This window comes from Amblyraja radiata, chromosome 34 (genome assembly GCF_010909765.2).
Source record: "Amblyraja radiata isolate CabotCenter1 chromosome 34, sAmbRad1.1.pri, whole genome shotgun sequence".
NCBI classification, from domain to species: Eukaryota; Metazoa; Chordata; class Chondrichthyes; order Rajiformes; family Rajidae; genus Amblyraja; species Amblyraja radiata.
The window spans coordinates 5,571,555-5,686,380 of record NC_045989.1 but is presented as its reverse complement, the minus strand read 5'-3'; the positions used below and the strand labels follow the sequence as shown (position 1 = coordinate 5,686,380).

Below are 114,826 nucleotides of genomic sequence, written 5' to 3'. Positions count from 1 at the left end.
GATCCTATATGACTTCATCTGGACCAGCCTTCCATGCGGGACTTTACCATATGCCTTACTAAAGTCCATGCGCCTTGAATTTCCAAGCTCGGTGGACCTGGAGAGGCTCCAAATTCCCAACAGCCAACGTGATTTCTGAGCACGGAGGACATTAAAAGACTCTTTGCTTTTGGATTGGGAACATTAGTCACTTGAAGCACACCTGACAGCCTAGTGTGCTGGAGAATCTACATTGCCACCAGTTGTTTTTGCATAATTGAGTCAGTTTAGTTGTCAGGCTCCTTCAGTGTCTAACTAACAGACATCAACATCCACTTCTTGCCTTCATTACCGATGCTGCCTAACCCGCTGAGTTACTCCAGTTTTTGTGCCTATCTTCCAGGTAAACAGCATGGACAAAAATATTCTGCAAATTGAACAATTTGGGAACGGACAGCTTCATGCCAGCTTCTGATTCACGTTATGGAGTGAAGATTTGGAATTTTATGAAGGGACTTTGAATAAAAATTCTGAATGTTGAAGTGCTTTAATGACAGATTCTAAGAAACCAAATTAAATGGCTCAGACCTCCATTCTCAATCTTTCAAAGCATTTGTGCAGAGAGATCTTGCTAGATGAGGAAGTACTGCTATATTTAAGAGGGAGTTAGATGTGGCCCTTGTGGCTAAAGGGATCAGGGGGTATGGAGAGAAGGCAGGTACGGGATACTGAGTTGGATGATCAGCCATGATCATATTGAATGGCGGTGCAGGCTTGAAGGGCCGAATGGCCTACTCCTGCACCTATTTTCTATATCTATGTATCTATGTAGTGATTAGATGACATAAAGGCATTAATATTTTGTACAAGGGAGGAGAATGGGTGAAACTGAACGAGCCGGACAATTTTCAGGAACATAGGGAACAAATAGCTCACCAAGCGTAACATTTGCCAACCTATTGTTTCGTTTTTAAAAGAAAAACATTTAGTTCCCCGAGTGTGATCTTCACTTACCAAGGTTGACATCTTTGCTCAGAGAATTAGACAGGAAATGGATGAGGTAGATTAGATGCAATATTGCATGCAGAACATGGGCTTCTGTTTCTTCTGACCTTAAATAGCATTTGAACAACTAATGGACAGCCCATTAAAGGCATAGTCTGGGAAACCCGTCTTTACAATGAGTTGGAGCAATATAATTCTTCCAATCTCTACAGACATGCCAGTGGTATCAGCCCCACCAGACAGCAAATACTTTGGCGATGAAAGAGACCCAACAAAGTCTATTGGTTGATGGACACAGTAAGCCGGAGTAACTGGACAGCATGTCTTGAGAAAAGGAATAGGTGACATTTCTGGTCAAAACCCTTCTTCAGACCGAGTCAGAAGATAGGGAAACGAGAAATATAGATGGTGATATAGAACAAATGAATGAAAGATAATGGAGGAAACCCACTCAGGTCACGGGGGAGAACATACAAACTCCATACGGACAGCACCCGCAGTCAGGATCGAACCTGCGTCTCTGGCGCTGTAAGGCAGTAGCTCTATCTCTGCATCGCCAACTTCTCCACTGTCACATAAGAAAGTTTGACTTCATTGGAGGGATCTAGCAACAAAGCTTTAAAGAGGCTGCGAATTGTTCAGATCGCATCTTCTGTTTTACTGCACTTTGCGACTGGTGTAGCTTTCTAACATTCTTCCTCGTGTTCAGTGAACTTTTGTCACTTTGTTGGCGTCAAAATGCGGCGACATTGGACACCTATTTTTCAATGGTAGGAATTAAATGAGAGCGTGGCCAGGGTGGTGTGGTCTTTGATGATGCTAACTGCCGTTTTGAGGCCGTGCCTCCTGTAGATCCCTTCAATGGTGGGGAGGCCCGTACCTGGGATGGACCGGACATTGTTCACCACTTTTAGTAATCTCTTTCTTTACTGGGCCATCGAGTTGCCACCCAGGTTGTGATGCAACCAGTCACTATGCTCTCTACTGTTCTGTGGATGATCAAGAGGGTGTTCATCGACATACCGAATCTCCTCAAGCTTCGAAGGATGTAGAGACGTTGGTGGGCTTTCATAGAAACATAGAAAATAGGTGCAGGAGTAGGCCATTCGGCCCTTCGAGCCTGCACCGCCATTCAATATGATCAATATCCTTATCATTGCCTCAACGTGCTGTGTCCAGGACAGATCTTCAGAGATATACACGCCCAGGAACTATAAGTTGTTGGCCACCAATCCATCAATGAAGAAGGGTCTCGACCGGAAACGTCACCCATTCCTTCTCTCCTGAGCTACTCCAGCTTTTTGTGTCTATGATCCATTAATGAAGGCAGGTTTGTGGATCACATCATTCATCCCCGTCGTTCTCTCTTCTCCTCTCTCTCCCATTGGGCAGAAGGTACAAAAGTTTGAAAGCACGTACCGCGATATTCAAGAACAGCTTCTTCCCCCAGTGTTAACAGGTTCGTGAACAGACCTCTCATATAGGGATGAATTTACCGATCTTACAATACACCTCTCTGTCAATAGATGATAGACAATTGGTGCAGGAATAGGCCATTCAGCCTATCGAGCCAGCACCGCCATTCAATGTGTTCATGGCTCCCAATCAGTACCCCGTTCCTGCCTTCTCCCCATATCCCCTGACTCCGCTATCTTTAAGAACCCTATCTAGCTCTCTCTTGAAAGTTTCCAGAGAACTGGCCTCTGAGGCAGAGAATTCCACAGACTCACCACTCTCTGTGTGAAAAAGTGTTTCCTCGTCTCCGTTCTAAATGGCTTACCCCTTATTCGTATACTGTGGCCCCTGGTTCTGGACTCCCCCAACATTGGGAACATGTTTCCTGCCTCTAGCGTGTCCAAACCCTTAATAATCTTATATGTTTCAATAAGATTTCCTCTCATCCGTCTAAACTCTATTGTATACAAGCCCAGCCGCTCCATTCTCTTAGCATTCTCTGTCGCCCTAAGGGCCTGTCCCACTGCGGCGACCTAATAGGCGAGCTTAGAAGAGTTTAGGAGAGTTTGAAAAAAGTGTCATGTTGAAGACTAGCTATGACCAGCTTTGGGAAAATTGGACACCGAATAGTGGAGAGTGAAGACGACCTCCCTTCGACCTCCTTCGACTATGTTGAAGACTATCTCCGACTACCTTTGACTACCCTCGACTACCTACGACTAACATGCCGACCTACTACGACCTACTTCGACTAAACATCGATTTTTTCCATGGCGACCTTTTTTTACTTGTGGGCATTTTTCAGCATGTTGAAAAATACGCCGCAACCTAGCTGAGGCATCGAGTACACGGGGACCACTCTCGAGCATGAAGGAGAGTTACAAAGACCTCCTAGGACCTCGTGTCGACCATGCTGCAAGTATGAGTCGAGGGCAAACTCGCAAGAACTCGCGGATTAGGTCGCCGCAGTGGGACAGCCACCGATCTGCTCTGGCTCTCTAACTTAAACACTAGATTCTGCAGCTTGTGTATTTTCTCTTTTGCATTAACTGATGTAAATATGCACGGCATGATTGGCCTGGATACCACACAAAAAAAAATTGTTCACTGTATCTTGGTAAACATGGTAAAAAAAAAAATAGAAATACCACAGAAGGCAGCGGAGATCATGTCATTAAATGTATTGAAGGAGATGGACTCGGTATTTATTTATCAGTGTCACGGTTACTGAGATGCACTTATAAGCTTTGCTTGTGTGCCATCCAATTGAATCACAACAATGCAATGGATTATGTATTAATGCTATAATGCTATTGAGGACTTACAAATGCTAAAGGGATCAAGGACTAAGAGGAGGAAATGGCAACAGGAAACTGATCTGGATGATCAACTGTGCTCATGTTAAATTATGCAGCAGCTTGGGCGGTGTACAGGTTAGAGTTGCTGCCTCACAGCGCCAGAGACCCAGGTTCGATCCTGACTACGGGTGCTGTCTGTACGGAGTTTGTACGTTCTCCCTGTGGCCGCGTGGGTTTTCTCCGGGTGCTCCGGTTTCCTCCCACACTGGTGGAAGACTTCCAGGCTTGTTGGTCAATTGGCTTGGTAAAATGGTAAATTGTCCCTAATGCGAAGGATCATGCTAGCGCCAGGGATCGCTGGTCAGCATGGATGCGGTGGGCCGAAGGGTCTGTTCCCATGCTTTATCTCTAAAGTCTAAAGTAAAGACAGACTGCAGATGGTGGAATCTGGAGCAAAACTGGAGATCAGCTGGAGGTCAGGATCTGTGGAGGGAATCGACAGACGGTGTTTTACATCGAGACTCTTCACCTGGACTCACTCACTGTTGCTTCTGCTGGATAGAACATCACCTATTCCTTTCCACCTGGAGATGCTGTGTGACCCGCTGAGTAACTGCAGCTTTTTCTGTCTATCTTAGCTGTGGACAGCCAGACTCTGGGCTGTGGTGGAGACAGGAGGAAGTGCAGGCCTGTGGACTAGTGGTGGGATGTTTGGGAGGAAGGGAAAATAATTCTTGGATTGGTCCTGGGGGCGGGTGGAAGTAAGTTCTGGGACGGGTCTCGGAACTGTGGCTGAAAATCCTGGCAGTCCTCGTATAAATGGTGGAAGCACGAGGAGGTTTGGTTTGGTGCGAGACCTCTCTTCCATCATTGACCAAGAACATGTTACTGGTACAAGTTCAGAAAGGATGTATGTATTCAAATGTAATGTCTATTCTAAACAAGTCATGTCATTGCATTTAAATAATCTCCTATTGTAGTGTAGGATAGCAGATGCAGTGAGGGTTGCTGGCATTTGATCTGCTGCCCTTGTCTCATGCATTGACCATGCTTGAGACAAGGGCAGCAGAGTAGTGCAGCGGGTAGTGCCGCTGCCTCACAGTGTCAGAGACCCCGGTTCGATCCTGACCTCGGGGACTGTCTGTGTGGAGTTTGCACGTTCTCCCTGTGACCGCGTGGGTTTCCTCCAGGTTCCTCCCACGTCCCAAAGACGTGTGTTTTTTTGTGGGTTAAATGTCCCCTAGTGTGTCAGGAGTGGATGGGAAAGTGGGGTAAAAATAGAACTCGTGTAAATGGCTGATGGATGGTTGGCGTTAACTCGATGGGCCGAAGTGCCTTTGTCTGTGCTGTAACTTTAAAACTGAACTGAAAGAAATTCCTGCAGCTTAAACATTAAATACCAAATGTCTCTGTATCAAATTAATTTATTATTTGCAATGGTGAATCAAAACTAGTTCGACGCAAGCTGTCCAATCTATTTTTGACTCTATGATTAACAATAATCAGATGCAGGAAGATGGGAATTAAATGTGCCTGGTGCAAAATACCACAGCAATGAGCCACACATGTCAGCAAAGATAAACTGGATTAAAAAAAATATATAAAACGACATAGTTAAAAATTAAGAAAAACACCAAAGAGGAATGTTGGACATGTGATATGTAATAGTGGTTCTAGGTATGAGTCCCACTAGACCTGCATCAAGCACGGAGATGGGAATAGAGTATTTGTTCAGAACAGGGATTCGGAGGCATTCTGGAAATAGTTCTCATGTTTCACTAGAAAAATGCCTCTTCAAATACCTAACAATGGGCAAACACTGAACCAATTTACTACAAACTCTCTCCCAATTTACAAATCTTTCGCAGCCAATAACTTTAAGCTGTTCGCATTACACAACTCTGATGCCGCGATCATCACTATTAATCTTGCAGCACATTCCAGCAGTAGAAATATTGCAACGAGCGCGCTTGTGACCAGACTTCATCCCATTGTTATCCACACTTGTTCATTCAGCCCTTTCCCAGTTCAGCTGCCTGCCAGATGTAATGTTATTTGTCCAGACTATTCCACAAACATCTGTTGCATAGTTAAACAAACATTTAAACAGCAGGAATTAGCTGAGTTATATTATCAGCCTGTAAATTCAGCCAACTCTTGTTACACTCAATGTTTCTGTTAGATTCAGCCTGGGGGTGTCAGTCCTGGGATCCTGAGCTTCATTCACCCTTGACCCAAAGGCATAGCTCATTCAAACACTTTGTTTGTTTGGCTTGCCACGACGTAGCCATTCAACATGGGCGTTCAATCTTCAAATGGGTGGCACGGTGGCGCAGCGGTAGAGTTACTACATTACAGCACCAGAGACCTGACTACGGCTGCTGTCTGTACGGAGTTTGTACGTTCTCCCCGTGACCTGCGTGGGTTTTCTCCGAGATCTTCGGTTTCCTCCCACACTCTAAAGATGTACAGGTTTGTAGGTTAATTAGTTTGGTGTAAATGTGAATCGTTCCTAGTGTGTGTAGGACAACGTTAGTGTGCGGGGATTGCTGGTCGGCGCGGACTCGATGGGCCGAAGGGCCTGTTTCCGCGCTGTATATCTGAACTAAACAGGGGAATCAATACATACAGCCAATGTCCAGTTAAACGTAGCATCATGGTAGCTCGGTGTGTGTCTCAGAGTCTGTGAAAGAATACATTGTGGTTGATCGTGTGGTGAATTCTGCATCTGCACATTGGATACAGAGTTGGAGGAAATGCCTCTTTGGTTTAGGTTCTAGATACAGCATGGAAACAGGCCCTTCAGCCCACCGAGTTCGCACCAACCATCGATCAGCCATTCACGAGTACAATTTTATCCCACTTTCGCATCCATTCCATACAAGCTGGAGGCAAATTCCAGAGGCCAATTAACCTACAAACCCACGCGTCTATAATATGTGTAGGAAGGAACTGCAGGTGCTGGTTTAAACTGAAGATAGACACAAAATGCAGGAGTAACTCAACGTGGTCATGCAGAATCTCTGGAGAGAAGGAATGGGCGGCGTTTCGAGTCGAGTCCCTTCTTTACGATGTGTGGAGCACCTGGAGGGAACACATGTGGATCCAGGGAGCAACAGCAGACAGCTGTACCTGAGGTCAGGATCGTACCCAGTTCTCTGGTGCTATGAGGCAGCAGCTCTACCAGCTGCCCCACTGTGTCGTCTGTTAGCGAAGGTACGTGCATAAAAGTCATGTCAAATGAAATGAGAATGGGACTAAATAGAGACCAGGAGATGTGAACACGAGTATTGTCTAAACGTGCATGGACCTGTGTTTACTTTGAGCTCAGGAGCACACTGACCAAGATAAATCACAGAGAGTTGTAAATGTTGTCCAGTCCATCACATGGCCCAGACCTCCCACCATAGATTCCATCTACACTTTGGGCTGCCTGGGAAAAGCAGCCAACATAATCAAACACGTACCCCAGCTTGCTCATTATTTCTTCAAGCTGCTCCATCGGGACAGAAGATACAGAAGCTTGAAAGCACACATCATCTGACTTGGGAACAGGTTCTTTGATAAGCTGGAGTGCTGTCCGATTCACCTCTACCCCATTGGGAACATTGGATCTTGTCTCTGGAACTGGTGCGCTACAATGCTGAGAACTATATCGTGCACTCTGTATCTTCACCTTCACCTTCACCCCAGCTATTGTACTTGAGTCTTGCTTGATTACATTTATGTTTTTGCATTATCTGGTCTATAGACACAAAATGCTGGAGTTAAGGCCCTGTCCCACTTTCCCGAGTTACTCGCGAACTCTCCCGAGTTTTCCCCTTGATTCAAACTCGGGGAATGTCGGGGAATGTCCGTAGCGAGGCTGCAGGAGTCCGTAGATGTTTCGTAGCGGCTCAGAATGCCAACCATAGGAACTCAGGGCATCAGGTAAGTCGGGACATTTTTTCAGCATGTTGAAAAATGTCCACGAGTAAAGAAAATAGCCCGAGTACCTACGACTGGCTATTACCGTAATTCTCCGAGTTTGAATCAAGGGGAAAACTCGGGAGAGTTCGTGAGTAACTCGGGAAAGTGGGACAGGGGCTTTACTCAGCGGGTCAGGCAGCATCTCTGCAGAGAAGGAATAGGTCGAGACCCTTCTTCGAACCGATGGTCTGCTGTCTGTCCCGCTGAGTTACTCCAGTATTTTGTGTCTATCTTCGGTTTAACCAGCATCTGCAGTTCCTTCCTACACATTAACTGGTCTTTTGGATATTATTCAAAACTGAGCTTTTCACCTGCACCTCGGTACACGCGGCAATAATGAACCTAAAGCTGCCGACGTCTCCGACAGTCATGCCCTTTGCCTCGCGTTGCATCGCTTGTCGTTGAAGGTGATTAATTTTGCTGCTGCTCCCTGCTGTGGTGTCTCTGTGAGTCGGAGATCTCCAGAGAACTGCAGCATTGTGCGGGTGCCGGGGCTGCGGGATGTGGGGTGATTTATTGTCTGGGTGGAAGCAGGAGACGTCGGATGCGAGGAGCGAGGAGCGAGGGCAGGTGGGAGGGTGAACCGGGGTAATGTCTCCAGTGTAGTGGCGCCTGCTGGCGTACGCAGAGATCGAACCTGGCGTTCGGAAGCTGCGGTCACGTCCGCGCCGTTACGGTTGCAGCTCCTAGACTGTGGAACAGCATCCCTCTTCCCATCAGAACTGACCCCTCCATCGACCCCTTTAAGTCTAGACTAGACACTTACCTATTCTCCCAAGCCTTTCTTGACGTCCTCTGAGCGAGGGCTATATGTATATATGTATGTAGTTTGTTTGTTTGTTTGTACTATTCTTATCAAGAATGTAAAGCACTTTGGCCAACGAGAGTTGTTTTTTAAATGTGCTATATAAATAAATGTGACTTGACGTGACGTGACTCGGGAGGGGCTGCTTGTTTCGCGCAGTTTTTCACTTGCGCGCGTTAGTTCTGCGCTGACCACCGTTATGGGCAGATGTGTCTGAAGAACCTGTATACTGGATATCGAACTTTTGAATAAAGATCTGTTGAAAACTCCAGTAGTCGTTTCTCAGAACAATAAACCAGCGTCTTCAAGGTCGGCTGCAGGAGGCAGTCCCGGGACACAAAGATGGTCGGGCGAGGAGAGGAGAGGGATCACGGGAACTACTCCAGTACATCGACCGGACTTTGCACTTTGAATAATAGCGGCAATAATATCAGAGCCAGCATGTGTAATATATGCAAAATGAATTTCACTGTGCATTTGCATATGTGACAAATAAATTTCGAATTCTTTCATTCTACTTTTCGATCCCATCCCTGGTATCACCTGCCTCCCTCCACCGCTCTCTCCAATGTGTGTCCCACCTTGTGGCGATTAGTTTAGTTTAGTTTATTATCACATCAGGTGCAGTGAAAAGATTTTTTGTTGCGTGCTATCCAGTCTGTAGGAGGATTACACGTTACAAGCAAGTTGTCCACTGTGTACAGATACAGGATAAAGGGAATAACGTTTAGTGCAATATAAAGTCCAGTACAGTTGTCCGAGGTCCAATGAGGTAGATAGTAGCTCAGCACTGCTCTCTAGTTGTGGTAGGATGATTCAGTTGCCTGATAGCAGCTGGGAAGAAACTGTCCCTCAATCTGGAGGTGTGCGTTTTCACGCTTCTGTACCTCTTGCCCGGTGGGAGAGGGGAGGAGAGGGAGTGACCGGGGTGAGACTGGTCCTTGATTATGCTGCTGGCCTTGCCAAGGCCACCACCTCTGTTCTAATCAGAGAGACTGAGAACCGTTGAAGTTCAAAGGCATCTTTGGGGCATCTTTTACCCAAAGTCCCATAAAGCCAAAAGCCAGGAAGACGAATGGTTAAAAAAGACCAAAGTGCTGGACGATCACAGCGTGTCAGGCAGCATCTGTGGAGGGAATGGACAGACAATGTTTTGTACTGGGTTACAGCTTTAATACATGAGTAATTGATACTGCAGAGAAGCAGTCCATTTGGCCCATCGCTCCAATGCCGCCCATCATGCCAATCTATACTAACCCCACTTGTGGCGATTATCTTGCCACATGTTACCACAGGGTACAGTGAAAAGCTTTTTGCTGTGTGCTTTGGAGTAAGTACATATTATAAGCAACCCGTCCGCAGTGTACTGGCTCTAACTCTGAGGCAATTTAATTTAGAGTCTGTCACCACTCTCTGATAAAGCTCACATTTCCTCCTCTCCGTGAGTCCCAGACTCTTGACTCCGTCTGTGTCTGTGTCTCTGGCAGCCAGCTGCAACAGCCAAACAAATCCATGGTAGCTTCACCCCTTGCTCATTGTAAGTTCGTGAACTTATCGCAGATCTGTGCTACAGCACAAACAGTGAGCTGAAGAAAGTGTCTAAACATCTTGCACCAAAGAAAATTCACAACCCATTTTGTGTTCACTATTGTGGTCAGTAACTGCGCTGAGATCAGTCCACAATTAAAGCAACACCTGTCAAAAAAAAACCTCTTAACAATTAAATCTTTGTAACGTGGTCGCTTGAGCCGTACCACCTCGCGGGGCCGGTCCCACTTCGATCGCTGGAGCCGTATGGAGTTGAGCGGAGCTGGCCCCGACATCACGCGGGGCTCCGAAAAACCGCCTCGACGCCGTGTCACTCATTCGACCTCCGCGCGGCTCCTGCTTCTGGTTTGGTCGTGCTTGCCGCATGCAGGCGTATGCTGGTGGGACAGGCCCTTTAGGTTGCGCTTGCCGCATGCAGGCGCATGCTCGTGGGACCGGCCCTTTAGGTCGCGCTTGCCGCATGCAGGCGCATGCTCGTGGGACCGGCCCTTTAGGTCGCGCTTGCCGCATGCAGGTCGCATGCTCGTGGGATAGGCCCTTTAGTACATTCTCCCTGTGACCTGCGTGGGTTTTCTCCGGGTGCTCCGGTTTCCTCCCACACTCTAAAGATGTACAGGTTTGTAGGTAAATTGCCTTGTGTAAATTGTCCCTAGTGTGTAGGACAGTGCTTGTGTAGTGCGCTGATCAGTGCCGAATTGGGGCTCCAAAGGGCTCGTTTCCGCGCTGCATCTCTAAAATCTGGTCCATATTCTTTCAGAAACAAAGATGGTAGTTTATACCAAAGACAGACACAAAGCGCTGGAGTAACCCAGCGGGTCAGGCAGCATCTATGGAGAGAATCGATCCAGAGATACTGCCTGATCCGCTGAGTTACTCAAGCACTTTGTGCCTATCAAACTATATCTTTTATCTGTGCTACGTTGGTTCATCGAGATGGGGTGTGTTTGTGCGAGAAAAAATGGAATATTTGTAAAAACTAGATTCAAAGTCACGATTTTTTTAGAAGGTGTGTTCCCCAACATGCCTCAACCACGGTGATGAACAATAGATTTAAATTAGATGAAGAAGGGTCCCAAATCAAAATGTTACCTATCCATGTCTCCAGAGATGCTGCCTGACCTGCTGTCACTCCAGTACTTTGTGCCTTTTTATTTTTTGTAAACCAAGCGTCTGCAGTTCCTTGATTCTACAGAGTTAAATTTGCATGTTTTATGACACCATGTATCCCAAAGCAATGGACTGAAATTGGAAAGGTGAAGCAGTTTAGTTTAGTTTAGGTTAGTTTAAACAGCGCAGAAACAGGCCCTTCGGCCCACTGGGTCTATGCCGACCAGCGATCCCCGCACACTAGCAGTGTCCGACATCACACTAGTGACAATTTACAATTTTTCTGAAGTCAATTAACCTACAAACCTGTACGTCTTTGGACTGTGGGAGGAAACCGGAGCACCCGGAGAAAACCCACGCGGTCACGGGGAGAACGCACGTACAAGCTCCGTACACACAGCACCCGTGGTCATAATTGAACCCGGGGCTCTGGCAGAAACTCTACCTCTGCGCCACCGTACCGTGCAACACTTTAGATTCCCGGAGAATTATCTGCCATCGCACGTTTAACCTGAGCCACAGGCGGGGTAACAGCTTGACTTGAACCTCACCTAAGTCTACTCAATGTGCTCAGTTCTAATTCATAGCCAGGATTTCAATATGCCCCTTTGCAAGTGGAGGTGTGGATTGATCTCTGTACATTGTATTCCAAACACCCTGTACACATGTTAAAACTCTTTGCACAAATATTCAATGGCAGATTTACGAGCAGCGAAACAGTCTGTTAATTTGATCTGTTTGTTAAAAATCAGCCACTTGAGACCATCAGAGGCAGTTTGCTGCAAGTGGTGGGCCTCTAGCACCCTCTGCTGTCTGTTCACATTACTGCGGTGCAGGTCCACTGACCCAAAGCAGACAGCCTGAGGCTTCTGCCCGAGTAGACTGCCTGCCCCTATTCCAGACTGATATCCGTGCCCACGTGCCACAGGAGAGGGAGCATGCAGTGTCCATGGGGACTTTGGAGGCCTCCCGTGAACGCAGGTCGTCAAGGGGGCTCGGAGTGCGTCGCAGATAGGGCTGACAACGTTGTAATCTGAAGGTCGATGTTTGCAAACTGTATGAACTGCTGTTTTGATGAATGTGGTAGAAAAAGAAACTGCAGATGGACCCAGAATGCTGGAGTAACTCCGCGGGTCAGGCAGCATCTCTGGAGAAAAGGAATAGGTGACATTTCAGGTCGAGACCCTTCTTCATACTGAGAGTCAGGAGAGAGGGAAACCAGAGGGATGAAAAGGTGCAGAACATCTAGTTTTCATGTGTGAGAAGGAACTGCAGATGCTGGATTACACCAAAGATACACACAAAATGCTGGAGTCATTCAATGTGATCATGGCTGATCATCCCCAATCAGTACCCCGTTCCTGCCTTCTCCCCATATCCCCTGACTCCGCTATTTTTAAGAGCCCTATCTAGCTCTCTCTTGAAAGCATCCAGAGAACCCGCCTCCACCGCCCTCTGAGGCAGAGAATTCCACAGACTCACCACTCTCTGTGAGAAAAAGTGTTTCCTCGTCTCTGTTCTAAATGCCTTACTCCTTATTCTTAAACTGTGGCCCCTGGTTCTGGACTCCCCCAACATTGGGAACATGTTTCCTGCCTCTAGCATGTCCAAACCCTTAACAATCCTATATGTTTCAATGAGATACCCTCTCATCCTTCTAAACTCCAGAGTGTACAAGCCCAGCTGCTCCATTCTCTCAGCATATGACAGTCCTGCCGTCCCAAGAATTAACCTTGTAAACCTATGCTGCACTCCCCCAATAGCTAGAATGTCCTTCCTCAAATTAGGGGACCAAAACAGCACACAATGTTCTCCACGGATGCTGCCTGACCCGCTGATGTATTCCCACACCGTATCTTTATTTTTTTGATTAACGCAGTACTTTGTAAACTGAATTTGTAATAAATAAGCTCCTTGTTAGGGAGGGGGAGAAGCACACAGCCTTGAGAAAACCTTAAGCCGCAAACATTACTAAAGGAATTGTCTTTAGTTTCCATATTAAATTAAAATAAAATCCTTTTCTACTGGGGTGTGTTGTGAAACTAATGATTTGAGGGGATTTTAATGTCTGAGGATCGATTTGAATGTTGAATTGTCATCTCATCTATATACGATATCTATATAACTCCATTCTTTTACCTCATTTGTTCCTTTCTCTCGGAGATATAGAACCACTGAACCTTTTGCTAAGTCGAAGATAGACACAAAAAGCCGGAGTAACTCAGCGGGTCAGCCAGCATAGAGTGATGCAGCGTGGAAACAGGCCCTTCGTAACAACTTGCCCAACACCGGACAACATGTCCCAGCTACACCAGTCCCACCTGCCTGCGTTTGGTCCAAACCTGTCCTATCCACGTACCTGTCTAACTGTTTCTTAAGGGTTGGGGATAGATAGTCCCAGCCTCAACTGCCTCCTCTGGCAGCTTGTTCCGTACACCCACCACCCTTTGTGTGAACAGGTTACTCCTCAGATTCCTATCTCTGGAGAAAAGGAATAGTTGGCGTTTTTCAGGTTGAGACCCTTGTTCAGACACGGGCTAACTCACTGGGATAAGCAAGCCCTTGAGCTTTCCTGGATGTTGTGTGACTCCCACTGATCCTAGGGCCGGTAATCGGGAATGGAATGCTGCACATGATGGAGGTGGGGAAGGGCCCAGACGCTGTTAACTCTGAAACATTCTCCAGCAAATTCCTTGAAATGAACCCCTGGCCCCGAAGAATGAGTGATTATGGTGTTATTAAACACCTCAATGGACCGCTGTCTGGGGCAACGTTTCTTAATCATTGGCATGTGTCCGAGTGCATCAGCATTCATTTCCTGAAGGAATCTGACCCCGTTCCCTGGCCTGGGTTTTGCAGCAAATACAGGAGCCTTCATCCACGCTGCACAAGAGGCAATTCTCCAACGCCTCCATCTCTGGCTCTGCACTGACAGGGGCGGTATTCAGAGCGGAGTCTGCATTTGAACAGGAGAAATTCACTCTTCCATACCTGAGCGGTCGATTTGACAGAAGTGTTTAAAATGATGAAGGGTGAGGTTAGACAAGGCAAAATGGGGGCTTGATGTTATTGACGTCTGGAATGAGGGACTGAATGCAGGACATTTAGTGAGAGTAAACCTTTTGATGTACAAGATGGGTGGGAGATTGCAACATTCACGTGGTCCGCCCGCCCTGTTTCAACCAATGCAACACAATCAAATAAGATCAAATAGAACAAGTTGTCGTACAACTTTAGGCTGTGCACGCCACACGCAAGAAGAAGATGTACAAGATGCTGCGACTGTGGTAAACACACGCAGTTACACTTCATTGAGAAGGAAAGAACGTCAGACACTGGTTTAAATGGCAGGCACAAAATGCTGGAGTAACTCAGCGGGACAGGCAGCATCTCTGGAGAGAAGGAATGGGTGACGTTTCAGGGCGAGACCCTTCAGACTGCCTACACTTTACTGTGATGGCTCTGCCTAGATTTAGGAATAGGGTCATCGAGAGTCACACAGAGATACGAGTGTCTGATCAAGGGTCTCCACCCGAAACGTCACCTGTTCCTTTTCTCCGGAGATGCTGCCCGACCCGCTGAGTTACTCCAGCTTTTTGTGTCCACCCCACACAGAGATATACTATGGAGATAGGCCCTTTGGCCCATCGAGTCCGTAATGACCTGCAACCACCCATTGACACAATCGTACACTAATCTAACCCAAGCTTATTCACTACATATTCTCCTCCATGCCCACTAGATTGTAGTGGCCCACTCGCCCTCACACAGGGGGCAATGAACCGACTAACCCACACGTCTTTGGGACACAGAGGTAAGCAGATCACCTGAGGATTGAACAATGGTACATAGATATGACAGGTTTGGAGGGATAAGGGCCAAACACAGAACTAGTGTAGATGGAACATGTGTCCACAATTCTTGGATGGAGCCGTTCCCAAGCCAAGCTGAGATGCATCCTGATAAGATGATTTCTGTGGGCTGGGCTGCGTGTGTGGAAATGTGGAAACAAAGCTACCTCACACACGAGAGTACGTATGATTATATCGTTATCTCCTTTAAAGAATGACCCATGATGACAAGTGACCAGGAGCTAATGAAAGACAGGCCAGCCACTGACATGCCGTTCCCATCCGCTTGCATTTCTAACATTCCTTGTTGTACAAAGCGATATCTTGTGGATGGGGGAGTGAGTCCCAGTTACCCTCGACATACCCCAGTCCACTGGAAATGTTCAGATCACAAAACATACCCTGTCTCACACTGAAACACAAATCTATTTCACATCAAGGGGTGGCACGGTGGCGCAGCGGTAGAGTTACTGCCTGACAGTGACAGACACCCATGTTTGAACCTGACCACGGGTGCTGTCAGTGTGGCGTTAGTACCTTCTCCCTATGGCCTGCATGAGTTTTTTCCCCCGGGTGCTCCAGTTTCCTCCCACACTCCAAAGACGTCCAAGTTTGTCGGTAAATTGGGTTTGGTAACTTTTGTAAATTGTCCCCGGTGTGTGTAGGATAATGCTGGTGCACGGGGATCGCTGGTCGTCGCGGGCTCGATGGGCCGAAGGGCCTGTTTCCCCACTGCATCTCTTGAATCAAGTTGAATGCAAGAGGAAAGCATGCAATTAATGCAAGGCCCTTTAATGCACAGGGTCTTGGGGTCCATGTCCATAACTCCATGAGCGCAGCGACATGGATAGATAGTGTGGTAAAGACAGGGGAACGAGGAACTGCAGATGGGTAGGAAGGAACTGCAGATGCTCGTTTAAATGTCACCCATTCCTTCTCTCCAGAGATGCTGCCTGCCCCGCTGAGTTACTCCAGCGTTTTGTGTCTATCCAAGGAACTGCAGATGATGGTTTACAAAGAAAACACAGTGCTGGAGTAACTCAGCAGGTCAGGCACATCTCTACCTTCATCACTCTGGGCATTGAGTATAAGCATCGGCGGGCAGCGCGGTGGCGCAGCAGTAGAGTTGCCCCCTTACAACGCCAGAGACACGGGTTCGCTGTCTATACAGAGTTTGTACGTTCTCCACGTGACCTGCGTGGGGTTTTTTCCCGAGATCTTCGGTTTCCTTCCACACTCCAAAGACGTACAGGTTTAAAGGTTAATTGGCTTTGGTAAATATGTAGATTGTCCCTAGTGTGTGTAGGATAGTGTTAATGTGCGGGGATCACTGGTCGGTGCGGACTCAGCAGGCCGAAGAACCCACGCTCTGTCTCTAAACTAAACTAAACTCCACCGCTCAAATCACATTGTCACCCATTGCTTTTGGTCGTTCAATGTCAAATTTTATCCAGTGATATCATTCGGAGTAGAAAATCCCTCTGGATCCTCTTAAATGTCTGTATTAGTGGCAGCTGTTTGTGTGGGGGTGATCTATGGAAGCAGAAAGCCTTGAATAAAAAAATGACACAAAGTGCTGGAGTAACTCAGTGGGTCAGGCAGCATCTCTGGAGAACATGGAGAGGTGACGTCTCGGGGGTGGGACCCTTCTTCAGACTGATTGTGGCGGGTAGGGGCGAAGACAGCTGCAAGAGAGGAGGGGGCAGGACAAGGCCTGGCGAGCAGTTGTGGGTACAGGAGGCAGGCTGTTGGTTGGATATAAGCCAGAGATGGAAAGACTAAAGGGGTGAGATAAGGTTAGACGAGTTGCAGATTGTGAAGTCAGAGACAGGAATGGAGGGGGAGGGAGAGGGGAAAGGGGGGGGGGAGAGCATAAATGGGCTTGAGTCCTGACAGGGGATAGCGAAATGGGGGGGAAGGGAAGAGGGGGAGGGGAAAAGAGGGGGAGGGGAGGGGAAGTAGACAAGGAGGGCATTAAGTGAGGCGTGTTTTTGACGTTACTTAAAATTGGAGAATCCAGTGTTCACACAGTTGGGTGGTAAGCTACCCAAGCATTGAGTGAGATGCTTTGAATTATAATATGCATGACCTTCTGGGACAGGGGCGGTAGAAGTGTTGACTGTGGACAATACTGTGGCCTCCACTGTTTTTAAATGTTTGTGAAATGATTTAAATGTACTCAGCTGCGAGAAAGGCTTGCACACCCGATTATGGCCCCATTCTGATTCACTGGAGTCTTAACATCAATATTGTAAAATCCCAAAATATAGGTGGTGATTTTTCTCAGGTAACTTCCGCTCCCCCCATCGCAGCACCAATGCAGTCCCAGACCAGCCGTGAGGCATCATAAACTCCGCTTGCATGCATGCATGCATGCAGGGGGGAAAGATTCAATTGGAACCTGAGGAGTAACATTTTCACACATAGGGTGGTGGTTGTATGGAACAAGCTGCTGGAGGAGGTAGTTGAGGCAGGGACTGTCACAACATTAAAGAAACATTTAGACAGTTACATGGATAGGACAGGTTTAAAGCGATAGGGGCCAAATGCTGGCAGGTGGGTCTAGAGTAGATGGGACATGTTGGTCGGTATGAGCAAGTTGGGCCGAAAGGCCTGTTTCCACACTAGATGACTCCATTCAGATTCAGTGACAGTTTCTTCCCATCCGTTATCAGGCAACTGAACCATCCTACCAACAACCAGAGAGCAGTCCTGAACTACTATCTACCTCATTGGAGAACCTCGGATTATCTTTGATTGGACTTTACTGGACTTTATCTTGCATGTTGGTCAGTGTGGGCAAGTTGGGCCGAAGGGCCTGTTTCCACACTGTGTGACGCTGCATAATATCACCCTTTGTGCGTATCTACCTTCAGGCACGGACTGGTTCCACCAAGATGCAGCACAGAACGCCACAGGAGATCCTTCTTCCCTGTGGCTATCAAACTGTACAACTCCTCCCCCTTCTGTCGTGGGGCAGACTGACTCCCTCTCCCCCGCCCCCCCCCAATCTTTGCACAGCCCCCAAGCTTCTCCACTCATCACTTTAATTTAATGTTTCATGTATTTTGTGTTTTATGACTGGTGGCAGATCAATTTCCCTCCTGGGATAAATAAAATTCTATCGCATCGTAATCCGTGTTGCTGTAAAAACCACTTCACGTGTACAGCGACAGAGCAAGGCAGTGCTGGCGGATATTTGTACCCTTTCACCTCCAACAAAAGAACTGATGTCCCTAAACCACTGCTAACTGAAGGGCCTGTCACACCTGGCCTTCATTTGCGCGTAATTTACGGGACATCATTAACGTGGCACAACGCACGCATCGTGACACGCACGTGATGCGCGCATGGTGCGTGATGACATAGGCAGTGACGCGCGGTGTCACAGGATTTTGTGTTGCACAAAATCTTCACGCGCCATCTGCATGATGCGCAAATGACGGCCAAGTGGGACTGGCTCTAAACTCTCCAGGTTGTCAAAGCCCAGCCCCACAGCTGTAGGTGTGATGGTGTCACCATGTAGCGGCTACCATGGTTTACTACAGTTACTCCAGCATTCTGTGTCTATACAGGGTTTAAATCCCACCATAATCCTTTGTGCATTTGCAAAGCAAGTAACATGCAGTCAGTTAAAGTCACTGTGATATTGTCAGGTTACACTATTTTTACAGCTTGTCCACTAACATCTTCTGGAGAAGGGCTCCCTCCCCCCTGAGTATCTTAATCTAACTTTTGACTGAATTTCCCGACTTATTTACCACTAAACAGAAGGAGGATATTTGGCCAAATTGAGGACGTGCTGGCTCACACCAAAGCAATAACTATATAAAGGGCCTGTCCCACTTTCCTGAGTTAGTCACGAATTCTCCCGAGTTTTCCCCTTGATTCAAACTCGCAAAATGTTCGTAACGAGGCCGTAGGAGTCCGTGGATATATCGTAGCGGCTCGTTATGCCGGCCGCAGGGACTCGTTATGCCGGCCGCAGGGACTCGGGGCTATTTTTTTACTCGTGGACATTTTTTATCAGGCTGGAAAAAACGTCCCTACTTACCTGATGCCCCGAGTACATAAATGTCCTCGGGGCATCAGGTAAATCGGGAGAATTTGTGAATAACTCGGGAAAGTGCGACAGGCCCTTAACTGGAGTGTAGAAATAATGTGTGAATGAGTGATCAATGCCTAGCATGTACTCGGTGGGCTGAAGGGCCTGTGTCCATGTTGCATCACTAAATTAAACTAAACTCCATGGGGTGAATGCACAGACCCTTTTCCCCAGGGTAGGGGAGACAAAAACCAGAAGACAGGTTTATTCAAAGTATTCAAAGGTATTCAAAGGTATTTTATTGGTCACATTCACATACACCGAGGTGTAATGAAGTGAAATGCTTTTTGCCATTTTGCAGCACACAAAAGAATACAGACATAACACCAATGAGAGTCTTAAACACAAAGAACATCCCCCCACAATGGCTCCCACCATGAGGGAAGGCACAAAGTCCAGTCCCCAACCCCAGTTCACCCATAGTCGGGCCTATTGAGGCCTCCACAGTTGCCTCTACGGAGGCCCGATGTTCCTGGCCGTTCTCGCCGGGTGATGTTGCTCCGGCGTCGGGAGAATCCTCCCAGCGGCATGGGAACTCTGGAACGGCCGCCTCCGTACTGGAGACCGCGGCTTACGAAGCCGACAAGGCCGCGCCGGATGGAGCTCCACAACTGGCGATCTCGTCGCGAGATCCCAGGCTCCCGGTGTAAAGTTCGGCGCCGCCGCCCGCAGCTGGCCGCTCCTCAGACCCGCAGCTCCGCGATGTTGTTCCCGGCGGTCTCAGCTCACCGGAGCTCCAGCGCGGCGACCCAGGCAAGGCATCGCCCGCTCCACGATAGCGCTCCAGCGCTGTGCCGCCGCCGAAGCCGAGGTTCTGGGCGGTCCCCGACAGGAAACGCCGCTCCAGGCCCGCTGGTAGGCCGCGAGGACGGGTCGAAGCTGCAGGCCGGAGAAAAGCTGCCTCTCCGACCAGGTAGGGACCCTGAAAGGCAGTTTCCCCCTTTCCCACCCCCCACCCCCCACACAAAAAAGTCTAGACCTCCAAACAAAACACTTTAACTAACTAAAAATAAAAATAAAACGGTGAAAAGACAGACAACTTTAAGGTGAGAAGGGTAAGATTTAATAGGAACCTGAAGGGCAACCCAGAGGGTGGTGGGTATATGTAACGAGCTGCCAGAGGATATAGTTGAGGCTGGTACTATAACTATTTAAAAGACACTCGGACAGGCACATGGATAAGAAAGATTTTAGAGGGACATGGACCAAACGTGAGCAAATTGGTCACCTTATTTGGGGCATCTTGGTCAGCAGGAATGAGTTGGGCTGAAGGGCCTGTTTCTGTGCTGTGATTCAATATGTATGAAATAATAGGCCACTGTCTTACAACTAGTGAAGCAGTGTTTTGCCATGGAAACGGGCCCTTCAGCCCTACTAGCCCTACTAGCCCATGCCGGCCAACATGCCCTATCCACACTTTTCCCAACTACCCGCGCTTAGCCCATAACCCTCTAAACCTATTAAAGATGGCGGAGTCAGAGGATCTGGGGAGAAGGCAGGAACAGGGTACTGATTGTGGATGATCAGCCATGATCACATTGAATGGCGGTGCTGGCCAGAAGGGCCAAATGACCTACTCCTGTACCTATTGTCTATTGTCTATCCATACAGCTGTCCAAAAATGTATCTTAAACGTAAAAATAGTACCTGCCTCAACTACCTCCTTTGGCAGCTCATCCCATATACCCACCATGCCCAGTGTAAAAAGGTTACCCCTCAGATTCCTATTAGATTTACCCCCCCCCCCCTCACCTTAAACCTATGTCCTCTTGATTTTGAATTCTCCTACTCTGGGCAAAAGACTTCATTTATCCGATCTATTCCTCTCATGATCTTGTTCACCTCTATAAGATCACCCCTCATTGTCCTGCTCTCCAAGGAATAAAGTCCTGGCCTGCTAAACCCTGTAGCTCAGGACCTCGAGTCCTGGCAACATCCACATAAATCTTCTCTGCACCTTGTTCTGCTTGACAACACCTTTCCTATACCATGGTGACCAAAACTGAACACAATGTGGCCTCACCAATGTCTTGTACAAATACAACATGACTGTACAACTGCTATGTACATCCCCTCGCTCACTGTTCCTCCCACACGCTAGCCGTTGTACTATGTCACCTTGTTGCGTTTCACTGTCTGTAACTCATTTTCACCCACGCCACAGCCAACAGTGGACCATTGTGGGCTCCACCTTTCCTTGATCGCCTTCCTTTTTGCATATCTTTCATTCATTTGTTCTATGTACCTTCCATATCTCTCGTTTCCCTCTCCCCTGACTCTGTCTGAAGAAGGGTCTCAACCCCGAAACGTCACCTATTCCTTTTCTCCAGAGATGCTGCCTGGCCCGCTGAGCTACTCCAGCTTCTTGTGTGTACTATCTATACTCAATGCTCTGACTGTTGAAGGCCAATAGTCTTCTTGACCGCCCTATCTACCTGTGATGTAACATTCGCTTTGCCTTCATAGCAACACGTGTGTTTCTACTGATTTTAACTTTGACGATAAAGGAGCCGAGAGCTGGTTCCAGTGTGGAATAAAGTCAGTTACACAATGAGAATTGGGGACAGCTCGTGTTGAACCGTGCAATGCTTTATTCGGACAGTTTTGAAAAAATTATTCGCAGATCAGGAGTGGAGGGAGAAATGGAGTTAAAATTTCAGGTGTATAACTTTCAACTGGTTAACAGCTGGAAGTTCATTGACCTGAAATGTTAACTCTGCTCCCCTCTCCACAATCACTGCACAAACCATTGCGAAATAGGTGGTGCAGCAGTAGAATTGCTGCCTTACAGCGCCAGAGACCAGGGTTCTATCCTGACCACGGGTGCTGTCTGTACGTTCTCCCCGTGAACTGCGTGGGTTTTCCCCGGGTGCTCTGGTTTCCACCCACACTCCAAAGGCGTACAGGTTCGTAGGCTTTATTGGCTTGGTATAAAATTAAATTGTCCCTAAAGTGTGTAGGATGGTGCTGGTGTGCGGGGATCGCTGGTCGCTGCGGACTCGCCGGGCCTGTTTCTGCGCAGTATCTCTAAAATAAACTAAACTAAGAGGATGTTCTGTTTTTGTTTCAGATATCCAGCATCTGCAGTTCTTTATTTGTTGTTGCTTTTTGAAAACCAAATCCTGTGGTACCCAGTTTGCAATTCATTCCCCCCCCCCCCCCCCCCCCCCCCCCCCCCTATTTAAGGCTTCTCTCAATGCCATTTGTGGTGCTTATAGGGCAGTATCTTCCGACTCAGTGCCGAAGATTTTCTCAGCTATTATTTTGCCGTTGTATTTCGCCTGGCTCCCTCCAAATTCTTCTGGGAGAATATCAGCATCAATTTCCTTAAAAAACGATTCCAGCTCCTCACCATGCACATGCACCTGGAAGAAATGATCGGTGATTATTGAGTAGTAATGAACTGTAGATGCTGGTCTACACTGAAGATAGATACAAACTGCTGGAGTAACTCAGCGGGACAGGCAGCACATCTGAAGAGAAGGAATGGGTGACGCTTCGAGTTGGGTCTGAAGAAGGGTCTCGACCCGAAACCTCACCCATTCCTTCTCTCCAGAGATGCTGCCCGTCCCGCTGATGACTCCAGCATTTTGTGTCAGTAATTGGTGGTGATTTATCGTCTTAGATAATTCAGGTGCAATCAAACCAATAGATAGAGTGGCAAAGAAGGCATATGCTACTCATAAGTTCATGTTCATGTTAAAGGAGCAGAATTAGGCCATTTGGCCCATCAAGTCTACTCCACCATTCCATCATGAATGATCTATCTTTCCCTCCTAACCCCATTCTCCTGCCTTCTCCCCATTACCCCTGACACCTGTACTAATCAAGAATTTATCAAACTCCATCCATTGACTTGGCCTCCACAGCCGCCTGTGGCAATGAATTCCACAGATTCACCACCCTCTGACTAAAGGAATTACTCCTCATCTCCTTTCTAAAGGCACGCCCTTTTATTCTGAGGCTGTGGCCTCTGGTCCTAGACTCTCCTACTAGTGGAAACATCCTCTCCTCATTCATTCAGGCAGCATCTCTGGAGAAAAGGAATGGGTGATGTTTCGGGTGGAGACCCTTTTTCAGACTGAGAGGGGGAAGGGAAACGAGAGATATAGATGGTGATGGAGAGATGTAGAACAAATGAATGAAAGATATGCAAAAAAGTAAAGATGATAAGGAAACAGGCCATTGTTAGCAGTGAGCTAGGTGAAAACAAGTTACAGACAATGAGACACAACAAGACAATGATGAAGCTGGTATGACTGGGTGGGGGAGGGATGGAGAGAGAGGATGCATGGGTCACCCAAAGTTGGGGAAACCAAGATTCTGCACTCTGTATCTTCCCCTTTGCTCTACCTATTGGTATTGAGTTTGACCTGATTATATTTATGTATAGTATATCTGATTGGATTGAATAGCATGCAAAACAAACCTCTTCACTGTACCTCGTTACATGTGACAATAATAAACATAAACCTATATCTATCACCAAGACGGACAAATTCTAACACCTGCTACTATTTGTCTTCACAGATGTCTCAGCTCAGCTGCTGTTGTGTCTTGTTCAGTTTAATGTAGAGACACAACATGGAAACAGGCCCTTCAGCCCACCAAGTTTTACATTGGTCCACTTTCATATCAACTTCCTACACACTTGGGGGCAATTTACAGAAGCCAATTAACCTACAAACCCACACGTGTGTGGGATGTGGGAGGAAACCGGAGCACCTGAAGAAAACCCAGGCAGCCGCAGGGAGAACGTGCAAACTCCACACAGACAGTACCCGCGGTCAGGATTGGTCTCTGGCGCTGTGAGGTAGCAGTACCACCCGCTGCGCCACTGTGTCGGCTCTTTTCTTCCAGTTTGTAACATCTGCGGACTTGCTCCCGCCACTGGTTCTCCTGGCCAGCCCCCCCATCTTCCAGTCTCTGCACGCTGAAACCTAGCAAACATCCTGCTCCCCTCATCCTAGCATCCTGTAACATTAAACTCTGAGCCAGCACCAGTTGCAATATGCACCTGAGAACTGTCGACATTCACACCTCTGATATATTTGGCAGGTAGACAAAAATGCTGGAGAAACTCAGCGGGTGAGGCAGCGTCTCTGGAGCGAAGGAATAGGTGACGTTTCGGGTTGAGACCCTTCAATTGTCCCTAGTGTTTGTAGGATGGTGTTAATATGCGGGAATCGCTGGTCGGCGCGCACTCGGTGTTTCTGCACTGTATCTCTAAACTAAACTAAAACTGTTTAAAGGAACATTCAGTGCCATTGAGTTCTGTACTTACCCTCTCCAGCAGTTTGCCCTTCAAGAAAGGCTTGACCATATTGTAGGTGGTGGTGAAGTACCAAGGCTGATGGATAAAGTGTACCGCTTTAAACCGAGCAGGAAAGGAATCCTAGAGAGAGGAACCAACGTGAAATAATCAAATTAATCGCAGAGTTTCCTCGTCTGCGCTGCGTATACTTATATGACTTACGGTGGAACTACCGAATGGTGACAGACAAAATATCCCATCGCTCAGCAGCCGAGGTATGGTTTTATAAATAAAGAAAATCAAAACATCCACATTGGTTGTAGAAGATCCTTTGAAGTAACTTGATCGAAGATGGTTGGCATGGACTTGGTGGGCCGAAGGGCCTGGTTCATTGCCGTGTCTCCAAAGTTAATGCTAATCTAAATTGCCAGAACCTCCATGGAGCTTTGAGGTCCAGGTCTCAGATGTATTGAGGAAGTCCATGAGGTTTGTGCTGGGTTTGAGGTCTTGACCATCAAACACTCTTTCTCTGAGTTGGTCTTCAGCGGTCCTGATGCACTGAAGCCAATGGTGAATTTTAACACCAATGTCGGCCTTCAGCAAAGCACTGGCTCTCCAGACATGGTTACTGGATGATCTTTTCCAATGTCCTGTTGTAAAGTCAGACAGGGTGGAAACAGGCCCTTCAGCCCAACATGCCCACACCGGTCAACATATCCCATTGACACGAGTCGCAGCTGCTTGTGTTTAGCCCATATCCCTCCAAATCTGTCCTGGGGGGGGGGGGAGGGGCTGGGGGAAACTGATTTCAATTTCTTACATCGACGGAGATGTGATTTTTTTCGGAATAATCGGAATAAGGAGTAAGCATTTAGAACGGAGACGAGGAAACACTTTTTCTCACAGAGAGTGGTGAGTCTGAGGTAGAGGAATTCTCTACCTCAGAAGGCGGTGGAGGCAGGTTTTCTGGATGCTTTCAAGAGAGAGCTAGATAGGGCTCTTAAAAATAGCGGTGTCAGGGAATATGGGGAGAAGGAACGGGGTACTGATTGGGGATGATCAGCCATGATCACATTGAATGGCGGTGCTGGCTCGAAGGGCCGAATGGCCTACTCCTGCACCTATTGTCTATTGTCTATTGTCTCTCTCTTGAAAGCATCCAGAGAATTGGCCTCCACCGCCCTCTGAGGCAAAGAATTCCACAGACTCACAACTCTCTGTGAGAAAAAGTGTTTCCTTGTCTCCGTTCTAAATGGCTTGCTCCTTATTCTTAAACTGTGGCCCCTGGTTCTGGACTCCCCCAACATCGGGAACATGTTTCCTGCCTCTAGCGTGTCCAAACCCTTAACAATCTTATATGTTTCAATGAGATTCCTTCTCATCCTTCTAAACTCCTGAGTGTATAACCCCAGCTGCTCCATTCTCTCAGCATATGACAGTCCCGCCATCCCGGGAATTAACCTTGTGAACCTATGCTGCACTTCCTCAATAGCAAGAATGTCCTTCCTCAAATTAGGTGTGGTCTCACTAGGGCTCTGTACAACTGCAGAAGGACCTCTTTGCTCCTATATTCGATTCCTCTTGTTATAAAGGACAACATGCCATTCGCTTTCTTCACTGCCTGCTGTACCTGCATGCTTATCGAGGTTTATAGAATCTTTTCTCCAAGGCAGTGGTGTCTATAACCAGATGGTACACATTTAGGATTAGAAAGGAGAAATACTATATAAAGCAGATTTGAGGATGTACGTTTTTCTCACAGATGGTGGTGAATATTTGAGATGAGCTATCAGGGGAGGTTGTAAAGGCAGATATCACGACAACATTAAAAAGGCAAGTGATAGCTGCTTGGACTAAAGTGATGTAGAGAGATTTGCAGGCAAATGGGATTAGTGGGTGTCACGGTGGTGCAGCGGTAGAGTCGCTGCCTTAAGGGCCTGTCCCACATTCATGACCTAATTCACCAACTTTTTTAATCGTGAACATTTTTCATCAGGCTAGAAAAACGCCCCGACCTACTTGATGCCACGAGTACCTACGACTAGCATCACGGCCTGCTACGACCTCCTATGACCTCCTACGACCTCGTGACGACCATGCTGCGAGTATGAGTCAAAGGCAAACTTGGCAGAGGTCGTGAAAGTGGAACAGGCCCTTTACAGTGCCAGAGACCCGGGTTTGATCCAGATGGCGGGTGCTGTCTGTATGGTGTTTGCACGTTCTCCCTGTGACTGCGTGAGTTTTCCCCGGATGCTCCGGTTTCTTCCCACATTCCAAATAATGTGGATATATGGAACGAGCTGCCAGAGGAGGTAGATGAGGCAGGTACTGTAACAGCATTTAAAAGACACTTGGACAGGTACATAGATAGGAAAGGTTTAAAGGGATTTGGGCCAAACATGGGCAAAGAGGGCTAGCTTAGATGGGGCACCTTGGTTGGCAAGGATGTTGGGCAGAGTGGCTGTTTCCGTGCTGTTTGCCTCCATGATGATTCCTTTTCTGAAACTCTAGGAAGGGGAATATTATTTCTGAAGAAGTGTCACCCAGTGAAGATGAAGATGAAGAGCAATTGCTTCTCAGAGGCTGAACTTTGAAGAGAGCGGTGGATGTGGATCACTGAATATATTCAAAGCAGAGGTTAACAGAGGGAGGGCCATATACCACTTGGGCAGTCTGCACCCTAGCGGCATAAACATTGACTTCTCCAATTTCCGGTAGCTCTTGCTGTCACCTCCCCTTCTCAGCTCTCCCTCAGCCCTCGGGCTCCTCCTCTTCCTTTCTCCTTTCTTCCCCCCCCCCCCCCCCCCCCCCCCCCCCCACATCAGTCTTACGAAGGGTTTTGGACTTGGGTTTTGCCTATTTCCTTCGCTCCGTAGATGCTGCTGCACCCGCTGAGTTTCTCCAGCGCTTTTGTCTACCTTAGAGGTTGACAGACCTTTGACATCCATGGATGTCCAAAGATACAGGAAGAGAGCGGGATAGTGGGGTTGAGGTCAAGACCAGACCACACATGGATTATTCAACGGTGGAGCAAACTTATTTAGCTTAGAGATTCAGAGCGGAAACAGGACCCTCAGCCCACCGAGTCCGCACCGACCAGCGATCCCCGCACATTAACACTACCCTACACACTAGGGACAATTTTACATTTGTACCAAGCCAATTAACCTGCAAACCTGTACGTCTTTAGAGTGCGGGAGGAAACCGAAGATCTCGGAGAAAACCCACGCAGCTCACGGGGAGAACGTACAAACCCCGTACAGACAGCACCCATAGTCAGGATCGAACCCAGGTCTCTGGCGCTGTAATAGCCCTGTCCGAGTTCATTCCAAGAGCTCTCCCAAGTTTAAAAAAAATCAAACTCGTGGTAAGCACAGAGAATGAATGTAGTGGGTACGTCGGAACTCGGGGACGTCTCCTAGCGCTAACGGCAGGTACTCGGGAAGACTCGCTAATGGCAGGTAAGTATGGGAAGACTCATGAAGATTTTTCAACATGATGAAAAATGTCCACGAGAGCCCCGAGTACCGACGAGTGGCCATTACCATAAATCTCCAAATTTGAATCAGGGCAAACTCGGGAGAACTCTTGGAATGAACTTGTACCGTGGGACAGGGGTGTAAGGCAGCAACTCTACTGCTGCGCCACCGTGCCGCCTCTACTTGCCCTATTTGTTCAAAACAAAGGAATTTAAATTCATACTTAAAAGAAAATGGAAAAAACCCCAAAATTCCATGTTTTTCCTTGGATTTCCCAGCCCTTCTGGCAGTAACATCCCGACACTCACCTGAAGCATGTCCACCATCTTCTTCAGCTCGGAGAGTTTGATGCCAGATGCTTGCTGCATCGTAAACCCCTTAAAGTTCTCAATGATGCAAAACCCATTAATCTGAGTCTCCTCGTTCTCCAGCAGTTTCTCCAGGATCACGCAGTAGGCACGAAGGATCTAACGAGAGAGAGAAAGTCTCGTGTCACACCCAATCCTTCTTTGATTCAGAAGAAAGCTCTTACTGTCAGCTCCAGCAAAGCTGACCGAAGCCTCGTTCCAAAGGGCGCCAATATCAAGCATCAACAAAGGCTCCTGGTCCTGATGACTGTGCAATGCAATAGAAGGAACAGTTCCTTCTTCCACAGTCGAACAGCCAACTAACAAGTAGCGTTCACTGTTTTGCATTGGGCACTGGTTTCCACAGAGTTGTGTAAATCATGCTGGGTTCATGTAGGTGATAGCACGAATGGGGACGACAAGAACACGTGCAGCACAGTGGCGCAGCGGGAGAGACCTGGGTTCGAATCTGACCGCGGGTGCTGTCTGTACGGAATTTGTACGTTCTCCCCGTAACCTACGTGGGTTTTCTCCGGTATCTCCGGTTTCCTCCCGCACTCTCAAGACGTGAAGGTTTGTAGGGTAAATAGCTTGATAAAATTGTAAAATATCCCTAGTGTGTGTGGGATGATGTTAGCACCAGGGCGATCGCTGATGGGCACGGACTCGGGGGGGGGGGGGGGGGGGGGGGGGGGGGGGGGGGGGGGGGGGGGGCTGAAAGACCAGTTTCCTGTTGTATCTCTAAACAAAACTAAACTAAACTAACACACTAGGGACAATTAACCTACAAACCTGTACGTCTTTGGAGTGTGGGAGGAAATCGGAGAAAACCCACGCAGGTCACGGGGAGAACGTACAAACTCTGTACAGGCAGCACCCGTAGTCAGGATCGAACCTGGGTCTCTGGCGCTGTGAGGCAGCGAATCTACCGTTGCGCCACCGTTATTGCCACCCTGTACGTTTGGTTTTATTTGTGAACCCCAGCACCTGCATGGTTTTCTCCATAGGTGCTGCTGCACCCGCTGAGTTTCTCCAGCTTTTTCTGTGTACCCTAAACTAAACTAAACTACACTATACTAAACTGAACATAAGTTAGGATTGCTGTTCTTGTTTGCCCTATCGCTGTTGAACAAGAGGGACAAATATTAAGGGAGAGGTGCAAGGAAAGGTTATTTAAGGGCCTGTCCCACTTGGGCGTCATTTGTGCGTCATTCGCACGACATCATTTACGCGTCACGGCACGTGACGCGTAAATGATGTCGCGTGAATGACGCGCAAATGTCGCCCAAAGTGGGACAGGCCCTTTACACTGTACCTCGGTACAGGTGTCAATAAAATTAATGCTAACCAGCCCGCGGTCAGTGCCTGGAACACACTGCTGGAATGGTGGTTGAAGCAGGTATGTTAGTGCCATTTAAAAGGCTTTTGGATAGGTACATGGATATAGTTTAGTTTATTTTACTGTCAGGTGTACTGAGGTACAGTGTAAAGCTTGTGATGCGCGCTAACCAGTCAGCGGAAAGACAATGCATGATTGTATTATGTGTTATATCTGGCGGGTAGATAAGTGATGGGCTTGACATCATGTTTTGCACAGACATTGTTGGCCGAAGGGCCTGTTCTTGTGCTGTACTGTTCTAGGTTCTATGCAACAATACAGAAACTGATGGAAGAACTCAGCGGGTCAGGCAGCATCCGTGGAAAGAACGGACAGGTGATATTTGTGTCGGGACACTTCTTCCGACTAATTGGAGAAAGGGGGGGGGGAGGAAAGCTGGAAAAGAGAGGTGGGGGCGGGAGAAAATCTGGGAAATGATAGGTGGATACAAATATTGTAGTGGTGTGAAAGGTCGGCTGATGGTTGGTGTCGACTCAGTTGGCTGAAAGGCAGTGAGACTTATAGGAACAAATGCTTGAAAATATTCTTTGTGGTATTCTGGCATCGTATAAAGATGCAGGAGTCAGAAATAAAATCTAGACGCATGTTAGGCAGCATCCGGGAAGAGAGAAAGATAGTTAAAGTTTCAGGTCCAAAATGAAGGGTTTCTGACTTCAATCTGTAACTCCCTCTCCTCAGAGGCTTCCCGACTGCTGAGTGTTTAGTTAAGTTTAGTTTAGAGATACAGCGCGGAAACAGGCCTATCGGCCCACCGAGTCCGTGCCGACCAGCGACCCCCGCACATTCTTCTTCTTCTTGCGTATGGCGCGCACAGCCTAAAGTTGTAGGACAACGTTCTATTTGATCTTATTTGATTGTGCACGCCAGGTTGATTGCATTCGTTGAAACAGGGCGGACCACATGACGGTTGCAATCTCCCCCCCCCCCCCCCCCCCCCCCACCCCGCATATTAACACGACCTACACACACTAGGGACAATTAACCTACAAACCTGTACGTCTTTGGAGTGTGGGAGGAAATCAGAGAAAACCCACGCAGGTCACGGGGAGAACGTACAAACTCTGTACAGACAGCACCTGTAGTCAGGATCGAACCTGGGTCTCTAGCGCTGTGAGGCAGCAACTCTACCGCTGGGCCACCTGTACATTTGGTTTTATTTCTGATCCCCAGCACCTGCATGTTTTGTGCGCCTTCACACCGGACGTGGGATCGATTACCTCATCGAAGGTGATTTCCTCGTAGTCCCAGTTCTCGATGTTGAAGAGCAGGACCACACGGCCGTACTTGTCGCGTTCGGTGAGGATGCCGGGGTAGCCGGCCTCGATGGTGCTGCGCACTGCCTCTGGCGTCAGGTTCTCAAACAGCTCAGGGTACTGCTCACGGAAACGCACGTAACCTGAGGCACACACAAACACACACACAGCACACCTTTGTTTATTACTTAACAAAATTAATTTTAATCAACCATTTACTAAATTTAGCAGTAAAAGGATTAGTCCAAGTCAACATGGTTTTATGAAAGGGAAATCGCGCTTGATTAATCTTCGGGAATTTTTTGAGGATGTGACAAGTAAAATGGATGAAGGGGTGCCAGTGGATGTAGTGTATCTAGACTTTCAGAAAGCCTTTGATAAGGTCCCGCACAGGAGACTGGTGACTAAAATTAGAGCACATGGTATTGGGGGTAGGGTGTTGACGTGGATAGCAAATTGGTTGGCAGACAGGAAGCAAAGAGTAGGAGTGAACGGGTCCTTTTCAGAATGGCAGGCAGTGGCGAGTGGAGTGCTGCAAGGGGGCAGATTATTATTTCAATGGAGTCCAGAACCAGGGGCCACAGTCTTAGCATAATGGGGAAGCCATTTAAGACTGAGGTGAGAAAAAACGTTTTCACCTAGAGAGTTGTGAATTTGTGGAATTCCCTGCCACAGAGGGCAGTGGAGGCCAAGTCACTGGATGGATTTAAGAGAGAGTTAGATAGAGCTCTAGGGGCTAGTGGAATCAAGGGATATGGGGAGAAGGCAGGCACGGGTTATTGATAGGGGACGATCAGCCATGATCACAATGAATGGCGGTGCTGGCTCGAAGGGCTGAATGGCCTCCTCCTGCACCTATTTTCTATGTTTCTATGTTTCCATGTTTCTAAAATACACACACAAACATACAAACCGGAAGTGGCGGCGCTGTGATACGGCTGCGGCTCGCCTGCAGTCTGTCTGTTTTTACTTTTTTGTGTTGTTTTTTTTGTCTAGTTTAGTAAATGTTTTGGTTATTAGGTGGTGTTATGTGTGTGTGGGGGGGGGGGGGGGGGAAACAGGGCTTTCTGTCTCTCCCTTCGGGGGAATGCGACTTTTTTGTCGTATCCCCCTTCTCTTCCCCCGTCTGAGCTGAGGCCTAATGGTGGCCTCCAACCTGCGACCGACCTCGAGGCTCCGGAGGTAGAGCCAGCCAGGACTCACCAACGCGAGGCTGGCCGTCTTCGAGCTGTGGCGACGTCCGGGTAGCGGCATGACGCGGCGCTCCGGTGAGGGCGGACGGCGTGGGGCTGAGACACACCCGTGCGGGCGACACGGCTACCGGCTGGAAGGCGCTCCCGTGTGAGCGGCCTGGGTCCCGGCTGGAAGGCGCTCCCGTGGGGGCAGCCCGGTGCGGGGCTGAGACGCTGCCGTGTGGGCGGCCCGGTGCGGGGCGGAGACGGTGCTCCGGCGGCTGAGGCGGCGTTCTGGCGGCGGCGACCTGGATCCGGGGCTCGGCCGCGGGCCAGTGGATGACAACGTCGGGAGCTCGCAGGTCACAGGCTGGTGCCTGTTTTCCAGAGCTCCCGTTGCAACAGCTGCGTCCGCTGGACTGGAGGGCGGCAGCTTCGACCACCCCCGGGCCGCGGAGCTTGAACCGCGGGACTGATACCATCGCCCGGTGGGGTATCGCCTCGGCGCAGAGGGAGAAGAGGAGGGAAGAGACAGTAACTCTAAGACTTTTGCCTCCATCACAGTGAGGAGGTGTTTGGTGAACTCACTGTGGTGGATGTTAATTTGTGTTTATTGTGTGTTGTTATTATTACATGTATGGCTGCAGGCAACAGCATTTCGTTCAGACCGAAAGGTCTGAATGACAATAAAGGAAATCTAATCTAATCTAAACAAACCCACCACCATAATACAAAATAAACAAATATTCTTAAATATTAAATCACTATTACCCCATCCTTATTGAGGATGCGTTCCACCCCCCGCAGTGCCCAGCGGTCCCGCAAATCCCTCAGGCGCCCGTGGACAGCGCGTTGTCCCTCTCTAACTCCACCCGGTCACAGGCCCTTTACCCCGGAAAAGGGGCAGGCAGCCGGCTCGGGCAGAGCCCTCTTCCACCTGGCGCCGTGACTCGCGCATGGCCACATCTTGCCAGAGCTTCGAGTCACAACTCTCCCCGTTCACTGGGCCCAGGCTTGAGGCGGTTGCCATGAGAGAGAAGATTGAAGAAGGGTCTCGACTCGAAATGTCACCCGTTCCTTCTCTCCACAGATGCTGCCTGTCCCGCTGAGTTACTCCAGAATTTTGTCTCTACCTTCTGAGTAGACTATGCCAGAATTCTCCACAGCATAGACTAACAAGAGGAGAAATGTGGACATTGTTCTTTTTTTTAAAACAACAAAATTAATATGTGTAGGAAGGAAGTGCAGATGCTGGTTTAGACAGAGGAAGGTCTCTCCACATTATTTTGCTTTCCCATTGTCAAATGATAACTGATCCAAGAAAGAACAATCGAAGATAGACAAAAATACTGGAGAAACTCAGCGGGTGAGGCAGCATCTATAGAGCGAAGAAATAGGTGATGTTTCGGGTCGAGACCCTTCTTCAGAAGATGCTGCCTCACCCGATGCTGCCTGACCCGCTGAGTTCCTCCAGCATTTTTGTCTAACTTTGATTTTCCCAGCATCTGCAATTCTTTCTTAAACAAGAAAGAACAATGTTGGGTTTTCTGAAAATGATGTCGGACCAATGCTGCCTCATTGAACAGGAAGTAACTGCTGATACTGGTTTACACCAAATATAGACACAACATGCTAAAGTATTTCAAGGCAGGCAATATCTCTGCAGATCGTACAGTGGGTCAGGCAACATCTCTGGGGAAAAGGAATAGGTGATGTTTAATGTTGGAACCCTTCTTCAGGCTGGATATTTTGGGTCAAAATATGACCCAAGATCCAAAATATGACCCAAATATCAAGATATTTTGAACCAAAATGTAATTTCTGCCTTTGATTTATCCTCTTCATTCCTTTCATTATTCTTTGTTCTTTGAAACCTCTAGTTTCCCTCTCTCGTGACTCTCAGTCTGAAGAAGGGTCTCAACCCGAAACGTCACCTATTCCTTCTCTCCAGACATGCAGCCTGACCCCGCTGAGTTACTCCAGCATTTTGCATCTATCATCTTCAACAAAATCAATATCTGAAAATGATAGCTTAATATTGATTGTAAACCCAACTTTAATCAATGCCTAAAAGTTTATGAAGGAACTGCAGATGCTGGAAAATCGAACGTAGACAAAAATGCTGGAGAATCTCAGCATCATAGATGCTGCCTCACCTGCTGAGTTTCTCCAGCATTTTTGTCTACCTTTAATTAATGCCTTACCGTTTTAACCCACTTCAGCTCAACATGGCACCTGGGGGTGTACAAAACTATGAAAGACATATACGAGTTCAAACAATTTGAAACGGCTGTGCATTGAACTGATTTACAAGTCACTGCGCAGAGATCCCAACCTCAAAAGATCGGTGGGCAGCACGGTGGCGCCGAGGTACAGTTGCTGCCTCGCAGCGCCAGAGACCCCGGTTCGACCCTGGCTACGGGTGCTGTCTGTACGGAGTTTGTACGTCCTCCCCCCGTGACCGCGTGGGTTTTCTCCGAGATCTTCGGTTTCCTCCCACACTCCAAAGACGTACAGGTTTGTAGGTTAATTGGCTTGGTATATATTTAAATTGTCCCTAGTGGGTGTAGGATAGTGTGAATGTGCGGGGATGGCTGTTCGGCGCAGACTCGGTGGGCCGAAGGGACAGTTTCCGAAACTAAACTGAAGATCCTTTAAGAAAGCCGGTCATTACATTTTGGATGATTAGATCCAGAACTAGAGAAACCCTCAAACAGTACAGGATAGGAACAGGCCTTCAGCCCACGATGTCTGTGCCAAACACAAGTTAAACTAATCTCTTATGCCTGTATGTGATCCAATTCATATAACCATATAACAATTACAGCACGGAAAACAGGCCATCTCGGCCCTTCAAGTCCGTGCCGAACACTTACTTTCCCCTAGTCCCATCTACCTGCACTCAGACCCTCCATTCCTTTCCCGTCCATATACCGATCATTCCAAAGATCCTCGGGAATTTATAGAACACTTTGGATTTGTATGTTTAGAACATTTATCCACACATTTGACTTGTAAAGGCATAGACCAGTTTCTTCACAGCCATATAAATTTAAGAAAGAACTGCAGATGCTGGAAAATCGATGGTAGACAAAAGTGCTGGAGAAACTCAGCAAAGGAAATAGGCAATCGTTGCCTATTTCCTTCGCTCCATAGATGTTGCTGCACCCGCTGAGTTTCTCCAGCACTTTTGTCCACCAAGTAATATATATGTTGTGTAGGAAGGAACTGCTGATGCTGGTTTACACCAAAGATAGACACAAAATGCTGTAGTAACTCAATGGGTTAGGCAGCATCTCTGGAGAAAAGCAATAGGGTGGAGACCCTTCTTCAGACTGAGAGTCTGGGGCGAGGGAACCTAGAGATATGAAAAAAGTATTAAGAACAAAGAACAAAGAATGAAAGGGATGAAAAGGACAAATCAAAGCCAGCAACGATCATACCATAATAGTATTATTTCCGATCATTCACCACTGACTTTTATACTTAAAATTGAGGGAATGCCGGGTATAAAACCTTTTTGGAGATTCAATGCACAAATATTAAATAACCCGCAGGGTTATGAGTATATAAAAGAATAAACAAAAAAATTTTTCGAGATAAATGAGACGCCGGGTATTTCTGTATCGCTATTATGGGAAACCTTTAAGGCATACATGCGCGGCGCTATAATCTCTTATCAAAGTTTTAAAAATAAAGCAAATAAAAGAGAACTTCAGCGGATAGAACAGGAAATAAAGTCACTAGAACTGGACAATGCAACTGACCCAACCATAGATAAACATAATAAGATAACCTTATTGAAATATAAACTCAATAGAATATTATCGGCAAGAGTAATAAGACTATTCTAAATTACAAAACAGGCACATTTCGAATTTGGGGATAAGCCACATAAATTACTAGCGAGGCAACTGAAGCAACAAGAAAAGGAAAATACTATCACTAAAATTAAATCTGATAAGGGTGAGCTTCTAACACTACCAAAGGATATTAATAAAAGGTTTACCCAATTTTATCATAATTTATACACAACTAAAATAAATACAGATGATAGTAAAATTACAAATTTTTTAGTTAATTGCAATCTCCCTAAATTGGATAGTTTAGAACAAGAGGAATTAGGAGCACGGATCACTAGTGAAGAAATAAAACAAATAATAAGCTCATTGAAAAATGGGAAGACCCCAGGACCAGATGGTTTTAGTAATGAATTTTATAAACGATTTCAGGACTCAATTGTACCAAGATTACTCAACTTATACACACAGGCTTATACCGAAAATAAACTACCAGAAACTTTAGCAGAATCAACAATAACACTTATACCAAAAAAAGATAAAGATTTAGATGAACCGGGTTCTTACAGAGCTATATCACTTCTAAATACGGATCAGATTCAGATTCTAGCTAGAAGACTGAATAATTATATTAACAAATTGGTAAACCCGGATCAAACGGGATTTATACCCAAAAGACAATCATTTAATAATTTGAGAAGGCTTTTCAATATAATGTACTCTCACAAAGAGGACATTGAAGATATTTCAGTTGTTACGCTGGATGCAGAGAAGGCATTTGATCAGGTAGAATGGCAGTATTTATATAAGGTGCTCCAAAAATTTAATACGGGAGAGAATTTTATTAGATGTGTTAAACTACTTTATGATAAACCTACGGCAAGAATATTAACTAATAATATGTTATCTCCAAAATTTTATTTATCAAGGGGTAATAGGCAGGGTTGTGCCTTATCACCATTGCTATTTGCCCTTATGATAGAACCGCTGGCTGAAAGGATTAGAAATCATCTGAATATTCACGGATATAATACAAAGGACTCATAGAATAATATTTCATTATATGCTGATGATATTCTTTTATATATTACTAATACACAAACGAGTATACCCACCTTATTAACACTAATTGAGGAATTCGGTTCTTTTTCAGGATATAGAATAAATTGGAATAAAAACAACATTATGTCTTTAAAACCACAGGATGCGAGACACTTATTAAAATTCCCTTTCAAAATTGCAACAGAAAAATTCAAGTATTTGGGTATTCAAATTACGAGAAGACACAAATCATTATTTAGTGCCAATTTTATGCCACTATTAAATAAACTGAATGATATGATTAAATTTTGGAAAACGCTCCCGCTCTCATTGATAGGTAGAATTAACGCTATAAAAATGACTTTCTTACCACAATTAATATATTTGTTTCAAGCGATCCCAATATATATTCCAAAATATTTTTTCAAAAAACTAGATTCTAATATCACTAATTTTATATGGGATTATAGAGCACACAGAATTCAACGAAAGCATTTGTGTAAACCTAAAGAAGTTGGGGGTTTATCATTACCTAACTTTACGTATTACTACTGGGCAGTGCATATTAAGAACATAATGTACTGGTTGGATAGTTCCACTCACCAGTCGGAGTGGATAAGAATGGAGAAAGAGGAGTGTTTCCCGTACGATATAGGAACGATCTTGTTCTCACCGATAAAATTGAATAGTATAATATATAAGAAGAACCCAATTATTCACAATACAATAAGAATTTGGAAACAAATAAAATTATCCTTGAAATTAAATAATCTATCAGTACTAACCCCAATATTGAACAATCCTGCATTCAAACCATCTCTTATCGACAAAACATATAAACAATGGGATAGACTGGGGATTAGGAAAGTAGGAGATATGTATGAATTGGGCAAATTGTTATCATTTCAACAATTAAAATCAAAATTTAAACTGAATGTTAATCAATATTTTAAATATATACAGATATGTGACTTTATGAAGAAATATATACATAGATTTCAAACTATATTTTTAGACCCTTTCGAAGAAGCAATGAATATTAAGGCTGATTCACAAAAACTAATATCATATTTTTATAATAGTATATTAAATAGAGAATTACCCTCAACAGAGGCACTAGGAGAAGATTGGGAACATGAACTAATGATAAAGATCCCGAAAGATTGATGGGAAAAGTATCTGATGAACACACATAATTGTTCCATTAATGCAAGACATAATTTAATTCAATTTAAATTATTACATAGACTATATTATTCAAAAACGAGGTTGAATAAATTCTACCCAAACGTCTCTCCCAGATGCGATAAATGTTTGTTTCAAAATGCTAATATAACACATTCATTTGTAGGATGTACAAAGTTGAATACATTTTGGAGCGATATATTTGATATATTTACAAAGCTCTTCAAGTCAAGAATAGAACCTTATACGGAATGGATTATATTTGGAATAATAGTAGAAGATATCAATTTAAATAAAGACCAAAAAGTTTTTTTAAATTATGGGTTAATAATTGGAAAGAAATTGATACTTAAATTTTGGAAAAATACAGCTATACCAACTATATTAATACAGCTATATTAAAATGTGGATTAGGAATATGATGGACATAGCACACCTTGAAGAAATGAGACTCCGCCTAATAGATAAATATGACCAATTCTTACGGAGTTGGTCCCCTTTCATCGACTTATTGGAATCATGTGATGCAGCGGTACCGTAGAGATTACTGATTTCAGGTCAGGTCGTGGATAGATTTACATCTCCGAACAAAGATTTGAAAATTTCTTTTTTAAGGGTCTTTTTCTCCTATTTCTACTTTCTATTTTTTCTTTTCTTATATACATACTTCACGTTTTTCTATTTTCTACTATCTATTTTTCCTCTTTTTCTTCTCTCTATTTTTTTTGTTTTTGTTTTTCTTACTTCCTTTTCAAAAACATAAAACTAGAGGTTGTACATAGAATGTATTACATTATGACATAGTTGGCACCTAAAATTAGGTCCCACTGTATTGTTTTGTACTGTATTAACTTCTAATAAAATAAACAAAAAAAACACAAAAAAAAACCCAGCAACAATGATCAAGGAAAGGTGGAGCCCACAATGGTCCATTGTTGGCTGTGGCGAATGTTATACGAGTGGATACAAACAATTAGGCTAAGCAGGACGACAGTGTTAGGACGATTAGGATGGGGGAGAGATGGAGAGGCATCACAAGGTACCTCGAAACATGTCAGAAGGTAGACAAAAATGCTGGCGAAACACCGCGGATGAGGCAGCATCTATGGAGCGAAGGAATAGGTGATATTTCGGGTCGAGACCCAAGTCACCTATTTCCTTCGCTTCATAGATGCTGCTTCACCCGCTGAGTTTCTCCAGCATTTTTGTCCACCTTCGATTTTTCCAGCATCTGCAGTTCTTTCTTAAACATTTTGTCTAAAGATGTCAGTGCTTGTTGGGGATTATAATACTAGTAGTTGTTCATGGATAAATCTCATAGCAAATCCAGGACAGACCTACTGACCCCGAGGGTGGTTAAGGTCTAGAATGTGAAACAAACGACACTGATGTATTTCAGAACAAGCTGCCTGAGAGCATAAGGGGAGAACAGGATGGAAAGACAGTGGCGCAGCTGGTGGAGCTGCTGCCTCACAGCGGCAGAGCCCCAGGTTCAATCCTGACCTCGGGTGCTGACTGTGCAGTTTGCATGTTCTCCCAGTGATCACGTGGGTTTCCTCCAAGGACATCCCAAAGTCGGCCATGTGAACTTACAATTTACAATTTACAATTTACAATCTTTACCGACGCCAACTAACCTACAAACTTTGTAGTGTGGGTTGAAACCGGAGCACCCGGAGAAAATCCACGCGGTCACGGGGAGAACGTACAAACTCCGTACAGACAGCTCCCGTAGTCAGGATCGAACCTGGGCCTCTGACACTGTAAGGCAGCAACTCCACCGCTGCGCCACCGTGCTGCCCGACCGTTTTGTTCAGCAGTCAGCGCCTACTCCTCCTCCCGGCCTCATCTGAATGGTGCCTGCTTGGCTCCACTGCGGGACAATGCTTACTGTGTCTCATGTGCAATCGGATAAACCTACGCACTAATGAACACACAAAAAGACGGACTTTCCCATGCCAGAGATTTGGCTCTTTTCAAGAGCAATTACTGTAGAACAAGCGGAGAAAACAAGTCCCCCCTTTAATGAATTATACGTGTTACCCTCGACTGGATGAACTCTTTCTTGTCTACTGATTAGATGTTGGGGGGAAGTCGAGCAGTGGACTCCACTAAGACCAAAGCTATTGGTGGTGGTCCGGTCTCCAGCCCGTGTTGGCTAGGAATAAGGGAGGGGAATAGACAATTGCTCCAGTGTCTCTGGGTGAGAGGGATGGGGAAGATGAACTCCAGCACCATTGGTTTGGAGCAGCTCCAAATGGGAGGCGCTTATATACAAGTTGAACCAAAGTGTGGCTGTCATGTTACTGCCGCCCAAACAAACAATCAACATCCAGCCTGACATGTACAAAACCACTTGGACAAACTAACCTGATGGAAGGTAGACAAAAGTGCTGGAGAAACTCAGCGGGTGCAGCAGCATCTATGGAGCGAAGGAAATAGGCAACGTTTCGGGACGAAACGTTGCCTATTTCCTTTGCTCCATAGATGCTGCTGCACCCACTGAGTTTCTCCAGCACTTTTGTCTACCTTCAATTTTCCAGCATCTGCAGTTCCTTCTTTAACCTGATGGAAGACCCTTTTTTAAATTGTGTTACAGGATAAGGTCTTTGCTGGTATGGAATTTACCACCCATCCTACTAGAGAGAGAGCAGTCCTGAGCTACTATCTACCTCATTGGAGACCATCAGGCTATCTTTAGACACAAAAAGCTGGGGTAACTCAGCCGTTCAGACAGCATCTCTGGAGGAAAGAAATAGGTGACGTTTTGGGTCGAGACCCTTCGTCAGTCTGAGAGACAGGGAGGAGGACACTTGACCTATGGGAAGGTCCAGAACAAAGCAGCGCCTGCTCCAATGACTCAGGAAAGGTGGAGCCCACGATGGTCCATCCGAAACGTCACCAATTCCTTTTCTCTACAGATGCTGCCCGACCCACTGGGTTTCTCCAGCTTTTTTGTGTCTATCTTTGGTGTGACCCAGCATCTTCAGATCCTTCTTGCCCATCTGATCGGACTTTACTGGACTTTATGGTCTTGTAAACACAGGAGTTTAGAAGGATGAGGGGGAATCTTATAGAAACATATAAAATTATAAAAGGACTGGACAAGCTAGATGCAGGAAAAATGTTCCCAATGTGGGGCGAGTCCAGAACCAGGGGCCACAGTCTTAGAATAAAGGGGAGGTCATTTAAGACTGAGGTGAGAAAATACTTTTTCACCCAGAGAGTTGTGAATTTATGGAACTCCCTGCCACAGAGGGCAGTGGAGGTCAAGTCCCTGGATGGTTTTAAGAAAGAGTTAGATAGAGCTCTAGGGGCTAGTGGAGTCAAGGGATATGGGGAGAAGGCAGGCACGGGTTATTGATAGGGGACGATCAGCCATGATCACAATGAATGGCCGAATGGTCTCCTCCTGCACCTATTTTCTATGTTTCTATGTTTATCCAGCACAAATGTTATTCAGGTTATTTGTGCAGTGTGAATGGCTCGATTGTAATCACGTATTGCCTCTCCACTGACCAGTGAGCTTGCAGCAAAAGCTTGTCACTGTACCCCACTGCCATGACGATAAACTAGACACAAACTCATCATTGACCACACATCCCGAAATTATCTTGGGTTGATAATGATGGGCTGCCCTGGTGAATCATGTGGTTAAAGTCCTCCCTCCCCCCCCCCCCCCCCCCCCACCTCGGACCCACTTCCTCACCTCTCCCCCCCCACCCCCCAGTCATGGAGGGTGGACATGACTTTAGATCAAACTATGAGAAACGTCAGCCGGTTATATTGTAGTTCTAAGTCAGGATTCTATGTGACGTAGAGAGATCTGTAGTGTTCCATCTTATGTTCCAACTGCCCTTGGACCTTCCTTGTGGAGTGGCCCGAGGTTTGAGGGTCATAAAGGAATCAATGCTGTACATGTTTACATCTGCAGCCTCAGTGGCAGGGGAGCTTTTCCATTGATCAGTTCTGATTGTCATTGGGGTAGCGTCTTTGTTTAGGTGAGGGAGATAGCTACGCATGTAGCAAGAGTATGGATGACACACTGCTGAAGTGTACTCCATCACACATCTAGACGTCCAGTCTCTTGCCCAGAGTTAGACGCACAAAGTCTCTTGCCCAGAGTAGGAGAATCGAGAACCAGAGGACATAGGTTTAAGGTGAAGAGGGTTAAGGTGAAAATTTAATAGGAATCTGAGGCATAACTTTTTCATACAAAGTGGGGTTGGTGTATGGAACGAGCCATCAGAGGAGGTAGTTGAGGCAGGGACTATCGCAATGTTTAAGTAACAATTAGACAGGTGCATGGATAGGATAGGTTCAGAGGGATATGGGCCAAACGTGGACAGGTGGGACATGTTGGTTGGTGTGGGCAAGTTGGGCCGAAGGGCCTGTTTCCACTCTGTGTGACTCTCTGACTCTCATTAACTCTATGACTCTATCTGGTTTGAGGCTTGTGTACTGGTAAAGATGCAACAGTCTATCAACCATACACTTACCTACATTGCTTCCTTTATAACCTAAACAAAAGTAAAATGGCCAGTCATGGGTGTCCACACTATGTTTACTAGCGGATGCTAAATCAATGGTGCTTTGTTTGGGCAGATCGGCTTTTGGCTGAACAGGAACCTAACCCTCTCCATCTAGGAGTAGCTCCAGTATAGCTCCAGTAGTTGTCCCATTACAGGAAGGATGATGAGGCTTCAGAAATGGTGCAGAGGAGGTTTACCATCCAGTGATGCCTGGATTCATGTTCAAAGAGCAGAATAAGGCCGTTCAAGTCTACTTGTCCTATCAAGTCTATTTGTCCTATCGTGGCTGATCTTCACTCGCAACCCCATTCTCCTGCTTGACACCCTCAGTTTAGTTTAGTTTAGAGATACGGTGACGAAACAAGCCCTTCAGCCCACTAGCGATCCCTGCACACTAACACTATCCTACACACACTAAGGGCAATTTTACATTTACACCGTCAATTAACCTACAAACCTTTGGAGTGTGGGAGGAAACCGAAGATCTCGGAGAAACCCACGCAGGTCACGGGGAGAAGGTTCAATCTCTGTACACTCAGCACCCGTAGCCAGGATCGAACCCAGGTCTCTGGCACTGTGAGGCAGCAACTCTACCATTGCGCCACTGTGCCGCTGAGGGGGTAAGAGCTACAGGGAGTGGTCGGACAGACTAGAATTGTTTTCTCAGGAATGCCAGAGGTTAAGGGGGTGACCTGTTAGAAGGATATCAAATGAGGAGAGGCATAGACAGGGTAGAAAGTCAGAACCTTTTCCCAGGATGGAAATATTAAATATTAGAGGTCACACCTTGGAGGCCAGACGGCCAAAGTTTAAAGATGTGCGGGGCAAGTTTTTTTTTAATGGAGGGTGGTGAGTGCCTGGAACACACTGTCAGGGCGATAGTTGAGGCGGATATGATAGTGGCATTTACGAGACTATTGCGCATTTGAATGAAGGGATATGGATACATTGCAGGCAGATAAGAGTTGATCTTGGCATCATGTTCAGCACAGACATTGTGGGCCGAAGGGCCTGTTCCCGCACTGTGTTGTTCTATGTTCTACAAGACTTAGTCCTGGCAGGAGGCAATTATTCCTCCCTTCATTCACTAACCAATAAAGATAAATCAACTCTTGCCCAATTGAATACAGTTTGAGGAATTAGCCAACACATGCAGCCTTCTGGAAAATCGACATCTAAGATGTGTGAGGAAGCTAAGCCTGGATTTTCCAAATATCCTTAATCGCCCTATGGTTGACCTCTCACCTTTGAGAAGCTCATAGGACCTTTTCACGTCAAACTTCCTTGCTCTGATGAACCTCAGGAAGAACGAATCATCTTTGTCTTTTGTCTTCTCCAGCACAATCTTGGCGAACTCCTCTCCCGAGCTGGCAGAGTCCTGGACCAGGTTCTGAAGCTCAGTCACACATGCCACCCGCTTCTCCTCTGTCTCATTCAATTCGTCCTTGGCCTGCGGAGGGAGAAGAAAGGTTAGAGTCATTCCGCAGCAAGTTCCGTTGTCCAGGGTGACCATGGGAGCCACCACAGGTTCAGATCTCAAAGAGATCCAGGTTCAGGAGCTTCTTTTTCTCTACAACCACCAGGCTATTAAACAGGGCATCCTCCAACTAGGTTCCAAAGTATATAGACTTAGGGACATTATATTTGTACTATTATTGTATATGTTGCTGGGGCTTAAGGCTCTGAGCTATAGGCAGAGGTTGAGTAGGCTGGGACTCAACTGGAACTCATGGACCACAGGAGGATGAGGGATGATCTTATAGAGGTGTATAAAATCAAGAGAGGAACAGATCGAGTTGATGCACAGTGTTTCTTGCCCAGGGTAGATCAATCGAGGACCAGAGGGCAGAGGCTTAAGGTGATGGGGGAAAGATTTTATACGAATCTGGGGGGTTACTTTTTCACACAAAGGGAGGTGGGTGTATGGAACGAGCTGCCAGAGGAGGTAGTTGAGGCAGGGACCATCACAATGCTTATGAAGCAATTAGATAACTATATGGATAGGACAGGTTTAGAGGGAATTGGGCCAAATGCAGATAAGTAGAACTAGTGTAGATGGATCATAGTTGGCCAGTGTGGGCATGTTGGGCTGAAGGGCCTGCTTCCACACAATGACTATTTATTTGTATTTTTTTAAATATATACACTGAACTTTTCTTTTGTTGTTTATTGTGGGTTTTACAGAATATTATGTTTGCATGTCTGTTGTGCTTCTGCGAGTAAGAATTTCATTGTTCCATTTCGGGACATATGACAATAAAACGCTCTTGACTCTTGAAGAGAAGTGAATAGTGGGAGAGGGGGTGGGAGAGGGGTGGGGATGATGGAAGAGAGGGATGGTTATGTGGTAAGTCAATCTTTATCTCTGTTAAATTTCCTCCATAATTCCCGCCATGTCCAACGGGATCCCACCACTACCCACTATAGTGAGAGAAGTCGCTATCCCTCCTCCCTCGACTCTGTCCAGGGACCCCGACAGTCCTTTCAGGTTAGGCAGAGGTTCACTTGCACCTCCTCCAACCTCATCTACTGTATCCGTTGTTCAAGATATGGACTCTTATACATCGGCGAGACCAAACGCAGACTGGGCGATCGTTTCACGGAACACCTTCGCTCAGCCCGCCTGAGCCAACCCGATCTCCCAGTTGCTGGACACTTTAATTCTCCTTCCCATTCCTACCCAGACCTTTCTGTCCTTGGTCTCCTCCATTCTCAGAGTGAGACTAAACACAAATTGGGGGAACAGTATATCATATTTCACTTGGGCAGCTTACAGCCCAGTGGTGTGAATATTGATTTCTCTCACCTCAGGTAGCCCCAGCATTCCCTCTCTCTCTATCCCTCCCCCACCCAAGTCGCACCAGCTTCTCGTTTTCACCCAACAAACAGCTAACAATGGCCTGTTTCCTTTGAAGCCCATTCTTGAACGACAGCATTTTGAAACAGTAATCCTTGCCTTCATCACGGCTCGGCTGGATTACTGTAACGCACTTTATTTTGGAGTTAGCCAATCTTCCCTTGCACGTCTCCAGTTGGTTCAGAATGCTGCTGCTCGCCTTTCAACTGGATCACGTAAGAGGGAGCACATAACGCCTATTCTGGCCTCCCTCCACTGGCTGCCTGTGTACTTTAGAGTTCATTTTAAGATTCTTTTATTTGTTTTTAAATCTTTAAATGGTCTCGCCCCGCCTTACCTCTCTGAGCTGCTTCATCCCTACGCTCCTGCTCGGTGCCTCAGGTCAGCTGATCAGCTGCTCCTGGAGGTACCGAGGTCTAAGCGGAAGCTCAGAGGGGATAGAGCCTTCTCTGTTGCTGCTCCGGCGTTATGGAACACTCTGCCGTTGCACATCAGACAGGCCCCCTCATTGTCCATCTTCAAAACCAATCTTAAAACCCATTTCTATTCCTTGGCTTTCGCCCCTGCATGAGACTTTGCTCTTTAGAAACTTTAGTGTTTCTATTATTGTTTTTTAGTGTTTCTACTATCTTTTAATGTTTTTATTGTTTTGTTTTATGTTTATGATTAGTCATGTACAGCAATTTGTTGCAACAGTGGTTGTTTTTAAAGTGCTCAATAAATAACGTTCAGTTCAGTTCAGTTCAGTCATCGTTACTTTTTTGCATATCTTTCATTCATTGTTCTTTATCTCTCCACATCATCATCTATATCTCTCGTTTCCCTTATCCCTAACCAGTCTGAAGAAGGGTCTCGATCCGAAACGTCACCCATTCCTTCTCTCCAGAGATGCTGCCCGTCCCGCTGAGCTACTCCAGCACTTTGTGTCTATCTCCTTCATGTTGTTGACTAAGTACTCTATAAGAGATGGAAGGTCTGGGAAATTAGTGGTTAGGTTAGTTTTGTTTAGTTTAGTTTAGTTTAGTTCAGAGATGCATTGTGGAAACATGACCTTTGGTCGACTAAGTCCACACCCATACATTAGTTCTATCCTACAAACTAGGGACAATTTACAGAAGCCAATTAGCCTACAAACCTGCACGTCTTTGGAGTGTGGGAGGAAACCGGAGCACCTGGAGAAAACCCACGAGGTCATGGGAAGATTGTACAAACTCCATACAGAAGGCACCCGTAAACAGAGAAACATAGAAAATAGCTGCAGGAGGAGGCCATTCAGCCCTTCGAACCAGCACCACCATTCATTGTGATCATGGCTGATCGTCCCCAATCAATAACCCATGCCTACATTCTCCCCATATCCCTTGATTCCACTAACCCCTAGAGCTCTATCTAACTCTCTCTTAAATCCAACTAGTGATTTGGCCTCCACTGCCCTCTGTGGCAGGGAATTCCACAAATTCACAACTCTCTGGGTGAAAAGGTTTTTTCTCACCTCAGTCTTACATGGCCTCCCCTTTATTCTAAGACTGTGGCCCCCTGGTTCCGGACTCGCCCAACATTGGGAACATTTTTCCTGCATCTAGCTTGTTCAGTCCTTTTATAATTTTATATGTTTCTATAAGATCGGTAGTCAGAATCGAACCAGGGACTCTGGCACTGCGAGGCAGCAAGTTTAGTGAGTCAGTGTTGTAGATGGTCAGGACTTGTCAGAGCTGGGTGGCATGGTGGCTCAGCGCCAGAGACCCGGGTTCGATCCTGACTAAGGGTGTTGTCTGTACGGAGTTTGTACGTTCCCCCCGTGACCTGCGTGGGTTTTCTCCGGGATCTCCGCTTTTATCCCACACTCCAAAGACGTGGAGGTTTGTAGGTTAATTGGCTTGTAACAATTGTAAATTGTTCCTATTGTGTGTAGGATAGTGTTAGTGGGCTGGGACCGGGTCAATGGTTGACACGGACTCGGTGGGCCGAAACTGTGTCTCTAAACCAAACTAAACTGAACTAATCAATGAAGGGAAGGTCATTGCAGATGTAGAGCCACCAGCTAGAGTTACTTAGTTCACCTTTGATCCTTCCATCGTGTCAAACACCACTCACAGATAGTCTGTTCAGTGACACTCAAACAAAACAGATGGCACATGAAACTCTAATCCTGACTATTCTTGTTTTGACCTGACATCATGAAGTGCGCTGACCCTAATTTAAAGGATAATGAAGATCGTCCTTTTAAAAGTGCAGCTATCTGTGTGGATTTGACAGCAAGCTTGTTCTACACTGAGATATTTTTTTCAGATCTCTGCCTTTGAAGCTGAGCTTTAGACAATGAGGCATCTCCCAAACAAGTGTTTGACCACGAGATAAGCAGATGTTTCCGTCAAAGTAACGCTCGCTATCAGACAACTAGGGATCACTACAAACCCCCAACATCCAGCCACGGGAACAGCCAGATATTGAGCTGCCAGTATTTCACCCGTCTTCACTCTAAAGGGCCTGTCCCACTTACGCGATTTTTTTTCGGCGATTTGCCGGCACCCGTCATAGTCGCAGCAGGTGGCCGAAAAATGTCAACGTTGAAAATCCAGTGACGACCAGAAAAAGGGCGACTACTCACGACCATACAGGCATCACCCCGCGACATGTCGGCCACCTGCTGCGACTATGACAGGTGCCGGCAAGTTGCCAAAAAAATCGTGTAAGTGGGACCGGCCCTTAAGACAGACCTTTCCTTCTGAAAAGCAAAAAAAAAAAAACTGCAGATGTTGGAAACATGAAATAAAAAAATAGAAAATGCTGGGAACACACAGCAGGTCAGGCAGCATCTGTGGAAAGTGAAACTGTGAACATTTCAGATTCCAGGATCCGTGAAGAAGGGTCTCGACCCATAACATCACACATTCCTTTTCTCCAGAGATGCAGCATGAGCCACTGGGTTACTCCAGGTGTCTAACTTCACCTATTACCTGCCATGTTTTGGCCTGCTCCTATTCTCGTCCGGATTTCTTCCTCCCTTCCCCCTCTACAATCACTCAGCTGCTCCAGCACTTTATGTCTTCCTTCATCAGAACTTGGAAAGAGTGAAACAGAAAGGGAAGGGTCTCGACCCGAAGCGTCACCCATTCCTTCTCTCCAGAGATGCTGCCTGTCCCGCTGTGTGTGCATGCGTGTCTGCGCATGTGTGCGGTGCCTGAGTGAGGATGTTTGTCCACTACTATTTGACCGTGTTGTTCCAGACGGCGGCACACATCACCGCTGCTTCCTGCGTTGTGATGGCACATTCATTTTCTTGGCCTCTAAAGGTCACCAGCTGTTTTTCTCTAGCCTAAGAAAATGACCTTTGATCAGTGACTGGCCTTGAAAAGATAAAGGTGACCCTGTAGCAATGAATGAGAAACGTATCATTTGTGGTCGAGTAGAGCAGTGATGTTTTGTGAAATATTCAAAAAACAACAAAATAATAATTGTCTTTATATCAATCTACCTGCCCTCTTTGACAAACACAGTAACGTTTGTGAAAAAGCTTAAAGTACTTGTGCTTCCTCAAGCCTGAATCAAACCGCATCATCCCCACCACCCATGTTGTGTCGTGCTTCAATTACACTGAAGATAGACACAAAAAACTGGAGTAACTCAGCGGGTCAGGCAGCATCTCTGGAGAAATGGAATAGGTGATGATTCACGTCGAGACCCTTCTTCAGACCCGAAACGTCACCTATTCCTTTTCTCCAGAGGTGCTGCCTGTCCCGCTGAGTTACTCCAAGGGTTTTTTCTTTTCTTTTTCTTTTTTTCTTTTTTGTATGGCTTTGTAAATATTTGATTAGTGTATAAATGTAAATAATTTGGTGTACATATAGCTGGTGTACATATGGTGTACATATAGCTACTAAATTTGTATAAGATAATTACAAGCAGTTGAATAAGGGGCGGGAATTAATAAGCTTTGGCTTCTTCCTGCTCCTTTTCGGACACACAATTTCATTTATTTATAGATTTTGTTTATGACACTTTATAAACATTCTTGTTTTGTTTTTTGTATGCTGTTTCACACTTGCTTTTTATTCTTTTATTCTGTTCGAAATAAATAATTAAATAAATAAAAAAATAAAATAAAATCTCTCCTAAATCAACGACCTTCTGGACATGGTGTGTTGGCCTCTTGTGACCTCTAGCTTAGTGTCGGCACCACTGGTGGACATGACCGACCACCTCTGGCCTGAGCTCGGGAATTTCCTTCCTTGTTGGATGTGCATCGCTAAGGCCCACACGGGCAAATAGGACTAGCTCAGCTGGAGCACGGGCCAGCACAGGTATTTGGACCGAAGGGCCTATTTCATGGCTGTATCTCTATGACTCTACTTATATTTTCTAGTCTACATTGCTGCGTAGAACCTTCCACTTTGACAATTATCTGCTGTAATGTCTCTCATGTATCAAGATTGTTTTATTGTGTGCAATTGTGTGACTGTGTGTGTGTGCGCGCGCACGTGTGTGCATGTGTGTACGTGTGAGTGGGGGTGCGTGTGCACGTGCGCGTGTGCATGTGAGTGCATGTGCGTATATGTGTGTGTGCATGTGCGCGTGCATGAGTACATGAGTGTGCGTATGTGCATGCGTGTGTGTGCATGTGTGTGCGTGCTTGTGTGCGTGTACGAGCTTGTGTGCGTGTGTGTGTGTGTGTGCAGGTGCTTGCGTGCGTGTGTGTGTCTGTGTGTGTGCACACGCATGCCCGCGAGTGTGCGTGTGTGCTTGCGTGCATGTGTGTGTGCATGCGTGCGTGTGTGTGTGCATGCGTGCGTGTGTGTGTGTGAGCGTGCGTGTGTGCATGTGTGCGTGTATGTGTGTGCGTGCGTGTGTGTGTGCGTGGGTGTGTGTGCGTGTGTGTGTGCGTGGGTGGGTGTGCGTGTGAGTGCCCCAGGTTAAGAACTGACTGACCTTCTGTAGTGTGTGAGGGGGCAGCAGGTCACATTTGCCAATCACTGGCCCATGGTCCTTGGTGGAGAGGTGATCCAGTTTTGTGCGCAGTGCTTGTTCCTGCTCAGAGACCATCCGGAACGTTCCTGTTTGCTAAAGACAAAAATAACAGTGAAATTATCAGCTGTTAAACAATGTGACCAAGGACAGAAGACACAAAGTGTTGGAGTTACTCAACGGGCCAGGCAGCATCTCTGCAGAACCGGCTAGGACATTATTCCTTGGAGCACAGGAGGATGAGAGGGATTCTAGAGATGTACAAAATCATGAGGGGAATAGATAGGGTGAATGCACAGTTTTTTTCCAAGGGCAGGGCAATCAAGAACGGAGGACAAAGGTTTAAGGTGAGAGGGGAAAGGTTTGATAGAAACGTGAGGGACAACTTTTTCACACAAATAGTGGTGGTATATGGAACGAGCTGCCAGAGGAGGTAGTTGAGGCAGCTTCAATAATAACATTTAACAGACATTTGGACAGGAACATGGACATGAATGGAGGGATATGGGCCAAATGCAGGCAGGTGAGTGGCATTTGTGGGACATTGTGGTTGGCATGGATACGGTGGGCCGAATGGTTTATCTCCATGCTGTATGACTCAATTAACATGGATAGGTGGCATTTTGGGAAGAGTCACAACCTGAAACACCATCTGTCCATGTTCTCCACAGATGGTGCCTGACCCGCTGAGTAACTAAAATAGCGTCTGCAGTTCCCTGTGTGGGAGGTGTTTGACGTACACACATCAACATGGATTCTTCATCAGGGCCCACAATTTATAAAGATGTTTTATTTCAGCAATTTTCATCTATGATAAAACAATTAGCTATGTTAGTGGGTGATACGTCACAGTATAAACCCTTCATATTCCATTACTTTGTTAAGCAATGATATGAAATATGAAAACAGAATGATGTGCGTTTTATCGCATACTTACAGTCTCAGCCATTTTGTCCCTAAAAGTCCAGTAGTGGTTTTAAATACTGAAAAGAATAAATAGAAATAGTATTAGACAGCTGCAAGATGACAAGAACAGCATCAGAGTAGTTAGCTCCTCAAACATGTTCCACACTAAGGTTGTGAGCAAACTGCATCCGAGCTTTTCCACTTCCATTGAGAGCCATCAGCTAGAAACTCCTTGTGAACAAGCGGGTTCAGACAACTGAAGTCTGAAGAAGGGTCTCGACCCGAAACGTCGCCCATTCCTTCTCTCCAGAGATGCTGCCTGTCCCGCTGAGTTACTCCAGCATTTTGTGTCTACTTTCGATTTAAACCAGCATCTGCGGTTCTTTCTTACACATTGGTGTGGACTTGATGGGCTGAAGGCAGACCACAAAAAGCTGGAGTAACTCAGCGGGTCAGATAGCAGCTCTGGAGGAAAGGAATAGGTGACGTTTCGGGTCGAGACCCTTCTTCAGACTTAAGGGCCTCAAGTGGGCTGCATCCATGCTGTATCTCGATACAAAATTAAATTCAAGGCAATGCAGATTGCTATTGTTGTAAACAGTTTAGTTCTGTGTTGTTCACAGTGACTATGTCATTATTAATTATTGAGTCTATATAGTCTTTTAACCCAACCCATCCCTACCAACCAAGATATCTATCTGATTTTATGGACACGGAGGCATAATCAGTCTGTGCTCTGTTACAACGTCCAAGTCTCTATGGTGTGCCAATCCTGGGAACTTGTGTTCTGCTCCATAACGTACCATTCTGCCTTGGTTTTAACTGCCTCAGAATTTGCTCAGAATATTCCATCTGTCCACTTCCCCAGGAAATATGCTCCTTTCCCGACAATCAGGAATTCTCCAAGTGTCTCCCATATTTGAAGAGTTTAATGATGCCTCTCAAAGAAATCACCAAACACCAGAACTTCCTGTTTGGACAGGAATTAGGAACTGGAACCGAGAGCAGCAGCAGCAGCGGCAGCAGAGGCCAAAAATAATATATCATTTGCAAAATAATATTACACATTATCAAAGCAGCCCTCAACCAGCAAAAGAATAATCATTCCTTTTATCATTGAATTTAAATAAACAAATAGACAATGTTTCGGAAATAAAAGCTTTGACAAAGGGAAAAAAAGATAACCTTGCGTTGGAATGAACTGCAGATGCTGGATTAAACCAAAGATAAACACAAAAGCTGGAGTTACAGCAGTTCAGGCAGCATCTCTGGATAAAAGGGATAGGTGACGTTTCGGTTCGAGACCCGATGATAACCACATCAGCTCAAACACGCTGGATAAAGTGTACACCAACATCAAGGACGCCTACAGAGCTCTCCCCCGCCCATCCCTGGGACAATCCGATCACCTCTCACTGTTTCCGCTGCCTGCATACAAACCCCTCATCCGCAAGACCAAATCTGCAATAAGGACGGTCAAAAGATTCAAACAAGGGGACATGACTTGAGAATTAAGGGACAGAAGTTTAGGGGTAACATGAGGGGGAACTTCTTTACTCAGAGAGTGGTGGCTGTGTGGAATGAGCTTCCAGTGAAGGTGGTGGAGGCAGGTTCGTTTTTATCATTTAAAAATAAATTGGATAGTTATATGGACGGGAAAGGAATGGAGGGTTATGGTCTGAGCGCAGGTATATGGGACTAGGGGAGAATACGTGTTCGGCACGGACTAGAAGGGTCGAGATGGCCTGTTTCCGTGCTGTAATTGTTATATGGTTATATGGCCCGAGGACGCCACCCTACAACTCCAGGACTGCTTTGATCGCACCGACTGGGACCTGTTTGCACAACAGGTTACCAGTGGTACAGAGATAGACTTGGAGGAGTACACATCCACTGTGCTCTCCTACATCAACTGCTGTGTGGAGACTGTCACAGTGGACAAGCAAATAAAGATGTTCCCAAACCGGAAACCCTGGATGAACAAGGAGGTTCAGGATCTGCTAAGGGCACGCAACAACGCCTTTAAATCCAGGGACACTTCTGCCTACAGTGCGGCCAGGTCGAACCTGAACAAAGGCATAAAAAAGGCCAAAGACATCCACAGGCAAAGGGTGGAAGACCACTTCAATACCGCGGACACCAGAAGCATGTGGCAGGGTGTCAGGGACATCACTGACTACAAGAGCAGCCCCGCCTGCCCCCACGGTGATATCACACTGGCCAACGAACTAAACACCTTCTTTGCCCACTTCGAAACTGGCAACACCACCAGGAGTGGAATAACCCCGGCCATTGCGGAGGGACAGGCCTTAACACTGAGCACTCAGGAGGTACAGTGCGCTCTGCGTAGGATCAATCCACGCAAGGCTGCAGGCCCTGATGGAGTCCAGGGAAGGGTACTAAAGGACTGTGCTGTACAGCTGACGGAGGTATTCACGAGAATCTTTAACCTGTCTCTATCTCTGGCAACAGTCCCCAAGTGACTGAAAACAGCCACCATAGTGCCGGTGCCGAAAAAGTCTAAAGTCACCAACCTGAATGACTACCGCCCGGTTGCCCTAACTCCAATACCCATGAAGTGCTTTGAAAGTCTGGTCCTCTCCCATATTAAATCCAGCATCCCTGCCTCACTGGACTCTCATCAATTTGCATACAGGGCAAATAGATCAACAGAGGATGCCATCTCTCTGGCTCTTCACACTGTCCTGACTTACCTGGACAGACAGGGCACGTACGTGAGGATGCTCTTCATTGACTATAGCTCTGCATTCAATACGGTCATCCCCACCATGCTCACCACCAAACTCCACCAGCTAGGCCTCAGCTCGCCGATATGCGATTGGATCCTGAACTTTCTGACGGAGTGACCGCAGGCAGTGAGACTGGGCCCGCACCTGTCCTCCACTATCACCCTGAGCACCGGCACGCCACAGGGCTGTGTACTAAGCCCCATGCTCTACTCCCTCTTCACTCACGACTGTGTTCCTGCATTCGACACCAACACCATCGTGAAGTTTGCAGACGACACAACAGTGATTGGGCTGATCACCAACGGTGATGAAACAAAATACAGAGCGGAGGTGCAGAACCTGGCGGACTGGTGCGCACGCAACAACTTGTCACTAAACACCTCCAAGACCAAGGAGCTGATTATTGACTTCAGGAGGTCCCATAATGGAGAATACGCCCCAATCTCCATTTACAGGGAAAGTGTGGAGAGAGTGTCCAGCTTTAAGTTTCTGGGCACTCGCATTTCAGAGGACCTCACATGGTCCACCAACACCGCTGCGCTGGTCAAGAAGGCACAGCAATGACTGTTCTTCCTGAGGACATTAAAAAAGACTGGTCTGCCCCAACAGCTGTTGACAATGTTCTACCGCTGCACCACAGAGAGCATATTAACGTATGGCATCTCTGTGTGGTATCTCAGCTGCACGGAGAGGAAAGCTCTTCAGCGCGTCGTCCACAGAGCGCAGAGGATTATTGGGACACAGCTACCAGCCTTGGAGGGCATCTACCACACACGGTGCCTCAGGAAGGACGTCAGCATCCATAAAGACTCCTCACACCCTTGTAATGGACTGTTCGAACTACTTCCCTCCGGCAGACGTTACAAGGCCTTCTACGCCCGAACCTCCAGACTCAGAAACAGCTTTATTCCCAGAGCTATAGCGGCTCTGAACCGGCCCTGCTGAGTGCCCCCCATCCCCCCTGGACTGTCTCCCTCGGATGGTCACGTCACACAGCTTATTTATTTATTTTACTTTTCTTTTACATCGGTTGGAAGCTGCATACTAAATCTCGTTGCACTGACGTGCAATGACAATAAAATATATTATTATTATTATTATTATTCTTCAGACTAGGGGAAAGGGAAACAATACATATAGGTGGTGTTATAGAGAGAGAAAGAGCAAATTAATGAAAGATACGTAAGCAAAAAAGCGGCGATGATAAAGGAAACAGGCCTTTCTTAGCTGTGGCCGAGGTGAAAACGAGTTACAGACAATGAGACTCAACAAGACGACTTTGAAGGTAGACACAAAATGCTGGAGTATCTCAACAGGTGATGCAGCATCTCTGTAGAGAAGGAATGCGACTTTGAAATTAGTACAACAACTTGGGTGGGGGAGGGACGGAGAGAGAGAGGATGCAAGTGTTACTTGGTTAGAGAAATCACTATTCATACTGCTGGGTTGTAAGCTATCCAAGCGAAATAACCACAACTACCGTGAAAATAAGGTTCTGAGCCTCCAAGCAAAGAAAATGTCACTACTTCCAAAACTAACACTGCTCAATTTCAAGTAGATTTCAAGTCATTCCCCAAGTTAGGACAAGCTGGCCACGTTATGCATTTTTAAGTTGAGAAAAGTTAAATCCATCTTCCATTAGGTGATTTCCTACCTTAGGACAGGACCTGCCACTTACAGGGGCCTAGAAACACACTGGCTATCCCGCCACAAGCAAGAACCATCGGGATAAAGAAGCCAAAGCAGAACTGAAGATGAAGGTTAACGCACCCTACCCGCAGAGTGAGTTAGAACATCCGCCCTGATACATTGCAATCTCATTATGCGTTTCCATTATAACACCCTCCCTGTTACATCACACTCTCATTATGAGGTTGTAGAAGCAAGGAACCGCAGATGCTGGTTTAAAAAAAAAAAGACACAAAGTGCTGGAGTGACTCAGAGGGTCAGGCACCATCCCTCCCAACCCAACTCCGAAACGTCACCTTTCCATGTTCTCCCGAGATGCTGCCTGACCCGTTGAGTTACTCCAGCATCCTGTGTCCATCATTATGAGGCAGAGGTGAGGTAATGGGGAGAGATGGAGGGGGACAAAAAAGGTGGGGGAAGGAGGGTAGAGGGGTTTGTAGTTACCTAACATTCCTCTACCCTCATCTCCGTCCAGGGGTCCCAGCAGTTCTTCAAGGTGAGGCAGAGGTTCATGTGCACCTCCTCTAACCTCATCTACTGCATCTGGTGTTGCTGATGTGGCCTCCTATACATCAGCGAGGCCAAGTGTTGACTAGGACAACTCTTGCACCAAACACTTGCGCTCAGTCCGCCAAGGCCTACTGGATCTCCTGGTTGCGAACTATTTTACTCCTCCCATTCCCACACTTACCGTTTTGTCCTGGGCCTTCTCCATTGCCAGAGTGAGGCTACATGCCAACTGGTGGAAACACACCTCATATTCTCACCACGCAACAGTATGGGGTTTCGTCTCACATTTCAAAGACGTGCAGATTTGCAGGTTAATTGGTTTCTGTAAATTGTCGCCAGAGTGTAGGATAAATCTAGTACACGGGGCGATGGACGGTTGGGCTTAAGTGGGACGAAGCGCCTGTTTCCACGCTGTATCTCCAAAAGAAGCTAAATAATACCATCACCTGTATCAAGCTATCAGCTGCCAGGCTTTGTCCTGCCCCTCCTCTCCTCCACCCCTCTCACAACACAATCCCACCCAAAATGTCACCTATCCACATTCTGCCTGATGCTGCCTGAGCTGCAGAGTTACTCCAGCACTTTGTGTCTTTTTTTTGTAAACCAGCATCTGCAATTCCTTCTTTCTATAGTCTTATCTGGAGTGTGGCGGGGCCTAATGTCAGCGGCTCGACTGCAGTCCATCTGTCTTTTTTAAATTTTGTCTCGTTAAATGTATGTTTTTGATTCTAGTTTTTATTATTTTTTAGTTGTGTATATGTGGGGGGTTGCGGGGGAAAACCGTTTAATCTCTTCCCTGTATGGGAACCCGACTTTTCCCTGTTGGGTCTCCGATGTCGTTGGGCCTAACATCGTGGAGCCGGCGGCGGCCTCCAACCGGGACCATCCTGAGGGATCCAATCGCGAGCCTGCGGAATCGCCATCGCGGAGCTGGCCGACTTCGGAACGGGGAGAGCTGTGGTGGAGCACGGCTGAGATCCGACTTCGGAGCTTCGGAGGCTCTGGTGGCAGGCCCGGTGGACAGGAACATCGGGAGCTCGCAGGTCCGCTTCGGGAGACCGCTTATCGGAGCTCCCGCAACGGCAACTTCTCCCTCCGGAATCGCGGGGTTTAAAGGACTCGGAGCGGGGCCTAACATCGCCCGGCGCGTCTTAAATGGCCGCGGGACTTACCATCGCCCGACGGGGGCTTTAACATCGTGAGCCCCAGTCGCCTCGATGCTGCAGTTGGACTGCTGGATGAAGGGAAGAGATAAGACTTTTGCCTTCCATCACAGTGAGGAGCTGTTGGAGATTCACTGTGATGGATGTTTGTGTAAATTGTGTTAAGTGTGGGTCTTGGGTTTTTTTGTAATGTAAAAGACTGTCAGAATGAAATTTTGTTCAAACCTTGTCTGTTTGAATGACAATAATAGGCATTTTATTCTATTCTATTCTATTCTTATCTGATTGGTTGGCATGCAAGCAAAAGCTTTTCACTGTATCTCGGTACACGTGTCAATCATTTGTTTTAGTTTAGAGATACAGTGCAAAAACAGGCCCTTCGGCCCACTGAGTCCGCGCCGACCACGATCCACGCACACTAACACTATGTCTATCCCTCTCATCCCTATCCTACACACACTAGGGACAATTTACAATTGTTACCAAAGCCAATTAATCTACAAGCCTGCACGTCTTTGGAGTGTGGGAGGAAACCGGAGCACCCGGAGAAAACCCAGACAGTCATGGGGAGCGCCCCTAGTCAGGATTGAACCAGGGTCTCTGGTGCTGTAAGGCAGCAACTCTACTGCTGTGCCACCATGTCGCCCACCGCAACACCTTGTCACCCATGGTACCAGTACCAAACAAGCTTTCCGGAAGTGGCGGCGCTGTTAACAGCTGCGGCTCGCCTGCAGTCCGTCTGTCTTTACTTTTTTCTGTTGTTTTTTTTGTCTTGTTTTGGTTAAGTTTTAGTTTGTTGAGTTGTGTTAGAGGGGGTGAAACATGTTCTCTGTCTCTTCCTTCGGGGGGATGCGACTTTTTCGTGTCGTATCCCCCTTCTCTGCCTCCGTCTGCGCTGAGGCCTAATGGCGGAGCTGGCGGCCTCCAACCTGCGACCGACCCCGAGGCTCCGGAGGCAGAGCCAGCCAGGACTTACCAACGAGAAGCTGGCCGTCTTCGGGGCTAAGGCAGCGGTGGCCCGACTTGCTGGTGCGGCTTTCTGGCTTTCGGCGGCGGCCTGGAGCTGATGCAGCGGGGCTCGGAGCTGAGACTGCGGGACCCGGAGCTGGGGCAGCGGCCTGGAGCTGGGGCGGCTGCTCGGAGCTGGGGCGGCTGCTCGGAGCTGGGGCGGCGGCCCGGAGCTGGGGCGGCTGCTCGGAGCTGGGGCAGCTGCTCGGAGCTGGGGCAGCGGCCTGGAGCTGGGGCGGCTGCTCGGAGCTGGGGTGGCGGGACCCGGAGCTGGGGCAGCGGCCTGTAGCTGGGGCGGCTGCTCGGAGCTGGGGTGGCGGGACCCGGAGCTGGGGCAGCGGCCTGGAGCTGGGGCGGCGGCCCGGAACGGAGACTGCGGGACCTGGAGCGGCGACTGCGGGACCCGGAGACAGTGAGGAGGTGCCTGGTGAACTCACTGTGGTGGATGTTAATTTGTGTTTATTGTGTGTTTTTGTCATTTTTATTATATGTATGACTGCAAGGCAATGAAATTTCGTTCAGACCAAAAGGTCTGAATGACAATAAAGGCTACTTTGACTTTAACTTTGACTTTGACAATAAATATGGCAAGTGCAAAACAGCAGAATGGTGCCAGTTTGAAAGACTTAAGGGCCTATCCCACTTGGACGACCTAATCCACGAGTTTAGAAGACCATAGACGAGTTGAAAAAAATGTCAAGGTCGTGTTGACTCTCCGAAGTAAAAGACCTCCTACAGACCTCCCTCGACCTCAGTCTTCCACACCTAAGACCAACTACGACTAGCTACGAGTGGAAAATGATCACATGATAAAATGATGTCACATTTGCATGTTTTTTTCTCGGGCCTCTACCGACCTACGACTACCTACGACTACCCACGGCCTACTACGACCTACATACGAGTAAAAAGTATCGATTTTTTCCATGCTGACCTTTTTTTACTCGTGGACATTTTTTATCAGGCTGGAAAAAACGCCGCGACATATTCGATGCCACGAGTACGTGGAGACCACTCACGAGCATGAGGAAGAGTTACGAAGACCTCCTACGACCTTGTGGCGACCATGCTGTGAGTATGAGTCAAGGGCAAACTCGGCAGAGGTCGTGAATTAGGTCGTGAAAGTGGGACAGGGGCTTTAGCCTTATATATAAGAAGCCCTCTGTCCCACAGCATTTTTTGTCACCAGAGCTCCAGAATATAACCTTGTCCCTAATGTAAAGCTGCTTGCTGTGTTCTGCTTGTTCCTGTTCTGATTTCCTTGACTTTTATTTCAGTGCCTGATAGGCGATGGCGCTGTGTTCTGCTTTCTTTTACTCACTCCAGACAGTGCAGTCATGTAAATCACTTCAAACATCATGTTCCTGTGGGATCTGTATAACCGGGAATACATGAGATGTCACCAATTATATTCAAGCACGTGTACTGATAGCTCCGATTCCTGACGTCTGGCACTTGGTTCATGACTCTGGGGACCAGATTTAAAACTGGGGGGAAATGGCTGAGGTTTTACATTTCAATTCAACTTTCTGAGGAAATTACAATGATCATAGAGATCGAGATATATTAACTTGCTACTGATGGCTCAGAAATGGTCCCAAATCTCCACAGCAGTCCTACCTCAGAAATATAATAAGGGGGGATCTTATAGAAACTTACAAAATTCTTACGGGTTTGGACAGGCTAGATGCAGGAAGATTGTTCCCGATGTTGGGGAAGTCCAGAAGAAGGGATCACAGTTTAAGGATAAGGGGGAAATCTTTTAGGACCGAGATGAGAAAAACATTTTTCACACAGAGAGTGGTGAATTGCTGGAATTCTCTGCCACAGAAGGTAGTTGAGGTCAGTTCATTGGCTATATTTAAGAGGGAGTTAGATGTGGCCCTTGTGGCTAAAGGGGTCAGGGGGTATAGAGAGAAGACAGGTACAGGATACTGAGTAGGATGATCAGCCATGATTATATTGAATGGCGGTGCAGGCTCGAAGGGCCGAATGGCCTACTCCTGCACCTATTTTCTATGTTTCTATAATTGCTCTTTGGTGTCCCTTACTGGAATCCCAGCTCCTGAGAACAGCTCTGCCCAAGACCACAAGAAATTGCAACATCGCACATCCCACCATTGACCCCATCTACACTTCATACTGCCTCGGAAAAGCAGTCAACATAATCAAAGACTTGTCCAACCCCTGTCATTCATTCTTCTCCCCGTTCCTATATGACAGAAGGTACAGAAGCTTGAAAGCGCACACCACCAGACCCAGTAACAGTTTCTTCCCCTCTGGTTTCAGGCTTCTGAATGGTCCTTCCATAAGCTAGGGTACTGTCCGATTCACCTCTACCCCATTCAGGGCATTGAACTTGCCTATGGACCTGCTGCTCTACAATACTGAGAACTATATTCTAATTAATTTTAATTGTAATTAATTTAATAGCCAAGTATGTAATCATACAAGGAATTAGATTTGCCAACAGTCATACAAAACAGCGACAAGAAACACAACAACATAGAACTTAAACAGCCACCACAGCAGCGTGTGAGAATCCCCAGGACACACAGCATAAGCAGAGATCCACAGCCATGTCCAGTGTTCGGGCCACACACACGCCCCTTCACCGTGATGTGACCAGAGTTGTACCGACCGCTGTCACTCTCTCTGCAGTCCCTGTCCACCCAAATAGTCAGAGGCCGTTCACACTCGCACTAGACTCATGGCACCATGTCTCCGCAAACACCGAGATCACCGCACTCACAACACTCCCTCCGAGTCCCCACCAGCGCAGGCAGCACGTCCACCTTGTTTCTTCGGCGACCTCACATTCCCCACTGTGATGGAAGGCAAATAACTTATACTTTCTTTCCTCTTTTTCTCCCGCAGTCGGCAATCGAAGGTCCCGTGATCAGTGCGGAGAAAGCTCCCGCGATCGGGGCGGTCAAAGCTCCCTCGATCCGAAACTTTAACTATTTCCTTCGCTCCATAGATGCTGCCTCACCCGCTGAGTTTCTCCAACATTTTCGTCTACCTTTGAGCAACTCCCTGATTCTTTTTCAAAAGGTTGCACGGGAGTCTTTTATATCCGTCCAAGCTAGAGGGCAGCACAGTGGCGCAGGTGGTAAAGCCGCTACCTCACAGCGCCAGAGACCCAGGTTCCATCCTAACCTCGGGTGCTGCCTGCGTGGAGTTTGCACGTTCTCCCTGTGACCACATGGGTTTCCTCCGGGTTTTCTGGTTTCCTCCCTCATCCCAAAAGGAGCACGGGTTTGTAGGTTAAATGGCCTCTGCAAATTGTCACTTGTGTATTGGGAGTGGATGACAAAGTGGGATAGCGTAGGACTAGTATGAATGGTTGATCAGTGGTCTGGCTGAAGGGCCTGCTTCCATGCTAATAATAATAATACATTTTATTTATGGGCGCCTTTCAAGAGTCTCAAGGACACCTTACAAAAATTTAGCAAGTAGAGGAAAAACATGTAAGCGGAATGAAATAAATAGTAGAGACATGACTAGTACACAAAGTAAAGACAGAATTCAATTCAAAACACAATATGAGGCAATTCAAGCACAGATGAAAAGGGAGGGGGACGTGGGGCTAAGGATAGGCAGAGGTGAAGAGATGAGTCTTGAGGCGGGACTGGAAGATGGTGAGGGACACGGAATTGCGGATCAGTTGGGGGAGGGAGTTCCAGAGCCTGGGAGCTGCCCTGGAGAAGGCTCTGTCCCCAAAACTGCGGAGGTTGGATTTGTGGATGGAGAGGAGACCGGCTGATGTGGATCTGAGGGACTGTGAGGGTTGGTAGGGGGAGAGGAGGTCAGTGAGATATGGGGGGGCCAGATGGTGGAGGGCTTTGTAGGTGAGGAACAGGATTTTGTAGGTGATCCGGTGGGAGATGGGAAGCCAGTGAAGTTGTTTGAGGACTGGAGTGATGTGATGCCAGGATTTGGTGTGGGTGATGAGTCGGGCGGCTGCGTTCTGGACCAGTTGGAGTCGGTTGATGTAGGTGGAGCTGATGCCAAGGAGAAGTGAGTTGCAGTAGTCCAGTCGGGAAGTGGCTGTATCTCTAGAACTTTAAACTGTAGAACAGAACATTTTGGTTTAAGATCTTGTCTGACAAATGGCACATCCAGTAGTACTGCACCTCAACAAGGTTGTAATGGGTCAGCAACCCAACTCACTGAAGTAAGCCTTGTACCATGAACACACTGGCCTCTGAGACTGGCTCATGTTGCAGTTGTACAAGGCCACATTTAGAGTATTGTGTTCAGTTCTGGGCACCATGTTATAGGAACAATGTTTTTAAGTTGGAAAGGGTACAGACAATATTTTTGTTGCTAGGATTCAAGGATCAAGAGAGAGGTTCAGCACTATTCTCTGGAGCGCAGGAGGATGAGAGGTGATCTTATAGAGGTGTATAAAAACAGGAGAGGAATAGATCGGGTGGACGCACACAGTCTCTTGCCCAGAGCAGGGGAATCAAGAACCAGAGGACATAGGTTGAAGGTGAAGGGGGAAAGATTTAATAGGAATCTGAGGGGTAGCTTTTTCCCCACAAAGGGTGGTGGGTGCATGGAGCCACCTGCCAGAGGAGATAGTTGAGGCAGATACTATCACAATGTTTAAGAAGCAATTAGACAGGTATATGGATAGGACAGGTTTAGAGGGACATGGGCCAAACGCATGGAGGTGAGACGTTGGTCGGTGTGGGCAAGCTGTTCCGAAGGGCTTGTCTCCACGCTGTATCACACCACAAAATGAACCAAGCGGGTTCAACACTTGCTCTTACAAGATGTTGCTGAGGCCACGTTTAGAGTTCTGGACACCATGTTATTGGAAAGATGTTATTAAGTCGGAAAGGGTACAGAGAATATTTATGCTCCTGAACACTTGCTCTTGTAAAGCCGTACCTGAACAAGAATCAGTGCCTTCCTTCACATGAGGGAAATTGGGTGGACATTAAAGTGCGAGGAAGGGTCTGGGAGTAGTCTTGCTGCAGCTCAGGCAGCTACACAAAGCCATTCAGTGTTGTAAAGATAACCGTGTAATCTTGCAAAATGCAATTAGTCTGCAGAAACGCGCCACCCAGCAGAGCAGAGAGGCCAAACTGCACTAATCAGTACAGAGTGACGCGCGCATACCAGCCACTGAATGAAGCAGATTGTCTGATGTTTCCTTTGAAGGAAACATTCCTCCTGCTCTGCTTGATGTCAGAAATATTAGGAAAATATTGTAGGTGACTGGAATTTAATTCCATTTTCAAGTTGACGACAGGCAATGTTATTTTCAAGTTTTTTAATAAATGCTTGTTTGTGGTTTTTCTTCACTTTTTTGGAGAGGGTCTCTCTTTACAGTGCGACTCGGTAACTAGTCGGAGTGTTCACCTCCTCCAACTTGTCACCATTCCTCGTATCGAATGATTTTGGTTTTCATTTTTTAGAGATACAGCAGAGAAACAGGCCCTTCGGCCCACCAGGTCCACGCCGACCAAAGGTCCCCGCACACTAACACTATCCTACGCACTAGGTACAATTTACATTCTTTACCAAGGCCAATTAACCTACCTGGGTCTCTGGCACTGTAAGGCAGCAACTCCACCGAAGATGTTGGCATGTGGCTGTTGTATCAGTGTAGTGAAACACACACTTGTCTAAAGAAAGTAGTGATCACAACTTCAAACTAAAGGGCCTGTCCCACTTACGTGTCCTTGGCACGCTAATTACGCGACCTCGTGGTCGCGTTGAGCTGCGACGGTCCCGCGAAGGTCGGGTGCGATTACATGCGCACGCACAGCCATCTGGAGCGCGTGACATAATTTGAAGATGGACACAACGCTGGAGTAATTCAGCGGGACCGGTAGAAGTGGGGGCGGATCCGGACCGCAACGGCCGTGAGCCCCAGGCCGAGTTCGGCGATCGTTTGCCTGCTTCTGTTGCTGTTGAAGGTGAGACGTTGTGTCGCGCCAGGGTATTGGGCCTGTCCCACTTTGGCCGTCAGTTTCGCGGCAGACCATTGGTGCGCGAAGATTTAGTTCACTACAAAAATTTCACTACAAAAATTTAGATTTAGTTCACTACAAAAATTTCACTACAAAAATTTCGGAGTCATGCACAACTACATATCCCTCCACGCTTCTAAGTGGGACCGGCCCCACGTGGCCATACGATGCCCGTGCGCCTCAACGTGACCACGAGGTCGCGTAATTTATGTGCCAAGGACAGACCCTTAACCCAAAGCATTTTACAGTCAATGCAAACTTGCATCAGCTGATTAATTCACAGCAGGATTCCACAGAGAGCAGTGTGATAACAGGGACCTTTTCCTCTGCGTTGATTGGGAAATACGGTCATGGGCCGCCTGCTCTTCTCCACATCGCACAATTGGAATTTTTCCATCAAGGTGCGACTCCAAGCAAGCCCGCGGCACGGAGGCGCAGGGATAGAGTTGCTGCTTAACAGCGCTTGCAACGCCGCAGTCCTGGGTTCGATCCCAACTATGGGCGCTGTCTGTACGGTGTTTGTACATTATCCCCGTGACCTGCATGGCTTTTCACTGAGATCTTCGGCTTCTTCCCACACTCCAAAGACGTATAGGTTTGTAGGTTAATTGGCTTTGTATAAGTGTAAATTGTCTCCAGTGTGTGTGGTAACTCAGTCAGGCAGCATCTCTGGAGAAAAGTAATAGGTGACGTTTCGGGTCGGAACCTAAGTCTGAAATATAGAAACGTAGAAAATAGGTGCAGAAGCAGGCCATTCGGCCCTTTGATCCAGCATCGCCATTCAATATGATCATGACTGATCATCCAAAATCAGTACCGCGTTCCTCCTTTTTCCCCCATATCCCTGGATTCCGTTAGCCCTAAGAGCTACCCACTCTCTCTTGAAAACATTCAGTGAATTGGCCTCCACTGCCTTCTGTGGCAGAGAATTCCACAGATTCACAACTCTCTGGGTGAAAAGGTTCTTCCTCATCGCAGCCCTAAATGGCCTACCCCATATTCCTAAACTGTGACCCCTGGTTCTGGACTCCCCCAACATCGGGAACATATTTCCTGCATCTAGCCTGTCCAATCCTTTAAGAATTTTATATGTTTCTATAAGAAACCCTCTCATCCTTCCAAATTCCAGTGAATACAAGCCAAGTCGACCTATTCTTTCATGATAAGTCCATCCCGCCATCCCGGGAATTAACCTGGTGAACCTACACTCCCTCAATAGCAAGAATATCTTTCCTCAAATTAGGAGACCAAAACCACACATAATTCTCCAGATGCGGTCTCACTAGGGCCCTGTACAACTGCAGAAGGACCTCCCTGCTCCTATACTCAAATCCTCTCGCTATGAATGCCCACATGCCATTTGATTCCTTCACAGCCTGCTGTACCTGCATGCTTACTTTCAGTGACTGATGTACATCAACCATTCCTTCTCTCCAGAGATGCTGCCTGTCCCGCTGAGTTACTCCGGCACTTTGTGTCTGTCTTAGATTTAAACCAACATCTGCAGTTACCTTCCGACGCAGATAGAAATATTTCACTTGTCAATAACAGGACTACTGAAGGTCGTGATCTCAAGATAAACACTCGGAAACTACATGAGAGGGAGATTAGAAGAATGCTTTTGGACACGGCGTGTTGTGGCAATATGAAACACTGCTGCAGGAGAGATGACGAGCCGACTGCAGCGTGAGGCCATTGTTTGTAAGAGACGATGAATCTCGCCAGATTCAGGGACGGTTTCTTCCCAGCTGTTATCAGGCGACTGAACCATCCCTGAATCTGGCGAGATTCATCGTCCTGAATTACTCTCCACCTCACCGGGGACCCTCGGACTATCTTTGATCGGACTTTACAGGCTTGCACTAAATGTTATTCACTTCCTCATGTTCCTGTCAACTGTGAATGAAACTGATGATGAAAGGAAGCGGCCACATAGTTGAGACAGGGTAACGGCAGTCCTAACCCAGACAATAGTTTACCACAGCCGAGGATACCAAAGCTAACCCAGCCATACTACAGATAGTGACTGAGGAATTTCACTCATAGATACTAGCTTTTATTTTACTTCCAGATTAATTTAATTTCTTGACATAAATTTCCATAACTACTATAGTCGCCTCCGACTATGTAATAAATTCCACCCACATAATTACAGGCAGACAAAATTTAAAGGTAAATGCTATAATTTACGACACACAAAATTAAGCCAAATGGCCACTGCAACTACTATAAGGTTGTTTTTTAATTTATATCTCCAGATCAATTATCCAAGTCTCTAGAAACCACTACTGTTGGTTGAAACAATGTGCTGCACATTAGGAGCAATATACAGAGGCAAATTAACTAACAAACCTGCATGTTTTTGGGATGTGGGAGGAAACCGGAGCACCCGGAGAAAACCCACGCGATTACAGGGAGAATGTACAAACTCCATACAGACAGCACTCATAGTCAGGATCAAACCTGGGTCTCTGGAGCTGTCAGGCAGCAACTCTGTGCCGCCCCAAGATTATTTCCCAGTTTAAATCATTGTTTTTGCCATTTTGAAATACAAAGAATTTTTTGAATTCTGAAGAAGATCTGAAGAAGGGTCTCGACCCAATACGTCACCTATCCATGTTCTCCAGAGATGCTGTTTTCAAGAGAGAGTTAGATTTAGCTCTTAATTTTAATATAAATTTAATTTTAATTTAATGTTAGACATAGTTCTTAGGGCTAACGGAATCAAGGGATATGGGGAGAGAGCAGGAACGGGGATTTTGGATGATCAGCCATGGTCGTATTGAATGGTGGTGCTGGCTCAAAGGGCCGAATGGCCTAATGCTCCACCTATTTTCTATGTTTCAATGTTCTATGTTTCATAGAGTCATAGAGTCACAGCATGGAAACAGGCCCTTTGGCCTAACTTGCCTATGCCAACCAAGAGATTAAGAAAGATCTGCAGATGCTGGAAAAATTGAAGGTAGTAAAAATGCTGGAGAAACTCAGCGGGTGAGGCAGCATCTATGAAGCGAAGTAATAGGTGATGTTTCCGGTCGAGACCCTTCTTCAGACCAACCAAAATGTCCCTTCTCCACTAGTCCTACCTGCCTGTGTTTAGCCCATATCCTTATAAACCTGCCCTATCCCTGTACCTGTCTAAACGTTTCTTAGACGTTGCAATAACACATGCCTCAACGTCCTCCTACAGCAGCCCGTTCCGTACACCCACCACACTTTGTGTGAAAAAGTCACCGCTCATGTTTCCATCAAACCTTTTTCCCCTCACCTTAAACCAATCTTCTCTTATCTTTGCTGGGTCAATGGGAATTCCATGGGTTTGCTCACGTCCTCCTGAACACACAGGCAGGCGGGTAATTTAATGGGTCACATGTCTACCTCAATGCTGCTCTGAAGGTCCAGTTCAGGTGAAAGACCACTGCACCTACAACTGTCTCAATCAGAATGCAATCAACAAACCAAGCGCCCTTTAAGTGGTGACTATTTGCATACCTTGAGTATGCAAGCGAAGAATATTATTGTGACTTGGCACATCTGACTAAAAGTATTCAATTCAATTGAATTCAATCCAAGCCAATATGTCGCAGGCAGTGATACAAACAAAGGGATGCCATCTTTCTGATCAGACATTGAGAAGAAGACCAGTCTAAATTCTTAATCGGATGTCAAAGAACCCACATTACTATTGTGGCCAACATTTGATCCTCAAGCAACATTGAACAAAAAAAGATCACAATCACATCGCTGTGTGTGGGTCTTTGTTTCCTACTTCGTGACGATGCTTCAAATGCCCTTCATTGGTTGTAAAGTAGATTTGGATACCTGAGGCGTTGAGGGGTCTTTCTCAAAAAGGAGCAGTTCCCTTGATCATAGGGCAGTGAGTTCAGGCATTAAGAATTCTGCCACTTGGAGGTGCAGATAGACATCAGTTTATGGGAGAAGGGAGAGGAAGAAATATCAGGCGTGTGACAAGTCTTTGATTATGTTGGCTGCTTTTTCGAGGCAGCGTGAAGTGTAGATGGAGTCAATAGTAATCTGTTCAATCCTGACCTGGATCGTGTTAAAAACTATGTTGAATCAGCAATCGTTCATGTTCAACAATTAGTACAGATCGAGCAATGGAATGGGATTATAATCTGCATTAGATCCAGGACTATTCTGAGGACTATTCTCGCAGACATTATATCATGAAGTAAGTAAGTAAGTAAGTTTATTGGCCAAGTATTCACATACAAGGAATTTGCCTTAGTGCACCGCCCACAAGTAACAACATGAAATACAGTGACAGTTACGAATGACCCAGAAAACACTAAACATTAATAATAATAAAACATTAATGATAAAACACCATTGATCAAGCATGTGAACCAACAAAATACCAGATCAAAGGGAGGCTACAGATTTTTGGCTGTAGAGTAGAGCAACTACTCGTGGATAAAAACTGTTTTTATGTCTGGCTGTGGCAGCTTTGACAGTCCGGAGTCGCCTTCCAGAGGGAAGTGATAGATAGCAGTGAATGAAAGATAACAATCTTACTTTATTATTCACACAATGCAGCCCACTTCCTTTGATAATAGTTTGGTCTGCATCAGTTGAGTTGAGTTTATAGTCACATGTACCGAGGTACAGTGAAAAGCTTTTTTTGCGTGCAAGCCAGTCAGTGGAATAGGATAAATAGTATACGCATACACATAAATAGTATATTGCTGCAGACATCACTGTCCCACAGATCAATTAGCCCCAGTCCAATTACAGTTTTAAGCAAAGACTTGGGTTGAAATTTGCATCAATGTGAAACCAGTGATTCTGAAAGTCTATAGTCTATTTCCTCGTAAACCATGGGAAACCCTCGCGGAAGGTGCAGATATATACGGCCACGTACTGTTGAAGTCAAGATAGAATAACAGTGAGAACAGCTGTTCGAACCATTGATGAAATGGGCAGCAAAACGGGTGGAGAATTGAGCCTTAAATGGTTAAACATTGCACATAAACAGCAGTGGTCCGGTGTTGTGTTCTCGTAAGTATTTTATCAGAATTAGACAGTATTTGACAGATTAATAGTTTTACTTTAACATTTAAGCTTTTTTTGGCTCAGTATCGCAGCTTTTGTGACATTTTTTTCTTTATATTGACGATTTAAAAAAACCGTAAAGGACTTTAAGTTTAAATCCTCCACCATTTCCGTGTCGTTAATGCAATCTGCAATTGTTCACTCCTGTGTCAGGGCGCCTGTTCTCCCTGGGCGCGTCGACAGGCTGCCGTACCTCGCTGTGAAAATGTGTCCCGATTCCGTGTGACCGAGACCGAGACCGAGACCTTCGCTGGTTGGGAATGATTGTGACTCACCAGGCGATGGCAGAGAGCGGTTTAGAAGCTGGCTGGGTCCAGTAACGGAGGGCACTGGCTTCTCCCGGGAGGTCCGTACAACTGAGAAGCTGCAGGCTGTGGAAGAAAGCTTTGTAGGGTCAGTTGAAGTGGATTAGGTTGTCACAAGCCATCACTCAAAGCAACTTTTAATTAATTAAGCCAGCGTAGAACGTTGAGGCTTCCATTTGCAAAGTGCAGGTGGAAGGGGGGGGGGGGGGGGGGGGGGGGGGGATAGGAGACAGGGGAAGCTCTTCCAGATCTTTGCAGTTCGATGGGCAAGTATAGCCAGCAATGTGAATAAACTAAGGCAAGACTGACAGAACACTGATCAACCCATAATGGACACCTAGCCTCATCACCAAAACTCACTCACATAGACTTCTTCTTCTACTTGTGTATGGGGTGCACAGCCTAAAGTTGTAGGACAACTTGTTCTATTTGATCTTATTTGATTGTGCGCGCCAGATTGATTGCATTCGTTGAAACAGGGCGGACCATGCAATCTCCCACCCCACTCACGCAGACCATAGAACAGAACAGCGCAGGAATAGGCCCTTCGGCCCACAATGTCCGTGCTGAACACAATGCCATTGTTAAGCCAATCTCCATATCCATCAATTCCCTGCATTAATTCCCTCAGAGAGCAACATTAAAACACATTTTACACATTCCAATTATTTGTAATGAATTGTTTTCAGCTCCTTAACTCGAAACCGTTCAACAATGCTCATTGTTAACCTTTGCTGGAGGTGCTGCTCTCCGGATGAGATTTTAAATCAGCTGCTTTAATGCAAGGAACTGCAGTTGCTGGTTTACAAAGAAAAGATACAAAGTGCTGGAGTAACTCAGCGGGTCTGGCAGCATCTCTGGAGAACATGAATAAAGGTGACATTTTGGGTAAGGATCATTCTCCACTCTATTTGTGGGGGGACGGTTTGGGGTGGGGGTGGAGGGTGGGGGTGGGGGGTGGTTAGAAAGCTGGAAGAGACTAGGGGCAGGCAAAGCCTTGGGGGCAATAGATGGATACAGGTGAGGGGGGTTCTTGATAGGCAGATGGCTAGAGAAAGGCCAGAGGTGAAAAGGCAGAAGGTGTGAGAGAATCCGTGCCTTCCAAGATAAGCTATCCCCTTCCCAGTATTCGCCGCATTTCCCACATAGAAAATGTTCCAAATTATATTCTTGCATTTGGGTCGGCACCAGCACACTTCCTCCAACCAACAGCTTTTAGTTTAGGTACACAAAAATGCTGGAGAAACTCCTCTGCACCACTGGAGCGAAGGAAATAGGCAACGTTTCGGGCTGAAACGTTGCCTATTTCCTTCGCTCCATAGATGCTGCTGCACCCGCTGAGTTTCTCCAGCATTTTTGTGTACCTTCGATTTTCCAGCATCTGCAGTTCCTTCTTAAAAGCTTTTAGTTTAGTTTGGTTTAGTTTACAGATACAGTGCGGAAACAGGCCCTTTGGCACACTGAGCCCGCGCCGGCCAGCGATCCCCGCACACTAACACTAGTCCTACACACACTGGGGACAATTTACAATTATCCCAAGCCAATTAAACCTGTACGTCTTTGGAGTGTGGGAGGAAACCGGAGCACCCGGAGAAAACCCACGCAGGTGGTCACCCACTCACAGGGAGAATGTCCAAACTCCGTACAGACAGCACCCATAGTCAGGATTGAACCCAGGTCTCTGGCGCTGTACGGCAACAGCTTAAATGCTGCAACACTGTGCAGCCCTATTTATACTGCATGTAAGCAGATGAGATTGGTTTACTTTGGCATTAAGTTCAACACACACGTTGTGGTCTGTACCTGTGCTGGACTTTTCTCTGTCCCAAATTCCCATCAACCTCCCCCAGATTCTACCACTTACCTGCACACTAGGGACAGACTACAGTGGCCAGCCAGTGTATCAACCTGCACGTCTTTGGGAGAGCCAAACTTGTGTTGCTGGATAAATCCCATGCAGTCATGGATCGAATATGTAAAGTCCACAGAGACAAGAAGCAAATCGAACCTGAAGCTGTGAGGCTGTATCTCTACTGGCTACACCATTGGCCCAACCACAATTGCGTGCAGTTCCGGTTGCCCAGTTACAGGCAGGGTGTGGAGGCTTGGGAATGGTGCAGAGGAGGTTCACCGGAAAGATGGTCAGAACAGGGTCTATTAGCTACATACAGGGAAAGGTTGAACAGACTTGGATTGTTTTCTCTCAAATGCTGGAGATTGCGGGGAGACCTGATAGGTATATCAAATTATGGGAGGCGTAGATAGGGTAGACAGTCAGAACCTTTTATCCCAGAATGGGAAAGTCAAACGCTAGAGGGCATATCTTAAAGGTGAGAAGGGCAACGTTTAAAGGAGATTTGCAGGACATTTTTTCCACAGGAGGGTGGTGGGTGTCTGGAACGTGCTGCCGGGGGTGGTGGTTGAAGCAGATACATTAGTGGCATTTAAAATACTTTTGGATAGATACATCGTTTGGAGAGATACGGGTTATGTGTGCGTCGATGGGTGATGGTCTTGACATTATGTTTGACTCAGACAGCAATCTCCTTCACTCTGGCAGTTTTGCTTCCAACTGGCTAGCAGCATCCACTCACTTCCAGCTTCGGACGGGCACCCATCAGGTGGCCATGCACGGCTATGGGCACCATCAACAGTACAAACAGCCCAACTGCATGCAGCTCTACCTAGACAATCACAGCTCACTGCCGAATGTTACGTTGTTCTAACCTCAAATATTTGATCACAAGTTTGCAAAGGTTGTATAAAAACAAGCCGTGTTAGTATTTTTCCTTCTATCCTTTTCCAAGTATCCTCTTGCAAACTGGCAATCGATGGCAGTTCCTCTCATTTGCTTTGCAAATTAACGACGATCGCAGCTAAACACATTGTCTGCGTCGCTGAATGGCTCTTTGTTGGTTTATCCAAAGTAATTTGCTCCCTCCCTCCCTGACCTCTCTCAACTCACAACCATTCCACAACCTACTGAGATGTGACCCAGCGATAGTGGTCTTAATTAGGACATCGCAACCAAAGGAAGAGACGATTCCATCGCCTGGCAACACAATACTTGGCATCACAAACAGACAATAACACAGCCAATGCTTTCACCCATGACAGCTTGGCTCACTAAATGGATTCTGTTGTTATCAATGATAGACACAAAAAGCTGGAGTAACTCAGCGGGACAGGCAGCATCTCTGGAGAGAAGGAATGGGTGACGTTTCAGGTCGAGACCCTTCTTCAGACTGATGTCAGGGGCGTGGGAGGTACAGAGACAAGGAAGAGTATAGATAAGGAAGTGTAAAGGTGTGAAAACAGGACAAAGGGAATGGAGGTCAAGGAAAATGGAGAATAGATCATTGTTAGCTGGGAGAAGGTAACAACAAAGCAAACAGAGATAAAATGTAGTCGGAGACACTAAGTGGTCGGAGAACTGGGAAGGGGGAGGGATGGAGATAGAGGGAAAGTAAGGGTTACTTGAAGTTAGAGAAGTCATGTTGATACCGCAGGGGTGTACCGCGAAATATGAGGTGCTGTTCCTCCACTTTGCGCTGGGCCTCACTCTGACAATGGAGGAGGCCCAGGATGGAAAGGTCAGATTGGGAATGGGAGGGGGAGTTAAAGTGTTCAGCAACCGGGAGATCAGGTAGGTTTAGGCGGACTGAGCTTGGTCTCGCCGATATACAGGAGTCCACACCTGGAACAGCGGATACAGTAGATGAGGTTGGAGGAGGTGCAAGTGAACCCCTGCCTCACCTGAAAAGACTGTCGAGGTCCTTGGACGGAGTTGAGAGAGGGGGGTATAGGAACAAGTGTTGCATCCCCTGCGGTTGTTATCGATTATGCCGGTGGATGTTTACCATGCAGTGTCATCTGGACCGAGGATAAAGGCTCAGTGACTACACCCATCAATGAAAACCTGCTGAACAGGTGCTCTGAGGGAAAATAATACCTCTCCAATTGATATATTTTATTTAAAGAAGATAGACACAAAATGCTGGAGTAACTCAGTGAGACAGACAGCATCTATGGAAAAAAGGAATAGGCAATGTTTCAGGTCGAGACCCTTCGTCAGACTGAGAGTCAGGGGAAAGGGACAACAAGAGATATAGACGATGATGTAGAGAGATGTAGAACAAATGAATGAAAGATATGCAAAAACAGTAACAATGATAAATGGAACAGGCCATTGTTAGCAGTGGGCAAAGGTGAAAACGAGTTACAAACAATGAGACTCAACAAGACAACTTTGAAATGGGTACGACTTGGGTGGGAGTGCGATGGACAGAGAGAGAATGCAAGGATTGAAGTTAGATAAATCAATATTCATACCGCTGGGTTGTAAGCTGCCCAAGCGAAATATGAGATATCTTTTATTGAACTACGGTCTCTCATATACTCCTGCTTCTATTCTATTCTATTGCTTCACTGGAGTTTAGAAGGATGAGGGGATATCTTATAGAAACATATAAAATTATAAAAGGACTGGACAAGCTAGATGAAGGAAAAATGTTCCCAATGTTGGGCGAGTCTAGAACCAGGGCCCACAGTCTTAGAATAAAGGGGAGGCCATTTAAGACTGAGGTGAGAAAAAACTTTTTCACCCAGAGAGTTGTCTTCTTCTTCTGGCGTATGGCGTGCACAGCCTAAAGTTGTCGGACAACATGTTCTATTTAATCTTATTTAATTGTGTACGCCGGATTGATTGCATTCGTCGAAACAGGGCGGACCACGTGAAGGTTGCAATCTTCCACCACCCAGAGAGTTGTGAATTTGTGGAATTCCCTGCCACAGAGGGCAGTGGAGGCCAAATCACTGGATGGATTTAAGAGAGAGTTAGATAGAGCTCTAGGGGCTAGTGGAATCAAGGGATATGGGGAGAAGGCAGGCACGGGTTATTGATTGGGGCCGATCAGCCATGATCACAATGAATGGCGGTGCTGGCTCGAAGGGCCAAATGGCCTCCTCCTGCACCTATTTTCTATGTTTCTATCACTGTATTTTCCCTAAGTTTAATCACTCCACCATAGATGACCAGATGAAATGGAGCAATAAAATTCTCACTTGCAGCAGCAATAACTGTTTCGTTTAAAGATTAGAGTTTAACGTTTAGAGATACAGTGTGGAAACGGGCCCTTTGGCCAACTGAGTCCCCGACCGACACTAGCACACACAGCGCACTAGGGACAATTTACAATTTCTTCCGACCAATGAACCTACAAACCTGCATGATTTGGGAATGTGGGAGGAAACCGGAGCACCCGGGGAAAACCCAGATGGTCACAGGGAGAACGTGTAAACTACACAGGATAGCACCCGTAGTCAGGATGGAACCTGGGTTCCTGGCGCTGTGAGGCAGCAACTCTGCCGATCTGCCTCTGTGCAGGGCACTCCGGTTGGTGAACACAGCTCTCAACAAATAATACAATAAACAAACAAATAAAGGAGTTCACAAAATTAAAAGAAACTCAAAATAGTGACAACACCACAACATGTCCGAAGTCCCGAGTGCAGTTGATAGTTCGGAGTTTAGTTGGAATTTGTAATGTTCAATAGTCGATGGCTGCAGGGAACAAGCTGCTCCTGAACCTGGACCTCACAGTTTTCAGACTCCTGTACCTTCTTCCTTCCCGATGGCAGGAGTGAAATGAGAACGTGGCCAGGTTGGTGCGGGTCCTTGATGATGCTGGCAGTGGTGAGGTAGCGGCTCCTGTAGATTGTCTTACCTCTCTCCCGTCTTGAGACAATGCATAAACTCTGAATGTGGTTCAGTGTCAGCTTTTGCTTGATAAGTCTATCCGTGCAGCTGCAGGGCAGTTTCTGCTATGTTAAAATCATGGCACTAGTGCAGGAAGGAACTGCAGATGCTAGTTTACACAAAACGTTGGAGTAACTCAGCGGGACAGGTAGCATCTCTGAATAGAAGGAATGGGTGACGTTTCGGGCCGAGACCCTTCTCCAGAGATGCTGCCTGACCCGCTGGATTACTCCAGCGTTTTGTGTCTATCTTCGGTGTACAGTTCTTGGTGTTGACTTGAAGCGAGACCAACTTCAGATATTACAGAGGGAGATGAGCAGGAAGAATCACAAAGGGGAACCTTTCTGTCCTGGGCCTCCTCCATTATCAGTGAGGCCCAAATTGGAGGAACAGCGCCTCATATTTCGCTTGGGCAGTTTACAACTCAGCGGCATGAACATTGACTTCTCTGACTTCAAGTTGCCCTTGCTTTCCCCCTCTCTCCATCCCCTCCCCCTTCCCAGATCTCCGACCAGTCTTACTGTCTCCGACAACATTTTATCACTGTACCACAAACTCCTGACCCGTAACATCACCCATTCCATCTCTCCATGGATGCTGCCTGTCCTGCTGAGTTACTCCAGCATTCAGATATTACAGTCTATTAATGAAAACAATCTATTAATGTACTTTGTGATTCCGAGTGTTTCCTTTTTGTGGCTTAAAAGAAGGAACATTATAAAACTGTGCATGGCAGCACAATCTGATAACCAAATGGGAAATAGTTAGAACTTTTTTGAATAGAGAATTGTTTTAATCTGGTATGCATCTCCTGAAATGTGGCAAAAACAGATTTAAAAATAAGTTTTCAAAAGGAACAGTAAATTTAAAGGGCTCTGGGGAGAAAACAAGGAAATTAGTTTAACTTGGCCTCATGTTCCACACACACATAGTGGACTGAAGGACCTGTGCTATACCGTTCCCTGATCTATGTTCTACGAGTGGAACTAATTGGAGCAGGCCGGCACGGTGAGGCAGCAGTAGAGTTGCTGCCTTACAGCGCTTGCAGCACCGGAAACCCGGGTTCGATCCCGACTACGGGTGCTGTCCGTACGGAGTTTGTACATTCTCCCCATGACCGCGTGGGTTTTCTCTGAGATCTTCGGTTTCCTCCCACACTCCAAAGATGTACAGATTTGCAGGTTAATTGGCTTGGTTTAAGTGTAAATTGTCCCTAGTGTGTGTAGGATAGTGTTAATGTGCGGGGATCGCTGGTCGGCACGGCCTTGTTGGGCCGAAGGGCCTGTTTCCACGCTGCATCTCTAAACTAAACTAAACTGTTAGGGCAATGGCGCCGTACTGAGCATAAGGTTCCATGAAGGCAAGCAGGTTGCTCTCTGGTTAAGGCAAAAGCATTCTTGTCTGGCCTTGATATAGCCCGTGGGTCCATGGCTGAATCAAATCTGTGACACTAATTGTCACAGACGGGAGATCTAAATAAGACAAGCAAACATTTTTGGCCCCCCGTGTGTTTTATGTTCAGCAATACGGAATTTCAGCCACAGAGTAAATGTGTAAAATGTTGAATAATGTAGGCGTGGATAGAGTGCACTCTACAAGGTTACGTAAAACAGAGAAAGGATTAGGAGATTATCTCTCTATAATTCTGAAGCAAGCTCACTAAAACTGGCAATCCTCCCCCACACAAATAAGACTATAAGAATAAAAACCTCAGTGTTTCTATGAAGTATCCATAATAGCAGAAACTTAAAAAAATTCAGTTGCAACTAAATTATTCAATCTTAGATTAGATTAGTCTGAAGAAGGATCCCAACCCAAAATGTCACCTATCCATGTTCTCCAGCAATGCTGCCTGACCCGCTAAGTTACTCCAGCACTTTGAGTCTATTTCATTCAAATCTTAATTGGCCTTGCCATTACGTGGGTTTCATGTGGTCGAACACTGAATAAACATCAACATCCCTTCATCTTCTTATCGAGTCCACACACACGATTAGAAGTGTCTGGTGAACAATCTCTGGAGAACAATGTTGTCTGTCTTGTTGCTTCTTGTGCGTGGTGGTGGAAAGATTGATGGAAACAGGGCTGTGACGTGAACGCTCTTTCCTTGATCGCATCAACATCCCTACTAAAGGCTCGATTCACACTTTGTTTTAACCCAAGCAAATTTAGTCAGAACCTGCTCATAACAACGTTTAAGAGAGAACTGCAGATGCTGGAAAAATCGAAGGTAGACAAAAATGCTGGAGAAACTCAGCGGGTGAGGCAGCATCTATGGAGCAAAGGAATAGGTGACGTTTCGGGTCGAGACCCTTCTTCAGACATCCATAGATGCTGCCTCACCCGCTGAGTTTCTCCAGAATTTTTGTCCATCATCGGCTCTGACCTCCCTTCCATTGAAGGGATCTATCGCAGTCGCTGCCTCAAAAAGGCTGCCAGCATCATCAAGGGCCCATACCATCCTGGCCACACACTCATATCCCTGCTACCTTAATGTAGAAGGTACAGGAGCCTAAAGACTGCAATGACCAGGTTCAGGAATAGCTACTTCCCCACAGCCATCAGGTTATTAAACCTGGCTCGGACAAAACTCTGAACATTAATAGCCCATTATCTGTTATTTGCACTTTATCAGTTTATTTATTCATGTGTGTATATATTTATATAATGGTATATGGACACACTGATCTGTTCTGTAGTCATGCCTACTATGTTCTGTTGTGCTGAAGCAAAGCAAGAATTTCATTGTCTTATCAGGGACACATGACAATAAACTCTCTTGAATCTTGAATCTTGAATCTACCTGCTTATAACAACTCACTGCCTTGGCATTAAAGGCATTGTACACATTTTTACAGTTGTAATCTTGCAATCTTTCCATCTGTACTGTAAATTGCACCATGGTGCATCTGGTAGAGCTGTTACCTCACAGCCCAAAAGACCTTAGTTCAATCCTCACCTTGGGTGCTGTCTGTACAGAGTTTGCACGTTCTCCCTGTGGCCTCGTGAGTTTCCTCCGGGTGCTCCGGTTTCCTCCCACATCCCAAAGACATGCAGGTTTGAAGGTTAATTGGCCCTCTGTAAATTGTCCCTGGTGTGTCGGAAGTGGATGCGAACGTGGAATAACACTAGTGAACAGGTGATCGATCAATGGTTGGTGCAGACTCGGTGGGCCGAAGGGCCTGTTTCCGTGCTGTTCAATTCAATTCAATTCAATTCAAATATGTAACAATAATACTATCATAGCACAATTGAAGCATTAAAATGCCCCAAGACAGTCAAACTATCATTGACAAATTAACCGAAACCCATATGATTCACATATTGAAGCTTGACATCAGAAATGGAATTGAAGAGGAAGGTTTTCCAGGAGTAACATACAGGGGCGGAGGGAGGTAGAGTGGTTAGGGTGGAAATTCCAGATCGGGAAGCCAACAGTGGTAAGGAACACTCAGCAGTGGTTTATCCTGAAAAAAGACACAAAGTGCTGGAGTAATTCAGCGGGTCAGGCTGCATTTTTGGAGAAAAGGAATAGGTGACGGATTAGGTCGGGACCCTTCTTCACACTCAGTTTCTTCATTGTCCTGCTGGTATTTTGAAGGCTTGCTGGGGTTGGAAAGGACTAGTGGGCATATTGCCTCAATCTTTAACAGCCATAAGAGACTTGTTAGTATCTAAAACGTGTTCGACATAATTTTGCATGGATATGTGTTTATACAGTATGTGACCTGGGACTCTGCGGTACAGGCGGGCGTTACAACATAGGCATTTACAGCTTCCCTGAAACGTTTCAAATGCCTCCTGTTTTTCTTACACTGTTCTTCCCGCTGAGAGACTTCTGAGTCGGTTCAAGCGCATTCCTCACTGGGATATACAACTGAGGAGAAGCCAGCTGATCACTGCTAATGAGAAGCAGCTGGCAGCAGGAACGATGGCTGAGAGAAAGACTTGTTCCTCACACTGCCTCCATTGAGATACCGAACCCCCCCGCCCTCTCCCCCTTTGCTCCTGAGTAGCACCGGATGCCCGCGTGGAAACTGGTGCTTGCTCGAGTTGTTCAGACTGGAGGCTGCATTGTAAAGCCCTCTCTGACGCAGGCACCAGGGAAAGGCAAGGTAATGCGGGCAAGAATGATAGCATTATGTCCGCCCTCCAGTACATGGATCTAATCATCCTGAACACTACACACAACTTTATTTTCTTGGGATACATTGAAGGAAATGTAGAGTGATTTTGACACCAAACCATCAGTTCTGCCAATGTAGATAAAAATGCTGGAAAAACTCAGCGGGTGAGGCAGCATCTATGGAGCGAAGGAAATAGGCGACGTTTCGGGTTGAGACGTTTAGTCAGTTTAGTTCAGTGTAGTTTATTGTCACGTGTACCGAGGTACAGTGAAAATCTTTTGTTGCGTGCTATCCAGTCGGCAGAAAGACAACACATCACAAACCAGCTCAATAAATTCACAGGAAACCTCTTGTGAATAAGTACATTTATAAATGTTATACTTAGCTGGTCAAAGGATTCATGTACAGGAGAATGAAACACTGCCCATTTTAGATACCCACGTGAACTATAATTGTATTTACAGTTTAGATTCAAGGGATTCAAGAGAGTTTATTGTCATGTGTCCCAGATAGGACAATGAAATTCTTGCTTTGCTTCAGCACAACAGAAGATAGTAGGCATGACTACAGGGCAGAACAGTGTGTCCATATACCATTATATAAATATATGGGGTGGGAGATTGCAACCTTCACGTGGTCCGCCCGGTTTCAACCAATACAATGCAATACAACTTTAGGCACACCATACACAAGAAGAAGATATAAATATATACACACATGAATAAATAATCAGATAAAGTGTAAATAAACAGATAATGGGCTATGAATGTTCAGAGTTTTGTATGTTGAGTTTAATAGCCTGATGGCTGTGGGGAAGAGCTATTCCTGAACCTGGACGTTGCAGTCTTCAGGTTCCTGTACCTTCTACCTGAAGGTAGCGGGGAGATGAGAGTTTATTGTCACATGTACCGAGGTACAGTGAAAAGCTTTTGTTGCGTGCTATCCGATCAGCAGAAAGACAATACATGATTGCCCACACCGGCCCACATGTCCCAGCTACACTAGTCCCACCTGCCTGCGCTTGGTCCATATCCCTCCAAACCTGCCCTATCCATGTACCTGTCTAACTGTTTCTTAAATGTTGGGATAGTCCCAGCCTCAACTACCTCCTCTGGCAGCTTGTTCCATACACCCACCACCTTTTGTGTGAAAATGTTACCCCTCAGATTCCTATTAAATCTTTTCCCCTTCACCTTGAACCTATGTCCTCTGGTCCTTGATTTACCTACTCTAGGCGAGATATTTTGTGCATCTGCCCGATCTATTCCTCTCATGATTTTGTACACCTTTGTAAGAACATCCCTCATCCTCCTGCGCTCCAAGGAATAGAGACACAGGCTACTCAACCTCTCCCTATAGCTCAAACCCTCTAGTCCTGGCAACATGCTCGTAAATCTTCTGTGAACCCTTTCAAGTTTGACAATATATTTTCTGTAATATGGTGCCCAGAACTGAACACAATACTCTAAATGTGGTCTCACCAACGTCTTATACAAATGCAACATGACCTCACAACTTCTATACTCATGTGTGCCCACGGGCACCTTGAAGGGTTTCCGGGAGCGTTGGGGATCACGGAGGGTGGAAGAATTGAATTGAATTGAATTGAATTGAATTCCTTTATTGTCATTCAGACCTTACGGTCTGAACGAAATTTCGTGCCTGCAGTCATACATACATCATACAATAATAAACAAGAATAAACACAAATTAACACCACCACAGTGTATCCTCCAAGCACCTCCTCACTGTGGTGGAGGCAAAAATCTTAGGGCTGCAGTCTCTTCCCTCCTCTTCTCCCTCTGCGCTGAGGCGATACCCCACCGGGCGATGGCACAAACAGTCCCGCGGCTCACCGAACCCCGCAAACGGGCCGGCTCAAACACCGCGGCCCAGGGTGGTCGAAGCTGCCGCCCTCCAGTCCACCGCTGGTCCGCGGCTGAACCCCGGACTCAGGTCATAGCCGCCAGAACGCCGTCCCAGCCACCGGAGCACCGTTCCAGCCCCGAGCCGGATCACCCTCACGTGAGTGCCGTTCCTCCCTCGAGCTGGGCCGCTCCGACGGGAGCGCCACAGCCCCTCACAGGAGAGTCTCAGCCCCTCGCCAGGCTGCCCTCACGGGAGCGTCACAGCCCCTCACGGGAGCGCCGTTCCAGCCCCGAGCTGGGCCGCCCTCACGGGAGCGAGCCCAGGGTGAGTCCTGACTGGCTGCCTCCGGAGTCTCGAGGTCGCCAGCTCCGCCATTAGGCCTCAGCGCAGACGGAGGCAGAGAAGGGGGATACGACAAAAAGGTTGCATTCCCCTGAAGGGAGAGACAGCAAGCCCCGTTAAACCCCCCCCCCCCCCCCCCTCACATAAACACAACCTAAAAACCAAAAACTTAACTAGACAAAACGGAAAAAAACCCAACACAAAAAAGTAAAGACAAACGGACTGCAGGCGAGTCGCAGCCGTTCACCAGCGCCGCCACTTCCGAATACATCTTCCACCGGGATTGTAGCATACTTATTTAATATTTAGTTTTTCGAAAATGTGGTCATTTTTGTATGATGATCGTGGGCGTGTTGTTTTGTAAATATTATTATTGTTAATAATTGAATACATTCATTTTTGTAATGAAAAATGGTTGACATAGAAGAAGATGCAGTTTGAAACAGACTGTGTAAGAAGCAAGTACAGATGCTGGTTTAAAATGAAGATAGACACGAAATGCTGGAGAAACTCAGCGGGTCAGGCAGCATCTCTGGAGAGAAAGAATGGGTGGGCTCTCTCACACCCATACTAATGAAGTGTTTTGAGCGGCTGGTCATGCAGCACATTAAAAACTGTCTCCCTGCCGACCTGGACCCACTGCAGTTCGCTTACAGAGCCAACTGGTCCACAGAGGACGCAGTCTGTACAACACTCAACCTCGCACTGTCACATCTCGACCGGAGGAACACCTACGCCAGGATCCTCTTCATAGACTTCAGCTCCGCTTTTAACACAATCATCCCACAGCAGCTGGTGGAGAAGCTGAAGCTGTTGAAGGTGGACACTGGCACCTGCAACTGGGCCCTTAATTTTTTGACACAACGGCAGCAGACAGTCAGGGTGGGCAGTCGGACATCAAGAACCATCGCAGTGAGCACTGGCTCACCCCAAGGCTGTGTCCTAAGCCCCCTGCTGTTCAGTCTGCTTACTCATGACTGTACTGCCAGACTCAGCAATAATTATATCAACAAGTTCGCTGATGACACAACAGTGGTGGGTCTCATCAGGGACAACAATGAGTCGGCGTACAGGATGGAGGTGGAGCTGCTTACGGAGTGGTGCAGATCTCACAATCTCACCCGCAATGTGGAAAAGACTAAGGAGATGGTGATCGATTTCAGGAGGGCTGGAAAACACCATCACACTCCGCTGCATATTGATGGAGCTGCTGTGGAGAGGGTCAGCAGTGTGAAGTTCTTGGGACTTCACCTGGCGGATGACCTGACCTCAACGACCAGCAGTGATCAAAAGAGCTCAGCAGCGGCTCCACCCCCTGCGGAGACTAAGGAAAGCAGGTCTCCCTACTGTTCATCTAAGGACCTTCTATAGGGGCATCATTGAGAGTATATTGACATACGGCATCACTTCCTGGTTTGAGAGCTGCAAGGCTTATGAGCAAAACCAACTGAACAGGATAGTGAAGACAGCCAGCAGGATCATTGGTGCCCCACTCCCTTTCCTGTTGGAGATCTATCAGAAGCGGAGCATCAGCAGAGCCATCTCCATTATTAAGGACCCCTATCATCCATCACACCACATCTTCTCCATTCTGCCATCTGGGAAGAGGTGCAGGAGCATCAGCTGCAAAACCAGCAGGATGCTCCACAGCTTCTTCCCACAGGCAATAAGTGGTTAACGGACTGTGTCCCCTCCCCATATATCATACACCAACACATCTAACCTCACCCATACTTTGACAGCTAGGCACCTGTCAAAGCAAAGCCACTGTTCCGTCTGAATGTCTGTTTTTATTAAAATTTTTAGGCCTATTTTAGATATGGTAATTTTAATTTTTAAAGCTATATGTATTTATTCTGTTTTTATTAACCGCACTGATGGGAACTGAACGAGAAACAATTTTTTCGTTTCATCTGTGTATGTAAGTACTCAGTTAAAATGACATTAAAGTAACTACTGAATACTGAATGCTGAATTCAACAGGGAGATAGCTTCTGCCCAATAGTGTTGGTGAATTAGAACATGTTATTTGACGAACATAGCTGTGCAGCGTGGATAGAAGGCTTTCGACAAGGTCCCACATAAGAGATTAGTATACAAACTTAAAGCACACGGTATTGGGGGTTCAGTATAGATGTGGATAGAGAACTGGCTGGCAGACAGGAAGCAAAGAGTTGGAGTAAATGGGTCCTTTTCAGAATGGCAGGCAGTGACTAGTGGGGTACCGCAAGGCTCAGTGCTGGGACCCCAGCTATTTACAATATATATTAATGATTTGGACGAGGGAATTGAATGCAACATCTCCAAGTTTGTGGATGACACGAAGCTGGGGGGCAGTGTTAGCTGTGAGGAGGATGCTAGGAGGCTGCAAGGTGACTTGGATAGGCTGGGTGAGTGGGCAAATGCATGGCAGATGCAGTATAATGTGGATAAATGTGAGGTTATCCACTTTGGTGGCAAAAACAGGAAAGTAGACTATTATCTGAATGGTGGCCGATTAGGAAAAGGGGAGATGCAACGAGACCTGGGTGTCATGGTATACCAGTCATTGAAAGTAGGCATGCAGTTGCAACAGGCAGTGAAGAAAGCGAATGGTATGTTAGCATTCATGGCAAAAGGATTTGAGTATAGGAGCAGGGAGGTTCTACTGCAGTTGTACAGGGTCTTGTACAACTTATCTACCTTCGATTTTTCCAGCATCTGCAGTTCCTTCTTAAACATTTAGGTGAGTTCCTCTAGAGAGGTGACCACAGCATGCATCACAGTGGAAAGGCAGGTCTTCCGAAGGTCAGGAGGAAAAGTAGGGGAAAGATCACCAACTGGGCAACTTGGCTGAATGACACCACGAGGTTTAACGGGATAAAGAGTTTTCCTGTGAAGATTTTGGATCAAGCGCTCACCAAGTGTAATCCCAACTGAGATTATCCCTTTCCACATAAAGACTACATTCTGTGACGCTTGCCCCCTGTGCTACTAAGAATGTTTACTGTATTTACTTTGAATTCCACCTCCCAGCTTAATTCACGAACAATGGCCTTGTGTCACCATTAATGTTGCAAACTCAGGACCACCATTTGCAAATATATTACATAAGAACTAAACGAAATGGAAACAGGAATAAGGTCCTACAAGCCTGCACTGTGATAACTGGGCCGGATCTGAAGAAGGGTCTCGACCCGAAATGTCACCCATTCCTTCTCTCCAGAGATGCTGCCTGTCCCAAATACTCCAGCATTTGTGTCTATCTCTGGTCATACCTTGCTTTGGCCACTCTGGCAATGGAGGAGACCCAGCACAGGAAGGTCAGTGTCGGCATGGGAAGAGGTGCTAACATGGGTAGTTGATCCAACACTATTATTCCCTCCTCTACTGTCACAGACATACAGCACGGAAACAGGCCCTTCAGCCCAACTTGTCCATGCGGACAAAGATGCCCCATCAAACTTAGTCCCATTTACCCGCATTTGGTCCATATCCCTCTAATCCTTTCCATGTACCTGCCCAATGCTTTTAGATGCTGTTATAGTATCTTCCCCAATTACTTCCTCTGGCGAATCTTTCCATATACCCACCACCCTGAGTAAAAATGTTGCTCCTCAGCTTGGTTTAGTTTAGAGATACAGCACAGAAACAGGCCTTTCGGCCCACCGAGTCCGCACCGACTAGCAATCCCCGCACATTAACACCATCCTACACACACCAGGGACAATTTCACACTTATACCAAGCCAATTAACCTACAAACCTGTACCTCTTTGAAGTGTGGGAGGACACCGAAGGTCTGGGAGGAAATCCATGCTGGTTATGGGGAGAACATACAAACTCCGTACAGACAGTACCCATAGTCAGGATCGAACCTGGGTCTTTGGCGGCAGTGGATAGAAGGATAGAAGTGGATAGAAGGGTTTTGGCCCGAAACGTTGCCTATTTCTTTCACTCCATAGATACTGCTGCACCGGCTGAGTTTCTCCAGCATTTTTGTCTACCACAAGTTTTCCAGCATCTGCAGTTCCTTCTTGAACATTTTATCTACTCCACTGCGATATCTCCTAGAAGGGTTTTGGCCCGAAACGTTGCCTGTTTCCTTCTCTCCATAGATGCTGCCGCACCCGCTGAGTTTCTCCAGCATTTTTGTCTACCTTAAATCTATGTCCTCTGGTTCTTGATTTCTCTACCCTGGTAAAAGACTATGTATTTATCTGATCACCCCTCAGCCACCTTTGCTCCAAGGAATAACATCCTAGCCTTCCTTGCATGCGGTCCTGAATGGGGGTGGACAATTGAACCGCTAATGGGAGGAGGAAGAGTCATAGTGATACTGGGAGGAAATAGGCCCAACTTGCCCACACCGACTAAAATGTCCCGTCTACATTAGTCCCACCTGTCTGTGTTTGCCCATATCCCTCTAAAACTGTCTTATCCATGCACCTGTCTAAATGTTTCTTAAACAATGCATTAATAACGGGCCTCAGCTATCTCCTCCAGCAGGTCGTTCCATACACCCACTGCCCTTTGTCTGAAAAAGGTACCCCTCAGGTTCCTATTAAAGTCAATGAAACCTATGTCCTGTGGTGCTAGATTCCCCTACTCTGGCCGAGAAATTCTGTACGTCTACCTGATCTATTGCTCCCATATTGTCCCCAGTGTGTGCAGGATAGTGTTAGTGTGCAGGGATTGCTGGTCGGCACAGCCTGTTTAAGCACTGTATCTCAAAACTAACAAACTAAACTAAAATGTCAATGTTTTATTATTAGCAGTATTTAATTAAAGGAACAGATTGTTTTATTGTGTCAACATATCACCCCTGTTTCCTGGCCTGTAAACCGATGGGGGTTCGGCTATAAACAATAGACCCTTGTTAAGTTGAAACATGTTGGTCATAAATATTACACAACTGTGAAAAAGAACACATTTGACATGAATCATATGAGGCGGGATTTCATCATGACATGATGAATAGATCACTTAATTAAATCGGATTGAATGAACTGCGTAGGATGGAGATGAGGTTAATTAACTGGTCTCTAAGGACATTTGTGAGAAGTCTGCAATACAGGATGTTATTGACCTGTAACCCCAGGGGTCAAAGTGCAGGTTGTAACTGCCGATGTGAGTCAACTGATCTTAATTGAAGGGCAAAGGTCAGAAAGCAGTATCCTAGATCGCTTGACACAGAGGCTGCAAGTCAATGGTTCCCACGGTTCAGATTGACCAGTCATTTTGTTGAGGAGGAACATTTGCTCACAATCATGGAATGGTCACAGCATGGAAGGAGGCCACGCAGTCTATTCCAGCCTCTTGGAGCGACTCAGCTAATCCCACTCCCCTGCCCTCTCTCCACAACCCTGCAAATGTATTCTTTCAGATACATAGACATCTCCCTGTTGATCGATCAGGACAATTAAATTTGTTGCCACCATTACGTCCAGTCATATTCCAAATCCTCACAACTCTCTGTGTGAAAAAGTAATCACTTGTCACCCGATTCTTTTGCCAATTCCCTTCATTCTACCTCCCCTGATCCTTTACTTCTCCTGTGAGAAGAGTTTATTTTTGCCTACTCTGCCCACACATCATGATGTTATCCAAACTTATTTATTATAAACAAAGATCATAACGGTCTATCATAGAAGGCTAAGATAGACCAAGATAAACTCCTGCAAAATCCAATGCACTGACGTGGATTAAACCTCTCTAGTATCTTTGGATTAAACTGTGAGAGGCATAACGGAGGTTGGGGTCTTATTCCTAAAATGGTGGAAGTGACGTTCCGTTGCGTACTACACGTCAGTCCATTGGATTTTGTAGGAGTGGTCTATCTTGCTCCTCTAGTATCTTTGATGTTAACCACCTCTGACAAATCACTTTGCATTCTCCTCCATTTCAAGGGGATCACCTCCTCGTTGTCCAATCTGTCTACATAACTACAGACCTTCTTTGCTTGAAATCATGCGACCATTGAGTCAAATCTCTTCTTTCAAGTCAAGTCAAGTCAAGTCAAGTTTATTTGTCACATACACATACGAGATGTGCAGTGAAATGAAAGTGGCAATGCTCGCGGACTTTTGTGCAAAAGACAAACAACCAAACAACCAAACAAACTATAAACACAATCATAACACACATATTCTTTTACATAATAAATAATGGAAGGAAAAACATTCAGTAGAGTTAGTCCCTGGTGAGATAGGCGTTTACAGTCCGAATGGCCTCTGGGAAGAAACTCCTTCTCAACCTCTCCGTTCTCACCGCATGGCAACGGAGGCGTTTGCCTGACCGTAGCAGCTGGAACAGTCCGTTGCAGGGGTGGAAGGGGTCTCTCATGATATTGTTGGCTCTGGAGTTGCACCTCCTGATGTATAGTTCCTGCAGGGGGGCAAGTGAAGTTCCCATAGTGCGTTCGGCCGAACGCACTACTCTCTGCAAAGCCTTCTTGTCCTTGGCAGAGCAATTCCCAAACCAGATGGTAATGTTCCCGGACAAGATGCTTTCCACCGCCGCTGCGTAGAAGCACTGGAGGATCCTCGGAGACACTCTGAATTTCCTCAATTGCCTGAGGTGGTACAGGCGCTGCCTTGCCTTACTCACGAGTGCTGAGGCGTGTGATGCCCATGTCATATCCTTGGAGATGTGGACTCCCAGATATTTAAAACAGTTCACCCTATCCACAGGATCCCCATTTATCCTCAATGGAGTGTACGTCCTCGGATGATGTGCCCTCCTAAAGTCCATGATCAGCTCCTTCGTTTTTTTGATGTTCAAGAGGAGGCTGTTGTCCTGACACCAGAGTGCTAGACCCGCCACCTCCTCCCGGTAGGCCTTCTCATCGTTGTCTGAGATCAAGCCCACCACCACAGTGTCATCAGCAAACTTAATTATTGAGTTGGAGCTGAACCTAGTCACACAGTCATGTGTGTACAGGGAGTACAATAGGGGGCTGAGGACGCAACCCTGGGGCGATCCTGTGCTCAGGGTGAGGGACTTCGATGTATTCCCTCCCATCTTGACTACCTGGGGCCTGGCGGTGAGAAAGTCCAGGACCCAGGCACACAGGGAGGTGTTGAGCCCCAATTCCATTAGCTTCCCGGCCAGTCTGGTGGGGACTATCGTGTTGAAGGCTGAACTGTAGTCTATGAACAGCATCCTCATGTAGCCCCCCTTCTGGCTGTCCAGATGGGAGAGAGCGGTGTGCAAGACCTGGGAGACCGCATCGTCCGTGGATCTGTTCGGACGGTATGCGAACTGCAACGGGTCCATGTTCCGAAGGAGGAAGGCGCAGATGTGTTTCTTCACCAGCCTCTCAAAGCATTTCATGACTACCGAGGTAAGGGCCACCGGACAGTAGTCATTCAGACAGGCTGGGGAGGCATTTTTTGGTACCAGTACAATGATGGATTTTTTGAAGCAGGCAGGGACCACGAACTTGTCCAGGGAGAGGTTGAATATTGTAGTGAGCACCGGAGCTAGCTGCGTAGCACAGGACTTGACAACTCGGTTGGGGTTAGAGGTGCTGTAAATATTCTGCTATCAGAAAACCAGGTATCTGGCATGCAGTCTGAAGTAGTGTCCCAACCCGAAACGTCACCAGATGCTGTCTGGCCCGTTGAGTTATTCTAGCTTTTTGTGTCCATCGTAGCAGAAGGAACAAAGTCTCTTTAGGGTAGGAAAGAACTCCAGGTGCTGGTTTAAATCAAAGGTAGACACAAAATGCTGGAGTAACTCAGCGGGTCAGGCAGCATCTCTGGAGAGAAGGATCGGGTCGAGGCCCTTCTTCAGAATCCTCAGCTCTGAATTTCCACTTTGCTCACCCAAAATCCACAAACAGGACTGTCCTGCAAGGCCCAATATTTTTTCCTGTTTTTGACCTTCTAAGGTTATCACCTGAGGCATTGGCTCTTATCTATCATTCCTTGTCTAATCCCTTCTCACCTACATCCAGGACACCTCACATGCCCCATTAATCTCCGATTCCTCACCCTCCTCCTCCCCCCCCAGCACCTCGTACACCTCCATTCCCTACTATGAAGGACTGAATCCTTCCGATTCTTCCTGCAACAAACATCCCACCAGTTCCTCTCCTCCTACACTCTCATCCAACTGGCTGAACTTGTTCCTACAGCTTGAACAACATTTCCACCGACATAGAGTCACAGAGCCAGTACAGAGTGGACACAGGCCCTTTGACCCAACTTGCCTACACCAACCACAAAACAAAAGTACTGACTTTAAGGGCGTGGCGATCACTTTTATTTTCTGATGTTTTAAACATGTTTTATGAGGTTTGTGACAAATCTCATAAAACATAATTTGTCACCAATTGTAAAGTCTCCTAAGGGGGACTTCTGGAGGACACATTCTACTTAGCTTTAGTTTTGATATACATCATGGAAACACGCCCTGCAGCCCACCGAGTCCACGCTGACCATCGCACTACGTTCAAACTACTGCGGAAGGGGAAGGATTTGTTAGAAAAGGGTGGCACTGTGGAGCAGCGGTAGAGTTTCTGCCTTACAACGCCAGAGACCTGGTTCGATCCTGACTACGGGTGCTGTCTGTACGAAGTTTGTACATTTTATCTGTGGCCACGTTAGTTTTCTCAGGGTGCTTGGGTTTCCTCCCTCATGCCAAAGAGGTACAAGTTTGAGGGTTAATCGGCCTCGCTAAAATTGTAAATTGTCTCTCGTGTGTAGGAGAGTGTTTGTGTACAGGGGTCGTTGGTAGAGGCACATTCGGTGAGTCGAAGGCCCTGTTTCCACACTATCTCTAAAGTCTAAAGTCTAAAGTAAAACTACACGGACCAACACACTCATTCACACTAGATCTATGTCGTCCCATTTTCTCATCTACTCCCTACACTTTCGGGACTAACCCGTACGTCCTGGGGGCGTGGGAGGAAACTAGGGCACCCGGAGGAAACCCACACGGTCACAGGGAGAACATGCAAACTCCACGCAGACACCACCCGAGGTCAGGATCGAACCTGTGTCAATGGGGCTGTGAGGCAGCAACTGTCCCAGCTGCTCCACCATTGGAGCTGAGGACACAGAAGCTTCATGTGGGTTTATCGTAGCTTACATGACAATAGATACGGCTGCAAACCTTCCACAGTGTTGTGGGGGGGATGGGTGTGTGGGCGGGGGGGGGGGGTTGTTGTGCGGGGGGTGGGGTGTGTGGGCGGGGGGGGGGGGGTGTTGTGGGGGAGTCGGGTGTGTGGGCGGGGGGGGGGTGTTGTGGGGGGGAGTGGGGTGTGTGGGCGGGGGGGGGGGGGGGGGTGGTGTTGTGGGGGGAGTGGGGTGTGTGGGCGGGAGGGGAGGGGGGGATGAGGTGTGTGTGGGTGGGGGGTGGTTGTGGGGGGAGAGGGCTATGTGGGCGTGAGGGCGAGGGGGGAGAGAGCTCTGAGAAAAGGTGGGGGGAGAGCCATGGGGGAGAGGGGGGTATCACGGGGGAGGGGGGCAGGGGCCAGTGAGGGGGACCAGAGGGGAAGGGGCTGGATGGTGCGATGGGGACTCACAGTGGGCGCTGGTCGCTGGTCGTTCTCCTCCGCCGGGATCAGAGTCTACACTTTCTGTTTAGCGACATCGGTGACATCTCCAACTCCGCGCTGGGCAGCGCCGAGCTGGGCCACTTCCGGTCCCTCCGAAAATTGTGTCCGGTTGAAGACGTCCGCCGGCCATCCAGAGCATCCCTCAGCTCCAGTAAAGACGCGATAACGCAGGAAGGGGCGGACCGTCCTGCGGAGTGACAGAAGAAGAGACTAATCCACACGGCACTGACTGGCTGGAGAGGAGATCGATCTGCGCACGTGCGGTTTTAAAGATTTTTAAACCTCGCTAATTTTTACAATAGATCACCGATCGGAATGAAATGATGTGCACTCGCAGCCGAGGAGAACGGTGAGTGAGCTGGCGAAAAATCGTAGCGCTATCGCGTACCGTTTTAGTGCAAACCAGAAGAAAACAAGATCAGAGTTTTAGTTATATATAGATAGATAGAAGATAGATGGACAGATAAATGTGCAAATTAAACAGGGACAGTACTGGAGTCAGGATTGAATTCGGGTCTCTGATGCTATATCTAGGGGGATGTGGGCAGCTGTGGGATTACATAGCAATGCTGCCTCCTGCAGGTTGCATGAGGCTTAATGTAGTTTTGTTTAGTTTATTATTGTCATGTGTACCGAGAGACAGTGAAAATCTTTTTGTTGCGTGCTATCCAGTTAGTGAAAAGCTTATACATGTTTACCATCAAGACGCCCACAGTGCACAGACACAGGATATATGATATCATATTTAGTGCAAGATAAAGTCCTGTTAAAGATAGTTCGATCTCCAATGAAACATAGAAACATAGAAACATAGAAATTAGGTGCAGGAGTAGGCCATTCGGCCCTTCGAGCCTGCACCGCCATTCAATATGATCATGGCTGATCATCCAACTCAGTATCCCGTACCTGCCTTCTCTCCATACCCCCTGATCCCTTTAGCCACAAGGGCCACATCTAACTCCCTCTTAAATATAGCCAATGAACTGGCCTCGACTACCCTCTGTGGCAGAGAGTTCCAGAGATTCACCACTCTCTGTGTGAAAAAAGTTCTTCTCATCTCGGTTTTAAAGGATTTCCCCCTTATCCTTAAGCTGTGACCCCTTGTCCTGGACTTCCCCAACATCGGGAGCAATCTTCCTGCATCTAGCCTGTCCAACCCCTTAAGAATTTTATAAGTTTCTATAAGATCCCCTCTCAATCTCCTAAATTCTAGAGAGTATAGAAACATAGAAACATAGAAATAGGTGCAGGAGTAGGCCATTCGGCCCTTCGAGCCTGCACCGCCATTCAATATGATCATGGCTGATCATCCAACTCAGTATCCCGTACCTGCCTTCTCTCCATACCCTCTGATCCCCTTAGCCACAAGGGCCACATCTAACTCCCTCTTAAATATAGCCAATGAACCAAGTCTATCCAGTCTTTCTTCATAAGACAGTCCTGACATCCCAGGAATCAGTCTGGTGAACCTTCTCTGCACTCCCTCTATGGCAATAATGTCCTTCCTCAGATTTGGAGACCAAAACTGTACGCAATACTCCAGGTGTGGTCTCACCAAGACCCTGTACAACTGCAGTAGAACCTCCCTGCTCCTATACTCAAATCCTTTTGCTATGAAAGCTAACATACCATTCGCTTTCTTCACTGCCTGCTGCACCTGCATGCCTACTTTCAATGACTGGTGTACCATGACACCCAGGTCTCGCTGCATCTCCCCTTTTCCTAGTCGGCCACCATGAGGTAGATGGGAAGTCAGTACCGCTCTCTAGTTGGTGAGAGGATGGTTCAATTGCCTGATAACAGCTGGGAAGAAACTGTCCCTGAATCTGGAGGTGAGTGTTTTCACACTTCTGTACCTTTTGCCAGATGGGAGAGAGGAGAAGTGGGAGTGACCAGGGTAGGACTGGACCCTGGTTATGCTGCTGGCCTTGCCGAGGCAGTGTGACCTTGCCTTCACCTCTGGCTCCAAATGCTGAAACACCCTATCCAAATATTGGGGTACCTTCGGCAAGCAGAGTGCTGGGTTTCATGAATATAATTTTAGGTTTAGCCTGGTTTCTAAGTAACAATAGCAGTGAATAAACACAAATTAGTGAGGAAGGAAATTCCACAGCAGTGGGTTGAACATAGAACAGTGCAGCACAAGAGCAGACCCTTCGTCCATGTTGGTGCCGAATATGATGTCAAATTGAGCTAATCTCCTCTGCCCGCACGTGATCCATATCCCTTCATTCCCCGCATAACGGGCCTATCTAAAAGTAATTTAAACACCACTGTCGTATCTGCCTCCATCACCGTTCCATGCAGCTCATTCCAGACACCCACCACACTCTGTGTAAATAACTTGCCCCGCGTATTTCCTTTAAACGTTGTCCCTCTCACTTCATACCTATGTCCTCTAGTCTCCCTGGGAAAAAGGATCTAAAGGGCCTCTCCCACTTGGGCGTCATTTGCGCGTCATTTACGCAACATCATTTACGCATCACGACGCACGTGTCGTGACGCTTGGGTGACGCGCGCATGGCTTGCTCATGGCTTGCATTACACACGCATGGCGTGTGGTGAGGCGTGGTGGCGTAGGCAGTGACGCGCAGTTGCGGGCGGCACCCCAGGAATTTGGGATTCTCAAAATCCTCGCACGCCATCTACATGACACACAAATTACTATATCTATGCCTCTTATCATTTTATATACCTATATCTGGTCTCCCCTCATCGTTCGGCCTCCCAGAGAAAACAATCCAAGTCTTAGATCCAAATCCAAGATTTAGGTTGGAATTCCATCTGAAGGGACAGTTCCCAGTCTTCAGCAGTAGAGGAGAGCGAAGGGCTAACATCGTGCCACAGGAGGTAGTTGAGGCAGGTACAATAACAACATGTAAAAGACACTTGGACAGGTACATGGATAGGAAAGGTTTAGAAAGATATGGGCCAAATATAGACAAATAGCTTAGATTTGGTTTCAATTTGAAGTTTTAGAGATACAGCCTGGAAACAGGCCCTTCAGCCCACCGAGTCTGTGCTGACCAGTTGGTTCTATCTCAGGCTATAGGGACAATTTACAGAAGCCAATTAACCTACAAACCTGCATATCTTTGGAGTGTGGGAGAAAATTGGAGCACTCGGGGAAAACCTACACGGTCACAGGGAAAATGTACAAACTCTGTACAGACAGCGCCCGTAGTTAGGATTGAACCTGGGTCTCTGGCGTCATAGGGCAGCAACTCTACTGCTGCGCCACTATGTTTAAATATATATGGCTCCTATGGCACCCATGGCGCATGGTAGGCATGGACAAGTTGGGCTGAAGGGCCTGTTTTTGTGCTGTATGACTCTATGAAATGAAAAATGAAAGGGCTGAACACTGGTGCCGCGGTAGAGTTGCTGCCTTAAAGCACCAGACACCTGGGTTCGATCCTGACTACGGGTGCTGTTTGTAGGGAGTTTGTACGTTCTCCTGTGACCTGCGTGGGTTTTCACCGGGTTTCCTCCCACACTCCAAAAACGTGCAGGTTTGTAGGTTAATTGGCTTATATAAATGATTGGATTCTGTAAATCCTAGTGTGTAGGATAGAACTAGTGTACGGGTGGTCATTGGTCAGCGTGGACTCGATGGGCTGAAGGGCCAGTTTCCCTGCTGTATCTCTAAAGGGCGGATGAGCTTCTAGCGAGCCAACGGCCGTCCACACTTCAGTGGAAGTTGCGATCACTGTCGTACATAACATGTTTTCAACAATGATGAATGATTCTCTAATCTAAATAGAAATAAAATAATGCCCCCAGGAGCTGGAAGAAAATGGACCCTGAAGTCACCAGCGTTTACGGCCACTTGAAAAGAAATAGTGACATGTTGTTCACGGCCATCCAAGATAATGATGTGGTATTTCCCTTGTTACCTGACCCTCTGAGCCTGGGGCCGCCATGGTTCCTGCCACTGGGTTAGTTTGATGTTGCTTCAATTTCCCTTCACTCTGGGTCCCGGCGGCAGCTGTTTCCACCCATTCATTGCAGATGTAGGGGGAAGGATGGACCTTGCGTCCAGGGATGCTACAGGAAAACCTTCACTCGCCCGTTGTCAGCACTAATCTTACAAACAGCGGTCACACTTTCCACCTCCCGACTTTGCTCCCTCCCCTTTGCCATCCTATCTCCTGGCTTCTTGTCTGATCAGATCGCATGGCTGCTTATGGTCCAGACTATCGTGCAAGGGTTGCACTATGAAAGCACAAACCCACACAGCAGGTAGAATATAGAACAGTGTAACACAAGAACAGGCCCTTCGGCCCACAATGTCTCTGCCCAACATGATGCCAACTCTAGATAGATACAAAATGCTGGAGTTAAGGGCCTGTCCCACTTTCACGACCTAATTCACGACCTTTTTTACTCGTGGACATTTTTCATCAGGCTAGAAAAACGCCCCGACCTACTTGATGCCACGAGTACCTACGACCTCCCACCACCTCCCACGACTTCGTGACAACCATGCTGTGAGTATGAGTCAAGGGCAAACTCGGCAGAGGTCGTGAATTAGGTTGTGAAAGTGGGACAAGCCCTTAACTCAGCGGGACAGGCAGCAAATCTGGAGAGAAGGAATGGCTGCCTGTCCCGTTGAGTTACTCCAGCTTTTTGTGTCCATCTTCAGTTTAAACCAGCATCTGCAGTTCCTTCCTACACATGATGCCAACTCTATCAGCCCACACATAATCCTTATCCCTCCATCCCCCGCATATCCATGTGCCTAACTTAAAAGCGCAAATCCCACTATCGTAGCTGCTTCCACCACCACCAGCTTGGGTGTCAGGGTCTATGGGAAGAAGGCAGGAGAATGGGTGTGAGCAGGAAAGATAGGTCAGCCTTGATTGAATGGCGGAGTAGATTCGATGGGCCGAATGGCCTAATTCTGCTCCTAGAACTTATGAACTACCCCCAGTAGTGTGTTTCAGGAACCCATCATCCACTGAGTAAAAATCTCCTGCACATCTTTAAACGTTGCCCCTCTCACTGTAAAGGCATGCCCACTACCCTGGGGAAATGGTTCTGACTGCTACATGTTTCTTTGATGTACTTCGTCATTTACTCCCTCATTGTACCAGTGACCACACTTCAAAGGTCATGTCCTTTGGGATTATTTTGAAACGGACAGGAACAATATTATAAATAAGTCTTTCTTTTCTTTCTTTGATTCAATCTCCGCCTTCTAAATGCAATCATCTCTCATGCTTTAGGCCGCATTATATAGCGCGATCAGAGTTAGTTTAGTTTAGTTTAGAGATACAGCACGGAAACAGGCCCTTCGATCCACCGAGTCCGTGCCGACCAGAGATCCCCGTACACTAGCACTATCCAACACTCACGAGGGACAATTAACAATTTTACCAAGCCAATTAACCTACAAACCTGCATGTCTTTGGTGTGGGAGGAAACCAAAGATCTCAGAGAAAACCCATGTGGTCACGGAGAGAAGGTACAAACTCCGTAAAGACAGCACCCGTAGTCAGGATTGGACCCGGGTCTCCGACATTGTAAAGCTGCAACTCCACCGCTGTGCCACCGTGGAGATGATCAACGTGTAGATTCAGTACGTTTGACCCATTTTCATCCTGCAGTACGTGGTTGACATCTGGAGCTCATTCCTCCAAATCGCTGTGGAGTCTGGAGTTCAAGCTGAAAGTTCACCGCTGGCTAGAAAGGCTAAACATGTCACGTCGCCCTGATACGGCGGTCAGGCGGCATCTGTGGAGGGAACAGATAGACGAGGTCTCGGGGGGGGACAAAAATGTACAACTCCCCCTCACGCGGGCAACTTAACAGTTTTAGTAGCAGCTGGAAAAGAGAATGATCATCAGAATGAGCAATGGACAATGGAGAACCCAGCGTGGGGGATGGGGGGGGTGGGTGGGGGGATGTGTGGGGGGGGGGGGGGGGGGGGGAAGAAAAATGGGGAACTGGCAGGGGGGGGGGGGGGGGGCAATTTGTAACTTTGTAATCACCCTTTATGGGCAACTATTTGAATACCTTGGCAATAAAGTATTCAATTCAATTCAATTCCTGTCACAACCTCGTGGGATCTGCTTCTCATCACTCTCCACCCTTTGGGAGGCATTGAGCATCTCCCGCTGCCCAGTTGCTTTGCTCTCTACCAAAGGGGTCACAGCTTCCCCCAGACAAGCACGGCTTTGACTCCAGCAGAAGGAAACGGCTGGCGTTGGAAATTCAAACGCAACTCTGCCATTCCTGGAATTCATCAGAGCAGTCAGTCACTGGAGCACAGAGGGAGGTTATTTTGAGCAGGAAAACCTGGGTGGGAGCTGAAAGAAAACAGAAGCCGCCAGAAGGGATCAATTCATTTGAAATTCCCAACCCAACCTTCCCAATGTTCTGCTGTGTACTAGGGAAAAACAACCTACTGGTCCATGGAATGGGGCATATAAACCCAGGCGCGATGACTGGAGTTTACGCTAACTCGAATAATCATAAGATACTACCACTTTTACCTAACATTCTCAGTTATGCACACATTACACCAGCCCGGAGTTGAAGATGAAAGGGCGGTTGAAGAGCGACACGGTGGCTCAGCGGTAGAGTTGCTGCCTTACAGCGCCAGAGACCCGGGTTCGATCCTGGCTAGGGGTGCTGTCTGTACGGAGTTTGTACCTTCTCCCCGTGACCTGCGTGGGTTTTCTCTGAGAACTTCGGTTTCCTCCCACACTTAAACACGAACAAGCTTGTAGGTTAATTAGCTTATGGGTTATAGGTGTAAGTTAAATGGAAAAAAATATCCCGAGTGAAGGATAGTATTAATGTGCAGGGATTGCTGGTCGAAGCGGACTCGGTGGGCCGAAGGGCCTGTTTCTGCGCTGTATTTCTAAACTAAAACTAAACTAAAAGCACATCATGTTCTATATCAGAATATGACTGTGCAATCGCATATTTGATGTTCTCTCCCCTTCCCTCATCCATAATGCAGTTCAATGCTGCTGCCTGTTTGAACAACCAGGCTATGTTCAGAAGCCCAGATCACAGAGCTGTAAGCTTGCAAAGTAGCATTGCCAGAGTGTGATTGCTGGGGACTAGCTGTGGTGCAGCTGGCCCAGATACTGGCACGTGGGCAGCTGGCACCAGTCAGGAATCTTTCACCGGATGACCAAGCCTCTGATGTTTGTACCTAGTCAGTTTGCCAGAGACTCGATGTTCCAGGGGCTCAGCATGTTGACACACAAACATGAAGTCACTATTCACGGGTCAGAAGCAGCTGCCAACAGCAATCTCAAGGTGATGCTGCAGTCAGCAGTGTAGGGAGGGGACATAGACACAAACTGCTGGAGTAAGTCAACGGGTCAGGCAGCATCTCTGAGGATTGAATTCAACGATTCAATGATGCTTTATTGTCACATGTACTTTTAAGTACAGTGAAATGCTTTGTTTCGCTTACACTACACAAAGTGTGCAAAGAGTCGTCACTTAAAGAGTGCTGACAAAGTTCCAACAGTATTCATTATAATCCCAATGGTCCCTCATCCTTCTCGGCCCTCCCCATCCTCGACCGACTGCCAGGACTCACGTGGGCTCATCGTTCACCGCCCACTGCCGGGTCCTCTCCCGGAAAAGAATAAGTGATGTAAATGAAAAAGAATAGGTAATGTTTTGGGTCGAAACCCTTCTTCAGTCTAAAAGTAGAGGTGGTGAATGGAGGGGTGGGGTGTGAGAGGGGTGGGGGTGGGGGAGGATTGAAGGTGGGAGTGAACTGGAGGCAAGAAGAAGCCAGATCAATAGCAACAGATGACCTCAGGAAGGGTAGAGCCCACAATGGTCCATTGTTGGCTGGGGAAGGTGTGATGACAAGAGAGATGTGACCAGTGGAACTGGTATGATGCTAGAGTGGGGGAGGGGGGAGAGGAGGGGGGGGGGGGAGGGGAGGGGAATGCAAGAGTTATTGAAAATTAGGGAAATCAATATTCGTGCCGCTGGGGTGTAAGCTGCCCAAGCGAAATATTTGGTTCTGTTCCTCCAATGTGTGTGTGGCCTCACTCTGGCAGTGGAGGAGGCCCAGGACAGAAAGGTCAGTGTGGGAAAGGGAAGGAGGAGTTAAAGTGTTTGGCAACCAGGAGATCGCGTAGGCCAAGGTGGACTGAACGGATTGACCTCTTCTTTCTGCATGGAGCTTCCCAGAATGGGATAACTTTATCCAAAGTACTTGGTGTGAATCTTGATTATTACCAACCTACAGGAAATGGACTGGATTAGATTGACGCCTGTTCAACATCATGCCAGTGAAAAGCCAGTTGAGAAATGAAAGCCTGATCCATTGATGCTGAAGTGTGAAAACGCACACCTCCAGATTCAGGGACAGTTCCTTCCCAGCTGTTATCAGGCAACTAAAATCATCCTACCACAACCAGAGAGCGGTGAACTACAACTACTGAAGCTGTCTTATGCAGACAACTTCAGTTGTGAATTTTCATAGAACGCGGGGTAACACTGCCACTGTAATGAGCCAGCCTTTTACAGAAAAAATGTTTTTCAAACTGGGCTGAGCAACAGGGACAGGTTGGGCAGGCTAGGGCATTATTCCTTGGAGCGCAGGAGGCTGAGTGGCGATCTTACAGAGGTGTATAAAATAATGAGGAAATGGATAGGGTGAATGCTTTCCCCAGAGCAGGAGAATCATAAGCCAGAGGACATGGGTTTAAGGTGAGAGGGGCTAGATTTAATATGAAGCTGAGGAGCAACTTTCTGTCTCAGAGGGGGATGGGTGTATGGAACAAGCTGCCAGAGGAGGCTGTTGATGCAGGTAATGTAACAACATGTAAAAGAAACTTAGACATAAATAGGAAAGGTTTCGAGGGATAGGGGCCAGACACAGGCTGGTGGGACAAGTGTAAATGGGGCATCTTGGTCAGCATGGACAAATTGGGCTGAAGGGCCTGTTTTCGTGCTGTATGAGGGTGGCCACTCACTCTTCTCCCCTCTCCCATCAGGCAAAACGTACAGAAGTGTGAAAACGCACACGTCCAGATTCAGAGACAGTTTCTTCCCAGCTGTTATCAGGCAACTGAATCATCCTACCACAACCAGAGGGCAGTGCTGAACTACTATCTACCTCGTTGGTGACCGTCGGACTATCCTTGAGTGGACTTTGTTGGCTTTACCTAACACGAAGCTGGGGGGCAGTGTTAGCTGTGAGGAGGATGCTAGGAGGCTGCAAGGTGACCTGGATAGGTTGGGTGAGTGGGCAAATGCATGGCAGATGCAGTATAATGTGGATAAATGTGAGGTCATCCACTTTGGTGGCAAAAACAGGAAAGTAGACTGTTATCTGAATGGTGGCCGATTAGGAAAAGGGGAGATGCAACGAGACCTGGGTGTCATGGTACACCAGTCATTGAAAGTAGGCATGCAGGTGCAGCAGGCAGTGAAGAAAGCGAATGGCATGTTAGCATTCATAGCAAAAGGATTTGAGTATAGGAGCAGGGAGGTTCTACTGCAGTCGTACAGGGCCTTGGTGAGACCACACCTGGAGTATTGCGTACAGTTTTGGTCTCCTAATCTGAGGAAAGACATTCTTGCTGAGTACAGAGAAGGTTCACCAGACTGATTCCTGGGATGGCAGGACTTTCATATGAAGAAAGACTGGATAAACTCGGCTTGTACTCGCTAGAATTTAGAAGATTGAGAGGAGATCTTATAGAAACTTACAAAATTCTTAAGGGGTTGGACAGGCTAGATGTAGGAAGATTGTTCCCGATGTTGGGGAAGTCCAGAACAAGGGGTCACAGTTTAGGACCGAGATGAGAATATTTTTTTTCACACAGAGTGGTGAATCTGTGGAATTCTCTGCCACAGAATGTAGTTGAGGCCAGTTCATTGGCTATATTTAAGAGGGAGTTAGATGTAGCCCGTGTGGCTAAAGAGATCAGGGGGTATGGAGAGAGGGCAGGTACAGGATACTGAGTTGGATGTTCAGCCATGATCATATTGAATGGCGGTGCAGGCTCGAAGGGCTGAATGGCCTACTCCTGCACCTATTTTCTATGTTTCTATGTTTCAGAACTATGACTCCAAACAGATTCGCTACCTCCTGCTGAATGACTGTGGGCATCATGTATGCAGCGGCTACTGATTCCATGCTACCATGCCTATCACTGACATGGAGATAGTCAGCTGTACACAGTCAGACGGAACAAGAAGGTATCAGGGCGAATTTCCAATATGTGAGAAGTTAATCAGTCTCAGCCAAAAGTGACAAGTGGAAAATAGAGCAATCGGTCTCAGTGTCTCCTGGGCTTGCTGTTCCCATTTACAGTTCCCAGTGAACCCAGTCGGTGGGAAGCAGGGAGTGGGTGGTTGGGGGACGGGGAGGATGGGCTCAGCAGGAAATCCCAGCCTGGTCATAAAAGGAAAAAAATACCACACGCTCAAACAAACATAGTCATAGTCCACGATGGAGAACGGTTTCTGCCAGGAATAATATCCATTCCCGTAAGGTAACTGCTTATCCCCCAGTTGAAAAACAAACTGGCTCCTCATCACTCCAGGGCAAGGGTTGATTTTCCATCCAACATTGTGTCATTCCACCTGCAATATGCTCTACCTAATATAGACACAAGAATCTGGTGTAACTCAGCGGGACAGGCAGCATCTCTGGAGACAGAACTCTCGTTGGAGAGAGGAAGAGAACTTCTTCAAAGTAGACATACCTTGAGGAGGTTTTGCAGTGGAGTGGATGAAATGTGTAGGAATGAACTGCAGATGCTGGTATAAACCGTATATGGACACAAAAAGCTGGAGTAACTCAGCTGGACAGGCAGCATCTCTGGAGATAGGCTCTACATGTTTTGTGGTCTTCATCCCGCTTTTTCTCTCTACATCCTGGTTGATCTGCTTCATTAAACTTGGGCAAGGGATAAATACTGTTCAGGACACCAGGGAATAACAACCCTGCTCTTCTTTGCACAGTGCTATGGGATCAGATGTGAGCAGCATTGTATTAGAAGGGCAGCACCTCTAACAGTACAACCCTCACTCACTATGTACCGAGGGGTGTAAGCCTGAAGTAGGGCCCCCAACCCAAAATGTTCTCTGTCCAGTCCCTCCATAGATGCCGTGTGTAGGAAGGAACTGCAGATGCTGGTTTACACCGAAGATAGAGCCAAAATGCTGGAGTAACCCAGCGGGACAGGCAGCATCTCTGGAGAGAAGGAATGGGTGACATTTCGGGTTGAGACCCTTTTTCAGACTGAAACCAGCAATTTGTGTCTACCCTCTATAGATGCTGCCTGACCTGCTGAGTTCCTGCAGCAATCGGATTTTGCTCAATATTCCAGCATCTGCAGTCTCCTGTGTGTGTAGATTTTATTTATCACCACCTTTATTTTCTCTACATCTTTCAAACTTTTCCTTAAGTTTAAAGGTGCACAATGAGAGCATCAAAGTAGAATTTTACCCCAATCATGCATAAGATGAGACATTCACAGGATTGTTCAATTGGGAACAGGAAGCCTGAGACTTGTAGTATCTTTAAGGGGGTGGGAGATTGCAACCTTCACGTGGTCTACCCTGTTTTGACGAATGCAATCGACCTGGTGTGCACAAACCTGGTTGCCCTGGTGTGCACCCGGAAGTGGCGGCGCTGTGATACAGCTGCGGCTCGCCTGCAGTCTGTCTGTTTTTACTTTTTGTGTTGTTTTTTTTGTCTAGTTTAGTAATTGTTTTGGTTATTAGGTGGTGTTATGTGTGTGGGGGGAGGGTGAAACAGAGCTTTCTGTCTCTCCCTTCGGGGGAATGCGACTTTTTTGTCGTATCCCCCTTCTCTTCCCCCGTCTGCGCTGAGGCCTAATGGCGGAGCTGGCGGCCTCCAACCTGCGACCGACCTCGAGGGTCCGGAGGTAGAGCCAGCCAGGACTCACCAACGCGAGGCTGGCCGTCTTCGAGCTGTGGCGACGTCCGGGTAGCGGCACGACTCGGCGCTCCGGTGAGGGTGGACGGAGCGGGGCTGAGACACTCTCGTGTGAGCGGCACGGCTACCGGCTGGAAGGCGCTCCCGTGGGGGCAGCCCGGTGCGGGGCTGAGACGGTGCCGTGTGGGTGGCCTGGCTATCGGCTGGAAGGCGCTCCGGTGAGGGCAGACCGGCTCCCGGCTGGAAGGTGCTCCCGTGGGGGCAGCCCGGTGCGGGGCTGAGACGCTGCCTTGTGGGCGGCCCGGTGCGGGGCGGAGACGGTGCTCCGGCGGCTGAGGCGGCGGCGACCTGGATCCGGGGCTCGGCCGCGGGCCAGTGGAGGACAATGTCGGGAGCTCGCAGGTCACAGGCTGGTGCCTGTTTTCCGGAGCACCCGTTGCAACAGCTGCGGGCAGCTTCGACCACCCCCGGGCCGCGGAGCTTGAACCGCGGGACTGATACCATCGCCCGGTGGGGTATCGCCTCGGCGCAGAGGGAGAAGAGGAGGGAAGAGACAGTAACTCTAAGACTTTTGCCTCCATCACAGTGAGGAAGTGTTTGGTGAACTCACTGTGGTGGATGTTAATTTGTGTTTATTGTGTTTTGTTATTATTACATGTATGGCTGCAGGCAACAGCATTTCGTTCAGACCGAAAGGTCTGAATGACAAATAAAGGATTCAATCAAACAGAAGATCAAACAGAACAAGTTGCCTTACAACTCCAGGCTGTGCACGCCATACGCAAGAAGAAGTATATTTAAGCACCAGTAATTAAATAATCATATTAAACCTTTGCTGAAATTTCACTTTCCTGCAACACTGAATTAATTTAAGGACAACAACAAATTAGCTAACGTAGGTGAAAATCAGGAAGTGAGATAAGAGGAGCCCACTCCACCGTGTGACCGTTTAGACTTTAGAAATGAGAGATTTAAGCTTTAGAGATACAGGAAGCAGGCTCTTCGACCCACCGATTCCGCACCGACCAGCGATCGCCCCATACACTAACACAATTCTACTGAATTTTACTGAAGCCAATTAACCTACAAACCTGTATGTCGTTGGAGTGTTGGAGGAAACCGGAGCCCCCGGAGAAAACCCACACAGTCCCATCGAGAATGTACAAACTGCAAACAGGCAGCACCTGTAGTCAGGATTAAACCCGGGTCTCTGGCGTTGGAAGGCAGCAACTCTACCACTGCGCCACCGTGCCGCCACTTACTCTGTCTGGTGGGTATATGGAATGAACTGCCAGAGGAGGTAGTTGATGCAGGCACATAAATAACATTCAATATTATGGCCAATATTATACCTCAGTGCCATTTTCCTGCAATATCCACATTCGGGTTTTCCCGACTAAAGATGAAGATCTCATATTTATCCACAAAATATCCACTAGCTATATCTTCACTCAGATTATATCCCCAGAACCCTCCTTACATCCCACTCACACCACACACCACACACCTTTGCATCATCAGAGAGCCAGTTGATCTCCTTTTACAAATTACTGATAGTAATTTTGAACAGCAGACAGTCCATGCCGGATGATTTAGTTACTGCCTTCCAACCAATGTTGCAGTTGTACAAGACGTTGGTGAGACTGCCTTTGGAGTACTATATTCAGTTCTGGTCACCCTGCTATAGGAAGGTTGTCATTAAGCTAGCATGAGTGCACAGAAGATTTACAGGGATGTTGCCAGGATTCGAGGGGGCTAACCTCTCAGGAGAGGTTGAGCAGACGAGGACTTTATTCCTTGGAGCACGTGAGGTTTAGTGGTGATCATATAGAGGTGTATAAAATCACGAGGGGAGTAGATAGGGCAACCTTTTTATTCAGAAATGGTGTATACATGGAATGAGCTGCCAGAGGAGGTGGTTGATGCAGGTACATAAACACCATTTAAAAGACATTTGGACTAGTAAATGAATAGGAAAGGTTCAAATGTGCCAAATGTCAGCAAATGGAACTAGTTTAGGTGGGGTATCTTGGCCAGCATGGACGAGTTGGGCCAAAGGGCCTGTTTCCATGCTGTATGACTATATAAACTATAGTGCCCATTTAATGTCTATTAACTAATCCTCACACGGGCAGCAGTAAGTTATCCAACTCCCTTGAGCTCTAAGTTTGTTTAATAAACATTGCGACACATTATCAAAGGCCTTCTGAATGTGCAAACATATCACTTCCACTCTAAAGTTAAAAATACTTAGCAGATTAATCAAAATTAATTTCCCTTTCATTAGGGCAGCACGGAGGCGCAGCAGTAGAGTTGCTGCCTTACAACGTCAGAGACCCGGGTTCAATCCTGACTGCGGGTGCTGTCTGTACGGAGTTTGTACGTTCTCCCCGTGACTGGGTGCTCCGGTTTCCTCCGATACTCCAAAGGCGTACAGGTTTGTAGGTTAATTGGCTTGGTAAAATTGTAACTTGTCCCTAGTGTGTGTAGGATAGTGTTAGTGTAAAGGGATCGCTGTTCGGCACGGACTCGGTGGGCCGAAGGGCCTGTTTCAGCGCTGTATCTCTAAGCTAAATCCACACTGATTCCATCCAAACCTATTGCAGTAAAACTCTGATAAACCATAATCTGACCATCTGGCTCATTGACTGACTCATCAAGTGTTCACTTATGCACTCCATTAACTGAATGAGATTCCAGGTTAAACTCACCTTTAAACTTACTCAGTCTGTCACATTGCCTTAAATCTAACCTGGTTTTGTTTCCCCGTGTTCATTTAAAACCTTCCAGGTCCTTGTTCCCTGTGTTCCCTTTAAACTGTGTAGGTTCACTGGAAAATGCTATTTATACCATCCAGGAATAGTTCACGTTGATCGCGGCCCTGTTTCCACCAATCTTCCCACCACCACGCACAAGTAAGTAAGTTTATTGGCCAAGTATTCACATACAAGGAATTTGCCTTGGTGCTCCGCCCACAAGTAACAACATGACATACAGAAGCACGAGAAGCAGCAAGACAGATACCATTGTATGCAGATGCCGAGAAGTGTGATAAACTCTGGCTGAACAACATCTAATCTTGCGTGTGGACTCGATAAGGAGAAGACCATCTAGAAAAATGAATTACACACATGTTGGAATATTAATAAAAATACCATCAATAATCTGTAATATCTGCTCATCTACCAACAGTGTCTCAAATGTTGCAATGAACAATGTTGCTGTCATGTTTTACTAATGATCTACTGCTAATTTCTTATTAGATTTTTGCAATTTCCCCACCACTGATGAAAGACTAACTAATCTGTAATTATAATTTTACTTTCTCCTGCCTTTCTTGAACGGTGCAGTTACATTTGTTTCCTTCCAACCAGAACTGTTCTCAAGTTAAGATTCCACAAAGGAGTCGTGCAGCGCAAGTTTATTACACAGAGGGTGGTGGGGGCCTGGAATCCGCTGCCAGGGGTGGAGGTAGAGGCTGATACGACAGTGGCGTTTAAGAGGCTTTTGGAGAGGCACATGGAAGTGGAGGGAATAAACGGATATGGATCAAATGCAGACAGATGAGCGTTTAACCTGGCAACATGTTCGGCACAAACATGGGCCCTTTCCTGTGCTGTACTGGTACATGCTCTACTGTATGATCTCTTCCAATCTCTGCACCTCTTCATCTCTTACATACTGTAGTCTTGGAATGCAGGTCATCAAACTTCGGATTTTCTAGATCAATTCCATTTAATGGCGCTATTAGTTTAGTTTATTGTCACGTGTATCAAGGAACAGTGAAAAGCTTTTGCTGGGCACTAACTAATCAGCAAAAAGATTATACATGGTACAATCGAGCTGTCCACAGTGTACAGATACAAGATAAGGGGATTCACGTTTAATGCAAGGTATCGTCGGTATAGTCCAGTAAAGGCTGAATAAAGATAGTCCAAGCTTTTCCCATAGATAAATAGTAGCTTAGGACTGACTGCTCTCTAGTTGTGACTTTTGACTAATGTCAACTTCTATCAGCTTGCCAATCATTCCAGGACTTCAGTCATTCATCAATGCCACATGCTGCCTTTAATATCATGAAGGACACAAGATGACTGTCTGTTTAATTTCTCTACCAGTGTAATTTCTCCAGAACGTCTGTCATACCGGTATGCCAAATTAACCGGTTCTGATCTTTTCCCTCTTTACACACCCATAGAAGCTTAAATATTCTGCGTTCTTTCCACTTTATCCCTTTCCTAGAATTTAAATTAATAACCTATGCATGTTTCTGACCCTCACTGATCTTGAACGCACGCACAGCCAAGCTTGTGAGCATGTGCATTGCAGGGGTCAATTGATAACCATGACCTCGTGCACTAATGAGTGAGGCAGTGCCAACTCAATCAGATGCCAGACCATTGCAATTTTATTATATTAGAAAAATTTACAAGAGCAAAATCCCACATGATTATTATATTATTCTAATAGGCACCATCTAATTTCCTGTTTTATATTATGCCTTACATTACCACTACAGTATGAGAGCCCATAGATAACTCCTGTCAATGCTATTCCACCCCTTGCTGTTCCATGGTTGAAGCCAATATACTACTTGGAGAAACATTCTTTTTTTTTTAAATATTAATTTTATTAGAAGCAATTGTACAAGGAGAAAGTAATCGACATAACAATTATACAATTTTCGTACAGCTTCAATTTTAACATTTTATAAACTAATAACTACATCAGAAAAAAGAAAAAAGGAAAGAAGGGAAAGGAAGAAGAAAAGAAAGAATTTCGAAAAAGACACGAAAGGGAAAAAAGAAAAACCCCATAACTAACGAAGAACTACTTGGAGAAACATTCAATCCAGAACATTCATGTTTCAGCATATTTTGACAAACACAAGCTAAAACCTATTGGATTCTGTTCCAGCACTCCTCTTAAACTGACCAGGACAGTTTCCTGTTCTCTTTAAATTCATTGTGCTCACTGTAAAATGTGTGATTCTGCTGATATAGTTTTCCAAGCTATAATCACTTTGCTACACTGCCTTTATCCCACTCTTTATTACTAGGGCTACCATTTCTTTAAAATGTTAGAAAGGGGATAAAATGAAAGTATCCTGGAATATTTAATAACCATCCTCAGACATATTGCAAATACATCCTCCTAATAGCTCTCAGATCACCCCATGATCTATCCTGTTCTGAAAGCTGGATGTGGTCAGATAAAGAGCCTTTAATTTTGACTTTTTATTTATTTTTTCCTTGCTGACTTTAATTAAAGGTTTTCTGTTAAGGGCCTGTCCCACTTGGCGATTTTTTCAGCAACTGCCAGCATCATTGGCAGACGTATCAGGACAAACCCTCTTGACTGATTCTGGTTATCATTTAGCCTTTCATTGCGTCCACTTTTGTCTTTAAGTTTCCTTCAACTTTTGGCTTCCTGCTAGTCTTCATTCTTTTAAATATATACCTAAAAATTTGGCCCCAACTTGCAAAGCCCTTTTAGTCTTCTTCAGTCTGAAGGGTCTCAACCCAAAATGTCACCTATTCCATTTCTCCAGAGATGCTGCCTGACCCGCTGAGTTACTCCAGCACTTTGTGTGAAACCCCTTTACTTGGTCCATATTCCAGGTACTACATGCTGGACTAAAACATACCGTGCCTCAGCATAACACAAAGACTATTCTACTAATTCTAAGACAATAGATTTCTGTTAACCAGTTCTAACTGGTGACCCAATTACTTGGACTAAAGGCTAGTTGTTTACCACTTTATGTAACTTACCACTAAAATAAAAACCACAAAATGAGAAATGAGAAACAGTCAAGTGTTTAAGATGAACTGAGTACTTTATTCCTTTAAGATGCCTTGAAAGATAAGTCTATATTTCCCAGAAATATAACCCATCAAAGGCTGAATTAAATACGAATGAATCACTCAAGGTCCAGTTGCTGTTAAAACTGAACAAGGTGTGCCCTCTGGAGGATATCCAGAGAAAGGACGCCATTAAGAAAATTGATTTTTCATCACGCCTTGACAAATGCGCCTTTCCCCCACTGACATACCTCTGCCCTTACCCCACACCACCCAAGAGCAGTCCAATTGTTTGCTTTCCTTCCAGCTCCCTGCTTCACTCTCATTTGCTGCATATGTTGCCACTTTCATAAATCAATAGGGCCAAGTTTAAAAGAGAACCACCCCCAACCCCCTAACTTCGTCTCTCAAATCTCATCTCAACTCTTGGAAATGCTTTTGCTTTTCTTACACATCATAAACTGTGTCAATTCATTTTAGACCTCAAACTTCTCAAATTTTGCTCTCCAAGCCATAAAAACAAACTCAGTGCCACCAACCCATGAGTGCAATTAAAAGACACAAAATGCTGGAGTAACTCAGCGGGACAGGCAACATCTCTGGAGAGAAGGAATGGGTGACGTTTCGGGTAGACTGGTTAGGGATAAGGTAAACAAGAATTATAGACGATGACTAGACTAGGTGGGACCCGTTGGGCCCCAACATCAGAGGGGAGGGCTGGTCCCCCAACGCAATATTCCACCTCTCCACCAATTCCAATATTGGTGGCCAGTGGTGGGGGGAGGGGCTTTCTGGAGCGCTAGTGTGGGTGTTGTGCGCTGAAGGGATTGGTTTCCAGAGGGCTAGTATGGACATTGTGGGCCAAATGGATTTTTGGGCTGGCGGCTCAGTCACTCAAGCCCGTTGTGCTGGCAGCTCACTCACTCACGGCTGATGGGCTGGCAGTTGACTCACGGCTATTCCTTGAAATTCCATTTCAAGCAGGGTACAAGGCCACCAAATTCAAGTGCAGTTTCTTACCACTTCAAGCGGGGTGCAAGGCCACCAAATTCAAGTGCAGTTTCATACCATTTCAAGCAGGGTGATAGGGCACTAAAGACAGCGTGTCATGACCTCTCCCTCCTCCATCTTGCAGAGACTGAGCCACGCCCACACTTCTGGGTTTTATAGTCCCTCCCCCTCCCACCAGAAGGGGCGTGGCCTTCATGGCATGTTTGACAGGAGAATCTCACCATTTTTTAAACACTAATAACTCTTTTATTTTTCATCGATGGGATAAATCCTCGGCACCTGATGAGCGGAGGGGGACTCTGAGTAAGATGACCAAAGACCACAGCCATACGTGGTGGCGTTTTTTCTAAAATCAATATAAAGCGCAAACAGGAAGTGGTCAAGATTAGACTTTTAATTAGGCAAGGCAATTTTAATTAGCCAAGGCAACTTTAATTAGGCAAGGCAATTTTAATTAGGCAAGGCAACTTTAATTAGGCAAGGCAACTTTAATTAGGCAAGGCAACTTTAATTAGGCAAGGCAACTTTAATTAGGCAAGGCAACTTTAATTAGGCAAGGCAACTTTAATTAGGCAAGGCAACTTTAATTAGGCAAGGCAACTTTAGCATTTCCAAACCAAAGGCAAGGCAAGTTTAGCATTTCCAAACCAAAGGCAACACAGCTTTAGCATTTCCAAACCAAAGGCAACACAGCTTTAAGTGCCTTTTTCACGGGGCGACTTGACGCAAGATGTAACCAGAGTGAAGTGGTCGTGGTCTAGCACGATATCACACGATATAACGGGGGGTAGATAAAGAGTTCCCACGGTACTCGGCATTTCTGTTATTTGTGTGAGTGACTTGTCCGTCTCCCGAGCTTTCCCGTTAAATCTTGAATGAACATTGTGAAGTGTTGTTAAATCATCACGTGGCACAAATGATGTCACTTTTTTTTCACACACTATAGATATCCTCCCTTGGTTGAATTGGCTCATTTGGAGACATGTTTTACTGTGTATGTGGGATACACAAATGGACTGAGCACAGTACCTCGGTCTTACTGTGTGTGGGAGAGGGGGAGAAAGAGACGTACACTCACAGAGGCAGAGTCTCTCAGTCTGTGTAAGAGGGAGGGAGGGAGAGAGAGAGAGAGGCACACACAAGGTGGATGTGAAATCTCACCTGCCTGTTTCAGTGACAGACACCCGCCGCCAGTAAATGAAGACACCCCCATCTGTCTCGCCCTCCTCTCCCTCGACTCCCCCACCTTTCCCTCCCAACTCCAGTCCCGTCCCGACCCCCTGGGAAACTGAATAGAGCAACAATCAACTGCTGCCTGTGCGCTGATATGACAATAAAGGCTACTTTACTTTACTGAGTTAAAGAGTTCCCATGGTAGACTGTAAAACTGGGACCCTGGATCTGGACTCCCCCAACATCGGGAACATTCTTCCTGCATCTAGCCTGTCCAATCCCGTAGATACTGATTAGACCGGTATCTATTTATTTACTTTATTAATGATTTCAATTAAATATTGGGAACATCAGGCCGCAAACGTTATTTCTTGAGTGTTAGTGCTGGACTTTGACTCGTCCTTCCTAGTTAGCCGGCGCCTGAGACTGAGCCAAGCAATGTCCAGACCTGACTTCAACACAAAGTGATGGAGGAACTCAAAGGGTCAGGCTCGTCCAACGCTCTGTGTTTTGCTCGTGATTCCTGCATCTGCAATTCCTCGTGTCTACAGACCAGAGTTGCCACTTGACTCCGAGATGACCATCACAGAGCATACGGAAGATAGACACGAAATGCTGGAGTAACACAGCGGGACGGGCAGCATCTCTGGAGAGAAGGAATGTGTGACGTTTCGGTTCGAGACCCTTCTTCAGAGTCTCGTCCCGAAACCTCACCCATTCCTTTTATCCAGATGCTGCCCGTCCAGTATTTTATGTCTGTCTCCAGTATTACTGTGTCTATCATCGGCGCAAACCAACATCTACAGTTCTTTCCGACACATTAGAGGATACCGTCTCGCCATCACTCGGATTACCCGCTTCATTTCCATAACGTTGCCACCTCTCTTTACTTTGCTTACTGAAGCCTGATCCTTGTCACACCCAGTGCTCTATCGCCCAGCCTCTCATCTTTCAATCGGGTTCGGCCAGGAAGGAACTGCAGATGCTGGATTAAAACGAAGATAGACACAACATGTAGCTCAGCGGGACAGGCAGCATATCAGAAGGGTCTCGACCCGAAATGTCACCCATTCCTTCTCCCCAGAGATGCTGCCTGTTGCGCTGAGTTCCTCTATTTTGTGTCTACCTTGGGTTTATCCAGGATCTCCCCGTTGATGTCCCAACTCGCTTTGGTTTGTTATTATTGTCTCATATCAAGAACCAGCAGATACAGGTTTAGGTTCGGGGGGAATGATTTAATGAGAGCCTAAGGGGTAACTATTTTACGCAAAGGGTGGTGGGTGTATGGAATGAGCTATCCGTTAAGGTAGTTGAGGCAGGTGCTGTCGCAATGTTTAAAACGCTTTAGACTGAAGCATGGATAGGATAGGTTTAGATGGTTATGGGCCAAACGCGGGCAAGTGGGACGTGTAGATGGGACATATTGGTCGGTGTGGGCAAGTTGGGTCGAAGGGCCTGTTTCTACGCTGTATGATTCTATGCAGGGAATAAACTTTTGTTTGCGTGCTATACAATCATATCAGATAATGCTATACATGAATATAACCAAACCACGTACAGTCTGAAGAAGGGCCTCGACCCGAAACGTCACCCGTTCCTTCTCTTTAGAGATGCTGCGTGTCCCGTTGAGTTACTCCAGCATTTTGAACCGTCGAGTTACTCCAGCATTCTCTTTAAACCGGCATCTGCTGTTCCTTCCGACACATGCACAAGAACACCAAGTAGAGCGAAGAGGAAAATACCAGTTCAGAATATATGTTTCCAGGGGGAAAAAGTCCAATGTCCGCATTGAGGTAGGTTGGTAGGTCGGGTCAGTGCCCAAACGAATGGAAGGAAGAACCGTTCTGAAGCCGGATAAGAATAGGTGGTCGGCGCGGACTCGGTGGGCCGAAGGCCTGTTTCCGCGCTATATCTCTAAAATCTGAAGTTAGGTAATGTCTAAAGGAACTGCAGATGCTGGTTAATACGCACAAAAGGACACAAAATGTTGGTGTAACTCAGCAGGTAAGTCAGATCTGGGAAAAAAACATAAAAAGCTGGAGTAAGTCAGCGGGTCAGGCAGCATCTCTGGAGAAAAAGAATAGGTGGCGATTCGAATCGGAACCCTTCTTCAGACATCCTAATCGGAATTGTGTCTGAAGATGTGTCTCGTCCCGAAACATCAGCTATTTTTCTCCAGAGATGCTGCTTGACTCGCTGAGTTACTCCAGCTTTTTGTGTCTGTCTTCGGTTTAAACCAGCATGTGCAGTTCACTCCTTACACGGGTCTCTGGAGACATTGATTGGTAGCGTTCTGGACCCTGCTTCGGAAAGGCATCGATCGCTAGTCGGCGAGGACTCCGAGCTGTATCTCTCAAAGAAGTACATGTGAAAAATTTCTCACAGACCATAAAAATGCGGGACCTTTCAGTAAAGTCCCTTTTAAAGATCATAGTTATTTTCTTGAATCTCATTAACATAACTCATGAATAAGTTGATGTCCATATGCGGATGCAAATCTTTATTTTTTAAATTCAATCCCACAGAAGACAATTTTTACTCACCTTCTGTCCCCTCTGTCCAGCTTCCGGGTTCACCGTTCGCAGGAGTTCCCACGGTAACCGCAAGAGTTATTACGGATATCGCACTGGCCACTACGTTCATATAATGTTGCAATGCTCAACCACAAGTGTACAAGTCACTCTTGGAGAAATTCAAACTTGCTTGAATTTTCTCCCGAGTCACCAAGTTACACGATTACCTGCCGTTAGCGCCACGGTGGTCCACGAATGCCGTACTGTTATCGCACGAGGTTCCCACGATGTTAAACTCTGGTTAACTCTTGCGTCAAGTCGCCCCGTGAAAAAGCCCCATTAGCATTTCCAAACTATATTTTCAAACCACATTAAGGGCACTGACAGGTCAGTAAAACCACTCAGTTTAGTAGACACGTGTTCATTGTTATTCACAGCGTTGACTCTCTTGCTCCACCATCTTGCATAGACTGACTGAGGCACTCAACACGTCCGGGTTTTATTGTCCCTCCGGAAGGGGCGTGGCCTTCAGGAGAGAGAATCTCAAAAAATTTTAAGCACTAATAACTCTTTTATTTTTCATCGATGAGAAAAATCCTCTTGTCCTGCGCAGCGGAGAGGGACTCGGAGTAAGATGGCCAAATATCACAGCCGTAAGTGGCAGCGTTTTTTCTAAAATCAATATACAGAACAGGAAGTGGTCAAGATCAGACTTTTAGTAATATAGAGATGTAGAGAGATAAAGAATAATTAATTTTAAAAATGCAAAAAAGGTACGATGACAAAGGAAACAGGCCAATGGCAGACAATAGACAATAGGTGCAGGAGTAGGCCATTCGGCCTTTTGAGCCATTCAATGTGATCATGGCTGATCATCCCCAATCAGTACCCCGTTCCTGCCTTCTCCCCGTATCCCCTGATTCCGCTATTTTTAAGAGCCCTATCTAGCTCTCTCATGAAAGCATCGAGAACCTGCCTCCACCGCCGCCT

General features: G+C 46.7%; 1 protein-coding gene across 2 annotated transcripts; it reads right to left on the bottom strand.

Annotated features, from left to right (window-relative positions):
* Positions 1–22,160: 22,160 nt before the first annotated feature.
* Positions 22,161–69,890, bottom strand: rlbp1 (retinaldehyde binding protein 1). Of its 2 annotated transcripts, XM_033050350.1 has the most exons (8): positions 69,768–69,888; positions 51,341–51,386; positions 50,368–50,499; positions 43,830–44,034; positions 30,819–30,997; positions 28,164–28,322; positions 24,407–24,517; positions 22,161–22,487 (listed from the first exon to the last, which is right to left on the bottom strand). In XM_033050350.1, the coding sequence occupies exons 2-8, from the start codon at positions 51,350–51,352 to the stop codon at positions 22,335–22,337; spliced, it is 951 nt and encodes a 316-aa protein (XP_032906241.1). In that variant the 5' UTR covers positions 51,353–51,386; positions 69,768–69,888; the 3' UTR covers positions 22,161–22,334. The 2 variants fall into 2 exon arrangements, with proteins under 2 accessions (XP_032906241.1, XP_032906242.1); XM_033050351.1 differs by lacking the exon at positions 24,407–24,517 and having other exon boundaries at positions 69,768–69,890.
* Positions 69,891–114,826: the final 44,936 nt, after the last annotated feature.

Bases quoted from the DNA above. Each gene is read 5' to 3' on its own strand.
- rlbp1 (XM_033050350.1), bottom strand. The intron at 44,035-50,367 runs GTCAGTCAGTTC...CTCCCTCCGCAG, and splicing joins CCCCTCACACACTACAGAAG to GCCAAGGACGAATTGAATGA. The intron at 28,323-30,818 runs GTAATCGATCCC...CTCTCTCGTTAG, and splicing joins AGGAAATCACCTTCGATGAG to ATCCTTCGTGCCTACTGCGT.